Source organism: Muscardinus avellanarius, assembly GCF_963383645.1.
Source record: "Muscardinus avellanarius genome assembly, chromosome: 18".
In the NCBI taxonomy this organism is placed as follows: domain Eukaryota; kingdom Metazoa; phylum Chordata; class Mammalia; order Rodentia; family Gliridae; genus Muscardinus; species Muscardinus avellanarius.
This window is the reverse complement of record NC_137804.1, coordinates 31,061,340-31,205,518: the sequence shown is the minus strand read 5'-3', so window position 1 is coordinate 31,205,518 and position 144,179 is coordinate 31,061,340. Positions and strand designations below refer to the sequence as shown.

The 144,179-nt window shown below is 42.1% G+C and overlaps 2 protein-coding genes and 1 pseudogene across 8 annotated transcripts; all 3 read left to right on the top strand.

Annotated features, from left to right (window-relative positions):
• Positions 1–8,315: 8,315 nt before the first annotated feature.
• Positions 8,316–55,547, top strand: HACL1 (2-hydroxyacyl-CoA lyase 1; the record flags this gene model as incomplete). 4 transcript variants are annotated; one of them, XM_080714959.1, is made up of 17 exons in its annotated part: positions 8,316–8,405; positions 8,590–8,694; positions 14,709–14,749; positions 17,713–17,793; positions 20,757–20,829; positions 22,933–23,010; positions 25,456–25,550; positions 30,517–30,629; positions 32,984–33,119; positions 38,284–38,389; positions 39,885–39,968; positions 40,877–40,978; positions 43,712–43,866; positions 48,807–48,965; positions 50,597–50,704; positions 51,606–51,792; positions 55,490–55,547. In XM_080714959.1, 17 exons carry the CDS (start codon positions 8,316–8,318, stop codon positions 55,520–55,522), a joined length of 1,746 nt encoding a protein of 581 aa, XP_080571085.1. In that variant the 3' UTR covers positions 55,523–55,547. The 4 variants fall into 4 exon arrangements, with proteins under 4 accessions (XP_080571085.1, XP_080571086.1, XP_080571087.1 ...); XM_080714960.1 differs by lacking the exon at positions 17,713–17,793; XM_080714961.1 differs by lacking the exons at positions 22,933–23,010; positions 40,877–40,978.
• LOC308276880 (myeloid leukemia factor 1-like) lies at positions 35,511–36,278 on the top strand (annotated as a pseudogene). The gene has a single exon. The product of its transcript is annotated as a myeloid leukemia factor 1-like (transcript).
• Positions 55,548–82,788: 27,241 nt separating the features above from the next.
• COLQ (collagen like tail subunit of asymmetric acetylcholinesterase) lies at positions 82,789–143,920 on the top strand (the record flags this gene model as incomplete). 3 transcript variants are annotated; one of them, XM_080715810.1, is made up of 17 exons in its annotated part: positions 82,789–82,894; positions 105,832–105,944; positions 108,186–108,290; positions 111,216–111,260; positions 111,612–111,638; positions 113,107–113,178; positions 115,435–115,497; positions 115,976–116,002; positions 117,179–117,223; positions 117,400–117,435; positions 121,858–121,938; positions 131,822–131,927; positions 137,185–137,324; positions 139,065–139,184; positions 139,618–139,738; positions 141,342–141,444; positions 143,851–143,920. In XM_080715810.1, 17 exons carry the CDS (start codon positions 82,789–82,791, stop codon positions 143,918–143,920), a joined length of 1,380 nt encoding a protein of 459 aa, XP_080571936.1. The 3 variants fall into 3 exon arrangements, with proteins under 3 accessions (XP_080571936.1, XP_080571938.1, XP_080571937.1); XM_080715811.1 differs by lacking the exon at positions 82,789–82,894 and adding an exon at positions 100,042–100,117; XM_080715812.1 differs by lacking the exon at positions 108,186–108,290.
• Positions 143,921–144,179: the final 259 nt, after the last annotated feature.

The window sequence follows — 144,179 nt, the reverse complement described above, 5'->3', positions numbered from 1 at the left end:
TAGAAAAAAGCACCTGGGTTTCATCCCCAGTGCCACACACACACACAAATATATATATATATATATATATACCAGAAATTCTGTACTATACCAAGATATAGTTGAAGTATAAAAATAATAACAGATAAGTTGGAAAATTCAAGAACTCAGAAAATAATATTCTCATTGCTCACTCTCCCCTCCTTTTCCCTCTCCTTTTCCCTCTCCTTCTCCATTTCCCTCTCTTTCTCCTCTCTCTTGGTGGTACTGAGAATTGAGCCCAGGGGCCTTCTACCTCTGGGCTACACCCTCAGCTCTTTTTTATTTTTTGTTTCAAAAGAGAGTTTTGCTACATTGCTGAGGCTGTCCTCTAACTTATGATCCTCCCATATGAGGCTTCAAAGTACTGGGATTACAGGTATGGGTCACCATACCCCTCTCATTGGTCTTTCTTTTTGTTTTTTCTTTTTTGTGGTACTGGGGGGGGGCAGAGGCTTTTTTTTTTTTTTTTAACCTCCGGGATATACTCCTAGCCCTATTTTATATTTTATTTGGAAACTGGGTCTCAGTAAGTTGCTGAGAGGCTCACTAAGTAGCTAAGACCGGCTTCAAACCTTTGCAATCCTCCTGTCTCAGCCTCCCAAACAATGGGATTACAAGCATGTACCACCACGCCCAGCTCATTGGTCTTTCTTGAAAAGATACATCGAGGATATATCTTTGCCAAGCAAAAGGTGAATGGAAAAACCATGACAAGAACCTGGAGTATAATATAAGTGCAAACATTATATCTATAAAACACAATACAAATGTTATAAACTCTGGCAATGTAGAAACTTATGAAGCTAACAAGAGTTGGCAAGGAAATAAAATAAAAAAGAAAATGAAGTGAGAACACACACATAAAAAAGGATAGAACTAATAAGTAAATCCAAGAGATTGTACTTTGGGGAAAAAAGACAGGTAAATCATCAGCCAACAGTGGAAGTAAAGAGAAATAAGTATAACAAGAAAAGAATTAAGAGGAAAAACTTATAAATGCATAGAAAATTAAAATAATGGACAATCTGTTCATTCAGTTCTATGTATCTTGAAAGTCTGGATAAAAACGGATAATTTCTTAGAAAATATATTTTGCCCAAACTTTAAATAAACAAGAAAACTCAACCAAGCCAAGAATCACAGAAGAAATAGTTATCAACTACTCTCTCTCATCTTCCATCCTCAAAACAGTTCCTATAGGAACTCTAACTATAATGGAGCAAAGAATTCCAATGCTTCTTAATGTGTCCCAGAATATAATAAGATATTTTTTTCTTAGAAAATGATAAATTCTGTTAACAAAACCTGACAGAGGTGTAGCTCAGACTTCGGGTGAGACCCAGGACCCTTCTCGCTCTGCCTCACTGACCTCAGCATGCACTTTCCATCTTCAGCAGGATGACAGGTATAACTTCAGGCATCATGTTGTACAGAAGTAGGACAGCACCTGCCAGTTCATCAGCTTTCCCAAACGTACTGCTTGGTGACCTCCGTATAAACCGCTTTGGCCCATGTGAAGACATGGCTACTTCTAACTACGAGAAGGGCTGGGCAACGTAATCTTTCATCTTGAGTGAAATCAGGTTTCGCCAAATAAAATACAAGAGGCCTGGTTAAATTTCAACTTCAGATAAACAAGTATGTAAGAACATCCTTACATATGGTATGGTGGCAGATACCTGGAACACAAGGGTGGTTGCCTCCCAGGTAGCTGACATCCAGCGGCAGAGCAGCCTAGCTGACTACAACTGACCACAAACTCACCAGTATGCCCAGAATCAGGGAAATATATGTCAAATAAATTGTGGTTGGTATAAGCCACTAAATTTGAGGATGGTCAGTTACATGGCCAAACTAGTTGATACAAATATTTAGAGGGGAAAACACTAAATGAAACCCTGGCCTCTTACCTCCAAAAATTTAGATATAAAAAATTATAAGCTGGGTGTGGTGGCAGACACTTGTAATCCCAGTGCTTGGGAGGCTGAGACAGAAGGACTTCAGTTTTTGGACAGCCTCAGCTACTTAGGGAGGCCTCTGCAATTTAGTGACACCTTGTTTCAAAATAAAGAATAAAAAAAAATAGAGAGCTGGGTGTGTAGCCAGAGGTATAATGCCCCTGGGTTCCATCCCCAGTAAAACACACACATACACACACACACACACACACACACACACACACACACACGCATGTATGCACACACATGCACACATACAAACACACAAAATTACAGGTAGACTAGAGAATTAAATATGACAAATAAAACTTAAGCTATTTCGTTTCTGTACCATGGATTGAACCCAGGGGCATTCTACCTCCAAACTATACCCCCCAGCACTTTTTATTTTGAAACAGGGTCTTGCTAAGTTGCTGAGAGTCTCACTTAGCTGCTGAGACTCACCTTGAACCTGCAATCCTCCTGTCTCAGCCTCCTAAGTACTGGGATTACAGGCCCTCACCATAAGCCAAACATGCAAATATTGTGCCTCTTGGACTTTCTAGTTTCTAAAATTGCAGAGAAAAATACACTTCTTTCTAAATTACCCAGTCTCAATTATTCAACTACAGAAATATAAAATAGATGTGGGAACTATAAACATCAAATTCAAGATAGTGAACTATTGAATAGAGAAGGAGATAGAGTCAGGGAGGGACACACAAGAGGTTTACTGCATTTGTAATGTTGTATTTCTTAAGTGAGGCGCTAGGTATATGGGTGTGTATTAATATCTGTCTCATTCATGTATCTGAAAGATGTAATACATGTTAAATGTATGAAACAATAAATCAGAGTTAAGCTAAGGAACTCAAAGGTAATGATGAAGAGATAAGTTTAGGGGCTTAAGTTCACCATGAAGATGTCCTCTCTGGAGCTATACCCAGTTCAATGCCACACCCTGAGAATCACTCACAGTCTGTTCTAGAGATGATTCTTTGTTTTGGTGACACAGAGAATAAATGCAAATAGGCAAGCACTCTACCACTGAATTACATCCCCTACCCTTTTTATTTTGAGATAGGGTCTCACTAAACTGTTCAGGGTGGCCTCAAACTTGTGATCCTCCTATCTCAACCTCTTGCATAGCTGAGATTACAGGCTTGTGCCACTTGTGCAGCAATAAGGTACAATTTACAAAGCTGAATCAGGCATAGTGGCACATTCTTGTAGTCCTAGCTACTTGGGAGGCTGAAGCAGGAGGATTACAAGTTCAACGAAGTGTTGGCACTTTAGCAAGACCTTGTCTTAAAACAAAAATTAAGAAGAGCTGGGATGTAGCTCATTGGTAAAGCATTCCTGGGTTCAATTTCTAGTACAAAAATAAATAAAATAAAAATCTAAAACAAGGGGCTACAATGAATGCTAATGACTAAACAGAAGAAACAAAAAAATAAAATATTTCAATAACTGGTAATACTCGCACCATGTTTTATATGTAATATCTGCCCCCTCATTCTGAAGGCCACCCACAAGTGATGGCAACAAGAAATACTATGATTTCTATGTCATTTGAGATGAATCTCTTATGTCCTTTGAACATACAGTAGTCACCACTTTCTGGTGTACTTTACGCATAGTAAACAACCTTGTCAGTGATGCTTACTGTTGATGTCAAACTGTGGCAAACTTGCTTAAAAATAAACTAAAAATCCATAAAGGATAAAGCAAAACTAAAATGGAAACAAAGCTTCTTCCACCTTTGCTGGTATTAAGATGAAGAACAAGGGTTAAGGGCTTGTCAGTGCAGGCCACTGGGCAGGATCCAACCTTTCTCTAAATCAGTCATGTAGGTGAGAGGGTACTAAAGGTACTTTCTCAGAGCCTGTCAATCCAAAACAGGCACTGGGAGGTTTTATTATCAAGTTATTAATAAGCTATGTCTAATGCATCCATAATAAAGCTGCTCTCCACTGGTTTTGCTTCAATCACATTTTTGTACTTTATAGTCCATAAATTTATTCTCTTTCTCTCTCTCTTTCTTTCCTTCCTCTCTCTCTCTCTCTCTCTCTCTCTCTCTCTCTCTCTCTCTCTCTCTCTCTTTCTTTCTTTTCGGTACTGGGGATTGAACCCCAGGGCATTATGCCTTTGAGCTACACCCCCAGCCCTATTTTTTAATCTTGATTTGAAACAGGGTCTCACTAGCTGTGGCCAGCTGTGAACCTCAAATCCTCCTATCTCAGCCTCCCAAGTACTAGGATTACAAATGTGGGCCACCACGCCCGGCTTAAGTGTTGCTTTTAAGCATAGTGTTCCACATAGGTTTCTTTTTTTTTGTTGTTCTTGTTGCTGGTGTTTTGTTTTTAAAATATTCAGTTCTAATTTTCTCTTATTTCAGCCATAATATATCACAAATAACCCCCATTCATTTCTGCATTTGATAACAATATACTTTACTTTTTTTTTTCCTCTCTTGGTACTGGGGATTGAAACCAGGGGTATTCTAACTCCAACCTACACTCCAGCCCTATTTTTATTATTCTTTATTTTGAAACAGGGTCTCACTAAGTTGTGGAGGGCCTCACTCAGTAGCTGAGGCTGGCTGTGAACCTTCAATCCTCCTTCCTCAGCCTCCCAAGTACTGGGATTACAAGCGTGTGCCATTACCCCCGGCTACACTTTACATTTTGATAAAAATGTTGTGAGAATATTTTTTATAGGTTCAGCTAGTGTTATGCTTTACAATAATCACAAGGATTCTTAGTATCCTTAGTAGTTTACTGAAATTAAAATGCACGACCACAATTTTGTGGTATAAGACTGCTCATAAAAGTTGCAGTCTTCTGAGTGAGTCTATTTTCTCCAGGCACTATATTTGCAGCTCTGACTATATTATCTGCTTGCCTCTGAATATTTCTTCACCCATATGGAAAAGTTGCTCAACAGCTGCTTTTGTCAGAGCCTCAAATATAGAACCCCTGAATAATCAGTATGTGGGCTCTGAGGATTGGCTATGATCTTTGGAGAGCATGTTTTCGAAAAAGTTAGATTTAGCTGAGCATGGTGGCGAACGCTTGTAATCCCAGCATTTGGGAGGCTGAGACTGGAGGATGGCAGTTCACAGACAGTTTCAGCTACTTAGTGAGGCCCTTTGCAACTCAGTGAGATCCTGTTTCAAAATAAAGAATAAAAAATAGGGCTCGAGGTGCAGCTCAAAGGTAGAATGCCCCTGGGTTCCAGTCTCAATACTGCAAAAAAAAAAAAAAAAAGTTAGCCGGGCATGGTGGCGCATGCTTGTAATCTCCGTGCTTGGGAGGCTGAGACAGGAGGATCACGCAGGTTTGAAGCCAGCCTCTGCTGGCTTAAGAGACCCTGTTTCCAAATAAAAAAATATAAAATAGGTCTGGGAATGTAGCCCAGAGGTAGAAGGCCCCTGGGTTCCATCCCCAGTACCACCAAGAAGTTAGATTTTCTTTCAGAAAAGTTGTATTTATTCCTTCTTTGAAGACTAAGTAAATAAAAAAGGACAAATAAACAAAATACCCGACAATAAAATTTTACACCTAATACCATCAAAAGTGCTAAAGAATGTGGTCAATGCTTACAATGTCCACATACAATGCCTTGGATAAATTACAGATCCTGGGGTCTTTTAATTACAACTGGATTACAAAACAGTGGCTCTTTGGTCCTGTCAGTTATGGAGTCCAGAGTCCCATCACTTGTTGAATCATCAGAAACCAGTGGGAAATGGAGCACTGCGCCCTGAACCAAACGGGTGTAAAGGTTAAAACAGGAATAATCTCAGTGACTTTTCTCTTTGCTAAATGGCAGAATCTAGCCAGTTAAGGATTTATTCTTTTGCAAAACCACTTAATCAGAATTCCAGGGATTTGTTCCAGTTCAGAGTTTGACAGGAAAGTAGATACAAAGTCTCATCTATTCAGCTTGTGCTGCCAACTTCAAACAGGTCTGAACCTGTTAGTCCAAATTAATCAACAATATTATTTTGGTAAATTAGGCAATCAATCAAACATTTAATTATTAACTCATGCCTGAAGCATGAGTAGTGGTTCTCAGTTTGGGGTGGTAAATCAATGAGTCAGGTCAGCTTAAAAAATTTTATGTGTGTGTGTGTATGTGTATATATATACATATACATATATACATATGTATATATTCACATATACACACACACAGAAGAGAGGGAGAGAGGGAGAGAAGGAGCGAGAGAGAGCGCGTGCGCAACAGTGCGAGCTTGCCTAATTTAAGACACTGATTCAGAAGATCTGAGGTAGGGCCCAAGCAACTATATTTTGAAAAAGCTTTTCAAGTGATTCTGACACAATGAGAGTAGAGACTGTCCTGCAAGTATTAATGTAAACAATACCCAGTGATGGAGGGTATGGGATCCATATTTTTAAACAGGGGCAGGAGCCACTGTGCCAAGGACTATTCAAAGCACAGAATGTATTGCATCTTTCTGGAATGTCAATTTTACTTGAGAGGTAAGGAGTTTAAAATGTCATTTTGTGTGGTAGTTACATAGATGTGCAACTGTCAAAACATCTGACATGTAAGATTTAAACATTTAATTGTGCTTATTACACCTTAATAAGTAAAACATCATTCTATGTTAAAATACGGATATATTCTGGAAAAAAATACATTTTTTATTTAGGTGAATTGAGACTTCAAAGAAATATCCTTCTTAGATGGTCTACACATCCAGGGAGGAGGTAACGATTTCATTCTCCTCTGGTTGGGGTGGAGAAAGCCTTTTGGAAGGGCCTCGACTACAGTTTGAAATTCCCCAAGTTTAGAAATCCTTCTCCTCCAATGCGTCCCCTGCACTGTAGTACCTATCACCTTGTTTCCCCTCTTTTTGGTTCTTTGTACTTGACCTATAACTGGTCTTTTTGCTTATCAGCACTCCAAATCCTCAAAAAATAAGTTAGAATTCTACCCTTTGGTATGATGAGAGATTTTACATTTATTTTTTATTTGAAAAAAATTTAAATGGCCTCAACTTGTGTGTATGTGTGTGTGTGTGTGTGGTGGGGGGGGTTACTGGGCATTGAAGGGGCATTTTACCCCTGAGCAACATTCCCAGCTCTATTTTTTATTCTTTATTTTGAAACAAGGTTTCACTAAGTTGCAGAGGGCCTCACTATGTAGCTGAAGCTGGCTACTAACCTGCAATCTTCCTGTCTCGGCCTCCCCAAAACTGGGATTACAAGCATGTGCCACACCACTCCTGAACTTTCTGCTTTGTTCTGTTTTGGGTATAGGATTTAACCCAGGGGCATTCTACCTCCTAGGCTATAGCTCTAGCCCTATTTTACTTTTTTACTTTGAAACAGGTCTCACTAAATTGTAGAGGGCTTAAGTTGCTGAGGCTGGCCTGTGATCTTCCTGTTTCGGCCTCCCAAGTAGTAGGATTATAGGTGTGCACACCACACCCGGCTTGTAGCCTTAACTTTTGAAGCAGATTATCTATTTGTTTGAAAAACATGTTTTAATGTTTAGTGTTACTGAGGAGGTAGTCTGATGACTGCGGCAAGCATGTTTCCCACTGGAAAATCTTTTAAAGGTCTATTGGATATTGGGGCTGGTGGTGGTTAGGAGGGAGGGCCTGAATCAAAGAATTGTGAAAAGCCGAATTTCCCGACTTTGGAAAGTTAAGGAGAGAAATGTGGGTTAGCACCAAGGGTTGGATCTCTCGTAGCTAAAAGATCAGGGTAAGAGTGTCTGAAGCACAGCCTGGCCCCAAGGGCTCTGGGCAAGCCACTTTTCTCTCTTGCTTGGAAGTTCGGTGTCACCTATGAAAGGGAGGTGAAAAGAGCACCTCTACTTACGGATTTCAGTAACGTCATTACTACGACTGAGGGTGCGCAAAGCCACAAATTAGGAAACGCCCGGCCACGCGACCACGACGACCTTTGCTTGACACCGGGCTGCGGCGGCCGCCTGCTCCCGGCAGCCCTCGCGCGGCCAGCGCGTTCCCGCGCGCCGGGGGCGCCCGCCACGCCCCTTCCCCGGGCGCCGCGCCGCTCACCGGCCGCGGAGCCGAGGGTCGGGAGGGTGGAGGAGCCGGGTCGACGGCGGGGGCCTCGAGGCGCGCTCTTACCTGCTCCGCACCGGCCGCAGCTGCCCCGGTCCCGCTCCCCGACACCAAGACACCGAGCCCGCGGTGGCGGCGGGCCGGGCGGCTGCGCGCGCCTCCCGCGAGGCCCCGCCCCCCGCGCCGCGGCTTAAAGCGGTTGGCTGCCGCCCTGCCCGTCAGAGGCCGCCCGCGCGTGTCTCGCCGCCGGGTGACTGTCCGCTGCGAGAGTGCGCCGAGCTTTCAGGCGAAAGATGCCGGAAAGTAACTTCGCAGAGCGCAGCGGCAGAGGCGAGGGGCAGGTGTCTGGGGCCAGAGTCATCGCCCAGGCCCTGAAAACCCAAGTACGAGGGACCCCAAAGGGGAGGGATGCTCCTACGGTGGCCGGCAGGGACCCGGACGTTGTCCGGGAGACGAGGGGCGGCGGGGGCGAGGTGGGGTCTTGCCAGGTTTTCTTCCAGACCCCGGGAGAAAGGGAAGGGTGCGGTGAGGGGCCAGGCGTTTATCCCCCTGTTCTCCGGCCTCCAGGATGTGGAGTACATGTTTGGCGTTGTAGGGATCCCAGTGACCGAAATTGCTGTCGCGGCCCAGGAGCTGGGCATCAAGTACATCGGCATGAGGAATGAGCAAGCGGTGAGTGTGGCAGCCAGCCAAGTGTGTTACTGGGAATGATCGCTAATAGTGGCCGCTAGACTCTGTTGCAAATACTCAGCATCTACCACTATGCCTGTGCTTAGCACATATATTCAATCATTATTGATTGTTCTATGTGACGAATAAGACAAGTGAGACAGAGAAACTAAAACTTGCCCGAGGTAGTGGCAGAGCCAGGATTTGAATTCAGGTATTCTGGCTCCAAATCCTTGTTCATGGCAGTATGCTGTATTTTGGTCTGCCAAGTCCAAATTGAGGATTGAAAGAGAGAGTTTCTGAGTGAAGTCTGATTTCCCTAATAAGCTAATAAGCCTGTGAGCTCAAGGAAATCAGTGATGTTACTCGTTCACTAATCATTAATTTGTTTTGCCATGCCTGGTGTGGTTTCCACTCGTGATAGGTGCTCAGAGAGTTCCTGGGAAATTAATGAGTAAAGACCAAGTGTTACTGGGCGTGGTGGCGCACGCTTTTAATCCCCTCCTTGCGCAGGTTCGAAGCCAGCCGCACTGGCTTAAGAGACCCTGTTTTCAATTTTAAAAAAGTATAAAAATAGGTCTGGGAGTGTAGCCCGGAGGTAGAAGGGCTTCCAGGAACCCCAGTACCACCAAAAAAAAAAAAAAAAAAAAAAAAAGACCAAGTGTTATGTTACATAATAGGTGTGTGTGTACATGCGGGCACATCATAGGGGGGAGATAAGGTGAAGGATATCACAAACATTAAAGCCATGATTGAAACTCAGGTGTCCCAAATCCTACTCTAGTGCTCTTTCCACCTCAGAATGTTCCCACCTTTCTTAGAGGCATATTCAAAGGGGAAATACACACAATGGAATTCTAGTCAGCTATAAAAAAAAAAAAAAAAAGAACAAAATCATGGCATTCACAGGAAGATGGAAAGACCTGGAGAACATTGTGTTAAGTGAGATCAGCCAAGCACAGAAAGAGAAGGGACATATGCTTTCTCTAATATGCCCAAACTAGGGAGTATTGGGAATACCAGTGAGCCTCCAGATAATGGAGGGGAAACCTCAGCAAAGTGAAATGGAAGGGTAGGAGATGAAGAAGGCTGAGGTTGATTAACTGGAGGAGATACATTCAAATATATGTAAAAGTGTGAATGTAGCATGGATAACCTGGATACTCATTGTTGGGAGGGGGAAAGGCAAGTGGGGGGAGAGGGGACAACAAGCACAGTCTGAATGTATGCCATTTTCAATATGATCCACATAAAAATAAAACATAAATAAAAATCGGGCTGTGTAGCTCAAAAAAAAAAAAAAAACAGGAAGAGAAGCTAGGCATGGTGGCACATGCTAATAATCTCAGCATTTGGGAGGATGAGATAGAAAGAAGAAAGATCATGGTTTGTGGATAGCCTCAGCTACATAGTGAAGCCCTTAGCAACTCAGCAAGACCCTGTTTGAAAATAAAGAATAAAAAGTAGGGCTGTGGGTGTAGTTTGGAGGTAGAATGTCCCTAAGTTCCATCCCCAGTACTGAAAAAAAAAAAAAGGAAGATAAGATCCTTTGTTAACCCATTTTCAGTGCTACCTCTGCCAACCCATCCTCACTCTTCCCTCAGCAGTGCTGGCTTATGAGATCAAGAATCTGCTTAAAAGAAACTACTTTTGTGATGTTGCATAGAGCCAGTCCATCTCATGCTAAATATTGCTGCTTTCCACATTCACTATTGCCCTGTAGTTCAGGCTTTTGCCACCTCTTGCTCAGACAGCTGTCTTAACCTACTTAAGTGGCAGCCTTCTTTTGCCATCAGATGTGAGCTCCTAGAAAACAGAAATTGTAGTTCATTTGATATATCCCCCCATAGAAACCTAGTATGGTTGGGCTTTTGCATGATGTGTTTAGTACATTATTTTTTTGTATTTTGTTTTGGTACTGGGGATTGAACTCTGGGTCATTCTACCTCCAAGTCACACTCCCAGCCCTTTTTTTTTGTTTTGAAACAGAGTCTTGCTGTGTTGCAGAGAATGTCCTAGTTTGAGCACTACTCCTGTCTCAGCCTTCCAAGTATTGGGATTACAGATGTGTACCACCATGCCTGATATACATGATTTGTTAATTGAATGACATTTCTTGTCTACAAAGTTTGCAATACTTTTTAAATTGTAAAACCATCAGGTTTTGAATATGTGTTGCTTCTATCTCTGACTCTGTATGTGTGTGTGTGATGCCAGGGGTTGAACCCAGGATATGGCACATGCTAGGCAAGAGCAGTACTTCTGGGCTATACCTCCAGCCCTATCTTTTTTTTTTTTTTTTTTTTTTTGTGGTACTGGGGCAGAACCCAGGGGCTTTCTACTTCCAGGCTGCACTCCCAGACCTATTTTATATTTTATTTGGAAACAGGATCTCACTAGTTGCTGAGAGCCTCACTAAGTAGCTGAGGCTGACTTCGAACCTGTGCGATCCTCCTGTCTCAGCCTCTCAAGTGCAGAGATTACAAGCATGCGTCACCACGCCCAGCTCAGCCCTATCTTTTATTTTCTTAGTTGGCACAACTTTTATCCTTTTATCTGCATGAGAAGATGAAGATTTTGACCTATTAATGGGACCTATATTTACTCTTTTTCTGGAGGTAGTATGTCTGTTACTACTTTATTTATACAGCAAACATTTATTGAGTATGTACTATATGCTAGATACTGTGATATATAACTTGTAGGAGAGAGAAAATAAAGAAGAAATGAAATATAGTCTTGATCTTCAGGTTGACCACATTTTGGGAAGTTGAGGGTAAGACATGCAGAAAGAACTTCAGTAATGTAATCGCTGCCACAACAGATGTACACATGTAAGGAGCTAGAGTTCAGATAAGTGGCTGGCTCTCTTTGGTGGGATAGGAATGATTGTCTGTAGAGGTAATGTTTGAAAGCATAGTGGACTACGAGAATCAATAGGTAAGCTAAAGGAAGATTGTTGAGAATCTTCTCTTAACTGGAAAAGGAACCTTTTGGGGCTTTTTTTTTATAATAGGCAATGGGAAAAGTTATAAAGCTATAAATGTTTTTCTAAGTAGGTAAAAGACATCATTAGGATTTTCTCTTAGGAAAATTATTTTCATGGTAGTATAAAGTATGAACAGCAGGGGCCAAGGGTGTAGCTCAGAGGGTAGAGTACCTACCTAACATGCAAGAGATCCTGGGTTCAGTTGCCAACACTGCAATACACACACACACACATGCACATACACAAACACAATAGAAGCCAGAGGACAGATTCTAGGTTAAAGTTTATTTCAGTTCCTATAACCTTACTTGAGAGTTCTTTAGCTCACAAGTGCTATATTGGGCACTGGATACAGAGATGAAAATAGTTCCTATTCTTAAGGGACTTATAATGTAATGTACCTGTTGAGAAGGATGCAATTTTATTATAATAAGCACTATTATAATAGTTCCAGAATCTTGTGGAGCCCAGAGGATTATGAAGCTCAGCTTAACACTGCAAGGAGAGCATCCCATAGATGATACCTGAACTGTCTTGAATGATAAGGAAGCATTAACCAGCCAGGAAAGAGAGGACAAGCTCCACGGGAGATGGTTCCTAGGTGTTGGGCTTGCTTATCAGCATGGAACATAGTGCCACAGACTAAGACTGGGAATATAGAGGGAAGAGCCAGAGGAGAGGAGAGAGGTAAGGAGTTGTTTTTTTTTTTTTAATGTATGAGTTCCTTTAGGCTAAAGTCTCCATGGGAGTCACAGGAAGAGTTAGTATATGAACTAAGGCTAGTGACAGATGATTCAAAGGGAGAATGAGAACAAGCCCAGAAGGCATTAAGGAGCATGTTTGTGGTAAAGAAAAAAGTGTAGTTGGGTGTGACTTGTCTTTGATCAGATCCCTGGAGTAATGAAGACATGTAATGATGACTTGACCAGCAAGTAGCTGGTTAGCTGTTACGGAGCACTTCCTGCATGCAAGCACTATGCTGAGTGTTTTACATGTATTAACTGATTTCATCCTTCAAGCAATGTTCTGAATTGTGTTCATCATATAGATGAGGAAGCCAGAGTGCAGAGTAACTTACCAAAATCACATAATAGAATGTAGAGGAACCAGGTGTGGTGGCAAATACCTATAATCTCAGCTACTCAGGAGGCTGAGGCAGGAGGGTCGAAAGTTTGAGGCCAGGCTTGACAACTTGATGAGATTCTGTCTTAAAAATAAAAAAGGGGCTGGGACTATAGCACCCAGTAGTAGAGTAACCCTGGTTTCAGTACCCAGTAAGAAAGAGAAGAGGTGAGGGAGGGGGGAAGAGGGAGAAGGAAGCGAAAGGGAGGGAAGAAAGAGGTAAATCAGAACAGCTTGGCTCTTGAGTGTGCTTGTTAAGTACTACCTACAATAGTCTGCCTGTGAGTTAAGGTAAGTAGGTAGAAAAACAGATTTCTTTTCTTTTCTTTCTTATTTATTTTTTTGTGCTGGGGATCTAACCCAGGGACTTACATAATGCCAGGCAAGTGCTCTAACACTGGGGATACACCCCCAGCTCAAGATACTTTTTATGGTCATAAAACCAGTTACCTTTGAACTTTTGACATCTACCAGAGGCATATACTTTTGTTATGTCATTTTATACTTTGGGTTGTAAAGCAATATTTCTTGCCTTGCTGTAAGTGTGCAGTAATTCTTGGTACCTAAGTAAGTGGTCTTATTGAAGCAGATATTTTACTTTATGTACTTGAATTTATTAGTTGTCATTATTTCCCGGTGTGGATTGGCCTTATGTGGAAAAGGGGGAAAAGGTAGTACCAGCACAGAATAGCAATACAGAAAAAGAGCAGAGCCTTTGCACAGCTTTTTTGGAGCATAATGACAGTACTGTCAGTTAAGATTATGATTCACAAACAAAAAAAAGTTTGTTACATTTATGTCCTTAATATGGATTTATTTAAATTCAGTGTACTACTTTTAAAGCTGAATGAGGGTAGGAAATACCCAATTTATTGTTATATAACAATAAATTATATTATATAATATGTAAATTATATAATATATAAATATATATATATAAAGAAATAATACTGGAAAAAAGTAATGTTCTAGACTAAGAATAAGAATTTGAGAGGCATACTCAGCATTTTTTCAGGGTATCTTGTATTTAACTTAATTTAGTATTTGCTCTTTCCTCTTAATTATGAACTGAAGTACAGCTAAAAAATAAAAACTATCCAGGCATGGCAGCACACACATATAATTCCAGTATTTAGGAGGCTGAGACAGTAGAATTGGAGGTTTGAGACCAATCTCAGCAATTTAATGAGATCCTCAGCAACCTAGTGAGACCCTGTTTCAGAATGAAAAATAACACTGGGCATGGTGGCTCATGCTTGTAATGCCAGTACTTGGGAGGCTGAGTTAGGAGGATCATAGATTAGTGGCCAGGCTGAGCAACTTAGTGAGACCCTGTTTCAAAATAAAAATAAATAAAATAAGGCTACAGTTGTATCTCAGAGGTAGAATGCCCCTGGGTTCAATCCCTAGTACCAAATTAAATAAATAAATAAATAAATAAATAAATAAATAAATAAATACACACAGAGGAGGGGGAGGAGAAGAATATAGCCAAGGATATAGCTCAAAAGTGGAATGCATCTGGTTTCTATTTCTAATCACTGGAAAGTGTTCTATTTCTTCCTTTACCATTTAAATTCTAGTCTTTTAATAATAAATTATTCAGGCTGGGCATGGTGGTTCACGCTTGTAATCCCAGTACTTGGGAGGCTGAGACAGGAAGATTGCTCAGGTTCAAAGCCAGCCTCAGCTACTTAGTGAGGCTCTCAGCAACTTAGTGAGACCCTGTTTCCAAATAAAATAGAAAATAGGTTTGGGAGTGTAGCCTGAAGGTAGAAAAGCTCTGGGTACCATCCCCAGCACCACACACACACACACACACACACACACACACACACACACACACTTCTTGTACTAGGAGAATCCCTATATGTTTGATTAAAGTCTCAGTGTTCTTTCTTTGTAGGCTTGTTATGCTGCTTCTGCAATTGGATATTTGACTGGCAGGTAGGCTAAAGTCTTCTTTATTTCAATTACATTAATATTTTGGGGCAGAACTATTTTATCTTCAGCCAGAAGATGATTTGATTTGAAAAGATTATAGAAGATAATATTACTAAAGAAATAAATTTAGAACTGTAAGGGTCAGATCAAAAGGACAGTACCAGCAAAGTGCTTTGGTGTGTTCCTGGTGGGCAGTAGTGAGTTGGTGATTCATACCTCTCTTGGGTGTCATGACTGCACTTTCACTTGTTCAGGTTTTTAGTGTGTATCCACATGGCCTAACTACTTACACCTCTTTTATTATTAGAAAGTAACACTTTTTTAAAAATCCCATTTTAAAAAACTCGAAAAATCTAGAAAAGTATAAGGAAGAAAACTAAACTCAACTGTAATCCCATAGCTATTAAGAATTTGCCATATTTTCTTTCTTTTTTTCTATATACATGTGTATTTATTTATTTATTTATTTATTTATTTATGGTACTGGGGATTGAACACAGGGACATTCTACCTCTGAGCTACATCCCAAGCCCTACTTTTTATTTATTTTGAAACAGGGTCTCACTAAGTTGTGGAGGGTTTAAATAGCTGAGACTGGCCATGAACCTGCCATTCTCGTACCTCTGTCTCCCAAGTACTGGGATTTACAAGCATGTGCCACCAAGCCCAGCTTATACACATGTATTTTTAAAGCAGAATTTGGACTCCCACTATAATTTTTATCATTCTTGTTTTTCACTTATGTTAGCTTTAATAATTTTTTGTTCTAAAAAACAAAATCAGTAATTAAATTGCCAAGAGATATAAACAAATAGGTCTCTTTGTCTAGATTTCACCATCATCTTTCCTGTTTGATAAGAACTTTCTGAATTTCTTTTTTTTTTTTTTTTTTTTTTTTTTTTTGGTGGTACTGGGGTTCCTGGAAACACTTCTACCTGTGGGCTACACTCCCAGACGTATTTTTTATATTTTTATTTGGAAACAGGGTCTCTTAAGTCAGCGCGGCTGACTTCAAACCTGTGTGATCCTGCTGTCTCCGCATCCCAAGCACAGGGATTACAAGCGTGTGCCACCACGCTGGGCTAGAACTTTCTGAATTTGAGTGTGAGAAAATAGGCCAAAAAAACTTTTCCATTTTTTGTTACTTTACATATTAATAAATATTTAAATATTTTTGTTTAGCCTGGAAAACATTTATTTATTGATCTCTAATTGAAAAAATGTTGAAATGATCATTAAGGAATAGTCAAAAGTTTATACTTAAAAATTTTTATATGAGCCGGGCGTGGTGGCGCACGCTTGTAATCCCCGCGCTTGGGAGGCTGAGACAGGAGGATCGCGCAGGTTCGAAGCCAGCCGCGCGTGCTGGCTTAGGAGACCCTGTTTCCAAATAAAAATGTAAAAATAGGTCTGGAAGTGTAGCCCAGAAGTAGAAGGGCTTCCAGGAACCCCAGTACCACCAAAAAAAAAAAAAAAAAAAAAAAAGCCGGGCGTGGTGGCGCACGCTTGTAATCCCCGCGCTTGGGAGGCAGAAACAGGAGGATCGCGCAGGTTCGAAGCCAGCCCCGCGCGCTGGCTTAGGAGACCCTGTTTCCAAATAAAAATGTAAAAATAGGTCTGGGAGTGTAGCCCGGAGGTAGAAGGGCTTCCAGGAACCCCAGTACCACCAAAAAAAAAAAAAAAAAAAAATTTATATGAATGAACTTCTGGAATTGCACTGTTCAGAATAATAGCAACTAGACATGTGGCTTTTTACATTTAAATTAATTAAAATTAGTGTAGAAACTGTTCATTTATAATTCTTCATTGATAGTGGCCACATTTCAGGTGCTCAGTAACCATCTGTGGGGAGCAGCCTCCATACCAAACTGTACAGGGAGAGAACCTTTCTACTACTTCAGAAAGTTCTGTTGTATAGTACTATTCTAAAAGTTTCATTTTGGGATAATTAATATATTTAAAAATCTGTCTTAAAGATCTTTAAGAAATTATAAATGTTAAGTGCCAAACTGAATTATATAGAGATAACCTTTTTCATGAGTGCTTTAGACTTAGAAAGTCTTATCTAGATGAACATTCAAATTTAATGAAAAAGATTTTAGACAGAACATTGCATTTAGACTTATATTTCTCAGAGAGCAGTTGACATTCTATTTATTTGTTAAGAAATAAAATTATAGCCGGGCGTGGTGGCGCACACTTGTAATCCCCGCGCTTGGGAGGCAGAGACAGGAGGATTGCGCAGGTTCGAAGCCAGCCACGCTGGCTTGAGAGACCCTGTTTCCAAAAATAAAAAATAGGTCCGGGAGTGTAGCCCGGAGGTAGAAGGGCTTCCAGGAACCCCAGTACCACCAAAAAAAAAAAAAAAAAAAAAGAAAAGAAAATTATTTTTTATACAAAATATGCTCAACTGTCCAAAATTTGCTTCTGTATGCAGTCAACTTGTTTTAGCCCAAATATGACAGGAACAAAACATGAAGTTCGTGAAATATACTGTGAAGATGATAAGTATCTTACTTCGTATAAGAAGACTGACAAAATTTTCCTCTTACTTTTTATTAAAAATACTCTAATAATTGTTTTACCAATTATAGTAAAGACCTGTGTATGTCCTTCCTTTGAAATCTAAGACAGTTGCCATGCTTCACCCTAAAGTGATATGAATTGGTTGACACGAACCAAAAATGCTTAGTTTAAAAATGAGATTGCTGAACCAGGTATGGTGGCAAACGCCTGTAATCCAGCTGCCCAGGTGGGAAATTTAGCTAGACTCAGTCTCAAAATACAGTGTTAAAAAAGAGCTGGATATGTACTAAAGTGATAGAGTGCATGTTTAGTTTGCATATGTCCCTGGGTTCCATCCCTAGTACTTTAAAAAAATGAAAAAAGAAAGATTGCTGGGGCTAATTCTACTTATTCAGTTTTAATTTGGTCTGTTTTTAATACTATAAATTGTTTGCTTCTAGGCCCGGAGTATGCCTTGTTGTTTCCGGCCCAGGTCTCATCCATGCCTTGGGTGGTATGGCAAATACAAACATGAACTGTTGGTAATCAAAGAATCATTACTGAAAATATCCTTTCAAAACGTCTCTGTGTAATCTTACTGAGTAGAACTAATATGGGGTGGGAAGACTTGGGGGATAAAACTCTCCAATACATAGAAATAAAGCAGAAAGGTGATTAACAGGGAATTGGATAGAGGATGGGGAGGGAGACTGAGGGGATGGCAGTTAAAGGGGACATTTTATTACCTAGGATAAATAACCCTACAGGTGTAATGTGTAACATGAAGACAATAGTTAATAACATTGTATCATTTATTGGAAATTGCTAAGAGAGTAGATTTTAGGTAATTTTTCCACACACATAAAAAGTAGTGTAAGATGATGAGTATGTTAACATGCTTGGCTGTAACAGTCATTTTTCAAGGTAGATGAGTATCGGCACATTATGTTGACCAGGTATAGCAGCATGCTTATCTGTAATCCCAGTACTTGGGAGGCTGAGACAGGATGATTGCAGGTTCAAGACAATTTAATGAGACTCTCAGCAACCTAATGACCCTGTTTCAAAACAAAACAAAAGAAAAAAAAGCGCTGGGGTAGTTTAGAGGTAGAATGACTCTAGGTTCAATCTCTAATAGCACAAAAAATAAAATAAAAGTCTGGAAGTATAGTTGGAGGTAAAAATACCCCTGGTTTATATCTCTAGTACCAAAAAAAAAAGACAAAAAAATTATCATGTTTTAACACACACAGTAAAAAAGTGTTAGGAGAAAAATAAATATTTAATCCTTTACTTAAGCACTGTTATCATTTTAGAGTTTTCTCCTCTATGTGTATGTATATTTGTGTGTGTGTGTATGTGTGTGTGTGTTTAGGGGGGGGACAGGATATGTATATAGTTCTATTTTTTATTTATTTATTTTGGTACTGGGAATTGAACACAGGGACATTCTTCTGAACTACAGCCCCAGCTCTTTTTATTTTCTATTTTCAGTCAGTATCTCACTAAGTTGCCAAGGGTCTCACTAAGTTGTTGGGGGCTGTCCCCAAACCTGCAGTCCCCCTGTCTCAGCCGCCCAAGTCCTGGGATTACAGGCATGCAGCCGCCCAAGTCCTGGGATTACAGGCATGCATGCAACAACATATCCAGCTAGGTCTGCTTACTTAAGTGAAGAATTTGTTTTGTCTTTTTTTTTTTTTTTTGAACTCAGAGAGCCACAGCTGCAAAGCAGACGGTTTGCCACTGAGCTACATACTGGCCCCATGTGAAGAATTATTTTTTTAAAGACACCCCCCCCCAGCCCAGTATTTAAAAATGTGCCAAACAATTGAAATTCTTATATTTTTTACTTTGTTTGTAAGCTGCTGCTTATATTTTTTAGTTTGTTAGACTTATTGTCTGACCTTGCCCCTAAACCCATCTCTGATCTTTACCAACTTTACAAATAAAGTCAGATTGAAGGGGATTATGTTCTAATCAATTAATAATATACTTAATTTTTTGTGAAAAGGGCATTTTTTATTATTAATATTTTATTATTATATATATATTTTTTACTCCATGGTTCTTACCTTTTACAGTCTTTCTCACCTACTTGAGGATGTAGCACCTTGAGGTTTACGCTGTGGGTTATTTCTTTTCATCGTAAGGGAGGGACACTTTTTTTTTTTTTTTTTTTGGTGGTACTGGGGTTCCTGGAAGCCCTTCTACCTCCAGGCTACACTCCCAGACCTATTTTTACATTTTTATTTGGAAACAGGGTCTCCTAAGCCAGCGTGCGCAGCTGGCTTCGAACCTGTGCAATCCTCCTGTCTCTGCCTCCCAAGCGCGGGGATTACAAGTGTGCGCCACCACGTCCGGCAAAAAGTGTTTTATTGCTAAGGAATGCCAATCATTTTGTCATTTCCAAATAGATTTACTTAGGAAAGTGTAAAATTTATCTTTGCCCCATCCCAAGTATACTAATAAGGTATAAAAATTAATTTTATATCACTACACCTGGAAGTCTAGCACCAGTATCCAGAAAAGATGAGGCAGGGTAAGGAAAAACATTTACTATAAACATATTTTTCTGAAACTGAGGAAAGGTTCTGTCACATCAGATTGCACCCTAAGTATTTTTTATCTATTTTGTTTCATCATCCTAAATATGTAGAACACTTATAAAAACTTAAACATGGAATACCTTATGAATATCATTATATAATGAGTATAATGTATTCATATATAAGCCATAGATTATCATTTTAAGCCTATTTTAATGTACCTATGTCAATCTCACTGAAATATTTGCAGAACTGAAAACTTGGGACTTAAAGGGTTAATCTCTAGATGTGTTGTTGTTGTCTTTGTTGATTTGAGGGGTTTGTGTGTGTGGGTGTGTTACTAGGGATGGAATCCAGGGGCATTCTACCTCTGAGCTATACCCCCAGCCCTATTTTATTCTTTTATTTTGACAGGGGGTCTCACTAAGTTGCAAAGGCTGGTAGCAATCCTGTGATCCTCCTGTATCTGCTTCCCAAGTACTGGGATTACAAGCATGTGTCACCTCACCTGGCTAATCTATAGCTTTTAAGAGAGAATGTAATGTGTTCCCTCTTTCTGTCTCTCTTTTTTTAACATTAATTGGTTTGTTTGTTATGTATTAGATATTCTGCAGAGTGTATACAATCTCATTGTAATTATCTTTTAATTTTTTTTATTGGTGCATTGTAGGCATACAGTTTTGTAATTATCTTGTGTGTGTGTGTGTGTGTGTGTGTGTGTGTGTGTGTGTGTGTTACTAGGAATGGAACCCAGGGGTTTTCTACCTTTGGGCTACGCTCCCAGACATATATTATACTTGGAAACAAGGTCTCACTAAGTTTCTGAGAGCCTCACTAAGTAGCTGAGGTTGGCTTCAAACTTGTACGATCCTCCTGTCTCAGCCTCCCAAGTGCTGGGATTACAAGCATGTGCCACCATGCCCAGCTGTAATTATTTTTTTTTTAAATTTCTATTCTAGGCCCTTGATTGTGATTGGTGGTTCCCCTGAAAGAAGTCAAGAAACAATGGGAGCCTTCCAGGAGTTTCCTCAGGTATTCAGCACTAATATTTTAGTAACATAGATACATATCAGTAAGAGTGACAGACAAGGTATAAAAAGTCCTGTCTGCAAAACAGAGGGTTTAGATAAGAATGAATTAGAGGTGCCTGAGCTAATTAAAGGTAATTTTCTTGAATACTACAATCTCAGGTTACATATTTTAAAAAGGGCTTAGTTCCTGCTTAAAAGTAGGCATTAAAAAAAATACCATAACTGACAGGAGTTTAAACTCCGCAAATAAGTTCTTTATAGAGTCAAGAAGATGTGGGAATAAAAATGACTTTGAACTATACCTCCCAGACTTTAGGAAAATAAAAAGTTGACAGGAAAACTTCTACTCAGAATGATTATCAGAAGACTCTGGACAAGTTTATTTCTATTTCAGTAGGAGGAAGGGAAGTATTTTCATAAGTGAAAGAATTTGTTAATAAAATATTACAGTTTAAATAATAGCTGTAGAAAGCAAATAAGTGAGAGTGAGTGATTGATACAACATAAATATATTTGAACGTTTACAGGACATAGTAAAGTTCAAACTATTAAGCAAAGTAAATCATGAATTAATTTTAAGAATTTCAAAATATAAGTGTGTGTGTGTGTGTGTGTGTGTGTGTGTGTGTGTGTGTGTGTGTGGTGTGCTATGCTGGAGATCAAAGCCAGGTCCTCACACCTGCTATGCAAGTGGCGTACCATAAGCTAAAATAAAATATTAGACTGATATATGTTAATACAAAAGTTATATTTGTATATACTTGAAAGGGATTTGACGTTTTGCTTCTTAATGGTGGGCAATAAGTTATTTTAAAGTGCTGATATATCTGACAAATAGGAGGTAAGTTAGTTAAAAAGAAATTTAAAGTTACTCTATAAGCTGTATCAAAAGCTGGGTGTGGTGGTTCACGCTTATAATCTCAGTACTTCGGAGGCTAAGACAGGAAGATCACAGGTTTGAGGCCAGTCTCAGCAACTTAGTGAGGTCTGCTCTAACTTCATGAGACCCTGTTCCAAATGAATAAATAAAATAGGGCTGAGGATGTGACTCAGAGATAGAATGCCCCTGAGTTCCGTCCCCAGTACTCCCCACACACAAGCTATATCAATTACAAAAAAAAAAAAAAAAAAGAAAGGATAATGTCTAAGTTCTTTTTTCTGAGAAAGAAAATAAGAGCAGATTTTTAGGTTAAATTTAAAAGTTAAAAGGAAGGCTCACTGATTTAAAATTCAAGTATTGAAAAAAATAAAATTCAAATATTGGTTTCTTGCAAAAGCCTTTATTTTATTTTATATTTTCAGTACTGGGGATGGAAGCCAGGGACATTCTACCTCTGAGCTACACCCCCAGCCCTATTTTTTAGTCTTTGTTTTTAAACAGGGTCTCACTGAGTTGCAAAGGGCCTTATTAAGTAGCAGAGGCTGTCCACGAACCAAGATCCTCCAGTCTCAGCCTCCCAAATGCTGGGATTACAAGCGTGTGCCACCATGCCCGGATGTGTAAAAGTCTTTAAAACTAAAGGACATGAACATAAACAAATAGAAAGGGGATAATCTTAATTCTGTTATGCCTATGGGATTGAGGCCTCCATAGATTTGATACCATAAAATATCAAGAGAAATACTCTCTACATATGCTTCAAGGTACATTAATAGAAATTACCAATACTGAACTCATATGTTCCAAACAGCATAGCAAGAGACATTTAAAAGGAAACTGAGAGGAATGTAAGAATAGATCAGATATAACATAAAGTTGTATATTCCTTTGGGTTTGAGGGTCTGCTCATTGAAATTTCTGTAGACATTGGCTTTCCTTTCCATTTAGACTCTCACCAGCAGTTAATGAGAGTACCTGTTTTCTTGTGTTGTGGTAGATGGTGGGTATTATCAAACATTTTCATTTTTGCCAATTTGAAAAACAAATAGTGTCTTATTTTGATTTGTTTTCTGAATCATACTGAGGCAGGAATTTGATCATGACTTAAATAGGCTTTAAGAGACAGTCTTAAAATGCATTTTCTCCATCTTGCCTTCTGATTTTTCTTCATAGGAGTAATATAATTCTGAGTTGAATTGTTAATGATTTTCATTTTCTATATAGGTAGAAGCTTGTAGATTATATAGCAAGTTCTCTGCCCGGCCAAGCAGCATAGAAACTATTCCCTCTGTTATTGAAAAGGTACAGTATTTTATAACATACTCTCCTGGGGATTAAACTTAGTGATTCACACTTGCTAAGTACATGCTCTACTACTGAGTTACACCTCCAATGCTTTTATTTTATTCCCTATTTATTTATTGTACCAGAGATTGAATCCAGGGCTGTTCTACCTCTGAGCTATATCCCAGACCTTTTTTTTTTTTAATTTTTGAAACAAGATCTTACTAAATTGCTGAAGCTGGTCTCAAACCTGTGATTTTCCTGTCCCAGCCTCCCAAGTACTGGAATTATAATGGCAGCCACTGCACCTGGCTGCTATTCTTAATGGAATGAGTGATAAGAGTATACTGTAAGGATAACATTGTTAAAAAGCTGTTTACAGTTAACATTCAGTGTTAGTACAGTTCATTATAGAAACAGAGGTAAAATAAGTTATTTTTAGAGAAAGATTCTCCTGTGCTTTAGTTTTTTTAAATTATTTTTTGTTATACAAAATTAAAGATATAATAAGCTCCTGAGTACTCCTTCTTATGCTTTTGTAAAGATTGTTTTGAAAACTGTTATACATAATATTAGCATTACAAGTTTTACACACTTGGAAACTTTTTGACAAAAGCATGGCAATTATGAATAAGATTAATCTTTCTACCTGTTCTTTAAAGTTTGCAACATCTCTTCTCATCACCATTTCATGGTGAGCATAAATACAAACTTCTTGGTCTACTTACTATATGAAACAAAATATCTTATCACTCTTTGGAAAGATACAGAATTTTAGTGGAAAATGTGGATCAATGGAGGAAAATGAAAAGAATAAATTTGAGTTTTATTTTCAAAAAACAGAAAACTGGGACTAATGTCTAAAAGACATTAGCACATTATAAATTAATTTTTAGCTCTTCAGCATTTGTATGTGAAATTACACTTGAAATCTATTAAAAGTATGAGTTATAGAAATGATTTGACACATATTACATTATAGTTTCAAAAAACTGCCAGATCTGTAATCCCAGCATTCGGGAGGCTGAGACCAGAGGATCACAGTTCATCGACAGCCTCAGCTACTTAGTGAGGCTCTCTGCAACTCAGTGAGACCCGGTTTCAAAACAAAGAATAAAAAATAGGGAAGGGGCTGTAGCTTGGAGGTCGAATGGTCCTGGGTTCCATCCCCAGACCCGCAAAAAAAAAAAAACAACCCTGCCAGATCACTAATGTTAGGAAGCAAGTGAAAGTATACAATATAATGTAAGGTATTGGTAGGTGAATCTAGTGAATAATTTCCAGCATGAAAGTGTAATAGAACAATAATTTTAAATCCCTAAGTGAATACTTTCTCATCTCTCACCTTTTTTGGGGGGAGGTGGTGGTCTGGGGTTGAAACCCAGGGGCATTCGACTTCCGAGCTACACTGCTTGCCCTTTTTTTAAATTCTTTATTTTGAAACAGGGTCTCACTAAGTTATGGAGGGCCTAAGTAGCTGAGGCTGACTGTGAACTGTGTTCCTCCGGTCTCAGTCTCCTGAATGCTGGGATTGTAAGTATGTGCCACCATGCCTGGCCTATCTCTTCCCTTTAAAAAAAAAAATCCTTAAAATTATATAGACTTGCCGGGAATGGTGGTACATGCTTGTAATCCCCGCACTTGGGAGGCAGAGACAGGAGAATCGCACAGGTTCGAAGCCAGCCTTGCTGGCTTAAGAGACTCTGTTTCCAAATTAAATATATATATATACACACACACACACACACACATATACATACATATACATACATATATACATATATACACATACACACACACATATATATACATATATACATATATATACACATATACACATATACACATATACACATATACACATATACATATATATATATATATATATATATATATATATATATATATATACACATACATACACATACATACATACTAGGTCTGGGAGTGTAGCCCGGAGGTAAAAGGATTTCCAGGAACCCCAGTTCCACCAAAAACAAATATAGACATATATATGTGTACACAGACTTAGCCAGGTATGGTGGCATATACCTGAAATCCCAGTACTTTGGAAGCTGAGACAGGAGAATCACAGGTTTGAGGACAGCCTCAGGAATTTAGTGAGGCCCTCTGCAACTTAGTGAGACTTTGTTTTTAAATAAAAAATAAGATAGGGAGGCAAAGCCCAGAGGTTGAATGCCAGAGGTTGAATGCCCCTGGGTTTCATCCCCAGTACTACAAAAAATAAATTTTTATAAGTACACACACACACACACACACACATATATATGCATATATATAATAGATTTAATGGAATATATTTCAACTTTAATTATAGTTTTTTTTTACTCAACTAATGTCAAGAAAAATTAAAATAGTACTCATTTCATAGTTTTAAATTTTTCAAGTGGAATATAATAATGACAGGTTTTTAATGTCTTCTCTTCTTTTGTGTTAACATAGGCAGTAAGAAGCAGTACCTATGGTCGTCCGGGTGCTTGTTATGTTGACATACCTGCAGATTTTGTGACCCTCCAGGTGAATGTGGATTCTATAAAGTGAGTAATAGTTCTTTGAAATTCTTTCTTTTTGTATTTCATATTGTTTACCTTTTGAAAAAAAACTTTACCTAACCACTTGTAAATTAATCCCCATTTCTATTACCTTTTTTTGTGGTACTGGAGATAGAACCCAGGGGCATTCTACCTCCAAGCTACACCCCCAGCCCTATTTTTTTATTCTTTATTTTGAAACAGGGTCTCGCTGAGTTGCAGAGGGCCTCATTAAGTAGCGAGGCTGTCTGCGAAACGCGATCCTCCTGTCTCAGCCTCCCGAATGCTGGGATTACAAGCATGCATTACTATGCCTGGCTCTATTAACTCTTGATGATTTAGTTATTAAATTTCATCATAGCCAAAAAGCTTAATGCTCTTAAGATTATATTATCTAGTAACTATTTTGGAATTTAAGTACTAAATCATATACTTGGAACTTCTGGAAATCCTCATTTGAAATTATTTCCCTGGAAATCACAAATATTATTTCTACTAAAGCAGTATGGGCTGTTGACAATCTTCCTAGTGTAAGCCAAAAGATGAGGTGATTATTGAGAAATTATTAGTACTCAGCATAAGAAATATTTGTCCAGCTGTCTCTGTAATTTAAAAGTATTCTGATATAGATGTTTCTATGATCTCTCATGTCTTTTATTTCTTAAATAAACACTGAGTGAAAAGATGTACAGAAATCCCTTTTCTCTAGCGTTACAGTCATCTGGTAAAGGTGATACCTGGGTTAATGCAGTGTCCTGGGAACCATTTAGTGCACTTTCTGCTGTTGTGGACCATTGGCCCATTGGTGGTATTTCCTTGATCTAAAAGGATGAAATGCTTTTATTTATAAAAACATTGTAAAAGAAATCCAGTCAATAGTAGAAAGAAATTCTTTCACCTAAGGATTGACATTTTTAACACTAAGTACTTTTTATTTCTTTTTTATACATACTTTGCATATTGAATCCATACTACTTAGGTAGTTCCATATTCTACCTTATTTATTTAACAATATCATAACTTTTTATTGTTTTAAAATTAATTCTGGTGCTGGGGATGTAACTCCATTTTAGAGTACTTGCATAGTGTGCATGTGGTCCTAGATTTGATCCCCAGCACTGCCAAAGAACAAGTCCTATTCGTAATGTTTGTGGACTTTGCTATTGTAGAAATAGTTCTCTGGTGACTGCAGCTGGTGGATCCCCATTGTACACTCAGTATAATAGGGGTGATTACTATTTGGGAGTCAGACAAAAATATATCTATTCTGTGTAATACATGATGAACATGATGGCCAAAATAATAATGAGGGAGGTTGAGCCCTAGGTAAGTTTTAACTAATTCTCTTTTAAGCCCTCTTGATTTTATAATGGTTGAATGTCTTTTTAAAATTATATATTCAAATATGTACAAATTTTGTACAGTATGATTTTTATTTATTAGAATAAATGAAATATCACAATAAGGACTTGGCGTTCAGAAATACTTAACTGTGACAATTTTTTTAAGTTCTCTTACTAATATGCATTGAATATTGTAATACTGACTTCATGAGAAGAAATAGGGAATAGTGAGGTGGTTAAAACATATGCTTGAAGAGAGAATGAGTGGTTCAGCAGACTCTGCCATCTTGGGACAATAGACAAATTACATGCTTTGTCTAAATCTTTTTCTCTCAGTGGTAAAATTGAGATAATGGTAAGATTAACCTTGTTGTTTTGATAATTAAATGAGAATAAATGGCTAGTTTTCCATATTTTTTTTACTATTACAACTAGTACACATGCTACTACTGTTAATACTACAGTACAAAAGCATTGACCCAAATCTCTTGTCAATGAATTACCCATTTGAGAGGACTTCCAGGAAATTGGCGACCGAGAAAAGCGGAGCTTAAGAGCCCCGCTAACAACCAATCTCCATTACCACAAAATCAGTGCCTTTTATAGCCAGAAAACACCATCACCAGAGAAATAAAAAAATCACCAGGCTCCAGAGAGAAAGCGGACTGAGAACAGAGCTCAGAGCCACAGAGGAGATACAACGGCCTCACGCCTGAGGATGCGGCAGCAGCGCCATACTGCTGGGGGCAGCGGCGACTTCACCGGACGGCTACAGCAAGCCGAGGTGAGCCGCTGTGAAACAGCCAGGCAGGATTTTTAAGGGCAGGGAACATCTAAAGCTCCCAGTGGCTGAGCTCAGCACACGCTGCAGGGACTCAGAGTGGAACTCAAAACCAAGAAGAAATAAGCCAGCCATATTGCCACCGGCGGCAGCAGCAGCGAATTCACCGAGTCCAGTACAGCTACATCTGCGAACTCAAGAATAGTGAGTCAAATTGCGGGCCACAGAAGAGAAATCCCAGTACTGTACTCCCTGGGACTTGACCCAGTGGGGAAGTGGCAGTGGCAGAGATATCACACCATAGGAGAACGTGCAACCTGGCACCCCCCACAGTCTAAAGCAGCCTCTATTGACTCTCTGGGTCGGAGACTCTGTGATACAACCCAGTAAAGGAGTAGTGGGGTCTGAGATACTACTGACTCGAGATCCAGAACACCTTAAGTGAAGTCATAGTGACCCAAGGGAAGAACCCAGAGAAGGTACAAACTTCCGAAATCATGAGAAAGAGGAATAACACTGGAGCAATGAATGCCCACAACCCCACAACATCAGAACCCAATAAAACAGAAAATCAGAGATTTCTAGAAGATCAAATCAGGAAAATAACTGTAGAAATAATAGAGGTGCTTCGAAAAGAATTCAGAGAGAGCCAAAAAGAGATAAAGGATGCAATTAGTGAAGTAAAGGCCTCAATTCAAAGCACAAACAACCGATTAGACCACATGGAGAACAGAATCTCGCTCTTAGAAGATGATCATTCCAAAAATGAACACATAGTTTCTAATCTAGAAAAAATATCCGACAGCAGGAATCTGATATTGAAGAAATATGGGCCCATTTTAAGAGAGCTAACCTAAGAATAATTGGAATAGAGGAGGGAAAAGAAAGTGAAACCACAGGGATCAACAATCTCTTCAAGGAAGTAATAGCAGAAAATTTTCCAAACATAGAGCAAGAGGTTGATACACAGGTCCAGGAAACTTACAGAACTCCCTTTAGACAGGATTGGAGAAGAGGATCTCCATGCCACATAATTGTCAAAATGACCAATGTGGAAGCCAATCAGAGAATCTTAAAGGCAACAAAAACAAAGGGCCAAGTGACATTCAGAGGCAAACCAATTAGAATCACTCCAGACTTCCCAAACCAAGTCATGAGAGCCCAAAGGGCTTGGAGTAACATATTCCAAACTCTGAAAGAAAACAACTTCCAGCCAAAAATTTCCTACCCAGCAAAACTTTCTATCAAATTAGATGAAGAAATAAGAAGCTTCCATGACAAACAGAAACTGAAGGAATTTATGTCTTCAAAACCAGCGCTAGAGAAAATACTCAAAGAGATTAACTACAAAGAAGAAATAGGTAACACACACCAGAACCAGAGAAACAAGAGTTTCCATCCAACAGACAACTAAGACTGGTTATCTGTGGAGATTCATTATTTATGTTAGTCTTTTACCTATCTCTAAATTGTATTGTTTGCCTTTATTGTTGTTAATTTTTAGAATTTCTAGTTAGAATATTAATATACCTTCAGATATAGCATTTGGAAATATTTTATCCCATTCTATCAGTAACTTTTAACTCTGTTTACATTGTCTTTGGATATACAATATTTTTTTATTTTTTAGGGAGTTTGTATACTCTTCTGTTGCCTGTGCCATTGAAATCATATCCAAGAAATCACTGCCAATTTCAATGTTGTGAGGTTTTATGACCCAGATTTTCTTCTAAAAGTTTATAGTCTTAAGATTTATACTTAGGTCTTTTATCTATTTTGAGTTAATACTTGTATATGGGATTAGGTAAGGGTCCAATTTTATTCTTTTCCATGTAATTATTATTTTTCCACAATATTTAGTTAAAAGATTATTATTTCCACCACCAAATGTTCGTGGAAACCTTGTCAAAAATAACTTGACAATATAGGGAAGAATTTAGCTCTAGGCTTTTATTTAACTCCAATGGTTTATATATCTGCCTTTAGAACAGTACTACACTATTTCAATTATTATAGCTTTATATGGTTTGAAATCAGAAAATATATATCTTCTAGCTTTGTTCTTTTTCAAGATCGTTTTGGGTATCTAGAGTCCATATTCCATATTAAGATAGATTTTTTTCTGAAAAATAAATATATAAATATATGATAGTTTCACCTAAAAAAATAGAAAAAAAATATTCTCTGGTAAGAAAGAAAGCAAAAAGAAATATTGAAATGTTATCTTTAAGTCATCAAAAGCTTTGTATCAGACAAATGAAACTGTTATGTGAGATTATCATTTTTAATTTTGGATAAATTGCTATAATACTAGATGTCAACCACTAAGCCAAGCATGGGAAGGAGGGATGGGGAGATAATGGGGTGGGGATCAGGTGGGGGCTGACTGGGTGATGTGTGCATGTATGTCTACAAAAGTTTGTATCCCACTATGATGTATGAATACAGTGCACCAATAAAAAAAAATAAGTTAAAGAAATGCTAAAAAAATGAATTACCCATTTGACTAAATATTAAATGGTATCAGGGAAGAAATATTGATTTGGCAGCTATGATAAAGATATTATGGTTGTTTGAGAGAAGGTCTTTACAGAACTGCATCAGAAAGTTTTAATAAAAGGATGAAATGTGTTATTGCCTATAACACTTAAAATGATTCAGGGAAGGAGAAGAACAAGTATGCATGCACTGAAAGACAGAGAAACAAATATGGTAAAATTATATTAGTTGTTCAATCTGTATGGTGAGTATATGGAGTTTATTATACCACTTTTTCTACTCTTTGAAATGAACACAGTAAACATTTTAGAATTGGCCCCTTGTAATTAACAAAGCTCTTTATTTCCAGGTACAAGGAGTGTTGTATACCACCTCCTATTAGCATGGCAGAAACCTCTGCTGTATGTATGGCAGCATCTGTTATTAGGAATGCCAAACAGCCTCTTCTTATCATCGGGAAAGGTAGCATTAAATACAACTCTTAATTCTTGCTAGGCTTTTTAAAGAATGCTGAGTCTTTTTAGAAATTGTTTTCATTGTTTATTGTTATCTGCTCTGTTTGAAACTTGAATAAGAGTTTCTTTTATCCATTTTACATTGTTTTTAGGTTTCAAATCATAGAATTATCCTTGAATACTCAGAGTTCACTCTTACAAGGAAATATTTCCTATTTATTAAGACTTAAGAGTAAAATATATTTTTGTATTATAAAAATTTTTATAAGAATCTAGAAAAGTAGAAAGAAGAAATCTCTTCATCCATGGAAACCATTTTTAGGGGGGGCATTTACTACCTATGAGCTATACACAGCCTTTTTTAGTTTTTATTTTGAAACAGGGTTTTACCAAATTGCTGAGGCTGGTTTGAAACCTGTGATCCTCCTATCTCAACCTCCCAAGTACTGAGATTACAAGTGTGTGGTGTTACGTTGCAGTTCAAGGAAATAATTTCTAACATTTAGAACTTTTCTGTTCCTTTCTCCTGAATATTTTATGTATTGTGATAATACTGTATAGTTTTATATTCTACCTTAGTGATTTAACATTAAAATATCTTTTCATTATTTTTATCTCCCAAATACAGTTTTTAATTTCTATTCATATATATTAACACTTTATTGGCAAATGTTTCCTGTTTTTTTAAATAGTAGTGTGACACATATATTTGTGCTTAAGGTTTTTTTCCATACTTAGGATTTAAAATCGATTCCCAGAAGGAAATTAACTGGGTCTTAATATTTTAAGGTATTGGCACAAATTGTTAAATTGCTCTACTGTACCAATTAATTTCTATTCCTGTCAGCAATTTATTATTGTTTCCATTTTGTGTTCTAGACCTGAGACTATTGGGATCATCTATGACCATGCTAATCACATATCAACTACTTACAAACTAACTGCATGAAACTAAAAATAGTTTAAAGAAAATGATAAACAGTTGAAAAATATCGAGATTAGAGCTGAGTTGAATGAATTATATGATGTATTAACTCTGTGGCTTTGGCAAACAACTTCTTTGAGTCTCAATGTTTGATTTATAAAATAGGGATATTTACCACCTTGACAGGGTCTAATTGAATAGCAACAGAATGTGGAAAGCACCCAGTGGATGCTAGTTCTCATTCTTTTTTAACAAACATTTGATTACTCATAGCAAAGTAGAGAGTATAGAAAACATTCATGATGAATACAGGGAAATAATGGTTCCTTCCTATCAGGGAAATATACCTGGTAACAGATAATGGCAGTATACTCTTTATTAGTGTGTAAAAAGATGGTGGGGTGGATTCTCAAGGAAAGCAGGAACAGTTTGCTTGTGTGGGTGATGTAAAAAGGCAGTCCAGAAGGACTATACCTTGAGAAAAAGGGATGCTAGTTCACCAAGTGGAAAAGAGTGAAGGCAGACTAGGAAGAGAGACCTGAGTGTATGAAGACATTGAGGCAGGAAGAAAATTTTAAAAAAAAATCCTGAATAAAATGAAGAAACTATTTTCATCCTACATGTATGAGAAAGGATTCTAAGGTATATTTTTTTAGGAGGGAATATGATAAATGGATCTGAAAGTATATGGTACTGTTTACTAGGATTCAGTAGAGAAATTATAAGTTTCAAATCTGGTTAGTAATCTATTAGCTCTGAAAAAGGGTATAGAAGTAAGCCACTAAAAATAATGATGGCTTTGTTGACACTAGAAATGGAACCGTTCATCTGTTTAAACAGTAAGTTGGGTCATTAAGGGCATATGGCTACTCTGCAGACATATAGTTGTAAAAACAAATGAATGTGTCTCACCGAATTAGCCCTGTTAGAATCACAGAGTTGTAGAACCTATGGAACAATCTGTAGAGATTTAGAAATTTATGCCCCCTGTAGACTAATGGACTGTGGGCAAAACAGGTTTGCTAGTGGTGGAGAGCAATGTGTGAAGGTAGAAGGCCTTTGTTTTTCAAGATAAAGTTTCTACCCACCTGGCCCTCCCAGTAAAGATAGTGTGCTCAGGGAATGGTGGGAAATAGTTCAGCTGAACCACATCATAAAATGGACAAGTGACAAGAGCACGAGATGTAAGATGCAGCTTTTGTTTAGGGGCAGACTTTCTTCAGAATAATTGAGTGTTGTGGAAGGGAAGTTAGAACTGTTGCTTTCTTAAGCATTTTAAATACCAAAGATAAAAACCATAATCACAATTTGTTTTGTGTTTAAGCCCATGTGTAAGTGTTTGAATTTAAAATCTAAGAGCAGTTTCACATGAACTATTTTTATGGTCCCAATGGGAAGCTTAACTGAATCATCCAATACAATTTCATTTCTTATAGGTGCTGCTTATGCCCACGCAGAGGAGAGTATCAGGAGATTGGTGGAGCAATGTAAACTGCCATTTTTGCCCACCCCCATGGGGAAGGGTGTTGTCCCTGACAATCATCCAAACTGTGTAGCTGCAGCCAGATCCAGGTATGTGGCACTTCAGATTTAAAATACAATTAACTGGAAGATTTTAGGCTAACTTAAATTATTTTAAATCTAGAGAGAAATTCTGAAAGAACTGTGTAATTTCAAGCACACCTGGTTTTTTTGTACTTTTTAGCAATTGAAAATACTGACTCTTGTGGCCCTTATGATTTTGTTTTGCACTACTAGGAATTGAGCCCAGGGTGCTCAATCACTGAGATATGCCCTCATCCCTTTTTTTTTTCTTAATTTTGAGATAGGGTCTTTATAAATTGCTTAAGCTGGCCTTGAACTTGTGATCCTTCTGCCTCAGCTTCCTAAGGAGCTGGGATTATAGGCAAGTGCTACCATGCCTGGCTTTCCTCATAGTTTTTTTAATTTTTGTTCTCCTATATGTTATTTTTCTCTGTCTATTTTCAAGGTTTTTCTTTATCTTTGGTTTTAGCAGTTTAATTATGATGTGTCTAGACTTGATTATCTCTTGGTTTATTCTCTTTGGACTTCTCAGATATTTTTGAATCTGTAAATTTATGTCTTTGTCCAAATTTGGAAAGTATTTCACCATTAATTTTATACCAATCTTTTTTTCCTCCTACTAGAGAAATATAACACATTCACAAAAAATAAATACAAATGGATAATAAATGTATGAAAAAATTTCAACATCATTAGCAGAGAGATACAAATCAAAACTACCCTGAAATTTCACCTAACCCCAATTAGAATGGCAATCATTAAAAACACAAGCAACAACAAATGCTGATAAGGATGTGGAGAGTAGGAATTCTAATCCATTGTTGGTAGGGTTGAAAATTAGTGCAACTACTTTGGAAAATGGTGTGGAAAATCATCAGAATAGGAATAAACCTACCATATGATCCAGCAATGCCACTTCTGGATATAGACCCAAAAGAATGGAAACCAAACTACGAGACTAATATGTGCATATCTATGTTTATAGATGCACAATTCACAATTGCCAAATTATGGAAACAGCTGAGCTGTCCATCAATAGATGAATAGATTATAAAACTAGAATATGAACACATTGGAATTCTATTCAACTATAAATAAAAATAAAAACTATGTCATTTTCAGGGAAATGGATAGAACTGGAGAGCATTATGCTAAGTGAGATTAGTCACTCACAAAAAGTGAAAAGTTAAATGTTTCTCCCTAATATGCAGAAATTAGGGAGAAAATGGGACATAGGAAATACTCCAGACAAAGGAGAAATCTTAGTTGAGTGAAGAAGGCAACCTAATTGAGAGAGGTGGGAGTGGGGGAGAGGGAACATGATATATATTTCCTCAGTGGACATGATATATATTCCCAAACTTATTAAAATCAATCACTATGCTAAGCACAGGAAGGAAGGAAAGAAGAAGGAATAGAGTGGAAACTAGGGGAGGGCTAAATGAGTGCTGTGCACATGTGTGCCTCTACCACCCTGAACTTCATCAAGATGTATGATTACAGCTGGGCACGATGGCACACACTTGTAATCCCAACATTCAGGAGGCTGAGACTGGAGAATCGCGGTTCACGGACAGCCTCAGCTACTTAGTGACGCCCTTTCCAACTCAGTGAGACCCTGTTTCAAAATAAAGAATAAAAATAGGGTTGGGGGTTTAACTCGGAGGTAGAATGCCCCTGGGTTCCATCTCCCGTACCACAAAAAAGAAAAAAAAAAGTGTGATTACACTGCACCAGTTAAATAAATAAAATTTAATTAAATTTTAAAATAAGAAATGGAAAATTAATAAAATATCCAGCAACAGAGAAAAACCTTAAGTAAATTACATGTATTCAACAAAACATTTAACCTTTAAAATTTTTATTCAAGCAGAATTTAATGATAAAAACATTTATGATAAGCATAAGTACATGATACAGTATTATGTAAAGCTCAATTATGTAAAAATATACTTGCATAGTAAAAAGGACTAGATGAAAATGGCCAGTTTATTAATAATAGTTTATAAATTAATAGTATTATAAGGTTATTTTTCTTTATACTTTTTCTAGATTTTTCTAGATGATCTACAGTAGACTTACATTAATTTTTAATGATAAAAAAGTAATAAGCAGCCCGGCATGGTGCACACCTGTGATCCCAGTACTTGGGAGGCTGAGACAGGAGGATCGCCAGTTCAAAGCTATCGTTAGCAACTTAGGGAGGCCCTCGGCAACTTACTGAGACCCTGTTTCAAAATAAAAAGGGATAAGGGTGTAGCTGAGAGGAAAGGGTGTAGCTGAGAGGTAGAATGCCCCTGGGTTGAATCCTCATACACATACAAAAAAGTAATGAGCAGGAAAGTCAAACTGGGGCAGCACAGTCACAGAGCCAAGGACGCAGGTTCCAGTCTGTGCATCCGCCGCCCAGCACGCGGGATGTTGAGGATGCTGAGCAGCAGCTTTGAGGACAACCCCTCTGTAATTCTTTTCTTCACACCAAGAAAGTGTGTGGCAGATGATAAGAGGTTTTCCCTAAACCTTTTGAAGAGACCTGCTCAGTATCTCTGATGGAAGAAGAGCTCAGAATCATCTAGGACGTGATGCTGGACAGGACTCCTTGTCTCGTACAGATGTCAACTCTTCTCAGGCAATGGACCAAATGATGAAATGTGAAATAGTGCATAGGAATTACAAAGAAATTTTGGTCAGCTTTCAATAGATAGAAATGGACATTCGTTTTGTTCTTCCTCAGTTATCACTTACTCCAAAGTAGGAGATGAACCACCCAAGGTTTTCCAGGCCTCAACTCAAACCTGTAGGGCACCAGTTGAAATAAAGAAAACCTTGAGAGCAATGAGAGAATCTGACAGTGGACTAGAAAAAATGGCTGTTGGTCATCATATCCATGACCCAGCTCAAGTCATTAAAAAATCAAAGAACAAGACTGAAGATGTCAATCAGGAGTTCATCAATATGAATGAAAGTGATGCTCATGCTTTTGATGATGAGTGGCAGTATGAGGTTTTGAAGTACAAAGCAGGAGGACCAGGGCGCAATCTTGAAAACACCAGAATGCAAAGTGTTGGTCATGAGAATTCAGGATCTCGAGAAATTAGAAGAAGTCCAGAAAGTGGAAGAAGATCCAGTGTTTTTGTGGACTAACTCAACATCAAAGGCTCACCTGTGAAAATCAACAAAAAATAAATAGCTAAGCACTAGACTTGGTTAGTTTTAGTTGTTTCTGCAGAGAAAGTAATGGTGCTGGGTAATACACATTAAGACCAATTTCTTGTTAAATCAGTACTATACTTTGCAACTTTCTTCTGATATATAAATGTTCTTCAGAACTCTAGCTTTGTGTTCCTACTGTAGGAATAAAACTTTGATTTTCAAAACGAGGTTAAATTATTAAGTAACATTTTGTGTCTTTAAGACATACTAACTTTTAAAGCTCACATCTGATATTGCTTTCCCAATTACTTTTTTTATTGGCCAAGTATTCTTGTATAATATAAAGATTAACAATAGAGCTATTTCCACAATTTATAACTAGTTATAAGAAAGTAAAATGTTAAAAACAGACTATTTTCACTATCACTATACTTCAGTGATGATAGTAGAGGTATAAATAGATTGATCATCTCGAATTTTATAACATGTTATACAGCCAGCTGGTTTAAAGCTTTAAAAATAATGAAACTAGTAGTGTTTTATAAGAAATTAATTATTTTGACAAAGAACAAGAATAATCAAATAGTTTATTTTCAAATAAAAATATTGTAAATTATAGCAAAGTCTTGTTATAATTTCTTGATAATGGTATATTCCTTTTTGTTCTATATTACCCTCTTTTTCTTTTGTTTTTTGGCGGTACTGGGAATGGAACCCAGGGGCATTCTACCTCTGAGCTACACTCCCAGCCCTATTTTTTAGTCTGTTTATTTATTTATTTATTCATTCATTTAATTTATTTTGTGGTACTGGGGTTCCTGGAAACCCTTCTACCTCCGGGCTACACTCTCAGACCCATTTTTATATTTTTATTTCGAAACAGGGTCTCTTAAGCCAGTGAGGCTGGCTTCAAACCTGTGAGATCCTCCTGTCTCCGCCTCCCAAGAGTGGGGATTACAAGCATGCGCCACCATGCCAGGCATCTTTTTAATTTTTGAAACAGGGTCTCACTGAGTTGCAAAGGGCCTCGCTAAGTAGCTGAGGCTGTCCACAAACCGCGATCCTCTGGTCTCTGCCTCCCAAATGCTGGGATTACAAGCGTGCGTCACCACACCTGCTCTTAATGTGTGGCAGAATTTATATTAATCTTTAACTTCTTGAGGTGGTATATTTCTGTTTTTTCCTACAAACAGCTTAATCTCTCTCCACGGTTAACATTCTAAAGTGGAAAAGCCCTTTGGAGAAACTCTGCTTACCCTTTTTTGACAATTTAAAAAAATATATTTGGTAGTCTGAAAAATAAAATGATTGTTTCAAAGTTTATTAGACAGGTCATAATGTTTTTTGAGCAAAGTGTTTAATAATACAGTTGTCCCTCTATTAATTATTACCATTTATTATTATAGAATTTTATTCTACCTTTTCTCTACCTAGAATTCTCTACCTAGAATTTTATATACCTTTTTATTCCAGAATTCAAGTACTAATCTATTTTTTAAAAGCTAGGGATGAAGTTTTATAAGAGTATAAAATTTTAATTTTTTTATATCTGTCAAGAAAAAAAAAGAAAACCCACTGTCACTCTATAATGTTAAGTATATTTCTTTTTAAGTTTAGAAATAAAATCATGTTGACTATAAAGTAATAAGCAAATAAAATAAGAGTATAGATATGGCTAATTGTATTACTTATTCTACTTAATCTTTTAGATCATTATTTAAATAAAATGGTTTTATACTTTATTTGGAAACAGGGTCTCAAGCCAGCACGGCTGGCTTTGAACCTACGCGATCCTCCCGTCTCGGGTTTCCAGGAAGGGTTTCCAGGAACCCCAGTACCACCAAAAAAAAAAAAAAAAATGGTTTTATAAATTATTTTAGTTTGAAAAATCAACTTGACCTTGGAAGCTAAGTCAGGAGTCTAATATGAGTTTCAAATTTAGACTTTAAAAATACTTTAGAAATTAATTTTAGAATAATTCAAATAAGATACACAGATAATGCATTTTGTGTTATATCATATTTTTTTTATTAAATAGGGCTTTGCAATCTGCTGATGTGATTGTGTTATTTGGTGCCAGACTGAATTGGATTTTACATTTTGGACTGCCTCCACGATATCAACCAGATGTGAAGTTTATCCAGGTACTCAGAAAGAAGTGATTTCAAATCAGAGCCATCTTCCTCTCAGCTCTGCTTTCTTCTTGGCTTTTGGATCTTTTGTATTTTTACAAAAGTAGATTTTATAAATTCTCTAACCTAATTATAGGTACCAAAGTAAGCTGCCTTTTCAAGCCCATGAAACATAATGTTCCACTTTACCTTTGACCAGAAAACCTTTGAAAATCAGATTTAAGATAATTTGAAAAGCATAATTTGCCTGTTCTTCACACTTCAAGTATATTTAAAAATAAAGAAAAGAGATTTAAGTAGGATGGTAGATTAGAATGAAACGGTCAACTTTGTTATTGAGTGAATGTTTCTGTTAGGTGCCAAAACTACTTTCATTCTCTCTCTCTCTCTCTCTCTTTCTCTCCCTCCCTCCCTCCCTCGCTCTCTCCTTCTCCCCTCCCCCTCCCCCTCCCCCCTCTCAACCCAGGGTGTGTGTGTGTGTGTGTGTGTGTGTGTGTGTGTGTGTGTGTGTTTATGTGTGGTACTGGGGGTGGAACCCAGGGGCTTTCTACCTCCAGGCTATACTCCTAGACCTATTTTATATTTTATTTGGAAACAGGGTCTCACTAAGTTACTGAGAGCCTCATTAAGTAGCTGAGGCTGGCTTACCTATGCGATCCTCCTGTCTCAGCCTCCCAAGTGCGGGGATTATAAACATGCACCACCATACTTGGCTTTTCTTTATTTTAAAACAGGGTTTCACTAAGTTGCGGAAGGCCTCACTAAATAGCTGAGGCTGTCCGCAAACCGCGATCCTCCAGTCTCGGCCTCCCAAATGCTGGGATTACAAGCGTGCGACACCACATCCAGCTAACTTTCACTCTTTGATTGGAAATCTCTAAAGTACTTTTACCTAGGTCATTAGATAGTGTCTGAAAAGTATTCTGAGCTATTTTCTGACCCTCTTTGTAGCCAGTTTCCATATGATAGAAAGAACTACCTACATAGTGGCATGGAGCCCCATTTGGCCCCATTCCACTTAATGTATGATGACTTAGCTGCGATTGCTGTCTTCTCCCAGCCCACCACTTCTTAAGGAGTCAATTTCTAATAGTCCTGTCCCCACATGGAGCCATTGAGAACTAAAAACCACAAACAAACAAGATCATGCTGCTACTTCCTGATTGTTCCTTTTGATTACCAACTAAAGTACATTTCGTTGGAGTGGCTAAATTATTCCTTGCAAAAGCCATTTTTACTTGCTCATGGCCATTCATAAATGAGACTTCTGATTGAACCCAGGGGTATGTTACCTCTGAGTTACACCTTCAGCCCTTTTTATTTTTTATTCTGAAATAGGGCCTCACTAAGTTGCAGAAAGCCTCACTAAGAAGTTAAGTCTTGTGAACCTATGATCCTCCTGTCTCACCCGCCCAAATACTAGGATTACAGGCATGAGCCACTATCTTCAGCTTTAAAGATTTTTAAAAATAGACATGGCTTTTTCTTTAGCTATTCTCTTTTTTAGGTTGATATCTGTGCAGAAGAATTGGGGAATAATGTAAGGCCTGCTGTGACCTTGCTAGGAGATATAAATGCTGTTGCTAAACAGGTAAGATCTTTTGCTAGGGTTTTGGTTTAAGTATGTAGCTCAAAAAAAAGCAGTCAATTCTTAGCAATCTTACAGTTTTGATTAGCTCAGTAACAGACCTATTAATATCAATTTTAAACAAAGCTTATGATGAAAACTACTCTTAAATGTAGCTATGATGAAATCAACTCTTTGTACATAGCTCATATTTATGTAGATTAAGCATTTTGGAAGGCACTTATTTAAAGTCACTCAGTAGACAAACAGATTTACTAAGGAATATCCAGCTCTCGGAAAAATTATAATACAATTTCCAAAAATTAAACTTATATCTAAGAAATGGTGTATACACTGGAAAAATCTAACTTAGTATTTTAATGTATAAAAGAGATTTTTCCCTTCAAATTCTGGACTTGTCCAGGTTTTTATTATTTGTACATAAGATATATTTAATTGTAATAAGAGATAAATACGATTACATTTATCATTGATTTTGGATTATATTTGTTACCAGTACAGATCATTAAGCTTCATTTCCAGTCATATACAAAATCGCTCTGGAGCATTTTGTTTGTATTTGTCTGCCTTCCTATCCTAGGGCTCTATTGAGGGGATGGTTTTTCTTCAGTGTCAAAGATCAACAAGGGCTAAGATTCCCTTCCTATGAGGTGTGGAGGATGTCACACTTCACTCCGTTCTGTAGGAATGCCAGCCTCTGGCAGAAATCCACTCTGACCCAAACAAAAGCTTCAAGTTACCCATTTACCTTCAATCAGTTGTTTGCTGCCTAGAGGAAAAGCAAAGAATACGAGCAATGTGAAGGGCAGGATAGTATAGCAGTATGTCGTCTTTAAGAAGAAATGTTTATATTAATGTGATTTAAGTTTATTTTCAAATGGAAAAATGTTTGTGGGGTTTTTTTTTTTTAGCTTTTAGAACAATTTGATAAATCTCCATGGCAGTATCCTCCAGAGAGCAAGTGGTGGAAAACTCTGAGAGAAAAAATGAAGAGCAACGAAGCTGCATCACAGGTAACACAGGACCCACTGAAACTCAAGAACACTCAGGCCGGGTGTGGTGGTGCACGCTTGTAATCCCCGCGCTTGGGAGGCAGAGACAGGAGGATCGCGCAGGTTCGAAGCCAGCCGCGCGCGCTGGTTTATGAGACCCTGTTTCCAAATAAAAATCTATAAAAATAGGTCTGGGAGTGTAGCCCGGAGGTGGAAGGGCTTCCAGGAACCAGTACCACCAAAAAAAAAAAAAAAAAAGCCGGGCGTGGTGGCGCACGCTTGTAATCCCCGCGCTTGGGAGGCGGAGACAGGAGGATCGCGCAGGTTCAAAGCCAGCCGTGCTGGCGTAAGAGACCATGTTTCAAAAATATAAAATAGGTCTGGGAGTGTAGCCCGGAGGAAGGAGGGCTTCCAGGAACCCCAGTACCACCCAAAAAAAAAAAAAAAAAGAACACTCAGGCTCATGGTTCATTTAGTTCTGCCGTAGTGTGACCTGTGCATTCCTAGAAATCACCATGCTGTGCAGAATCAGCTAGTAAAAACCATAGTGCTCAAAAAAAGAGGCTGGGAATCAACTCTCAAATTGTATAAAACATATAGAAGATAGGGGGTCTAATAAAAATAGTAGCAAAGTTTTAACCATGTTAAACGATTAAGGAAATAAAATATAGCAATAAATATGATACTTTCCCTTGGAAAAAAATGAAAGTGTCTTTTTAAATTGGGCATTAGTAGACAGACCTGGTATGGTACATGCCTATGATTCCAGTACCCAGAGGCTGAGACAAGAGTATCACAGGTTCAAGGCCAGCCCCAACAACTTAGCAAGACCTTCAGCAATTTAGAGAGATCTAGTTTAAACCTCAGAAGGGCTGGGATGTAGCTCAGAAGTAGAATGCCACTGGGTTCAATCCTCAGTACCAAAAATATAAAAAATAACTTGGCATCAGAAGGGTTGAAGCTTCAGAGTTACCGTGAAGGGGTAGAAGAAGGGTGATCCAACATTAGATAGAAAGGTTAAGAGCAAAAGAAGGTGGCTGAGGCTCACTTATCTCAGTTTGATTTGGCATAGCACATCACAGTTTAGTGATCTTTTGGAACCTTAAATCCTGGGACAGGTTGAGGCATGCTTTTCTACCTTTAAGATACAGGTCCTTCTAAGCATGAGAGTATAATAATACTGCTTTCTCAGAACTAGAAATATCCAATGTATAGCCTTATTTTTAATTTAACTATGTATAATTGATGGAAATGCCTTTGTGGCTTTCTCTTCTGCACTCCTAGGTTGGCTAAGAGTGAAGGCTTTGGAAATTTTGGTGATTTTTAAATTTTTTAAAATTTTTATTGGTACATTGTGGTCATACATCTTCCATTAATCTTACTGCCTTGAGCCAATTCTGTGGGATTGGTTGATATCTATTTAAAGAGTTTGTATATGTAGAGCTTATTCTTTGTAGGATAGGTTGTTCCTGAGTTGTTCATTGTTTTATGTTTTCCTATGTATAATGGTTCAGCTGGGTGTGGTTTTCTGTGTTTTTTGTTGATGGAATGATGAATTAGCAAATATGAAATTCAACTTATGTTCATTTTATTCCCTAAGATATCAATGGTTTTTAATAAAATCACATTTTCAAATCAAACATTATAGGAGAATTGATTATACCTGATTCTGTCTTAACACTGAATTACTTTTTTCTTTTTTTTTTTTTTGGCGGGTCTGGGGATGGAACCCAGGGGCATTTGACCTCCGAGCTACACCCCCTGCCCTATTTTATATTCTTTTAGTTTTGAAACTGGGTCTCACTGAGTTGCAAAGGGCCTCACTAAGTAGCTGAGGCTCTCCGCAAACCGCGATCCTCCGGTCTCAGCCTCCCAGATGCTGGGATTACAAGCATGTGCCACCATGCCCAGCTTATACTGAATTTCAATCAGTGACTTTCTCCTGTCAAGTTCAAGGTCTTAATTCTGTTTTCTAAATTATATCATGACTAGTCCCTTCTTTTCCCTTGAAATCACCTTAGTTTAAGATAGAAGAAGTGTGCCTCTCTGCTCTGGTGGAGGAGTATAGAAGGGTCCTTCATCTGTCTTGGGTATAATCTCCAACACAGCAGAGTTGCACAAGAAAGGAGCCAGATGAGGCCTGCTGCTAAAGCCCCATGTGGCTTTCTATTAGCTCTAGAAGGTGTACAGCTATATAGACATTTACCTTACTAGTTTTCCTTCCATGCATGCACTCTAAGATAGTGGATGTAGTACAACTTCTTTACTCTTCAGTATATGGGGAAGAACCAGATTTTCAGACTGTCTTCTATGGCCTTAACATTTTAATTACAAATTTAGTGCCATATTTCAGATGAAATATGCTGTAATAAAATTTTCACTTTTTCTAAGAGTGCTCAAATAAGACTGCTTAGTTTTATTTAACCCAGTGTTTTTCAGCTATCTTTAGTGTAGAACTTCTCAGAATATTTAATATGCTAATGCACATTGTTGACCTTCAGGAAAAGGGATATCCCCTAGCTTATTTGATTATTTCATAAACTGGGACAATGTGACACATTTTTCTTAAGTTGCTCCTCAGGATTTTTCACAAGTGGGTTAGGTTCTTAGAATAGCCATTCAACAATTATTTGGAAGTTAGATAACCTATATTTGTTGCCTAACTATTTCCAAATAAGTTTGATAGTAGCTTATTGGTACTAGTTATTTTCATTGTATCCCAGTCTTAGAGTGTATTCTCCTCTACTGTTTTAGGAATTAGCTTCCAAAACATCCTTGCCTATGAATTATTATACAGTATTCTACCATGTTCAAGAACAACTGCCCAAAGACTGTTTTGTGATAAGTGAAGGAGCAAATACTATGGACATTGGACGTACTGTGCTTCAGAACTACCTTCCTCGTCACAGGTAAGACATCCAAGAAGTATATGCCAATTAATTATGATGTATTTAATTTGAAAACCTCCATAATGCAAGTTAAGTAAACATTTAAGGAAGGGCAAGGTAGTAGAATAGAGACACCCAGCACTTACCTACTTCTCCATGAGATATAGAACCAAAGCAGATGTATATCTGCATGTTCAGGTAGGTGGCCATGGGAGAGTGCTGGGATTCAATACTTGAGACACATAAGCCTGATGAAACTCAAAGATTTTGGATAGCAAGGAATGCCTTCATAAAAAAATAGATATTTTAAATAAATAATCTAATGATGCATCTCAAGGCATTAGAAAGCAAGAACAAACCCAACTCAAAATCAATAGAAGGAAAGAATAGATGAAACACATAAACCAATGTAACATCTATGCATCTACAGCCAAATGATTCTGGACAAAGGTGTCAAAAATATACATTGTAGAAAGAACAGTTCTTCAATGATGGTTCTGGAAAATTGAATATCTACATGCATTGAAACTTGTCTCCTCTTGCCCTGTACAAAATCTAACTCAGAATGGATCAAAGACCTTAATGTAAGACCTAAAACTCTAAAACTCCTAGAGGAAAACATGAGACAAACACTTAAAGGTACTGATCCTGCTAATGGTTTCATGAATAGGACTCTGAAAGCACAGGAAACAAAAGTAAGAATTGACAATGGGATTGCATCAAATTAAAACACTTCTACACACAACATTCAACAGGAACAATCAACAGAATAAAGAGACAGCTCACAGAATGGGAGGAAATCTTTGCCAGCGAGTCATCTGACAGGAGATTAATATCCATAATATATAAAGAACTAGAAGACTTAACATCAAAATAACAAGCAACCCAGTCAAAACGGGCAGATATTTCTCAAAGGAAGAAGTACAAATAGCCAATAGATATATGAAAAATTGAAAAAGTGCTCAGCTGGGCATGGTGGCCCATGCCAACAATCCCAGTATTTGGAAGGCTAACACAGGAGGATGCTGATGCACAGCCATCCTGAGCAATCTAATGAGACCCTCAGAAACTTAGACTGTTTCAAAATGTGGTAAAATAGAGTTGGTAGTGTAGCTCAGAGGTAGAATGTTCCTGGGTTTAATCCCCATTTTAAAAAAAAGCACAACATCTTTATCCATCAGAAAATACAAACAAAATCATCTTGAGATTCCACCTCACCCAAGTCAAAATAGCCACTATTAAAAATAAGCACTGGGCAAGGTGGTGCACACTTATAATCCCAGTACTTGAAAGGCTGACACAGAAGGATTGCAGGTTCACAGCCAGCCTCAGCTTCTTTTTGAGGTTCTCTGCAACTTAGTGAGAGCCTATTTCAAAATAAAGAATAAAAAATAGGGTTGGGTGTAGTTCAGAGGTACAATGCCCCTGGGTTCAATCACCAGTACGGCAAAAAATAATAATAGCAAGTGCTGGTGAGAATATAGAAAAAAAAAAAGATCCTTACACACTGTTGGTGGAAATGTAAACTAGTACAGCTACTATGGGAAACAATATGGAGATTCCACAAGAAAGTAAAAACTACTGTACAATCCAGCTGAGCCAATTCTGAGTATATGCCCAAAGGAAATTAAGTCAACATTCAAAGATGACATCTATGTACCTATCTTATTGCAGCACTGTCAACACTAGCCAGGTTAATGTGCCCATCAGCAAATGAATGGATAAAGAAAATATAGTATATATACATGGTGGAGATTATTCAGCCATAAAGAAGAATGAAATCAGCCAGGCATGGTGGAGCACACTTGTAATCCCAGTAGTAGGGAGACAGAGCCAGCCTCAGCAACTTAGTGAGACTCTGTTTTCAAATAAATAAAATTGGGCTGGGGGTATAACTTGGAGATAGAATGTCTCTGGGCTCAATCCTCAGTACCACACACACAAAAAAAAGTATAAAGCTGGGTGTGGTGGCGCACGCTTGTAATCCGAGCATTCAAGAAGCTGAGACCTGGAGGATGGTGGTTCGTGGACAGTCTCAGCTACTTAGTGAGGCCCTCTGCAATTCAGTGAGACCCGGTTTCAAAATAAAGAATAAAAAATAGGGCAGGGGGTGTAGCTCAGAGGTCAAATGCCTCTGGGTTCCATCCCCAGACCCGCAAAAAAAAGTATAAAAGACAAATGAAATCATCATATGTGCAGGAAGATTGATGGGACTGGAGAGTCTCATGTTATGTGAAGTAAGCCAGGCCAGACCTAGAAAGACAAGTTTCTCATGTTTTCTCTCATATATGAAACTTTTTTTATAAAGCATGAGAGAAAGATGATTTGAGAGTAGAAGAGGGACTCTTAGGGATGGGCAAGAAGACTAGGAGGAAGGAGGAGAAAGACAGGAGAAGGCAGAAGGGTGAGTGGACATGATCAATGCATGATGAATATATATGTATATATGAAAAGTTCACAGTGAATTCAATTGATAAGTGTTCATAATTTTGTTTGGTACTGGGAATTAAACCTAAGGGCATTCTACCTCCAAGCTATACCCCCAGCCCTTTTTTTGTTTTTGTTTTTTACTTTGAAACAGGGTCTCACTATGTTGTAGAGGGTCTTACTAAGTTGCTGAGGCTAGCCTCAAACCTATACTCCTGCCTCAGCCTCCCAAGTACTAAGATTACAGTCTACCATGTCTAGCTTCAACAATTCAGTTGAATAAACAAGAGTTACTTGAATCAACATAAACAAACCAATGTTAACCAAAACTAACAAGCTACAGTCAAATACTCTCTAATACTACAATATTTTAAAGCAAATCCAAGTTTTATTTATGAACTCAAATATGGATGAAAAGTATAAAAGCATGCATAGGAATAAGAAACGCTAAATTTATACTGGTGGGTACCCACATAGAGGTAGGGATGAAATGGCATTAGGGAGTAGTTTAGGGGAGGCTTCAGCTCTTAACAGTTTTGCTTCTTTACAAACATAATCAAGGAGTGAGATGGGGGTCCTCTGGAGGTAGAGTGTCCTCTGTGGTACAGGGAAAGCTGAACACGGTTGACTCAGAACCCCACCGGTCAGGCCCTTGTGTTTCCCCCTTCTCCAGGGCCAGCTTGCCCAGGCTGATGTGGAGCGCAGCACATCCATTCACCTGTCAGCCAGCTGCCATTATGGTTCCAAGGCTGTACCTCTTCACTGACTAATGAGAAGAGTTGTCAGTGTTTTGCTCCTAACCCTGCATCCAGCTTCTGATTTGAGACCTCGCTCTGTGATGGTCCATTTCCTGGCTGTAGCCCGCACTCTCCCTGGTCACTAAACTTTGGACAAATTATTCCTATGCCCATGGAGTTGTATGGCACAAAGCTGTCAAGGCAGGCCTTTTGACACTCTCAGCTTTAGCCTTTGCTGAGCTCTGTTAATTTCAGCTGTCATGATGCGGGGATTTACAAAGCTGTTGCCATACTTTGTAAACTCTGACCTTTCTGACTTAATACCTTAAGAACTGACTGGGCACCTCCTTGCCTCTGCTGTGTCATGCCATTCAGCTAACAGTGGGAGGAACAACACATAGATCTACTGTTTAGATAGACCTCCTCTAATCACATAGCTATTTTTTGTAATTTAATCTTTGAGGATAAATTTGAAACCAGTTATTGTATAAGAAATTGTGAGAGTTTATTTTATATTCTGGTTAATTAATGGGATTTTCTCCAGTTTCTCATAAGGCATATCACAACTAAACATTATATATACGGTTGTTTTTTTGGTTTTTTTTTTTTTGGTTTTTTTTTTGCAGTACTGAGAATTAAACTCAGGGGTAGTGCCGGGCGTGGTGGCGCACACTTGTAATCCCCACGCTTGGGAGGCAGACAGGAGGATAGTGCAGGTTCGAAGCCAGCCGCGCGCGCTGGCTTAGGAGACCCTATTTCCAAATTTAAAAATGTAAAAAATAGGTCTGGGAGTGTAGCCCGGAGGTAGAAGGGCTTCCAGGAACCCCAGTACCACCAAAAATTAATAATAATAATAATAATAATAATAATAATAATAATAATAAATAAACTCAGGGGTATTCTACCTCTGAGCTACACCTCAGCCCTATTTTTTATTCTTTATTTTGAAACAGAATCTCACTAAGTTGCAGAGGGCCTCACTAAGTAGCTGAGGCTAGCTATGAACCTGTGATCCTCCTGTGTCAGCCTCCCAAGTACTGGGATTACATAGCTTGAGCTTTGCCTTTAATTTACCAAACTCTTAAAGAGAAATCAGCTTTATCACTATAATACATGACTAGACATCTTTTATATTTGTCCTGCAGACATTTAGACAGTGTTTAGCTGGGTGTGGTGGCACATGCTTGTAATCCCAGTATTTGGGAGGCTAAGACAGAAAGATCGCAGGTTCAAGGCCAGACTAAGCAACTTAGCAAGACCCTTAACAACTTAGCATGAACACTGTTTCAAAATGAAAATAAAAAGGATGGGGGTGTAGCTTAGAGGTAGAGCACCCTGAGTTCAATCCTCAGTACTGAAAAAAACAGTACTTTTTGAATGTAAGAATTTCTAAATGAATTATATTCCAAGAAAAAAAATTAACTAAATAATGTATAATAAAAACATGGGAAATAAACATATTTAGTGTATAAGGACATATAAGTGAATTCTTAGGTGAGGTTTTGTAGAGCTCTTATGCTTATTATGTCCTTTGTACCAAGTGATAATTTGTATACTTGGAGTGCTAAGGATATGTTTACAGTGCTCCAAGCAGTGATGAGTAGATTTTTCCTTTCTTGCTGTTTATCCATGACAAATAAATTTCTTATGGTCTAAAACTTGTATATTAAAGAAATAGAATGTATTAACATTTTTTATTCTTCTATGAGCCTTGTAATTATGACCAAAAGGTTTGTGCCAACCCCAATGTCAGTGACATTCATCAGAGAGTTTTATTTTATCTTTGTTCCCCAACAGACTTGATGCTGGCACTTTTGGAACAATGGGAGTTGGTTTGGGATTTGCTATTGCAGCTGCTCTGGTAGCTAAAGATAGAAACCCCAGGCAGCGTGTTATCTGTGTGGAGGGCGACAGTGCATTTGGGTTTTCTGGCATGGAGGTGGAAACCATTTGCAGGTAAGACAGTTCTGAATCAGAGCATTTCATTTTCTTAAATGTGAAAAATTACACACAAGACCCACTTGCCTGACAAACAGTTGCAAAGCTTTTCCCATGTGCCAGGCGCTCTGTGTACAGGACTGCACTATGTGCAGAGGACCCCAGTAGTAATAACCCTGGGTCTTTTGCTTCCAAAAAGTGTGTTCATGGTCTTCTCACTAGATAACAAAAAGCTTGCAAGATGGTAGGGAGTAGCCTTGAGGTCACTAAAAAATGTGCTTGAGAGAAGCTTATTTTCTACAGAGAATAGTAGTTAAGAGCACAGCTTCTGGGACAGGTGGCCAGGATTGCAATGCTGGTTTCATCTGTAAGGCTACATGGTTTTTATTTATGTTATTTTACAAAGCCCCAGTCTCCTCTCTAAAATAGGAATAGGATAGCAGTAGTTCCTACTTTGGAGGGAGGTTGTGAAGAACAAATGAGATAAGTGAATGTGAGCCATGTCGATTATGTTTGTAGTTATGAGGATTTATGGAGAAACTCAGTAGTGATGGCTCCTACTGTAGAAGTATGAGGACTTTATTCCCGCTAGCTATACTTAAACTAATACCATTTTATTCTTAGGGCTATGATTAGGGATTTTATAAATCATGTTTGGGGGTTTTCATATATTTGGCATATTAAACTTTCAAGATCAGGGGAAAATACTGTCTCTTAGAATCTGTATTGACAACCAAGATATGTTGATCTGTGAGGAAGTCAGCCTTCTAGAGAATAATGATTCCTTATAGCACAGAGAGCAAATAATTACCATAATCCTGCTGTTGAACAGTGTGCAGTTTTGTTTTGTCTTTACCACCTTCCCTCAGAACTTCCATCTGTAGGAAATAAAATGCCCATTCTTTTTTAAAATTTAATCAGCTGTTTTTGCTTTTTTGTCTTTGCTCTACTGTTTAGGACATTATTACTCTGTTTATCTACTGATTGTACCATGGGAAAGCATAGGCACAGTGACTTGAGTGTAGATTAAAAATGCTAATCATATGTATCTCTCACAGCATCTAGCAGGGGTTGGTTGTCTGTGAGGAGCTCAATAAATAGAAGGGTATGTTTCAGTGTTCTTACCACCTATTACAGGTAGTACTTCAGAGGGTAGTAAGTAGGGAAAATATTTTTCTTGTTACCATCTAGATTTATGAAAACCAAGATTCAGAAAAGTTTCAGTGATTTGACTGAGAACCACAGCTAACTAGTGGTAGAACCAGGCCTACCAACCCCTCATCTTGTATTTTTTCTACCACTCCATATTTTTGCTGATGATTTTATATTCTTTTTTTTTTTTTCTGGTACTAGGGTTCCTGGAAGCCCTTCTACCTCCAGGCTACACTGCCAGACCTATTTTATACTTTTTTTTTTTTTGGAAACAGGGTCTCTTAAGCCAGAGCTGTTGGCCTCGAACCTGCCTGATCCTCCTGTCTCTGCCTCCCAAGCGTGGGGATTACAAGTGTGTGCCACCACACCCGGAGGCTTTCATCTAATATTACAAAAAGTTTATAGAAAATTCTTTTTAAGTTAAAATTTCCTCCTAAAGAAAAGAAATTGATTTCAAATAAAGAATGGTTCTCTTTGTTTTGGGCTCTCACTTTTAGGTATAACTTGCCAATCATACTCTTGGTGGTTAACAATAATGGAATTTATCAAGGTTTTGATACAGATTCTTGGAAAGAAATGTTAAAATTTCAAGACCCTACTACAGTGTGAGTAACCCAGAACAATGTGTATTTATTTTCTCTCATCTGTTTCAATCTCTCTTTTAAAAGCTTGCTGTATTGGAATGTGCCTACATAGTGCGAGTATTGTTTGTTTCTAGTGGGAGCCCCTTTAAAGGGCAGGAACCCTGTCTTCAGGGTTCCTCTTTGCACAGCTATCCATGATTAGGTGCTTTAAAAATAGTTTATGAAAAGGAAGCTACAAAGACTCAAATGAGTATCATGTCTAAGCCTTATTAATAATAGGGCTTACTGCAAACGGCCTCCAAATCCTAAAATGTCTTCTACATTGGGGAGGAATATTGATGTTTACATGTTACTTATGATCCAAAAGTCTTCCTTCCTTTTACCACTTAGCTAAACTTGGTCATCTGATAGAGCCAAACTAAGACCATGGGGTACAAGACAAGACTAGTGAGCCAACCTGGGGGTGGAACAGCGTACTGGTATGTTAACACCTCCTAGATATGATGTGTTGTTTGATGTTGTCTTGCAGTTACATTCCTTTTTCTTTTGGATTCATAACAGTAGTGTAGTCTGTGCTATCTAGTATAGTAGCTACTAGCCACATAATGCTACTTAAAGTTAGTTAAAATTAATTGAAGTTAAAAATCCACTTCTTCAGTTTACTCACATTTCTAGTGCTTATGGCAACAAGTGACTGCCAATCTAGATGTAAAACATTTCCATCACCACAGAAAGTTCTCTTGGATATGGCTATGTTGATGCTAAAAAATATAGGCAAAAATTCGTGTCTTGGCATTTCAGCTTAAGTATTAGAGACAAAAGTATGTTATCTCAGCTTAAGTATTTTCACAAGTCTTTTAAGAAAATGAGTTTTATAGAACTTTAAGATTTAAATTTCATTGACTCATGAATTTCTTTTCAGGGCCCCTCCAATGTGTCTCTTGCCAAATGCACATTATGAGAAAATTATGACTGCATTTGGAGGCAAAGGGTATTTTGTACAAACACCAGAAGAACTCCAAAAATCTCTGAGGCAGACCCTGGCAGACACAACTACACCCTCTCTTATCAACATCATGATTGAGCCACAAGGCACACGGAAGGCTCAGGTAAATGTTGCTAAATAGAAAGCAAGAAATGCATCTACTCCCGTCCCTTCTCCCTCCAGAAATGAATCCCCTCTGTTATCCAGAGTTCTTTCTAAACATTTCTGAGTTTGGCTGTTTCATTTGCTTGTTAAATTAATATTTGTTGAGATATGTTTAGGTATGCTGTGTTAGGAATAACATGGTAAGCAAAACCAGGCTCAGCCCTTAACTCCAAAGAGCTTATAATTTTTATATGGGAAAAGGATAGCCCAGTAACCCCTTAACTGGATGCTGCATGACAGAGCAAGGCAACTGCTTCAAAGAAAAGGGCACCAGGTCTAAGCAAACATAGAACAGAGGAATCCAATTCATGTTGGGGTTACAGGGAAAGCTTCACAGAGGAAGCAGTGCTTACACTGGGGTCTGAAAGATGTGTATGAACAACTCAGCAAAAGAGGAGAGGCAAAAGTTGTGCAAAGCTCTGGCAGAGAGAGCAGGCCGCATCTGAGGAACTGAAAGAAGGCCAGAGTGGCTGGAAGGCAGAGTGGAGGGAGCACAGAGCGAGACTGTAATGAACAATCTGTGCACTTAAACCCCCCATTACTTACTTTAACCTCTAAAGCAAAGCTGCCCTATAGACTAGCAGTCAGATAAATGGCAGTGTGCTATGCGCTTCTCTTCCACCCCACTAAGCTGCTTTCCATATTCGATTTCCCACTCTGGTCGTACCAGTTGCCTCCTCACATGTCCTTCCTGCTTCCCCCTCATGTGCCAGCCACTCTTCAGAGCAGGTTCTTCTTTCAAGTGCTTTCTCTATTAGTTCACAGACACATATCCACTATGGAAGCTCTTTCTTTTTTTGAACAAGGCAGAGCAGAAACAGATGCCTGAACAATAATTAAATAATAGAGTAACTAATTCAGAAACTAAAATACAGCCGGGCGTGGTGGCACAAGCTTGTAATCCCAATACTTGGGAAGCTGAGACTGGAGAATTATAGGTTTTGTGGTCAACCTCAGCTACTTAGTAAGACCCTCCATAACTTAGTGAGACTCTCTTTTAAAGTAAAGAATAAAAAATAGGACTGGGGGTGTGTGGCTCAAAGGTAGAATGCCTCTGGGTTCAATCCCCAGTACTATGAAGAAGGAGGAGAAGGAGAAGGAAGAAGGAGACTATAAAATATAGAATTCTATCTGAAATTCTATTAAGTTTATTTTGCACCACATGAATCCAGAAATTAGTGCTGTGGAGACCTGAAATAGGCTTTGGAATAAAGATTTTCGATGATTTGATGAGTACCAGGTCACCTGGACAAAACAGAATTTACCCTTTTCCTCTGGCACTGTTTGAAGTTTACTTAAGACCTGTTGATATGTTGCCAATTGGGTAACATAGTCTGTTAATATTTGAGACTCTGTATCTAAGACTATATCTTGAGTTAGGAAAGGTCTTCCATATAGCTTTTCTAAGACAAATTTCACATCCCTGCACAATGCGACTCATAGTCTCCTGTAACTTTTCTCTGGTAAACAATCTTGAAGCCAGTTTTTAAGTAATTATCCCTTCCCAAATGGTGCATCCGATGGAGAGTTTTAAGTATCTTTCATTGTATGCTCTGGGGAACCCAGAGTTTATTGTCAGACTTAATCCACCATCCCCTACTATCCATCTTACATCCTTGCTGCTGGGCTTTAGCGCTTTTCTCTTGGGAATACACTGGTCTCACATCAGGCAGCAGGGACCCTTCCCACAGGACAGGGCAGAATGTCTGACATGGACAGCTGGCAGCCTCTTGTGCTGGTCTATCAGCTAAGTTATTATCCTGAGAAACAAGGTCTGTTCCCCTCTGATGACCCAGACAATGTAAGATAGTCACTTGCTTGGGTTTTGGGACCACCCTTAATAAGTCTAGAATTTCGGACTTATGTTTAATGGGGGATCCCGATGATGTAAGCAGTCCCCTTTCCTTCCAGATGGCTGCATGAGCGTGGATAACTAGGAAGCCATATTTTGAATTGGTATGAATATTTGCCCTCTTTTTCTCTGCCATAATAAGGGCCCTTGTCAAGGCTTTGAGCTCCGCTGAGCACTGGTGGAGGGGGGCAAAGGTTCTGCCTCCTTCACCTCAAAGGGTGTGGTGATGGCATAGCCTGCATACTGTACTCCTTCCCTCACAAAAGCACTGCCATCAGTAAATAATTCCTCATCAGGGTTTAGAAGAACCCTGTCTGAAAGATCTGAAATTCTATTTGTGTAAAATAGACATCAAGAGACTCTGAAATTTACCATGTAGCCAAGAGAAGGGGTGCCCAAGGTGAAACCTGGCCATGAGCACAGAAAGGGCATAGGAGGATGGCACTAGCAAGAATTTCTGTGGCGCAGGCAGACTGTTTGAAGGTAGGGTAGCACCTTTCAGAAGTTACTCTGTACCCTGTGGGTTATTGATTGACTTTTGTTTTATTTTTTGATGCTAAAGTTCAGGGCTTTGTGCATGCTAAGCACACACAGTGCCACTGAGCTACCTCCTAGCCTTATTTTCCTTAAAAGCTCTATTTGTTGAAATGATTTTTGTCAGTCAGACACCCAATGGATGGGTTTTTTAACTTATGCCATTTTATTAATTTACATTGTAGTGACTGGAATGTGAGTTTTACAACCTAGGTTGTCCTCTTGGTATTAAGTACTAGGAAACCACTTTAAGAGCCCTGAAAATACTGTAATTCTGGGCGTGGTGGCGCACGCTTGTAATCCCCGCACTTGGGAGGCAGAGACAGGAGGATCGCGCAGGTTCGAAGCCAGCCGTGCACGCTGGCTTAGGAGACCCTGTTTCCAAATAAAAAATGTAAAAACAGGTCTGGGAGTGTAGCCCAGAGGTAGAAGGGCTTCCAGGAACCCCAGTACCACCAAAAAAAAAAAAAATACTGTAATAACAATAGTCTTGAAAGCTGTGTTAGTCACAGAAGAACCCAGTGAATTACCCATCTCTGTTCATGAATTTACCCTTCTAAAGATCCATTTCCATTGATCTATCATTTTTCTATGAATTTTGTTTGGGTATTTCTGGAAAAATGCAAGTTCTTCTCCTTTAGAATTCTGTGAGGATTTTTCTTATATCTCTTGAATGAAACCATGAAAGCATTATTTTCTTTCCAGTGGAATTCTACAGGTATTATAGCTTCCAAGTTATTACTTTTCACTGAGTGTTTGTTCAGCAGCCATTTGCTATTGACTCAGTGTAATGATGCTTTCTGCTCTAATATAGAAAACACCTAAATCTCTGCAGTGCCCTGTGTCCAGGTCACTTATATAGGATGCTGTTAGTCCTAGAAAAGGATTCTGTGGCACAGGTCTTCCTATCCACGTTCTCCTTAGACCTATGATCTCAGCCTTCTGTGAGCTTCCCTCATCTCTTCTTCCTTTTAGAATGCATTTCTGGTTTTCATACTCTAGGTTTGTGTGTGTGTGTGTGTATGGCCTGATTACTGTCAGTAGAAGAAGACCCAGAAAGCCATTGCAGGTTGTTTTATAGGACCAGCCAACAGGGTTCACTATAGGATTATTAGCTCCTTTTGGGGGAAAATACTAGACCTAAAACAAACTTCATTTTACTATTATAATTGTCTGAGACTTTAAGATTTTAGAACAAGCAAGAAAAAAATCAGGCTATAATTTTAGATGATTGTTTCTTTTGATTGAATGTTGTCTTTTCTTTTTTTAGGATTTTCACTGGCTCACCCGCTCTAATATGTAAAGGAAGATGCCAGTGGATGATCTGGAGGAATTTCTCTTTCCTGCAAGGTAGAATTTATAATCCTAAAATTGTACAAAGAAAATAAAAAAGTCTTAAAATTACATTTTGTAGTAATTGATTAAAAACAGCTAAGTTACCAATATTTGTTGTGATTTAGCTCTTAAATGTCCGCCAAAGACCTATATGCACAAGGTTTGGTTGTCAACCTGTGGCACTGTTGGAAAGTGGTGGAATCTTTAGGTGGTAGAACCTAGTGTAAGGAAGTTGGATCATTGGGGTGCGCCCTTAAAGGGGATATTAGGACCTCAGCCCCTTCTTCCTCACTCTTGCTTCCTGGGTACCATGACTTGAGCAGACCCCTTCCACCATATGCTCCTCACTAGGATGCACTGCTCTGCCATGGGATTAAAGGCAACAGAGCCAAGGAACCATGCACAGAAACCTCTGAAACCATGAGCCAACATAAATCTTTCTTCCTTAAAGTTGGTTTCTCAGGTATTTTGTTACAGTGAGGGAAAGCTAAGAGTATTCTCTCACAAAGATAACGATTTACAGATGAAAAGGAAGGATTTTATTAAATAATAGCATTATAACATTCTATTATTTATTTATTTATTTTGGTGGTATTGGGGTTCCTGGAAGCCCTTCTACCTCCGGGCTACACTCCCAGACCTATTTTTACATTTTTATTTGGAAACAGGGTCTCCTAAACTAGCGCGCGCGGCTGGCTTCGAACCTGCATGATCCTCCTGTCTCCGCCTCCCAAGCGCGGGGATTACAAGCGTGCGCCACCATGCCTGGCCAGCATTATAACATTCTAACTACTGAGATACACATCATTTTTGTTTGTGTACATCCATCCTTAAAATTAAAACTTTATCTTTTAAAAACATCTTTTGAAAAAAGAGCTCTTAAGATTTATCTGATATAGAACATCTTTATTAAGTTAAGGTATATAGGCACTGTTTTATATTTTATCTTTTGATGACTTTGTAGTTTAGTATTTAGTGAGGCTTGTCCTATACTTTATGAGTTGTTGTTTTTCCTGAAAGGAGAAGTCACACCATACACAAACTAATAACTCCAGACTACATTTGGACTAGCAACCTTATGTACCATATAACATTTTGATCAATAATGGACCACACTTATTTCAGTGGTTCCACAAGATTATAACAAAGCTGAAAATTCCTATCACCTGGCAATGTGATGGCCACAGTAGCTTAATACCACAATGCATTACTCATGTATTTATCATGATTTTAGAATAAACACTACACAGCTCATCATATAAAAATATACATGGAAAGTTATGTATAATATATAATACTTAATGATAATAAATGATTGCTGTTGATTTATATACTTACTCTGTACTTTTTATTTTAGATTACACATAAAAAAGTTTAATATGGTTTATAGTATGCTATGTTATGTTAGCAGTAGCCTTATACATAATCATATTTACTGAGTCGCTTGACTGCATCATTTTCTCTTGTGCTTCATTTAATCATCTGCTATTTTGTTCATCATGGCCCTAGGAGGTATGTATGTATGTATGTATGTATGTATACACACACACATACAAACACACACTCCTTATATCCTGTGTGTGAAGTCGGCTATACCATGTAGGTTTATGTAAATATACTCTGTAATTGCACAATGATGAAATCACCTAGGGGTGCATTTCTTAGAATATTCCCATTGTTAAGTGGCGCATGACTATATAAAGAATTCTTATAAGTAGGAAAGTTTTTAGAGATCATTAATGTATAATTCATAAAAAAATACAAATGCTAATAAAAGTTTGAGTATGAAGCCAGGCATGGTGTTGCACACTTGTAATTCCAGTCTTGGGAGGTCGAAACAGGAGGATTGTAGGTTCAAAGCCAGCCTCAGCAATTCAGTGAAGCTTTAGCAAGTTAGCAAGACGCTGTTTCCAAATAAAAAATAAAATAGGCATTGGGGTATATCTCAGAAGTAGAATGTCCCTAAATTCAATCCCCAGCAAAACACACACACACACACACACACACACACACACACACACACACGAGTATGAATAAATACGAATATGTAAGTGATTCTGAAAATCAGGATCTTGGCCTATTTGGCAAAGCACTTTTTAAATCATTCTAAGTTCAGATAAGGATGGAGTGAAATGGAGACTCCTGCAATACTGGTGGGAGTTGAAATTGGTACCTTTGTACATTCTAGCAGTACTTATATTCAAAATATTAAAAATATATATACCCCATAACTTTTGACCCAGTGATTCTACTTACAGAATATGTTCTAAAGAAATAATAAAATTGTTTGGTCACATATTTATATGAAAAGCGATTCAACAAGATTTTACTTAGGAATAACTAATATTTAATAGTAGTACACTGATTATGTAAAGTATGGCCTGTCATTGTAAAATTAAAATTGCATTAAATATTTAATGGAGAAGTAAAATGGAGGCTGCAGGTGTAGTTCAGTGATAGAATGTTTTTGCCTAGCAGGCTTTTCAGTCCCCACAACTGCAAAAATATAGAGGAATGAGCCAAGTGAGGAAGTACACTATACTTGTGGACACATACAGAGAAGAAAGACAATAAACCCAGATTTTAGTACAACTTGGTGATAGGTAAAATTTTTATCAAAACATATTTAAATATTAGAAATGAAAAGTATAACCTACTGTGGTGATGCATGCTTGTAATCCCAGCATTCGGGAGGCTGAGACCGGAGGATCACGGTTCGCAGACAGCCTCAGCTACTTAGTGAGGCCCTTTGCAACTTAGTGAGACCCTGTTTCAAAATAAAGAATAATAAATAGGTCAGGGGGTGTAGCTCAGAGTTCGAATGCCCCTGGGTTCTATCCCAGACCTGCAAAAAGAAAGAAAGAAAAGAAAGAAGGAAGGAAGGAAGGAAGGAAGGGAGGGAGGGAGGGAGGGAGGGAGGGAGGGAGGGAGGGAAGAAAAGAAAAGGAAAGAAAGAAAGAAAGAAAGAAAGAAAGAAAGAAAGAAAGAAAGAAAGAAAGAAAGAAAAAGAAAGAGAGAGAGAGAAAAGTATCGCTTATTTTCAGGGTCAGTCATTATTTGTGATTCGTATGATTGAAGCACAGGACTTCATAATAACTTTCAGTTTGTGTGCCTCGTCCCTGTCAGACTTGCCAGCATCGGCTAAGTTGGGGCACAGTGACTACCACAGAGGGGTAGACTACAGCCTTGGATACTTGCAGGGGTCTGTAGTTGGGCCTCTGACAGGCCCCTTGCTCAGGCCCACTCCCACAAGTACTGTTCTGAACATTTATTTATTTGTTACTGGAGATTGAATCCAGGAACATTCTACCTCTGAGCTATATCCTCAGCCCTTTTTATTTTTATTTTTGAAGCAAGGTCTGGCTAAGGTACTGGGGCTGGCCTTAAACTTGCGCTCCTCCTGACTTAAGCCTGCAAAGTGCTGGGATTACAGGAGTGCACCACGATGTCAGTTTGTTCTGTACTTTTCAGTGTACAGTGGAGAGCTAGAGCTGCATGGGAGCACTCACTATGTAGTTCATTAACCTCACCAGTGTCCTCCTGTGCCCACGACGCTTGCCTCTGGCAGCCAAACACAGTACAAAAGTTTTCCATAAGTTAGTATGGAGAACTTGATATAAATATTTTGGAATTGAACCATATAACTCTTTCCTCAAAGACTAGATATAATTCAGAAAAAATACCCCTTCCCTAATTACATTATCACGTGTGGAAACAAAATGTCAGGTTTTGAGCTGTCCAGCAGAGGTCAGTCTGAATGTACAAACACCAGCTTAGCTGACAGCCCATTGACTGTTTTCTTTCTAAAATGATCTTGCATTTAGTCTCATATTATTTGTTTCTTACAAGGATAAGATATTGAATAAACTCCTCTAAAAGGAATCTATTTGTTGATACTTTAATAAAATAGGTTGCCTCTCCTAGTTTAATAATGTATACTTTTATGTGATCCTGGTACAAGTAATAATCAAGTACCTAAAGAAGACTGAATTTGAAACATTATGCTATTTTTCTTTAGTTAGGAAAATTCAGAATCCAGGTTTTAGAGAAAGGGGAAATTATTTCTCAGGTTAGTTCCTCTACTAATTTTCTTTCATACTTCAGGGGATTATTTGAAGATTCAAAAAGCCATCCAGAAATCTATTCTTGACACACAGAAAGCATTCAATAAGTACTGCTGCCTTTTAGGAAGACAAGCCCTTCAAGAAGAGAACACTGGCTGGAATAGCTGCCTAGTTAGTGAATGGGAAACACCCTACTTTTCCCTTTTAACTAAGCAGTTCTTACTTCCACAAGCTAGACATTTTCTGGAAAACAGGGCACAGTGCTCTGCAGGCATTTACTGAATAATAGTTGAATGCGAACTCATGATAGCTAATTAAAACAGCTCAGCAGCTGGGTATGGTTGTACACACCTTTAATCCCAGCGACCTGGGAGGCTGGGCAGGAGCATCTCCAGTTTTAGACTAGCCTGGGAAATTTAGGGAGGATCTTTCAAATAAAGAGAAAGGTCTGGGGATATAGCTTAGTAGTAGTGTACTCTTGGGTTCAATCCCCAGTACCACACACACATAAGGAAAATAAAGTTCAGTAGAGGATATTTCATACATGTATTTCATACCTTTGAAATCACTTAATTTGTTATATGAAGAAAATATATACTGTCTTTAAGAGAAAAGTCTCAAATCTACTACTAGGATTTTGAACATTGAAAGAAAAAGAGTATGGAAATAAAAATAATATTGAATAAAAATATATTCCTTTATTGTTTTTCAGACACTTAGCTAGGCAGTGGGGAAACAGTGCGTGTCAGTGAAGTGGCCTATGACTCTGACTACAGTAAATAATGATGTGGATATATGGGGAAAGTTGGAAACTAGTTAAATTCCAGATGAGAATCATGACCGGGAAACCCTGATAAAATAAACTGCTGACTGCTGTGGGTGTGTACAGAGAGTTTGAAGTATCTGGTGTCTTCTGATTGCATTTGATGCTGCTAATCTGAATAAATTGAGTAATGTGGAAAGAAATTGCTGATCCTACAAATTCTATCCTGAGAAGAAGTGGAGATAAAAGCATGCTTTGGATTCCCATCTGGAGTAGGACTGCCCGCACCACTGGTTTTCACTGGGTAATCTGCATCTTCCCTCCTCTTTCAGCAAACCCACAGCAAATCCAAATTATATTGGTCACATCTCCAATTATGGAGCAAAGAACAGCATACCTAGAAACTCCCAGATCTCCAGTTTCAAAGTTGAAGGGACTGCTTTAAATTTTGACTCAGAACCTATAAATACCCACAGCAAGGAAAGATCCATTCTTTCTTTTTTTTTTTTTTTTTTTTTTTTTTTCTGGCGGGTCTGAGGATGGAACCCAGGGGCATTCAACCTCTGAGCTACAACCCCTGCCCTATTTTTTTATTCTTTAATTTGAAACAGGGTCTCACCAAGTTGCAGAGGGCCTCAATACGTAGCTGAGGCTGTCCATGAACCTCAATCCTCCAGTCTCAGCCTCCCAAATGCTGGGATTACAAGCGTGCGCCACCACTCCCGGCTAAGATCCGTTATTTCTATCTTTCTGGATGAGCTTGTCATTGGAACCAGCTCTGTGAAGTGTTATGGCCATGTGGTTTGCTTCTGAGGCTCATTCCCCTGGCTCCTGAACATTCCCAGGATTACCTCCCCAGTGTATGCTCAAGGTGGGCTCAGGAAGTCAGCTCCAGTCTCACCGTAGCCCCAGTTTTGCTCCTGCTATTCCTGCTGCAGTGCTCTGTGTGCCCCTACCTGTTTTCCTTTGTTGAATCTTCTGTTCCTTCATGGCTCAGCTCCATTGTCCCATCCTCTGTGAAGTCTTTCTCACCCTGGTGTTCTTGCCACACCCTGTGTGCACCTCTGTCACATATGATATGTGATGTTTATAGGGAGTTTTAACTCCATCTCTCCCACATGTCTGTGAGTACCTGCATAACCCAGATACAACCTCCCCTTCCACACCTCGTCTCCCATGCCCATGTCCTCTTACTGTATTTGCCTAGCACCTTGGTGAATTCTTCCCTGAAGAGCCTGCTTACACCTGGCAGATAGCAGTACAACATCACAGAGATTGGCCTGGGAGATGACCCAGGAGGGCTTGTATCACTAATGCCACAACAGGCAACTTCAAACAAGGATGCAGAGTACTCAGATGTGCTCCCAAGGATCAGAAGCCCACCCCAGTGCCTGGGTAGAAAGCCAACAGTTCTTAGAGCAGTGCTGGGGGTAGGGGTTGGGGTATGTGAGGTGCTAAAATTATGGAAATTTAGTTTCTACTCTGGCTAAATGGAGGTCAAATTACAATTAGATTCAATTACTGAAAATAAACATTTTTTTCATACTTGAATGCTATGTATGGTCTGAAACTTATTACATTATTAAAAACATTTAATAGCTCATTTTGTTTCGTCCTTGTTTCTCTACCTTCCATCAGACTCCAACCATCCCTTTGCCCTACTACCCTATGCTACTCTTTTTCAGAATTTTTATGCTTATCTTTACTCAATTTTCCCATATTAACATTTGTAGCAGGAATAAATCTGGAATTTTAATTGGAGTGGAATTTTTTTTGGGGGGGGCGACTATAATCACATGCAGAGCCTTGAGCATGCTAAATAGGCATTCTACCACTGAATTATATCCCCAACCTTCTTGGAGTATGTTGAGAGAGAGACAGACAGATAGGAGAGAGAGAGAGAGAGAGAGAGAGAGAGAGAGAGAGAGAGAGTGTGTGTGTGTGTGTATTTTATGATGGGGATTGAATTTAGGAATATTCTATGTCAGCTACATCTTCCAGCCCTTTTTTTGATTTTTTATTTTGAAACAGGATCTTGCTACATTGCTGAGGATCTTATGAAGTTGCTGAGGGTCTTGCTAAATAGCTGAGGCTGCCTTGAACCTGTGATCCTTCTTTCTTAGCCTCCCAAGTACTGAGATTACAGGTGTGCACCACCACACTAAAATAGAGTGTATTAATAGAAGAATTTAAAGTTCAGTAAGGCCAGCATATCCATGAACAAGTGCTATTGAAAATATAGTTGTTTTAGTTCAAGAGTGGAAGGCATGCCATGCTGCCTTATACAGCCACGTGATCATTTATTGCAGGAAGAAAGAGGTAAAGCAGGTAAACGGCTCTGTGAGGGGCAGTGAGGGGTTATTCCTCGGCAACTTAGAACCTGTTTAGTTTTTGGGTTTTGCTTTGTTTTGTACTGGGAATTGCACCCAGAGTCATTCTACCTCTAAGTTATCTCCAGCCCTTTTTATTTTGAAACAGGGTCTCACTAGGTTACTAAGCATCTTCCTAGGTTCCTGAGGCTGGCTTCAAGCCTGTGATGCCCCTATCTTGACCTCCCAAGTACTACGATTACAGGTGTGCACCACCACAGCTGGCACAAGACAAAAGCAAATGAACAACAACAAAAAATAGGGCTGGGATGTAGCTTGAAGGCAGAATGCTTCTGGGTTCAACCTCCAATACAAAAAAAAAGAAGAGATTGATTGATTGATTGATTGATTTTTGCAGTACCAGGGATGGAACCCAGGGGCACTGTACCTCTGAGCTACACCCCCAGCCCTATTTTTTAGTCTTTTTTATTTTTGAAATAGGGTCTCAATGAGTTGCAAAGGACCTCACTAAGTAGCTAACCGCGATCCACTGGTCTCTGCCTCCCAAATTCTGGGATTACAAACATGCGCCACCACATCCAGCTCATCTCCCCATTTATTGAAATCATTTTTCTGTCCTTTGGTGTTTTTTTTTTTAATGGTACTAAGGATGGTTAGAAAGTACTAACCTGTGGTTAAAAGGTCTCTGGGTACCTATACTCCCAGACCTATTTTATATTTTATTTGGAAACAGGGTCTCACTAAGTTGCTAAGAGCCTCACTAAATAGCTGAAGCTGGCTTCGAACCTGCACAATTCTCCTGTCTCAGTCTCCCAAGTACTGGGATTACAAGCATGTGCCATGACGCCCTGCTTCTGTGAGCTTTTGAAGTTTTCATCATTTTGACCCTACACAACTTCTATTAAATTTGTTTTTGAATTCATTTGTTTCATTGTAGATAAATTCTCAACTTCCACTATTTATCTGTTATTTACTTTATGTATTGAATTTTTATCTAATTCTCTTTCAACCTGTTTTGCATTCTCTTACCTAGTGGCATTGGCTAGAACTTTGAAAACAGTGCTGTATGGTGCTGGTGGACACAAACCACTTTCCTTCTAAGTATTTTAGAATCTGTGTGTCCTTTATCTACCTTTCTTCTTCAGGAGGAGCAAAAGATGACAAGAAAACTTTGTAATGAGGATTTCCTGAGGCTGCAGGATTTGAATGTTGTAGCATGGTTCTTACAGGTTTCCCAGAGGCCCATGTGCTGAGGAAAGACTTGGTTGCCAGCATGTGGTTCTATTGAGGTGGTTAAAAGTTGGGGCTGAGCTGAGTGTGGTAGTACACACTATAATCCTAGTAAGTAGGAGGCTGAGACAGGTTGAGAAGGTTCAAGGACAGCCTCAGCTACTAGCAAGACCCTGTTTCAAAACAAACAAAAAAGGGCTGGGAGTATAGCTCAGAGGTCGACTGCCCCTGGGTTCAGTTCCCAAGTACCAAAAAAGATGGGGGCTGATTGGGGGAAGTGAGGTCACGGGGCATGCCCTGTGCTGAGCACCTTTCTCTACCACCACTCCCCACCCTGATGCTCAGCCGCTCCACAGGCCCCAAAATAACGGAGCCTGCCACCTATGAACTGAAGCCTCTGAAACCAGGAGCCAGGTCACAGCAGCAACAGGACACTAACAAATGTCTTCCTCAGAGACCCATGATAAAAATCAGAAAAAAAATACCTACCATTTCCAAGTTGGGCATCTGCAGCAGGAGGCGCTTGCCAATCACGTGTCTCTAACTGTCTTCCTTCAAGGCATGGAGACGAGTGACAAGGGCAGAATTTTCTCCCTTTGGTCCTCCCCTGTGTGACCTCAGTCAGCTTCCCTTCGGTGTGCCAGCAGGTGGCCTTCCTCCTCTGCCCTCCACTGGTGGGCACCAGCAGGGAGCATCACCTCAGTCTAGTCCTCTAAGAGGCTGATGAGTTAAAAAACATGAGACAGCTCTGCATAAGAGGAAGCAGAGAAGGGGCAGAAGAGGCAGTGAGGCCTCAGACTAGACTCAGACCAGGCCGAGTGGAGGAGGGAGGGCTGGCAGGCATATCCAGCCTGCCTGTCTAGGAAGGTGTGGCCAGACTTTTATCATAGGAGCCCCTGTCTCCCAGGAACTGGCCCACTGTCCTGCCCTGTAGGACTCACATTGGCATGGAGTGGCACAGTGCCGGGGAGTGACAGCCACAGCACAAATGCTTATGACATTTCAGAAAACAACAGCTGGTCAATTATGTTCCCATCTTTGGAAACAGTTTCTCACAGGGACCTTCTGGGGGTCTCTTTACTGCTGTCTTTGGACTACTGGAACTGAAGAGGCAAAGCTTATTCAGCAGGACTTAGGCCTACTGAAAATCCAAGGCCCTGACCCAAGTCTACCTGTACCTGTCCCTCTTGGACAGACAGTGTCTCAAAAGGAGCTTTGAATACAGTAAGCCTGGGTGTCCATCGTGGCTCCACTTGGTGGGTATCCAACCTCTCTGGGTCTCAGTTTTTCTCTTCTATACTGAAGGTGATAGCCCCACTCATAGAGTTGTATGGAGCATGTACTGTTTCCAGAAATGCTTAGCCCCAAACTTGGTACGATAGTTTTCAGTAAACTAGCCCCTCTCTCTCTTCATCCACTCTTCATAACCCCGGCCTCAGAACCTCGCAGAGTAAGGGGTCAGGAGGAAGTTAGCTTTACTCCATCATGGACTCTTTAGGAAGGGAATCCCATTGCCACAGTGACTGGCTGGGCCTTCGACAGCCTATCTGTTGCCCACTGGGAACTGGCCACAGACTACATTTAATTTGGTTCTCTTCCTTCCACATCTCAGACCAGGGCTGGGTTGTCATGTTAGCTGGGGAAAGACGCATTATTTGGGCCAAACTAAATTATCCAGGTCAGTCCACAGCCAGGAAATCATGTGCTGCATTCCAAACCAAAGAGAAATTAGTTTTCGATCCTCCGCTGTTTAGTGTTATCCATGCCACAACTCCCTCCTGTTAAGGTCCATCAGAGGAAATTGGCCTCAGCTAATTAATGTGTTTTTAGCAAGCCAGTTATATTCTCTGTATTCTCATTTGTGAGGACTGGTTGGAATCAGCCAGGGGTCCTCAATCCTGGCAGTATGTTGAAATCATCTGGGGAGCCTTAAAAAACTCTTGCGTATTCATTTCCATCAGAAGGGTGGGACCCAGTGCCAGTGTTGTTAAAGCTCCTCCGGCAATTCGTGTGTGTGTGTGTGTGTGTGTGTGTGTGTGTGTGTGCACGCGCGTGCGCGCAGCCACTTTGAGAACTAGTGAAATGTGGTTTCAAAGCTTCCTTCCATCTCTAATTCCAGGAACATTGACCTGGCTGGGATGGTGGCACGTTTGAAATCCTAGCTTCTCAGGAGGCTGAGAAAGGAGGATCCCAAGTTTGAGGCCAGCTTGGGCAACTTAGCAAGCCTGTCTCAAAAAGGACAGAAGATAAAGTTCAGTGGTAGACTGCTTGCCTAGCATGAATGAACCCTTGGGGCCAGTCCCCAGTACTACAAACAAAATTAGGAAATATAAAAATGAATATTCCAGCAATTTTATAACTATGTATTTTAAATTCCTTTCTGTCATCATTTCCTTTTGGGTACTTTGGTTACTCAGTATTTAGGCTCAATTTTCACTTTTTTTCTATATAAATATTTGTTTACTTTGTGCATAAGTCATAATTCCTTGTTTTCACTTATATTTTTATGGCATGTGTACCTTTTACAGAATTAGTTAACTTTTCCTTAATGCTTTAATATAAACTAGCTCCCGACCCCCATTTGCACTTGGTATGTGTTTGGCTCAACAATTTTTTCTCCCAGTGCCAGGGATTGAACCCTGAGCCTTCCACATGCCAGGCAAGTTCTTTATCACTGAGCTACGTCCCAAGCCCATTTGCTTTATTTATTTATTTATTTTATGGGTCTGGGGATGGAACCCGGAGGCATTTGACCTCTGAGCTCCTCCCCCTGCCCAAATTTTTTTATTCTTTATTTTGAAGCAGGGTCTCACTGAGTTGCAGAGACCTCACTAAGTAGCTTGAGGCTGTCCGCAAACCGCGATCCTCCTGTCTCAGCCTCCCGAATGCTGGGATTACAAGCGTGCGCCACCACGCCTGGCAAACCCATTTACTTTATTATGAGGCAGCGTCTCACTCAATTTCCCAGGCTGGCCTCAAACTTGTGACCCTCCTTCCCCAGCCTCCAGAGTAGCTGGGATTACAGGCCTGTACTACAACGCCCAGCTAGGTCAATGTATTTCTGCCCATGTATGTGTCCATGTAATCATTACCCAGATATGTAACTTTTCCAGCAGCCCAGCATCTCCCTGTGCCCTCTCCAGTCTATGCCTCCATCCCCCAGAGGTAATCAATCCTCTAACTCTGACATCAGAGTTAACTCGGTCTTGATAGGAAGTGCTTAATCTAGCTTCGCTCATTCCTCCCCCCTGGCTCCTCCTCTCCTGGGGATGATCTCATTTCGAAGGGGCTCATCCTGCCATCAGGGGAGATGGCATCTCCAGCCATGATTAGTTCGATAATCTATTTTTGTGTAACAAACCATTGTAAAACTTAGTGGCTAATGCAAGACATCACTGTCTCTCAAATTTGTGTGTACTGATGGGGCTCAGAAGATCTGCTCCCTTTCACTTGAGGTCTCTTGTGCAGCTGCAGTCAGGGGCAGCTGAAGTTGAGTTCCCAAGAGGACAATGTTGAGCTGCTTTCTTCTCTAATTTCAGCTATTGCACCCACTCTTTGCAAACAGGGCTCTTCCAGTTTGCCATCTAATCAGTGCCTCCCACACACCTCTAGGGTCAAGCTAAAAGAGATAGCTTTAAGGAGACCCAGCAGATGTGTAGGGGTGTGTGTGTGTGTGTGTGTGTGTGTGTGTGACAGAGACATCCACTAAGTAATCTGAGCTCAGCACAAACATGTAAAAAATCTGCCCAACCATTCATCAAGCTAGAATGAGGCATGAACAGAGCCAAATGTAGTTAACAAAACATTTTTTTCATGCAAGGACATGCTATAGTTGGAAGTAGCTAATGGCTACCTCTCTTATTCTCTGGAAAACTTTTCTAAAACTATAGATCAAGTCTCAGAAGCTTAGGGAGTCTCTCAGCAATCTAATAAAACTCTGTTTCAAAACAAAAAAAAATAAAGGACTGGGGTGTACCTCAAAGGTAGGATGCCTTTGGGTTCAATCTCCAATACAAGGGAGGGAGGGATTTTATACTCTAAAATGGCAACTTATTTTGGTATGTGAATTTATGGTCTAAAGAATATGTCATCTCAGGTTTTAAAAAATGATAGATCCAGAAAGATGTGGAAGGTCAGATATGGCTTTTAATTAGTTGGTGCTTTCTAGACCTGCCAACATGATATTCTCTTATTTCTGTCACCTGGCTCCTAGTGGGTCTCTATTGCTCTGGTTTGGATCTGGGCTAGAATTCTAAGGTTTCTTCCATCCTCTGCCATTTCCCATCCTCCATCAGCACCACTCTCATCCTCTTTTATTTTTATTTTTTCCTGATGTGAGTCTCATGATGTTGTGCAGGATGGTCTCAAATTCCTGGGCTCAAGCACTCCTGCTTCAACTTCCCAAGTATCTGAGACTACAAGATGCACGCCACCCTCATCCTCCTTGAACCTCCTTCTTATCTACACAATGTGTGTGTATTCTTCAGATACTTTGCATAAAAATTGGTTGTCTCATTTGTCTTGTTTTTTTAAATTGATGGTTAAATTGGATGCGAATTTGTTCTTCATGTTACTTCAGAGTTTCCTTGATGACCTCAATTGTAAAACGGGGTTTCAATAAAATGCAAAAACTCTGCTGTATTTCTGTCCTACCTAAGTTTCACCTTTCCCCAAATCCTGTAATAACTATCCTTCCTCATGAGCACCTGTGGTTCCCCTGGGGTGCAGCTCTTTTGCCATGGCTCAGACTCCAGGTTTGAGAGGGCACAGGCTTTCTCCTGACAGCCTTACGCGAAGTGTGCTAAGAGCTCTGCACCTCAGGGCTCCTGCTTGTGGTTTCTCCTCATACATACTGTTTCCCATCCAGGCCTCTCCACTCAGTGTCTCTTGATAGCCGGGTAACTGTTGGTGCACACAGCCACTGACTCCTGTGAGAGTCAAAGTAAAAGCTGTCAGACTTTCTTAAGGCTCAAGCCTGGAACTGGTACAGTGTCACTTCTGTATTCTGTTTGTTACAGAGAATGACAAGACCAACCCCGAGCTGTAATGGGAGGGGACTGCACAGGGCAGTGAGCTTTGGGATGTGTGGCTCATTGGGGGCCATCTTTGAAGACTATCTACCATAAAAGCCCTTTCTCCTCGTGTCCGTTCAATCCTGAGGCTCCATGTGTCTTTGTGTAAGTGAGCCTCAGGTTCAGCTATTGCACCCACTCTTTGCAAACAGGGCTCTTCCAGTTTGCCATCTGTTCAGTGCCTCCCACACCCCTCTAGGGTCAAGCTAAAGGGGATAGCTTTAAGGAGACCCAGCAGGTGTGTGTGTGTGTGTGTGTGTGTGTGTGTGTGTGTGTGTGTGTGAGAGAGAGAGAGAGAGAGAGAGAGGGGGGGGGGGAGGGGAGGGGAGGGGAGGGGAGGGGAGGAGAGGAGAGGAGAGGAGAGGAGAAGAGAGGAGAGGAGAGATATCAAAGACTGGCTTTGGGATCTTTAAAAATTACTTCTCAACAGATCTCTTAATATATCTTGATTCTGCCATTAAAATCATTACACAGTAAACACTTTGCATTATTTTTTAAAGGACTTTTTTTTCAGAGCAGTTTTAGATTAGGTAAAATTAAGAGGAAGATACAAAGATATCCCATATACCCCCTGCCTTACAAAGACAACCTGCCCCATTTTCAATAGCATTTGTTATTTTTTAAAAGCCAGATTCTTTTATTTTGCGGAACTGGGGATGGAACCCAGGGGCATTCTACCTCCAAGCTACACCCCCAGCTGCCGCAATTACTTCCTTTTCCTTGGCATCTGCGTGAAAGATTTCCCATGCAGGAAATTGGCTTAAGCTTAAAGTAAGCGGAGCCCTGAGGGTAAGTGTTGTCTTTGGCCAAAGTACTCCCCCACTCTTAGATATTCCTTCATAACTATTATTCTTTTGGTAATGATTCTTTTAACTTTCCACACAAATTGCTCCGGTGATGTAAGATCAGGACTGTGAGAGAAACTGAGTCCGTGGAAAATAAATTTTCTAGTAATTTGTCTAAGCCTCTAAACGCCCTTGGCTTTGCTCAAATGGTAATAAAATCTAGTTAGAATTCAGATGCAGTGGAAGCATTCCAGTCACAGTAATTACAAATGCAGATTTCCCCTCTATCTCTGACCTTCATTCTAATCATTAACTTACAGTAAAAGCCTTAAGAGTCAGCTGAAACCATTAGCCCTAAAAACTTGTAAGGGAGGCAACCGGTGCCTCTGTTTACCCCCTCTCCTTGTGATCCTGCCTAGATACAGAGAAGATAAATTTTGTGTGTGACATCAAAGCAGCCTAGTTGATGAGCAGCTAATACTGCCCAATACAATAGAGCTGAAGGCTAGGAAGATTCTTGACCTTTACACCCAGTATGTGCACTTCCTGAAACAGGGAGGTGCCACGTGGCTAAGAAATGAATATGTCAGAACAAAGGACAGATATAATAAATGTGTAAGTGTGAAAGAAAGGAAATATGGTGAGAATAAGAAAGCATTTTGTATGAAGAAGAGCTTATCCTAAGATTGTCCCAAATGGGAAAGAGAGAATCAGGGTAATCAGAAAAGGAAGTTGCAAAGGGTTTGTGATAGGAAAATGGATTATTAAAAGAGGAATAGGCTTCTAATAAGCCTATCGTTTGAGGAAAAGTGCTCAGCAGCTAGAGAAGTACATCTGACAACTAAATCTAAAAACTTCATGTTACTTTTTGGTGTTTATCTGCTAAACTGTGTTATGAGCTTGTTTAAGCTTTCAGACTTTAGATGGCAATGCAGACGAAATCTGGGAGACCTTCATCGCATCCCCCTGGATCGCCATATCTCCCCATGCCTGCCATATGGACTAAGCCCTAGGAATGGAAAGTTCCGAAGAAACGAGTTAAAGGAGATTCCATGAGAGGCCGTCTTCTCCAAGCCCTGGGCATGCCTGTGTCTTCTGGAATTTGCCCTTTGGAGCCGCCTGTCTGCAAGGGCAGGGGGCTCAAGGGCAGGGGGCTGGATTTGGTCACAGGATCCGAAGCTAATCGGAGCTAATCTTGAATGCCCGGACTAGTTTTTTTTTTTTTTTTTTTTTTTTTTACTATTAATCTCACTGGTGAAGGATATAAATTTTCTGGGTTCTTGTAATAAAGTGTCAATTGCACTAGAGGCATTGGTCCATGTCAGATTCTTTCCCGGAGAGAAATCTCCACTTTTAGCGCCATGAATAGGAACTTAAAGGAGTTTATTTCATAAAAGGGAAAGAATCACTGCAGATAAGTGGCTGCAGAACTGCACCCGAAGCCTTTGCACACCTTTCTGAGAAAATCGGTCTCGAGCGGACTCAGTGGCCATATTCAGTGCTGGATTTATTATTCCCGACTGAGCCAGTCTGCCGCACCCAGCCCTATTTTTTATTCTTTTTTTGAAACAGTATCTCACTAAGTTTCAGAGGGTCTCACTAAGTAGCTGAGGCTGGCCACAAACCTGCGATCCTCCTGTCTCAACCTCCCAAGTACTGGAATTACAAGTGTGTGCCACCATGCCCAGTTCTAGATTCTATTTTAAATAAAAATATGTTACCAGCTAGAGAGAGAAAGAGACCTACCACCAACAACAGTGTTATATATTGTTATAGTTTTCTGTCTTTTCTCCTTTTTTGAAGGAAAATTTTATTTTCTTTTTCTAAATGTTCATTTCTCCCATTATTTCCAATTTATTTATTTTTATGTCTGTATTTTTCTGTAATTTTATTACAGGGCAACTTATGTTCAAAGAATAAAATATAAAAGGCATTAAGGAGTATATATTTTCCTTCTTAATCCTGTTCCCCAACTACCCAGTATCATCAATACTATTTCTAGTCTGCTTTGCATTCTATAAAGATATTTTAGTACTATATACATCTGTTATAGAATGCTATAATTTTATTTTTATTTTGGCTTATGGATGTTTGATTTTGTGTGTGTGAGTGTGTGTGTGTGTGTGTGTGTGTGTGTGTGTACGCATGTGTATGCACTACTGAGGATTGAACTCAGGGGCATTCTACCTCTGAGCTGCACTTTCAGCCCTAATTTTTTAAAATTTGGAAATAGGGTCTTACTAAATCATGGATGGACTAAGTTGTTGAAGCTGGCCACCTATGATCCTCTGGTTTCAGCCTTCTAAGTACCTTCTACCTCTGGGCTACACTCCCAACCCTATTTTATATTTTTATTTGGAAACAGGGTCTCTTAAAAGCCAGCAAAGGGCTTCAAACCAACACAATCCTCCTGTCTCCGCCTCCCAAGCCCGGGGATTACAAGCGTGCGCCACCACGCCTGGCTCCCAGCTGCTTTTTTAAAATTGATTCATGATATTAGTACATTTTTATGGAGTATATTATGATAATTCAATACATATGTACAATGTATAATAATCAAATCAAGATAATGAGCATTCCCATATCTGAACCATTATTTATATGTGTTGGGAATTTTGTACTCTTCTAGTCATTTTAGAAAATGTCATAGATGACCACCAACAGCGTGTAAGAGTTTCCTTTTCTCCACATCCCCAAGAGCATTTGTTATTTTCTACCTTTTTGATGATGGCCATTCTAATGAAGGTGAGATGGTATCTCTTAATGGTTTTTATTTGCATTTCTCTGATGATTAGTGAGACTGGGCATTTTTTCATATATTTGTTGATCATTTGTATATCTTCTCTTGAGAAGTGTTTGTTCATTTATTTAGCCTATTTTTAAACTGGATTTGTTTTCTAGTGTTTTGCTTCTTGAGTTCCTTATATATGCTGAATATCAATCCTTTGTCAGATGAGCAGTGTGCCAATGCTTTCCCCCATCCTATAGGTTGTCTTAATTCTGCGGATTATTTCCTTTGCTAAAACTTCTTGGTTTGATGTAATCCCATTTGTCTGTAGTTACTTTTGTTACCTGTGCTTTTAGAGTCCTACTTAAAAAAATCATTGCCTATACCAGTGTCTTGAAGTATCTCCCCTATATTTTCTTGTAGTAATTTTATCATTTCAAGATTAACATTTAGGTCTTTGATCCATTTCAAGTTAATTTTTGTTTATGGCAAGAGGAAGAAATCTAGTTTTATACTTATGCATATCCAGATTTTCCAGCACCAATTATTGAAGAGACTGTCTTTTCTCCACTGTATATACTCGGCACCTTTGTCAAAAATCAGTTGGTTGGGGGACTTCCGGGAAGATGGCGACCGAGAAAAGCGGGGCTTAAGAGCCCCGCTAACAAAAAATCTCCAGTACCACAAAATCAGAGCTTTTCATAGCCAGAAAACACCATCACCAGAGAAATAAAAAAAATCACCAGGCTCCAGAGAGAAAGCGGACTGAGAACAGAGCTCAGAGCCACACAGGAGATACACCGGCCTCACGCCCGAGGACACGGCAGCAGCGCCATACTACCGGCGGCAGCGGCAAATTCACCGGACGGCTACAGCAAGCCGAGGTGAGCCGCTGTGGAACAGCCAGGCGGGATTTCTCACCGCAGGTAAAATCTAAAGCTCCCAGTGGCTGAGCTCAGCACACGCCGCAGGGATTCAGAGTGGAAATCAAAACCAAGAAGAGTGGAAATCAAAACCAAGAAGAAATACGCCAGCCTCACGGCCAAGGGTGTAGCAGCGGCGCCATATTGCCACCGGTGGCAGCAGCAGAGAATTCACCGAGTCCAGTACAGCTACATCTGCGTACTCAAGAACAGTGAGTCAAATTGCGGGCCACAGAGGAGAAATCCCAGTACTGTACTCCCTGGAACTTGACCCAGTGGGGGAGGGGTGGTGGCAGAGATATCACACCATAGGAGAACGTGCAACCTGGCACCCCCCACAGTCTAAAGCAGCCTCTATCGACTCTCTGGGTCGGAGACTCTGTGATACAACCCAGTAAAGGAGTAGTGGGGTCTGAGATACTACTGACTCAAGATCCAGAACACCTTAAGTGAAGTCATAGTGACCCAGGGAAGAACCCAGAGAAGGCACAAACTTCCGAAATCATGGGAAAGAGGAATAATACTGGAGCAATGAATGCCCACAACCCCACAACATCAGAACATGATAAAACAGAAAATCAGAGATTTCTAGAAGATCAAATCAGATCAAATCAGGAAAATAACTGTAGAAATAATAGAAGTGCTTCGAAAAGAACTCAGAGAGAGCCAAAAAGAGATAAAGCATGCAATTAATGAAGTAAAGGCCTCAATTCAAAGCACAAACAACCGATTAGACCACATGGAGAACAGAATCTCGCTCTTAGAAGATGATCATTCCAAAAATGAACGCATAGTTTCTTTTCTTTTCTTTTTTTTTTTTGGTGGTACTGGGGTTCCTGGAAGCCCTTCTTCCTCCAGGCTACACTCCCAGACCTATTTTATATTTTTGAAACAGGGACTCTTACGCCAGCACGGCTGGCTTCGAACCTGCGCGATCCTCCTGTCTCCGCCTCCCAAGCGCGGGGATTACAAGCGTGCGCCACCACGCCCGGCGAACGCATAGTTTCTAATTTAGAAAAAAATATCCGACAGCAGGAATCTGATATTGAAGAAATATGGGCCCATTTTAAGAGAGCTAACCTAAAAATAATTGGAATAGAGGAGGGAAAAGAAGGTGAAACCAAAGGGATCAACAATCTCTTCAAGGAAGTAATAGCAGAAAATTTTCCAAACATAGAGCAATAGGTCGATACACAGATCCAGGAAACTTATAGAACTCCCTTTAGACAGGATCAGAAAAGAGGATCCTCACGCCACATAATTGTCAAAATGACCAATGTGGAAGCCAAGCAGAGAATTTTAAAGGCAACAAAAACAAAGGGCCAAGTGACATTCAGAGGCAAACCAATTAGAATCACTCCAGACTTCCCAAACCAAGTCATGAGAGCCCGAAGGGCTTGGAGTAACATATTCCAAACTCTGAAAGAAAACAACTTCCAGCCAAAAATTTCCTACCCAGCAAAACTTTCTATCAAATTAGATGGAGAAATAAGAAGCTTCCATGACAAACAGAAACTGAAGGAATTTATGTCTTCAAAACCAGCACTAGAGAAAATACTCAAAGAGATTAACTACAAAGAAGAAATAGGTAACACACACCAGAACCAGAGAAGAGTTTCCATCCAACAGTCAACTAAGATTGGTTATCTGTGGAGATTCATTATATATGTTAGTCTTTTACCTATCTCTAAATGGTATTGTTTGCCTTTATTGTTGTTAATTTTTAGGATTTCTAGTTGGAATATTAATATACCTTCAGATATAGCATTTGGGAATATTTTATCCCATTCTATTAGTAACTGTTAACTCTGTTTACATTGGCTTTGGATATACAATATTTTTTTTCTATTTTTTAGGGAGTTTGTATACTCCTCTGTTGCCTGTGCCATTGAAATCATATCCAAGAAATCACTGCCAATTTCAATGTTGTGAGGTTTTATGACCCAGATATTCTCTTAAAAGTTTATAGTCTTAAGATTTATATTTAGGTCTTTTATCTATTTTGAGTTAATATTTGTATATGGGATTAGGTAAGGGTCCAACTTTCTTCTTTTCCATGTAATTATTATGTTTCAACAATATTTAGTTAAAAGATTATTATTTCCACCACCAAATGTTCGTGGAAACCTTGTCAAAAATAACTTGACAATATAGGGAAGAATTTAGCTCTAGGCTTTTATTTAACTCCAATGGTTTATATATCTGCCTTTAGAATAGTACTACACTGTTTCAATTATTGTAGCTTTATATGGTTTGAAATCAGAAAATATATATCTTCTAGCTTTGTTCTTTTTCAAGATCGTTTTGGGTATCTAGAGTCCATATTCCATAGTACGATAGATTTTTTTTCTGAAAAATATATAAATATATGATAGTTTCACCTAAAAAAATAGAAAAAAATATTCTCTGGTAAGAAAGAAAGTAAAAAGAAATATTGAAATGTTATCTTTAAGTCATCAAAAGCTTTGTATCAGACAAATGAAACTGTTATGTGAGATTATCATTTTTAATTTTGGATAAATTGCTATAATACTAGATGTCAACCACTAAGCCAAGCATGGGAGGGAGGGATGGGGAGAGAATGGGGTGGGGATCGGGTGGGGGCTGACTGGGCGATGTGTGCATGTATGTCTACAAAAGTTTGTATCCCACTATGATGTATGAATACAGTGCACCAATAAAAAATTTAAAAAATTTAAAAAAAGTTAAAATTAAAAATCAGTTGGTTGGCTGGGCGTGGTGGCACACACTTGTAATCCCAGCATTCGGGAGGCTAAGACCGGAGGATTGCAATTCGCCAACAGCCTTAGATACTTAGTAAGGCCCTCTGCAACTTAGTGCGACTCTGTTTCAAAATAAATAATAATAATAATAAAAACAGGGCAGGAGGTATAGCTTGGAGGTCAAATGCCCCTGTGTTCCATCCCCAGACCCACAAAAAAGAAAAAAAATCGGTTGTATGAATGTGGATTGATTTCTTGGTTCTCTATTCTGTTCTTTTGATCTATGTCTGTTTATATATCTATTGGCCATTTGTATCTCTTCTTTTGAGAAGAGGTAGTGAATAGTTTTTGGTCCTATTTCTATTAACTTTAGTTATACATCAGGATTGACAAGTTAGAGTTATTTAAATAAATATAAATTATTTCATCTTTCATTGGCAGTGTGATTCAGCTTGGGCACACGGTTGAGAATGATCCAGAGAAAAGTAGAAAAAAATATTTATTTATAGAGTCAACTACTAATATCAATTGAAATGCTTTTAGCACATGTTCTTTCCAGGAATCTCTGACTGAAATAGAGCAGAATAAAAATGGAAAATTACTTTAGGAGGAGATTTATGTATTAGATATGCTTGCTAATTTAAGTACTCTTCAGATTTAAACTAAGTACAGGAAATATGGGACATATACAAAAGAAAAAATAATGAGATATATCTTTAAATTGGCCTCAATTCAAAATGTGGTTTTGAATTTGCAAACTACAGGGCTCATCCAGTGTGCCTCAATTCTGAGAATCTGTGCAACAATATAGTGAAAATAATTATAATCAAAAGTCTAAAAATAGGATCATAGAGCCTAGGGAGGAGATAAGAGACCAGGATAAAATAACCACACAAAGTAGAATTTTCCAGGGAAGTTGTAAAGTTATTAAATTTTTCCTATTGAAATGGTCGCCTTGGGTAAGTGTTCTATAATAATTACACCACTGTGGCCACATTTATTTTTCTCACTTAATTCTCTATACTAGTGGTGGTTCTCAAAATGGCGCCATAGACCACCACCAGCAGTGTCACCTGGGAGCACGCTAGAAATGGAGAGTGCCACCCAACTCCCGAGACTTTCTGAGTCAGAAACAAATGTTTCAACAGCCCTCCCATGAATCTGATGCAGGATCAGATCATATCTATCTTCTTACCTAAAGGTTCTTATGTTTTTAGTTTTAGATGTTTAAGAAAGAAATCTTGGCCCATTTTTTTTTCTGTCTAGATGTTCATGGATATTTGGCCTCATTCTGAATGAAACACAGGATGTCAGAAAGAGAACTGGGTTTGAGGTATGAGTTTCTTCAGGGCCACAGTGGCATTTAGTTTGGAGAAGACTGTACTGAGCTCCAGGGAAGAGGCTGGCTGTGGGTCCCCTGCAGGGTCATTCGGAAGGACTGGCAGAGGATGCGGGAGTCTACGTGCACAAGAACCGCGGAACGCATGAGAAGGAAGTCGCCCTAAGGAAAGAGAATGCTGCACAAGTTTGACTGGAGAAGAGCAGTGAAGGTGGCGTTTTGAAATGTGTTCAAACATTCCTTGATAATCTTGCTTCAAGTGGTGAAGCTTAATTCTCCCCATTTGGGGTGTGACCTGTGCTTAATGACTTGCCTCTAGCAACCGCGTGTCATTTCCAGGAGTCATAAAAGGAAGTGTGGCATTTTCCTTGTTCTTTGATCACTTGCTCCTAAGGAACTCAGATGACATGTCATGAAGACTTGGAACCTTTTGAAGAAATCTGTGAATCAAGGAATGAAGATATTCCAGGTCTTCAGATAACTAGAGAGATGGACCCAACTCAACCTCCTGCAACCTAATTCATATTGCCTTGTTTTCTCCCTCTACCAGCTGCTTCCCACCCATTCTTGCAATAGGATGCCCAATTTAAGTCTGTATTACATTCTAATGTGCATTTGTTTATTTGCTTGTTTGTTTGTTTCTGGGGATTGAACCCAGGGGCATTCTACCTCTGAGCTACACCCACAAGACTATTTTATTTTTAATTTTGAAATAGGATCTTGCTAAGTTATTTAAGCTGGCCTTGAACCTACAATTCTTCTGTCTCAGCTTTCCAAGCACTGGGATGACAGGTGCATACCACCATGTCTAGCTTTAATGTGTTTTTGTTTTTCTTGGTACTAAGGATTGAATCCAGGGGCATTCTAACCCTACTTTAAATTTTGAAACAGTATCTTAAGTTGCTGAGAATCTTGCTAAATTGCTAAGACTGGCCTCAAACCTGTGATCCTCCTGCCTCAGCCTCCCAAGTACTTAGATTATAGGTGAATGCCACCATGTCTGCTAATGTGCTTTTTTAAAAATTGCTTTGTAAGCTGGTAATGGTGGTATATGCTTGTAATCCCAGTAGTTAGAGGCTGAGGCAGAAGGATTGCAGGTTTGTGGCCAGCCTAAGCTACTTAGTGAGGCCCTGTTTCACATATAAAGAATAAAAAATAGGGATGGGGTAAAGTTTGGAGGTAGAATGCCCTGGGGTTCAAACCCTAGTAACAAAAATGTGCTTTGTAAATAGTTTTCTGTGGAATTAATGGTAAAATCAAGTGAGATATAAGATTTTATTCAAATGGGGAAACTCAGGAGAGTGCTTTTGATTGGCCCTTGTGTTACAGGAAAAGCTAAAAGGTCTACATTTTTGTTAGTTTGAGTGGGTACTGGCAATATAAGTCATGAAAGATACAAATAAGTACTGATAACAAGTTTATGGACAGGTTTTTTCTGTTTTGTTTGACTCTCAAATAAGTTTTATATCCCCTTCTCAAATTTGAGACTATAGTTCAATCAGGAAATGTAGCTTTCATTGTCCATTTTAGATATTAACCAGCTCTCTCATTTTCACTTTTCAGGCTTTAAAAAGTCCAGCTCAGTCTCTATCAAACCTTCAATCTTTCATCAAATAACAAAGGATATTAGGTCCCCACACTGGTCTAAAGAGAAATCTATTTCTCTATGCTCAATACTAGTAGCCTGAACTTGTTGTGTTTCCTCTATCTGGTGTAGTGATACCCCCACCCCACTCTCCCACACACCAATATGATGGTCAGAATAATGCTCCATAGCGTCCTTCCTTCAACATTCCTCCCCTTCCCGCCTCCACCTCAGGTGTTTATCAGCAAGTTGCCTCTGTAACCACACGTTCCCATATATAGGCTAGGAGGAAAACCATTTTTCTTCAATTCCATTATATCAGTTGATGACCATCTGGGTTGGTTCTAGTTTTAGCTATTACAAATGAAATGGTTATGAATATGTACACATTTTTGCTCATCTTTAGGGATATATATGTATATATATTCCCAGTATATATATATATATGCATATATAATTATATATGCATATATTATATATATGTATATATGTATATGTATGTGTGTATGTGTGTGTATGTATGTATATATATATATGTATATGTATATATATATATATATGTATATGTATATATTTGGACTCAGGAGCAATCTGCCTCTGAGTTATCCCCCAGACATTTTTATTTACTTTTTATTTTGAGACAGAGTTCTTTATTTTCAGACAGAGCTAAGTTGCTGAAGGTCTCACTAAGTTGCTTAAACTGTCCTCAAATGTAATCCTCCGGTCTCAGCCTCCCACATACTGGGATTATAGACATGCGCCACCATGCCTGGCTCTTTGGAGATGTTAACACAGGCTAAATAGCAACACAACGTGGTTTAGAAGTCATTCCGAAACAATAGCTGCAAACATTGCAGGTAGAACATGTTTATATAATCTGTGCCAATGGTGAACACTGCTGAGAGAAGGAAGAAATCCTGCTGGCTTCAGAGTTCGAGTCCTAGCTGGATGGTGAAATTTCAGGGTCAGACAGCAAGTAACTCAAGAGTTACCTTCCTTCCAAGTAGACTGCACCTTCTCCCAGTCACCAAAAGACCACTGCTGGGGCTGCTGGCTACAAGAGTTAATAGGAGAAGTCCTAGGAATGTCCTGAGGTTGGGTTTAGGCAACAATCACAGCTCCTTCTGTTAAACATTTTGAGAGCAGCTAAAAAGGACCCCCTCTTTAAGCTATCCTGTACATTTTTACGATAACCCAAGTATATCCTTTATACTTATTTCTTTTTTAGTCAATTCTGTATTAGTCAACTACTGTTGCAAACCAACTCATCCTAAAACTTAGTAGTTTCAAACAGTAGTCATTTTATTTGCTTATGACTGTAATCCAGGCTGTTATCTGGGCAGTTCTTCATCTGGTTTCTTTTGGGATCATTCCTGTGGCTGCCATCATCTGGAAACGTTAACAGGGCTTGACGACTCCCAAATGTCCTCACTCGTGTCTCATGGTTCATGTGAGATGGTCAGAACAGCTAAGTGCTGGCTGATTCCCCTCCACATAGCCTCTCCAATGGCCTACCCTGTTTTAAATGGAAGCTGGAGAAAAAGGCAAAGCAGAAAGAAAAGGCAAACAGGAGCTTCCAGGTTTTTTAAGACCAAGGCCTATAACTGACACAGCATCCCTTTGGCCACAAAATATTGGTCAAAACAAGTTGCATTAGTCAGCTTTGCATTGCTGTGACCAAAATACCTGACAAGAACAACTTAGAGGAGGGAAGGTTATCTTGGTTCATGGTTTCAGAAGTCAGTCCACAGTCAACTGTCTCCAAGGCAGCGACATCATGGCAGAAGGGTGTGATGGTAGAAAACTGTTCCACTTATGTGAACCAGGAAGCAGAGAGACAGACAAAGGGACCAAGGTCAGATCTAGTCCCCAAGGCCACACCCCAAGTGACCTACCTCTAGCCATGCCCCACCTGCCTGCAGTTTGCTGCAGTAAACCTGTCAAATGGATACATCCACTATGAGGTTAACGCTCTCATGGTTGTGAACACTGCTGCATTGTCACTGCATGAGGTTTTTGGAGGAACATTCTAGATCCAAACCATAAACCAAGTTACCAGGCCAGCCCAGATTTGAAGGAGGGACAGTAGAATCTACTTTTGATAGAAGAGTGACATGCACATATAGGGATATGAGGAATTTGGGATGGCCATCTTTGCATCCCATCAGCCATAGCTCCTTGAGTTCCATTGGTGCTGTCTCTAGACACAATTCATATGAATTAAAATCATACAATTCCTGTATGATTCATGCTCCATTAACTCATGTACGTTTCCAACAAACCTAAATAAGGAATATTGACCCCATTTTTAGAGGAGTAAACTGAGGCTTAGAGAGGTCAAATAATTTGTTCACTCAGAGCTGAGTCAAGCCCAAGTCTGGTGCTAAAGCCATAGAGTGCATGTTTTAACTCATCTCCACCTTCCCCAGAATGAAGACTAGTGTTCTTTCTTAAGGGCATCCACCCAGTCTAGCAGCTACCAAACTGTGTCTGAATTAACTCTTCTGTGGCACTGGGAGTATTTTGTGAAAGTTAATGCAAAATCAAAACTCTGTGGAATATTATTTTAACTATTTTAGTAATTTAAGGCTCTATATAGCAGAGTCTGTGTTGTGTGTGTGTGTGTGTGTGTGTGTGTGTGTGTGTGTGTGTGTGTGTACTGGGCACTGAACTCAGGGGCATTCTATCACTTAGCTACACCCCAGCCTCCCCTGTTTTATTTTGAAACAAGTTCTCACTAAGTTGCTGAGGGCCTTGCTAAGTTGCTAAGTCTAGCCTTGAACCTATGATCCTCCTGTCTCAGCCCCTCCATGGTGTGTATACCTAGCTTATAGAAGACCTTATAAACTCTTAAAACATATTCACTTAAGGATGCAACAATTTTTATTTGAAGAATTCTGTCTAACCACACAGATCAAGTTAATAATACTGTTTCTCCAAGTACAGTTTGATAAATAACCATTCACTTTTCTATCCAGTTGTCATGTACTTTGCATGGGATTAAGCATTTGTAGCTTCTGGAAAAAGACTTTCTCACAGAGAAAGATGTTTAGAAATATAAGCTTCCCTCCCTTTATTGAATGATGAAAGAAAAAGACCAAGGTTAATTTTATATTTGTTACCCAGAGGGTAAAACTGTCACAGGCTGACAGCAGAGAGGATTGCCTCCATAAAATTCAGGAGAGTTGATTGTGTGCTGCTGTAGAACACCTGTTCCAGCCAGGGAGGTGAAGGTGGATAGCCACGAAATCTATCCACCTTGAGGATGGCTTGGAGTGAACACTTGATACCTGGATGCCTTCTCATTGCCTCTTCAGCCACCACTTGCCTTCATATCCAAAAGAGAAAATTTAGACATCTTAACTTTAATGTGGGCATTTGATCCAGTGCTTGAGTTAAATATAACCCTGTGTAGTATGGAGAAGGTTTAATGGGAAATGGTTGGCATTCTTTCTTGGTAAAGGCATGGGGAAAGGAGAGGGAGGGGAGAGAGGAAGGGAAGGAGGAAGGGAGGGAGGGAGGGAGAGGGAGAGGGAGAGGGGAGAGAGAGAGAGAGAGAGAGAGAGAGAGAGAGAGAGAGAGAGAGAGAGCGCGCGCTCCAGCGCAAGTGAGCAGTGAAGACGCAGTGGGGATAAGCAAAACTCCATAGCAGCTGTGCTTTGCCAACTTGACACTAGCCAGACCCGGCCAGCATGGTTGTCCTGAATCCAATGACTCTGGGAATTTATCTTCAGCTTTTCTTCCGCTCTGTCTTGTCTCAGCCGACTTTCATCAGCAGCGTCCTTCCAATCTCAGCAGGTAAAAGATGACCACAGGGGGCAAAGGGAGAAAGATTGTTTTGCAGCGCCTTGATATTTTTGCCATCCTACTCTTGGTGGAGGGAGATGGCTACCCCAGCTGCTTCCTGTTTCCTGAGCTTGTCGGAAGCTACTTCTGTCCTTGTTCCAGCAACCCCTATTCAGCTGCTCAAAACCAGAGACTTTAAAAAATTGTTTTTTCCTCCCTCATCTCTTCTCCCTATTTGCTGCATAATTTTATTGTGGGCAGGAATTTGGAGAAACTTAAAAGAGCTGGGAAATGCATGTGAGAGAGAAATGAGTCCTGATGCTTCTATTAATAACTCCTCAATGGGTGCTTACTCAGAGAAGGTGTTGTAAACACACCTCCGTCCAAGTGCTGGCAGTGCCCACCGCCAAGACAGCCCCACTGAAGGGAAAGGAATCCAGCCAGTTCTCTGGAGGCTGGGAGAGGGGCCTTGCAGCCCCAGGACTGGGTTTTCTGTGTCTCTAGTCCTGTTTACTTTCCCACTGTGCTTTCTTCCTGGCGAGACTTTCTGTCAGCCCCAGACAAGGCACCTGGAGGTCCTGGAAGAAGGGGGCTCTCCAGGGAGAAGTAGGGGAAACTCCAGGAGGACAGCATGGCCTGGGGCTGGGAGACTTGGGGAAGGGGCTTTCTCTGGCTGGCACCAGGCTATTGCCCATGTCCTGCCCAACTCAGGGCAGTATGGCCTCTTTAACTCTTTCTGAGGAAACTCAAATGTCTCTGGAGGGCATGAGGAAGCAGGCGGACCCCAGGCCTTGTCACCTATCACATCCTACCCCCCTCAATTCCCCTCTACCCTCTAGACCCCCATCCAAGGCATTGTAAGTCAAGCCTTCCAATGAGAGTCTCAGAAGAGCTTCAGATGTGGCATACATTTCACTGTCCTTGTTGAGGGCCAGAAATGCCAAGCCCTTGGTGAGGGCATGTCTCTGCACCCAGTCCTTAGCTGCTACCCATTCATAAAAACAGCTCACTGGCAAATGGTGCTGCCAACCTCTGTGGGCCCCAAGGGAGCAACTCTTCTGGGTATGAGGCTAATTATAAAAGTGTGAGACACAGAAGAAGGGGAGGATCTGTGGAGAATGCTGGGGTGAGGTCAGGCAGAAAGAGTGGGCACTTGTGTCACTTGGTATGTGTCAACATGCCCCTCACAGACTGTTTGAATGCCAAGCTCCTTCAATATTTTCTCTTATTTAGAGAGAAAACTGGATGGTTCATTTGGTCTGATTCAGGTGTGTGTGTGTGTGTGTGTGTGTGTGTGTGTGTGTGTGTGTGTCTTACGCCCCAGCCCTATTTTATGTGTTATTTTTAAACAGATTCTAAGTTGCTGAGGGTCTCACTAAGCTTCTGAGGCAGGCTTCGCACCTGCAATCCTCCTGTCTCAGCCTCCCAAGTACTGGGATTACAAGTGTGTGCCACTATGCCTAGCTTCTGGTGCACAGGAGTAGAGAGTGCCACACTTCCACAGCCGCTGCTATGGGGCTGCCTCCACCTCCTCCTCCTCCTCCTCCTCCTCCTCCTCTTCCTCCTCCTCCTCCCCCTCTTCCTCTTCCTTCTTCATCTTGTTTGAATCATAGTTTCCTTTGAACTTCTGCTAGGAATTTGAGGCTTAAGAATTAAAGAAACTCACACTTCCACAGCCGCTGCTGTGGGGGCTGTCTCCTCCTCCTCCTCCTCCTCCTCCTCCTCCTCCTCCTCTTCCTCCTCCTCTTCCTCCCCCTCTTCCTCTTCCTTCTTCATCTTGTTTGAATCATAGTTTCCTTTGAACCTCTGTTAGGAATTTGAGGCTTAAGAATTAAGGAAACTCAGTTTTCTGGTTCCAGCCCTGCCTCTGATGGGCTCTCTGACTCTGTGAGACAGTTGATGCTGGACTGTAAGAACCACATGGGCAGAGATGGTGCCTATCTGTGTACTGTCACTGTGCCAGGGTCAGAACAGTGCCTGGCACATAGGTGCTCAATGAATATTTATTGAACACATAAAGCCTTTTCCCATCTATAGGTTGGGGCTTGCCATAATTTTACATTATGCAATTTAGATAAAGCCAATGTACCTAAAGAATTCTGAAATCTAAAAAGAAAAGACCTGTGATTTTCTTTGAACTTCTTGCCCTGGAGAGAGCCCGACACAGGTAGCACAGACATCGCTCAGGCGAGGGATTTTGCATATTGTGCCAGGCAGGACATAGTAATGAAAAGTCACAGCTCAGATGCCTCAGATGAAAGACTTGAGCAAAGGGTGGCTTCCTACGGGAAGAGGGGTAAAGAGACCAGCGACCAGTGCTGAGGCCCTGAGATTAGCAACCCCAGGAGGCTCTGCCATCCTGTTCTTGGAAATGCAGGAGGAAGGAAAAGAGAAATGGATCCCAGGGAGATTTAGAACCTTGGAGCTGGGACCACCAAGCAGGAGTGTTGTCATGGAGGGACCCAAAGCAGGAAGAAAGTGGGGAAGACCCTGATCACCTTCTCCTCTCATTGAACCACTTATTGGCAGTGTCTGCCATTGAACCAAACCAGCCTGAAGCCAGAGGGTAAAGGAGCTCCTTGATGCAGACCATGGGAGGCAGCTTCTGGTGCACAGGAGTAGAGAGTGCCACACTTCCACGGCCGCTGCTGTGGGGGCTGCCTCCTCCTCCTCCTCCTCCTCCTCCTCCTCCTCCTCCTCCTCCTCCTCCTCCCTCTTCCTCTTCCTTCTTCCTGGATGGAACCCAGGGGCATTCTACCTCTGAGCTACACCCCCAGCTCTATTTTTATTTTATTTTATTTTGAAACAGGCCTTTCTAAGTTGACAAGGGTCTTGCTAAGCTGCTGAGATGGTCCTCAAACCTGTATCTCAGCCTCCCAAATACTGGGATCACAGGTATGAATCACCAAGCCCAGCTAACAGGCACTTCTTGATGAATTGTTAAGTGTGAATCTTCTGGTTGGGCAGTTGTCATGGCTTCATGGAAAGTACTGTTCAGAAATAAACCTAAGCCGCCGGGCGTGGTGGCGCACACTTGTAATCCCCACGCTTGGGAGGCAGAGACAGGAGGATCGCGTAGGTTTGAAGCCAGCCGCGCACACTGGCTTAGGAGACCCTGTTTCCAAATAAAAATGTAAAAATAGGTCTGGAAGTGTAGCCCAGAGGTAGAAGGGCTTCCAGGAACCCCAGTACCACCAAAAAAAGAAAAAAAAAGAAAGAAACCTAAGCCTTGAAATGGAACTGTTATATGACATAGAACACCTCAAATCCTTTCAAAATATTTTCCAACAACTCAATTTGAAAGTTTTATGTTGAAAAATTTAGACTCTTATTATGAAGAAGACAAGCTGTGAATACACTGAAATAAGTCCAATCAGGAGCATCTCCTCATTCTTCCCACTGTCCTTGTGTGTGCCTATATCTGTATGCCTTGCACTGTGTTAAGTGCTTCTGGGGACACAGATCCAAGTAGGAACTGGCCTCTGTTCTGGGGAATCCATGGTAACCCTGTTGAAGGCCATGTCTGAGTAGGGGCTACAGTGGAGGAAGGGCTCCAACAAGCCTGAAGGTGCTGCTCCCCTTCGTGGAGGAGGAGAATGGAAGAGCCACCCTCCATTCTCTTTGGGAAAGACTGAATTCCAGCAGTGCCAGACTCAGCACCAGCTCTCTGAATCAGAGTTTGTTACCTGGCAGCCTCTACTAGCTGGGTCCCAAAGGAGAAGCAAGAAGGGAGCAGAAATTGTCAGAGGCCAGAACTAGTGAAAGAAACCCCAGCATTAAAGCACATGCCTTCTATACACAGATCATGCTCTCAGGCCCTTGCTCTCTGCCTATTAACTCTTACTTTGGGCACCATTTTAACTGGCTTAGACAGAAGGCACCTTGAGGTATGGAGAATTAGTTGTAGCACAATAGATGGGTAGGGAGTCATGCTGCTTAGGATGGATATCTTGACAACAAAATGTAGCTGATGAGATTGCAAGAAAAATTATAAGGAACTAGGGAAGGATTCTGAGCCTCACCTGAATTTTGGCTGGTTCTGGCTGGGCTCATTTTATAGGTTCACAGGTTGACTGACTCCACTCTCCATTCACAGGTGTAGCTCAGCAGTTACAGCTTCCAGAATGTGATGGTACAGACACAAAATTATAATATTTGTACCAGGGTAGGTCTTCTACATAGTTCAATGACCCCTGGAATGAGTGTGGCATAACTCACTTTTTTATGCAGCTCAGAGGAGTCAAGAAATTTCCCCCAATGTCACATAACTTGTCTGTGGGAGAGCTGGGGACTGGAATCCTGCCTCCTGACCCTAAGTCCAGGGATTTTTACCAATGTAGACCAAATCTGCTTATGGTCTTGGATAAATGGTGATAGTGGCTTTTAAAGTTCTGCAGGCTGCCTTCCTATCCTCTGGAAGCTTCCTTGAATTCTTTATTCTCCATTCCCTACTGCCTTCTCCACAGAATATTGATGTCCAAAGCTCTAGTAAAAGATTGGATGTTGCTTTATACTAAAGTATGCATGACTTGCTAGGGCTCTGATTTATTTCTCCTTTGATGATGTTTGATTTAAATAGGGACTAAGGATTAAAGCCAGAGGATGCTCACTGAGATGCATTTAAATCAGGTTATTTTAGGGCATGGGGCCTCCCTGGAGCCAGAACAATCTCAATTCAGGCATTGTGAGCCGAACTACATTAGGCCCACATAGACATATGAAGCTTCCCTCTTCAGTACCAGATTTCCCAGGCAGGAAGGAATTCTCCAGGTGGTGTTTGGATTCAGGTGTCAGAGGCCAGATGATGGGAAGACCCAAATCCAGCCCTGTGCAGTGAGATCATGTGGAAGAATACAATTTCTGCCTGGATGCTATCATCTCCGTTGCCACTGGAATGTGACCAGGTCTTGAGGCTTACATGACCCAATGTTCAGATCCCCATTCTCTGCCTGGAAGCCAGCCAGGCCACCACTTGGGAACCATGTACGTTCTTAGCACTAGATTATGAGCCATTTGTTTGTATTTGACACTGATCAGCTATTGTTTAATGTCCCGTAATGCACTTGCCAGCCATCTCCTCTGATTTAGCTCACCATATTTCCTCTGGATAATAAGATCAGAGAGGGCTCTTAAGTCAGAGGGCTCTAGGGGTCCCAAGCCTTCCACCTCACTTCATCCTAAGACTCTGCATAAAGCAGTGGCCTCCCCTCCAGCTCAGTCAGAGTGGCGGTGTGAGAGATGGAGGCTTTCCCTCCACCATCCTGCAGGGAGCCTCCAAGAAGCTGTTTGCCACATCCAAGCCTTCTTTCTTCAGACCCACAGCCAAACAAAAACACAGCTCCAAAACAACAGAGAGTTCCCCTGGCTTCAGTGAGATACCCAGTAAGATAGAGTCCTGTCTTCTTTAAATACAAGTCAGTCATAAGGACTACTGTGTTGCTCTATGACTCATACCAATGAAACCCCAAATCCCTTTTACAAAGCACTCTCACAGCTACAGTTGTATCTGCTCTTCACAACAGCCCCTACTATGATGAGCCCCAGTCCTGACTCTCTTGGTTATGAACTATGCGATGGTCGGGAGTTTGCTTCATTAAGGTGATCCCCAAATTCCTTATCTGTAAAATGGTGTGATGGTCTCTGTTTCACAAGAGTGCTGTGAGGATTCGTTGACGCAGCTAACATGTAGCGAGTGCCAACTGTGTGCCTCAGAGTGGGTTGCAGCCTTGAGCTCACAGACAAAAATATTCCTCTCCTGCGGGGCTTCCGTCATCACTGTGAGAAGTGTCCAGACTGGCCTGTGGTGACACCTGAATGTTTAGCCCTATAGCACAGGAGAGGGAGATGTGCACTTAAAAATGTCAAATCTTTTACTTTTTAAATGTTATCAATTAAGGCAATATAACACTTAAATGATTTAATATTTTTATTAATTTTGTGGTCCTGGGTATGAAACCCAGGGGTCTTCTACCTCTGGGCTGCACCCCTGACCTATTTTATATTTTATTTGGAAACAGAGTCTCACTAAGTTGCTGAGACCCTCACTAAGTAGCTGAGGCTGGCTTCGAACCTGTGCAATCCGCCTGTCTCAGCCTCCTAAGTACTGGTATTACAAGTATGAGCCAGCATGCCTGGCTTATGATTTAATATTTTTAAATGAACTTCCAACATCTCCTTTAGAAACAAATGAAGGGTGGCTCACACCTGTAATTCCAGCTACGTAGGAGGCCAAGGCTGGAGGATTATAAATTTGAAGCCAGTCTGGGAAACTTAGCAAGACTGTGCCTAAAAATAAAATAAAATAAAAAGGATTAGGAATAGAGCTCAGTGGCTGAGCACTTGCCTAGCAGCATGAGGCCTGTTTCAATTCCCAGAAGTGTCTTGTGTATCTTCTGGTACTCAGAAGTGAAATAGGGCTAACCCAAATTTTATTACTAGTGCCAATAAAAACAAATAAATAAACAAATCCTTTGAAAATCCAGACAACCTGACAGTGCTGGGCCCACCTTGTGGTATGGTAACAGTTTGGAATACAGGATGACTTGGCTTTGGCTCATCAAGTGCCCACCAGACCCTTTTGTCTTATACCTGGTCCACTTCTCTGAACCCTCTGGACATTGGACCTTGAGCCAGGAGCCCTGCTGACTTGGCCTCTACCCTCCCCTTAGAAGGAGCTCAATCTATAGCACAGGTTCTTGGACCTGGTTGGAGATCACCTGAGACGCTTTACAAAAGCCTAGCATCCAAGGTGAACAGACTGATGTGATCAGAGCTTTGGGGGCTTGGGGTTAGTCATCAATAGTATTTAAAGTTCTACAGGAGACTGAAAGATCTAAGCCAGCCTTAACTATTGAACTAGACCCAGAATCAGAGTCCCCTGGGGGATTGTTTAAATGCAGATTACTGGGCCTCAACCCCAGGAGATTCTGAGTCAGCAGGTGTGGGGTGTGGTCCAAGAGTCTGCACTCTGGTCCAGCTCCAGGTATTGATGATGCTACTGACCCATGGACCACAGGGTGGGTTCGTGAGCAGGCTGCTGCTGTGAGCTCAACTCTGCTGGGAAACTCAGAGAGACAGAGAGCTGGGATATTTAATCCACCAACTACTGGGAACATTAACTGTTCTTCCCACTTGCCCCAAACAACTTCCCATGGCTGTAGAAGGGTGGCTGTGGCAGGAAGCTGGGGAGTATGGTCAGTACTGATGGGTGCTGGGGGACAGTGGTGGGAAGTGACAGGATCTGCTGTAGACACTTTAGGAGACCAGCTGTGGGCCTAGTGGCCCCTATGGCAGCAGCAGTTAGTTACAGCTCAGGGTCCCTTCCCTGCAGTGACACAGAAGTTGTCACATGGCACCATCACTAGCAATAATAAGGCTATGTTAAGTTATTTTATTGGTGCACTATAATTATATGTAATAGTGGGACTTGTTACCTATTTCTATATGCACGTAACACATCTGGTCAATTTTGTTCCCCCAAACCTCTCCTTCTCCCCTTGGTCCTCTTTCTCTACTCTACTGGTCTCACTTACAGTTTTAAGATTTCTTTTCCCTTTTTCTCTCTAGCTTCCACATATGAGAGAAAACATATGCCCCTTGACTTTCTGAATCTGAATTATTTTGCTTAACAAAATGCTCTCAAGTTCTACCCTCCCTCTTTTTTTTTTTTTTTTTTGGTGGTACTGGGGTTCCTGGAAGCCCTTCTACCTCCGGACTACACTCCCAGACCTATTTTTTATAGTTTTTTATTTGGAAACAGGGTCTCTTAAGCCAGCGAGGCTGGCTCCGAACCAGTGCAATCCTCCTGTCTCCGCCTCCCAAGCACGGGGATTCCAAGCGTGCGCCACCACGCCCGGCTCTCTTTTCATTTTCTTTTTATTTTTGTTTCCTTTTTGTGTGTGTGTGTGTGTGTGTGTGTGTGTACTGGGGATTGAACCTGAACCTGGGGTTTTCCCAGCCCTTTTTATTATTTGCTTTTAAAAACAGAGTCTCATTAAGCTGATAAGGGCCTTGTTAAGGTGCTAAGGCTGGCCGCAGACCTGCAATCCTCCTGTCTCAGCTCCCAACTAGTGGAATTACAGGTCTGTGACACCACGCTGGGCATGCTCTACTCTTTATTCATATTATTTCTAATCTTCGCAGCAAGGTCTTGAAGTAGACTTTAGAACCCCCATTTTACCAAAGAAGAAACTAACATTCAGAGAGGTATAGCCATTGCTGCCTGAGGTCATATAGTCCCAGGGTTAAAATTCCAAATCAAGGCTTGTAGACCCCAAAAGCATTGCAGAGGCATAATCAAGTAGTGGTTAGAAGTAGGACTTCTGGTACTACCCTGTCTGAGCTCACACCATGTGTTTCCCTTGGCTTTGTGACCTCCCTATGCCCCAGTTTCTTCACCTATGAAATGGGGCTAAAAGTAGGATTGAACTTTCAGAAACATTGTGGTAACTAAACAGATTAGTTATAAACACAAAGTACTTTCAATCATGTCTAATGTACAACGTAGAGCATATATACACACTCTCTGGTATTATTTCCAGAATATTACCATGTTTCTTACACAGGCCAAGAGGTCATGATTTCCCTTATAACTCATTACATTAAAAGGGAAAAATCTCCAATTTAACCCAAACAACTTTTTGCTTAAAATACCTAGTGAATTAAAGCAAAAGGAAGGGACTTTTCTTTTTTTTTCACTTTGTATCTGAAAACAAGTCCCTAAGAAAGGAGCACACTGAGCAGGAAAGGAGGCTCTTGTAGTGGTGACAGGCTTTCCCATATGACTTTAAAAGTATACCTGGCCCCAGTCCATCCCCCAACCAGGAGCACTCAGCTCCATTCAAGCCTGCATTCACCTCTCCATAGCAACCAACAGAAACACTGGGTGCATGTGTTTGGGAGCTGGGGACAGCTGGAGAAGTCTGTGGCTCTGCAATCTGCACAGCCAGACAGCTGGGGATGCCTGAGAGAGGGAGGAGGAGAGGGGTCATTAATGTGAGCTGTGCAGGTCCCTCTCCCACCCTCCACTCACCCCTGCTGACCACTTGGTCTTTGTGTCTTTCTGGGAAGTTTGGAAAAAGCCCCAGGAGCTTTCCTACTGCCCTCAAAATTTCTCCCTGGCATGAAACTTCTTGGGGACCAGAGAATGAGGAGGATGGGGTGATGATGGCCAGCAGAGACCTGGCTGGGGCTCTTCTTACTGTGACCCAGGCTTCACCCAAGCATCCACCTTTGTCCCCTTTATGAGTGGTCTGCAGGTGAATCACTGTCAGGGGATGTCAAAGCTGGGCTGCCCTTTTGTGTCCCAAGAGGACCAACTCAATTCAATCTCAGTACCAAAACACACACACACACACACACACACACACACACACACACACACACACACACTGAGCTACCATTTTTCCCCTGCCAGATGGGCAAAATTTAAAAGGTCTGGCATCAAACTGTCTGTGAAAGTGTGTTGAAACAGATACTTTCACCCTGTGCTCATGAGTGGGAGAGTGGATTGATGGAAGCTTTGTAGAGATGAAGTAGACAGCCAGCCTGTAAAAACTACAAGTGCACACACTCCTTGAGGAGCATTTCCATTTCTATAAATCCATCCAATGTACACAACGTATACACAGATACATGCAATAGGCTGTCTTATGCTTCATTTATGGCACCATTTGCATCAGCAAATATCTACAAATGATATGATTTTACATCAAAGGGTGCAGAGTGAATAAATATTTGGTTCTTCCAAAGGAAGGAATATTATACAGAAATGAATGTGGATGTATTCTATGTAGTTACACCGAATAATCTCTTTAAAATACTGTGAAGAAACCAAGAAGGAGTAGCATATCTATAATAAAAATAACCCTTTGAGGAAGAAAGGAAAATATTATACCTACCTATTTGTATACGCAAGAAATATTCCTAGAAGTTTACAAAGGAAAACAATTAATTGATAAATCCTTACAGTTGGGTGGCTGGGGGAGTGGGTTAGGAGAGGAAGTTTTCATATATACTTGTTTGTACTCTTTTTTGTGTGTGTGAGGTACTAAGATGGAATCCAGAGGCTTCCTACCTCCAGGATACACTCTCAAATCTAGTTTATATTTTATTTGGAAACAGGGTCTCACTAAGTTGCTGAGAGCCTCACTAAGTAACTGAGGCTGGCTTCGAACCTGTGTGATCTTCCTGTCTCAGCCTCCCAAGTGCTGAGATTACAAGTGTGTGTCACCACGCCTGGCTTTGTACTTTTTGAATTTTGGATCACATGCAAGTATTATCTATTTTAAACAGATACATGAACTGTCTTTTACCTGGAGCACAAGATGGGATTTTTCTGTCTTTAAAAGTCTATTAGAGCTAGGAATAATACCACATGCCTATAAATCCCAGCATTTGGGAGGCTGAGACAGGAGGAGCACAGGTTTGAGGCTAGCCTCTGCAATTTCGGAAGGCCCTCAGCAACCTAGTGAGAACCTGTTTCAAAATAAAAAATAAAATAAAATAGGGCCAGAGGTGTAGCTCAAAAGTAGACCACCTCTGGGTTCAATATCCACTACCGCTGCTTCCCCCACCCATATACGCATACATAGACCGTTAGATCCGAAGCAGACAGGGGAGTTGAGATCTCAGAGAATTTCCAGAATGGTAAAATTACACAATTAGAGTGCCACAAAAAAGCCTAAGGTTTATCTTGCCAACTTGCTCCATCGAGAATCTCTATTGTTCATTTGAGTCCACAGGGGCCAGTCCTAGGTTCCTCATTTCTGGGCTTTGAGTGACCAGTGAGACCTGCCCGTGCAGATGCCTGTCCGTGCCAGCGGCAGCCAGGAGACCCACAGGACGCCAGCCTCGCTCCTCCCGCCTGTTGCAGACGCTTCTCCAACATCTGCGGGAGGCTCGGGGAGGGCTGGGGACCCTGGAGGACGGGTTAGGTGAGCCGCATAGTTTTGAATTACAACTGCCCAGAGAGCTAAGATTTCACCATGGAAGCAAAGGCAGGACGGACACACAGGGTCTCTCCATGCAGCTGCAGCTGTCAGCAGGTGATGGAAATAATCACCCCCTGGGCCCAGTGCAGCTGGATGGTTTTGTCCCTGACCTGTGGCCAGATCTCCTGAATAATTCTACAAACTTGGCCCCTCCATCGAGCCCTAGCAGAAGATTTAATAGCGCCTGCTGATTTATGCTGGCCGCAGTAATCGAATTCAGAGCCAGGCGCAGCCAGCTGTGGGAGGTTCTTTCTGCTCCCTCGGCTCCTAATAGCATTGTCTCCTTCTTCCTCTCTATTTACCACATGCCATTTGGTCAAATTAGAACTTGAACTTAAAGAAGCAGATGCCTGCTTTTAGATAAGGTTCAGAATAATTCCCTTGTAGGAGGAAAGGGGGATAGGTTTGTTTCCTTGATTTTTGTATGCCAAGAAGTCACTTTTTATATGTGACTTATATAAAATGATGACAAACAGGAGATGGTTCTGTTTGCAAAACAGATTCTCCTAAGATTCTCTTTCTCAAGGTGTCTCCGTGGTGAAGCGCTTGGGTAGGAAGCAGACTCCCTTCTCATGTCATTCTAGGGACTCCGTGGCCTCGGGGCTCAGGATGGCGAGCAGCTGCAGGCTCCTGTGAGCTCCACTGGTGCCATGCAGCCCCGGGGACCCAGATCTTTGCCAATGAAGGCACTGGGATGACCTACTCCCAGCCCTAACCTTTATGGATATGTCTTATGATTCTAAATTGTCTATTTAAAATTTTAAATTAAGCTGAGCAGGGTGGTGCACACCTGCAAGCCTAGCAACTTAGGAGGCTAAGACAAGAGAATCACAAGTTCAAGGCCAGCCTGGGCAATTTAGTGAAACCCTGTCTCAAAATAAAATAAAATAAAAAGGGCTTGAATATAGCTCCATGGTAGGGTGCTTCCCCGACATGTAAAAGGCCCAGGTTATATTCTAAGTACCCTGGCCCTAAATTCATATGTTGAGGCTCTAACAGTCCCCAGTACCTCAGAATGTAACTGTATTTGAAGACAGGAATTTTTTAAAGGTGACTGAGTTAAAGTGAGTCTCTCTGGGTGGGCCCTGATCCAAGCTGACGGGCGTCCCTATAAGGACAGATTCAGGCTGGGGTGCAGCTCCGTAGCAAAGCACTTGCCTTGCATGCACAATGCCAGGGTTCTATCCCCAGTACCAAAAAAAGAAGGAGGAGGATCAGAGATTCAGACACAAAGAGACACCAGGGAAGGTGAGCACGGAGGAGGAGCTAGCGAGGGCCCTGGAGAGGCAGCCATCCAGGATCCAAGGAGAGAGGCCTCCCGAGAAGCCACAACTACCGGCACCCGGATTCTGGGGTTAGAGTTTCACAGCTCTGAGGAGCAAATGTGTTCCCAAGCCCCCGTCAGTGAACCTCCAACATGGCAGCACCTGACACATCGCCTCTGCAGTGCTTAGCGTTTTGTTCTATTCACGCTATCATAGATCTGTTTATTCGTCCACTTTTGGGGATGGATTTCCAGGTGACTTGCAGACTGTGAAGCATAGATCAGGGACGGTAAATGTGTGCTTGACTGATGGCCGAGGGTCGAAGGAGGTAAAGAAGGGTGCAGTGGGGAACGTCGTGGGATGTCCCCACTGCAGTGCTTCCCCAGTGGGCCAGGGTGATGCGTTCCGCTACAGTAAACAAGCACTTCGGTGGCTGAGCTAACCAAAACTTATTTTCAGCCAAGCATGGTGGCACATGCCTGTAATCCCAGTTCTTAGGAAGCTGATACAGAAGATCTTGCAGGTTCAAGGCCAGCCTCAGCAATTTAGTGAGACTCTCAGCATTCTAGTGAGACCCTGTTCCAAAGCAAAAAAATAAATAAAAAATGGCTGGGGGCGTAGCTCAGAGGTATAATGCCTCTGGATTCCACCTCCAGTACTGCAGACAGCGACAAATAAAAACCCTATCATGTGCTCACCTGCCAGTCTAGTGGCAATGGAGAGTGCAAGCCCTCTCCATGCATGGTCCACCACTGCCAGGGGGCCATGCATGTCTTCTGTGCTCGAGCAGAGCCATTGGCAAGAGTAGCCCCAGGCCACTGATTCTTCTTACCATGGGGAGCTGGGAAACACAGACACTTCTCAAGATCCCTCCAGTCTATGGAAGAGGAAGCTCATCCCTTGTGGGGTGCTAGCCGCCTCTGTGCATTCCCAACTCTGAGAAGGCCCTCGGATGTAAAGGCAGCAGCTGGGAGTTAGGAGTAGATGTAGGGAGCTGGCCAGGGAAGGGCCAGACCAGAGGTAAAGTACCTGGCTCCACGTGACCAGTGAGAACAGCAGAAAGGGTGCAAGTAGCCGGGGAAGTGAGCTGTCCCCAGGAGCTGGGTCAGATGGCCAGGAAGGGCATCTCCTCAGCAGGCAGAGTGCAAGATGCCCTTTGAACCCTGACTCCAAATCTATATAGCTGTGTGACCCAGACCAAGTGACTTGTCCTTTCCAAGAGTAATATTCTCCTCCATGAAAGATGATTGGCTGTGAGGACTAAAGGTAATAAGGCATGGAAAATGCTAAGTCCAGTGCCATCATTGTTTCATTGTGAGGATTTTGCCAAACAAGGGTCAAGAGGGAGCACACAGCACAGATATCACACCTTTTTCTTATCTCAGAGAAGACAATACTAATAAGTCATAGCCCTCTTTCCTCAGAATCCTTCTTAACACAATGTTCCAGGAAACCTGTACCAATCAGCGCAAATTAGCAGAGATGATTTGCCTTCCAACGGTTGAACCATGAGTCTAATTATCTGTACATGCTGGTGGCATAGCAAGGACTTGGCACACAGCAAGCATACAATAAATGTTTGTAGGATCAAGTAGACTCTGATATAGAGCTTTATGGAGGAAACAAAAACATTGAGTCTGGAGGTGATGTTAAAGAAAAAAATATTCTGGCATTTGTTAAAATGGTAAGAAGAGCTATTCAAGGCTCTTGCCAAAGGTTTTGGGACTAGCACAATAGGAGGCAAAGGTCAAGGTCAGCCGTGAGGACAACTGGGACTCAGGCAAGAAGCAGTTTGGGTGAGTGGGTAGAAAATTACTAACAGGGGACATCTAACATAGAGGGACTCTGGCTTTCCGTTGAAGGCAGGTCAGGGTTATCAGATATTTTTTTTATCAAGGGTAGGGAGGAAGAAATTTGATCAAATGTGGGAGGAATTTTCTCCTGTCTAGATTCTTTCTATTACTGGATGCTGCCAGAATGCATACAGAAGCCCACGTTTAAGGGTTGCTCAAGAGGAGGTCAGCGCGCCTGACCAAAGTTTGGTTGAGAGTCTTTGTCAGCTGGCAGGGAGAAGCCAGGGTTCTCCAAGCCTCTGCCCACCAAGAATTTGGAGTAAGACAACAGATTTGAAGTGCCAAGGACTGATGGGACCCAAGGTTCTGCCCCCAAACTGCAGAATCTTTGTCTCTGGATCTCTGCGGAAGGTGTGTGAGTTATCCAGGACACACACACACACACACACACACACACACACACACACACACACACAATCTCTGTATGGTAGCAGTGGTGGGCCACATGGCAGGATGAAAATATGAAGCAGAATGTACTTTGGCCCCAACCTGCAGCAGCCAGATCCGTGCACACGGCAGCAGCAGGGCAGAGCCTCTAGACGGCGCCCAGGCAGGCAGTGTTCTGGAGTGGGCTTCTGCCCTGCTTGAGAAATCCTGGAACTACAATTAAGTCAAAATGCTATATGACACCTGCCGACAGCTGCAGGAAGGCCCCAGAAACTCTACTTTGAATTAGATCTCTCAGGCAGCTCTGCTATTGTGAGTAGGTGCCTGGCCCAAGGCACCTGAGGGGACTTTAGGGCAAAGATCACTCCTCAGGGCAAAGAGGGGAGATGCCCCATCGCCATCGGCTCTAGGGAAGGGCCATTAGGTCTCAGGAAGCCAGAGCTAGAAAGGGCTCAGAGCTCATCTGGTCCCATGCTCCACTTTTACATTTGGACAGTTTGAGGCCCAGAAGGGAAGTAAGTCAGGCAAATTCATTCTGCAAGTTACTGGCAGGGCTAGAGAACGGGGTTCCTAAGCCCCAGGCTGGCACACTCAGCCGAAGGGCAGCTGAAAGGTGTAGTACATAGCTGGGCACGATGGTGTGCGCCTGTATGCCTGTAATTGCAGTACTTTGGAGGCTGACACAGGAGGGTCACAAGTTGGAGGACAGCCTTAGCAACTTAGCAGGACCCTTAGCAACTTATCAAGAATTTGTTTCGAGCCAGGCGTGGTGGCTCACGCTTGTAATCCCAGCATTTAGGAGACTGAGACCTGGAGGATGGCGGTTTGCAGACAGCCTCAGCTACTTAGTGAGGCCCTCTGCAACTCAGTGAGACCTGGTGTCAAAACAAAGAATAAAAAATAAGACAGGGGGTGTAGCTCAGAGGTCAAATGCCCCTGGGTTCCATCCCCAGACCCGCAAAAAAAAAAAAAAAAAAAAAAAAAAAAAGAACCTGTTTGGAATTTTAAAAAGAGAACAGGCTGGGGGCTGGGGTGTAGCTTGGAGATAGAACGCCCCTGATTTCAGTCTCCAGTGCTTAAAAAAAAAACTGTTCCCCCTTTCTTTAAGGACAGTACACCATTTTACAGGTAAGAAATCAGACACAGGGAGAATGGGTAACTTTTCCAAAAGGCAGGACTTGAGCCCAAGCGTGCCAGGCTTGGAAGCAGCACACTTTGCAGACACGGCAGCGCACTCGGAGCTGCCAGTGAGCCTGGTGCTCACCTGCGCTCCTGGACGCAGAGCAAATGGATGAGTACAACAAATGTCCTTTCCCTGACGGTTGCACCAAAGGGTCCAGCAAACCGCAGCCCGGGGGCCAGACTCAGCCTGCCTCCTATCTTCACAAAGTGTTTTTGGACACAGCCACATCCATTCTTTTGTACTGTCCATGCCTGCTTTCAGGTATAATGGCAAACTCGAGACTCAACAGAAACCATGAGACTCACAAAGCCGCAAGTGTTTTGTATGTGGCCCTTTATACAAGTTTACTGACTCTTGCTGTGGTTTATGGTCTTTACTCAGCTGGTTAAGACAACAGTGCTTTTTGCTAAGTACTGATGATCTTGTCTTTAATGATCAAGAGATTATGTGCGTGCATGCTCATGCATTGGGTATGCCTATAAAGTATCAGACAGATTTGCCACTTTGGTATTTTAAAGGCAGGCTTTTTCCAAAAAGGTTTAGGGTTAGGGCTAGTTCAGTGGGAAAGCACACATTTTTCACACACAGAAGGCCCTGCCTGTGTTCAATCCTCAACACCAAAATAAAGTAAAATAATAAATGGCCCTGGTGACACACACTCATAATCCAGTACTTGAGGCCCTGAGATACAAGGATCGCAGGTTTGAGGACAGTCTCAGCAACTTAGTGAGGCCATCCACAACTTAGTGAGATTCTGTTTCAAAATAAAAGAATAAAATAGGGCTGGGGTTGTAGCTTAGAGACAGAATGCCCCAGGTTTCATCCCCAGAACCATAAAAATAAAATAAAATAGATAAAATGGGTTGCCTTTGTGCCTTTTTGGTAAGAGAGAGAGAGAGAGAGAGAGAGAGAGAGAGAGAGAGAGAGAGAGAGAGAGAGAGCGCTTGTGTTTTGTTGTTGCTGTTGCTTTAATTGAGTTTGGCTTTACTGGCAGCACTTTGGCACAGACATAGTGCAAGCTGAGCAGGGACCCTTGGACCAGGGTCTTCCCTGGAGCGGAGGAGGGCAGAGCCTTCTTGGGCACTCCGAGGGCTGACTGAACCTTGCCAGAGCAGTATTGAAGAGGCGGTTTTTGATCCAAATGAAAAGCCACCCTTTTGGCGGGACGCGCTGATTTCCCCTGGACTTGCGGAAGTCAGCCACGTCCAGGGCTCCCAAGCTCACGCCCTTCCCTGGGCAGAGGGCGCTCGGTCCCCACACCAGCCCACAGGAGCGCTTGTGGGTGGACAGTACACCTACTGGTTCCTGCTCTGGGAGTTCAGGACTGGCCCTGGATCCTGGCCGGCATCTGGGGCAGAAGCAACACCAAAGTGAGGATTGGCTGACTCCGCCCTGAGGGCACAGGGGACAGCAGGGCGTGAGGAGCCAGCCCGCATCCCTCTGGTGCTCCCAGGCCAGTGTGCCTGGGCCTCGCCCTGCGATGACAGGTCCCTGGCTGGGCCTGGCTAGGCTGCTCACCCTCTCTGGGCTGCTCTGCTTCTCGGCTTGCTGCTCCGGTGAGTTGTGTGGGCTTGAACTGTTTGGGGAAAGAATTTGGAAAGCAGGTTTTTCTGGGAGCTTTTAACAGACTTTGCCTCTTTAGCTTCTTAGCCAATGTGTAGTCCTAGTGGAGGGGTCTGGCAATGGGGCAGTGGGACCTTGCGTGTGTGCCCCGCATTTCAGGGCAGTGGGAACTTGTGTGCACCCTGCACTTTCTGTGCCCTCTTTGTGACTGTGATCAGGGTGGCAGGCCAGTAGCTCCTTTCTGTTCTGTAGCCCGTGGCTCTCCAGGCCAACTGGTCCTGGGGATGTGGCTCAGAGGCAGCAGCCAACGCATCACTAGGTCATTTTCTTTACAGGCTGTGCCCTCCCCTGCCCCCATGCCCACTTGGGTTGCAGAACACAGCCAAACACCTGTTACCATGGTCTCTCCGAGATGTTCAGACAATTTCAACTTTTAGGAAGAGAAAGGTTCTAGGGTGTAGTCTTCTCTGGAATAGGTCAATCATGGAAAACTTTGGGCAAATTGCAACTAGTTAGTGTGAGAACGTCACTATTGCTGAGCCATCCAGCTCCCTGCCAGGGCACTTGGCCATGGCATGCAGAGTGTGCCCTCCCCCAGGTCTCCTTCTAGTAACAGTTCCAGTGGGCAGGGGGAGGCCTCAAAGCAGGGGGAGGAAGTAAGAAGTTGCGTCGTCCACCGACTAGACAAGCAGATGCAGACTCATCAGCGTGAGGCTATGTTTGTTACCTTCCAACCTGCTAAGGAAGGTGCCCTCTCTTGTCACTTCTGTTCTTTGGTGGCTTCTAATGTCATGCTGGCCTGGCTTGAGGGGCGCTGCTTGATGTAGGAGATAGAGATGGAGAAAGCCCCTATAAGGGCCTATTTGTGGGCTGGCCTTGAGAGTGGGGAGATGAGGACGGACACCATGGGGATCTGGGTGTCATATTTACTTTTAAAAAAGGACTTTAGAGATGATTTAGGTCAAAGCCCTAGTGGTACTGATTAGGAAACTGAGTCTCAGGTCAAGGAAGTGAATTGTACCATATCACAGGGTGACTTGCACCCAGACTCACACTCTAATGCAAGTACCCATATTGCCAAAAGGAAGGTAGTATGAATCATCCACCACGGGTGTGCCTCGGTTTCTCAAAATGAAACAGGAAAAAAGTTTCTGTTTGAGAGGCCAAAAGACAAAACTAGCATAAACAACGGGGGGGGCGGGGGGGATGGGGGAAAAACTCAATTACCAAAAGCCTCATTAGACAAGTGCCCATGAGTTGGCAATGCGGTGGAGGTCATGTATAGTACAACTTTGGTAGATTTAGAGGGGGCAAACAGTCCTGAAATTCCATGAGGGTTGGCATTTGCAAGGCAGCTGCCCAGGCCTCAGCCACACAGTGCACCCGGCTTCTGCAGGCTCCCAGTACATACACACAATTGTTTCCATTACAGTAGAGCCAACGGGGGCTTTTCCAGGCTGGACCCTGAGCTCAGCACAATTCCAACAGAGACTGCATAGTGCTGAGTGGGACCCACAGGCCACTGGATGACACCAAAATAGACATGTAAAGTCCTGGCTTAGCTGCCACAGGGGCGGGGGTGCTCCTAAACACAGCCACCTGATGGAAATATTCTGAGCTGGAATGAGCTGTAAATAAACTAGACTGTGCTAAAAAAAAAAATAATAAATAGCTCCGGAGAGTTGGGGGAGGGGCGGTATTGATGCCTTCACTTGCTGAGAGTGAAGAGTGAGGAGGAAGGGGAAGGGGCAATGTCAGCGCCTCCTCGCCTCCTCGGGAAAAGCAACTGATAATTTACGTTACTGAAGAAGTCTCCCATTTCCAGGAAGAAATGAGAGAAGCAATTGCCTTACATGATACAAGATGCTTTATCAGTGGACCCCACGTGAGGTACTGGGTGAAGGAAAGCATTGGAAGCCATATATGGTTTGGAAACATAAAGGATGATGAGTGCAAATTCCTCATGGGGACCGGAGTGTAAATCAGCATGTGGACTTGCCAGTCTCACAGATGTTCCTGGCTGGAGCCATTTTTCTTTTTCTTTGGGGAGGGAGGGAAAAGAGGAGCATGTGTCTCTTTTTTTGTTGTTTTTTGTTTTGTTTTGTTTTGTTTGCTACTAGGGATTGAATCCCAAGGCAAACCCTCTAAGCCAAACCCCAACCCTATTTTATTTTATTTTTTTAATTTTTATTGGTGCATTATATTCATACATCATATTGGGGTAAAAATCTTGTGTGTACATACATGCACACATCACTGATTTAACCCCTACCCAATTCCCACCCCATTCTCTCCGCGTACCTCCCTCCCTTGCTCGGCTTAGTGGTTGACTTCGATATGTTTAAGTACATTGTGTCTTTTAGAGATTTTCCTCTTCCCCCCTCCTTTCTCCTCCTTTAGGTTGTCTTGTTTGCTCCTCCATAGGATTTCCTGTTTTATCTAGAGTTCTCCCTAACTCTCACATATTAGGGAAAACATCTGATTTCTTATTTTTTGTGACTGACTAATCTCACTTAGCATAATGTCCTCCAGTTCCATCCTATTTTATTTTTTATCTTGAAACAGAGCCTCTCTGAAGTGCTGAGGTCTCATTAAGTTGTTGAGGATGGCCTCAAAACTGGGATTCTCCCATCTCAGTCCCAAGTAGGGTGGAGCAACTGAAGCTGCCCACTCCTAGGTGCTCTACACTCTAGAAAATATCTGACATTAATATCAAGTTTTATAACACTCTAACTCTATCATTTACCACTAGGAAATAGCAGGACATCGACTGCAGATGGCAAGGATCAAGCCAAAATCAGGAACATCCTAAAATCATAACCAAACACAGACAAAAGACTCGTCCAAACACAACAATGACCATGCCCCTATCCTTGGGAACATGAGTCTTTGCTGTTGTGACCAGTCACAATTTTAGTCTTGCTTCCCACCCTTCCCTTATTCTAGAGAAGAATGATGTTACCAAATCATAGGGTAGCCCTTGCTTCCTGATAGCATCCAATCCAGAGAATAGCCAGACTTTGCTTTTTCATAATCTACTCGAATCACATAGCAAAAGCCCCAATCCTAGAATAAATCCTAACATTCTCTTGCAGAGATGCTTTCAGTTCCTTCTGGTGCACATTCAGAACCTCATTGCAATGAGTTAACCAACCCAGCTTAGTTGGGCTACAGTGTGTTTGGGGGCCTTTGGTTGAAAACAATATGATAGTCTCAAGTAGTTACTATGAAAGCCGCTTGCCTCCTTTTCAGGTCCTGCCCTTCATTTTTACCCAAAATAGTCATAGTGTATAATTTAATTTTTTAAAATTTTTATTGGTGCACTGTAGTCACACATCTTAATGGGGTACAAGATGGTAGAGGCAATACTTGCACACATCACTCATTTAGCCCTTCCCCAGTTCCTACCCCATTCCTTCCCCCTCCCTCCTTCTCATGTTTGGCTTAGTGACTGACTTTGACGTGTCTGTGAATGTACATTATGCACAAAAAGGAAGGACTCTAGAAGGAGGCCGCCTGGGTTCCAGTGTGAGCTCTGTCACCTACCAGCAGTATGACTTTGGTCAAATTGCTTAATTCATTGGTTTAGTTAAATTCATTGCCTCAGTTAATTGACCTATAAAACTGATGATGATGATGATGATGAGGAGGAGGAGGAGGAGGAGGAGGAGAAGGAGGAGGAGATGATGAGGATGATAGTGCTCAGCTCTCAGGGTTACTGTAAGGATTAGGCAAATTTTATTTTTTGAAAATTAATCACCTAAATGGTGCCTTGCATATAGTGTTTGTCATTAATATTATTAATTTGACAACCATTTATGGAGTTCCTACTGTTTTCCAGGAATGCTGTTAGATTCTGGAGGTGAAAACTGGCTCCTGTCTTCCCTGGAAGCACAGTTTAGTTAGGGAGATATAAGAAATCAGTTTACCTCTGTAGAAAAAAAGCTAATATAGGTATAAATCCAGAAAAAAAAACACATAGCAGGGCCACCCAATCTTGACCTGAGAAGTCAAGCAAAGCTTTCCAGCTTTGTGAGGCACGTGGTGGGCAACCCACACATGTTTTGTGGTGCCAAAGACTCTGTTATGAGGTAGAGGTAAGGGTACCATCATGAGACCCAATCTGGGAACTAAAAATATATGGGTTTGGGCAATTATAGGTATCACAGCTATGAACATTCTAATACTTGCATTTTGGTGAAAATACATCAAATTTCCATTACTAAATACCTGGGAGTGAAATTGTTGGACTATACATTCAGCTTTAATAGAAGCTATCAAGCAGTTTTCCAAAGAGGTTATGCCAACTTGCACTCTCACCAGTCAGAGTTTGAGAGCTCTGGTCACTTCACATCCTTTCCACATTTGTTGTTTTCTACCTTTTTCATTTGAGCTATTCTGGTGAGCATGTAGCAGTGTCATCATTGCTCAGTGGAATGGATAAGTGGACTGTGGTTTAGCCACACAATGGATCTCCTTTCAACAGTAACTACAAACACCAGCCCAAATGACTCCATAAGTGCTATGCTCAGCAAAAGAAGCCAAACATAAGAATTTGTACTGTATGCATCTATCTATATAAAATTCAAAAATAGGCAAGAAAAGTTCTGGTGTTAGAATTCAACATGGTAGCAGATGGGGATCCCAGAGAATGGAGCTTAAGGAGCTTTTGGTCCTGGAGAATTCTGTTTCTTGACCTGGGTCCTGATAGAGTTTTTGCTTTAAATCATGGGTGTGTTAGTCATCTTTTCATTGTTATGACCAAAATACCTAGTAAGAACAATTTAGAAGGAGAAAAGTTTATTTTGGCTCATGATTTTAGAGGTCTCAGCACATAGCCAGCTGGTCGATTCCATTCTTTGAACCTGAGATGCCACAGAACTTCATGGTGGAAGGTGTGGTGGAAGGAAGCTGCCCAGCTCCTAGCAGCGGGAAGGAGAGAGGGGGAGGAGAAGGGCCTGGGAAAGATAAAGCCTTCCAGAGCACACCTTCAGCGACTGCTTCTCCAGCTAGGACCCACCTCCCAGAAGACCATTCAGCTATGAATGGATTAATCCATCAATTGGATTCATCAGAGCTCTGTTATGAGGTAGAGGTAAGGGTACCTCTACCCTTCTTCTCCAGCTAGGACCCACCTCCCAGAAGACCATTCAGCTATGAATGGATTAATCCATCAATTGGATTCATCAGAGCCCTCACAATTCAATCATTGGCTAAAAGCCCCATCTCTGACCCTTGCCTGCACTGGGGACCATGTTTTCAACACAGGGGCTTTTGGGGGACACTCCAGATCCAACCATGACAATGGGTCTGAGCACTTGGAATCAGTTAACACTTCCTCCAACCGTGGCTGCCTCCCTGTCCATACAATTTCCACCTAAGTAATGACCAAAGCTATTGACAAATACTTCCTTTCCTTCAACTGCTAGGGGCACATGGCGTCTATCAGAACTTTGCATTACTTACTGTATCAAAAGAGTGACAAGTTAGTCTCTGAAGAAGTAGAAGTGGTCTTTTAATGGTCACAGCATCCATACTATCTTCATTCAACAAAAGAAAGGGGAGACAGTGTCAAGTAGCAAACAAGAGGTCTATTCACACCTGTAATCGGTTAGAAATTAGATTTGGGAGCCTAAGGGGCCAACTAGAGTCTCCCTTGACCCTAACCATGACCCCACGCTAACGAGCAGCAGTTTTCTCTGAACAGCCCTTCCTGGCCTGGATCAGAAGAAGCGTGGCAGTCACAAAGCCTGCTGCATGCTGACACCTCCTCCACCCCCGCTGTTCCCACCACCGTTCTTCAGAGGGGGCCGAAACCTGGTGAGTCCTTAGACTTGGAAGAACACAGGACTCCAGGTATCTCAATGCCCACACCATGCCCTACCTCACACCCCATCTACCCACGGGCTGTTTTCAGAATCTCATCTTTTCTCTCACTCTGAGGTTGAGCCCTAGAATGGACAGTTTGCAGTTTCTGAGACATTTCTGTCCTGCTCTCTTAAACCAGTGATGGGGGGAGTGTCTTAGCTGAGAACTGAATTTGTCAAAGTGTCTCTTCTTTTTTTAAACAGTGAGGTGACCCAGCATGTGGCACACACTTGTAATCCCAGAATTGGGGAGGTTGAGACAAGAGCTGAGGCCAACCTCAGCTACTTAGTGAAGCCCTCTGCAACTTAGTGAGACACTGTTTCAAAAAAAAAAAAATTAAGAGAGCTGGGCATGGTGGCGCATGCTTGTAATCCCAGCGCTTGGGAGGCTGAGACAGGAGGATCGCACAGGTTCAAAGCCAGCCTCAGCTACTTAGTGAGGCTCTCAGCAACTTAGTGAGACCCTGTTTCCAAATAAAGTATTAAATAAGTCTGGGAGTGTAGCCCAGAGGTAGAAACCCCCTGGGTTCCACCCCCAGGACCACAAAAAAAATTAAAAGAATAAAAAATAGGGCTGGGGATGTAACTCAGAGGTAGAATGTCCTGGGTTCAATCTCCAGTACTGCAAAAAAGAAACAAAGAAAAGAAAGAAAGAAAAGAATGAAGTGAAATTAAACTTTCTAGATTCCTACCCACTATTTAGATTTGAAATTTCCCCTTTTTCTTCCCCCATGTATTTGTGAAATTCTGGGGAGGGGGATGAAGATGAGGGAGAGGGATAAAATGGAGAAGAGCAGCTAGAAATAGAGAAGGGGGCCAGAGAGAGGTTAGATAATAGGAACCAAAATACACTTCAATAGAAGAGTTACTTCTAGTGTTCTATAGCAAAATAAGGTAACTATAATCTACAACTTATGCTATATTTCAAAATAACTATAAAAGAAGAGCCAAATGGTTCCCAACACATAGAAATGAGAACAGCTTAGGAAGATGTAAGTGCTAATTACCTAGAGTTGGTCATGATATATTATACATTTATATTAAATTATCATACTTATACCCCATAAGCATGTACAAATACTATGTGTCAATTAAAGAAAGAAAAATATCCCTTCTACAGACCATGCCTTACACAGACCATGTTCATGAAGTGACACAGGAAATAACTCTCCTATAGCCACGCTGAAGTATGAGAGGGGACAGATTTGGGAAAGAGAAAAAAGTGAGGGAAGGAGCAGGAATCAAGACCTAGAAGAAAACAGGCCAGGGCATTCCAGGGACTTGGGACTCTCAGATCTTTCACAAATCTACTAGACCTTTACTATCCAATGCCTTTGCCACTAGCCTTGGGCACTTCCATTGTGGCTGGTTCAAGTTGTGATGAGCGGTATGTAAGTGTAAAATATACACTGGGCTTGAAGATCTAGCTTATATTTTTAAAAAAGAATGTAAAACACATTACTAGTAGTGAAGCATGGTGGTATGCTTGAGTGGTGCACTCCCAGTACTTGGGATTGCAGGTTTGAGCACAGCCTGAGCAACCCAGTGGGACTCTAAGCAATCTAAGCAAGGCTCCATTTTAAAACAAAAAAGACAAAAGGCGAAGGTGTAGCTCAGAGGTAGAATGCTCCTGGGTTCACTCCTCAGTAACACACACACACACACACACACACTCTCACACAAATAACTAGTAATTTTAAATAATAAATATATGTTGAGTAAGCCAGGCGTGGTGGCACACACTTGTAATCCCAGCATTTGGGGCTGAGACAGGAGGATCATGGTTCACGAACAGCCTCAGCTACTTAGTGAGGCCTTTTGCAACTCAATGAGACCCTGTTTCAAAATAAAGAATAAAAAATAGAACTGGGGGTATAGTTTGGAAGTAGAATATCCCTGGTTCCATCCCCATATCATTATATATGATAATATTTAAATAGGTAGGGTTAAATAAAATATAGTATAAAATTAATTTCACTTGTTTCTTTTTACCTTTTTAGAAGGTAAATATATGGCTACCAGAAGATTTAAAACTACAATGTAGCTCTCATCAGTGGCTTCTCAGGACACATATTGGGGTGTCAGGGAATTCCCAATCTTGGGCCTCACTCTGGAACAGGGTGGTGTCCAAGGAGGTGGCCCTTCCTGTGTCCCCCAAGTCTGACCTATAACCTCGTGTTGCTTTGCACTGAAGCTTCTCTCCCCAGACATAAAGAATCTCCTCCTGGAGCTGGAAACCTCACAGGTCCCATGCACGCGAGGAGGCTCACCGGGCTCCCCTGGACCTCCAGGACCCCAGGTTTGTGTGTGCTACCAGACCCCTTCCTGCTGTCTTCCGTTTGAGCAGGGGATCCCACCGGGCTCTTGTCTGCCCTTTATAATGTGATACAGGGCTAGGTCTACTTTCCTAGCTGGCCTGCAGCTCCAGAGCCACCTGGAGAGAGAGTGGGTTCTCCTCTGAGTGAATGCTGGCCTGCCCATTGTGATGTCCACATCTATACAAGGGAGATAATGATTGCTCCTGCCATACTGTATTTTTGGGGGGACCAGATGAAATACTGCCCATATAGATACAGCTATTACTTAGTTAAGATCAAACACTTGATGCTGCTGGGCTAATGTAATTCTTGGCCCCACCTATAGAGCCAGAGGTTCAGCATTTGGTGCAGGAAAGTGAAGCCAGAGGAGCTCCTTACCCTGTGCCTCACTGAGCCCCCGATATTGCCACCAAGCCCCCCACCCCTCCCACCAAAGGTAAAAGAAAGAGTGCAAATTTGGCAAAATTCTAGAGAAAGAACTTTCTAGATAAGAGAGTATGCTCCAGGGACTCCATCTCAGTCTCCCTGCTCCTCTGGCCTGCCTCATTGAGGAACCCCTGGCTTGGTCTCCTCCAAGGGGAAAGAGAGTGCAGGCGCATCCAGCTCACCAAGCACCTATCCATGAAGAACCTAAGCAGAGCCTCCTAAGCATCACAGGAAGACTAAGTGCCACAGTCCTTACCGTGTTGCAAAGCCTCGCAAGAGGGGACTCCAGTGATTCCCATCAGCTCATACCTACTCCATCACTCGTGAGCCACAGTGGTTGTCCCGTGAGTCCTCACACATGCCAAACTTGCTTCCCTCGGATTTTTAGCAGAGCCGCCCCAGCCCAAAGTCGAATCCCTCCACCATCACCATCACTCAAATTTGGGTTTTCTCATCCGGCTTTAGTTTCCTGATTTTGTTTTTGTTTTTGTTCCTGGTATCCTGTCTGTAAAATACAGGCTCTGTGGCATGCTATGCCTCATAGATCAAATCCAGAAACACCCTGTTTTTCTAACTAAAGTTTTATTGTCTATGGCTGCTTCTGGACTACAGGAGTAGAATTAAGTAGTTCTGACAGAGACCGAATGCGACCTGCAGATCCTGAGGTGTTTATTCGCTCTCTGACTTTGTACAGAAGAAGCTTACTGCCCCCCTGGTCTGTGGGGACAGGGGCATTGTCCATCCTGCTCACTGTTGTATTTCCAGTCTGCACCTGTGCATGGGTTATTGCCTGTTCTTCATAAACATTTATTGACTGCAATAAATAAAACAGGCCTTTGAAACGAGAGTTGGCTAGAGGCTGCCATAGAAGGACTGGAAGTCTACAAAAGGGCATGATAAAAATCCCCTAAAATGGGTTTCCACCATCCCGCCTTCAACGGCCTACTCTGATGGGTCTAAGGGCATGGGAGAAGGCATAGAGCATCAGGAAGGAAGGAGGTGGTCTGCAAACCTCAAAACAACAGTGCTTCAGCCACACTTGCACATTGCTAGCTTCATGCAGCCTGCTTGACCCACGTGGGAGCTGCACCACAGTGAGGGGTCTGTGCAGCAGTCTCGGTTCCCTTAGGACAGTGTGATTGCCACCCCTGCTCAAAGTGAGGTCGGTACACCTGCAACACTGGCATCGTATCGTAGCTCACTAGAAACACTGAATCTCCCCCCTTTCAATCAGAATCTTCATTTTAACATTTAACAAGACACTCCCCATTTCCATCCCAGTGAAGAGTGAATGGTCTGTACATCACAATCTGGGAAATGCTGAGCCGGAGCATAATGCTCTTGTAAAATAGTTATAATCATTTCAAGAAATGGCCGAAACTAAGGCTTAGAGGAATGAAGAGAATGGAATGAATATTCTTCCCTCCTCCCTTCCCAAAGCAAAAGGCAAATAAATCAAAGATGGTAGTTCTCAATGGCACACTACCACTCTCCGGGAGCTTCAAAAATCCCCAATGCTTATTCCCCTGGGATTGTTATTTAATTCCACTGGGGTATGGACTGGGCTTTGAAATTTCCCACAGAAATCCAGGGGATTGTAATGTGCTGATGGCTTTGAGGGCCACTGGCTGAAGGGCTTTTGGGTGTTCAGATAAGTTTCAGAGAAGTCATACTTCAAACGGCTTTTGCGTGGTGCACGTCTACCCGCAGATCATAGGGATGCAGTGGGGGATTTTGACGGATTTCTCTCTGCAGTCCTGGGGACCTTGGAAAACAGTTACAAATGGAGTATTTCACAGATGTGTGAGCAGAAAAGAGCTGCATTCTGACTGCAGTTGTGCAAAGCATTGGCACATGGGTTCTGGAGTCCCTGAGCTGGACTTGCCCCATTCCCGTGGCCTGGCAATAGGATAGAAATGTACTGGTTTTTTGCTCACACTCTTTGTATCTTGAAAAAGAAGACCTTTGCTTCTGAAGGGGAGAAGGGGAGAATTATTTGACACCTGGTACCCACAGATCAGCCCAAAGTCCTCTGCTGCTGTGTGCAAAACCTATCTTCCCTCTTCCCTGTGAGGTCAGGGTCATAATGGAGCTTGGCAAGAGTAGCTGAAAAAATATGAAAGGCGGTGAAGAATTCTGTTTTCAGCAACCAGGATTTCTAAAGATTCTTTAGTTGTTCTTATCAAGCACTCTGGAATTTCAAACAACCCAAGAGTCCCAGGGACAAAACCAAAGTCACAGAGAGTGGATGTGTGAACATTGCAATCATGGTGCCACTGGAGACACAGTGCCAAGAGGGTGAGGAGGAGGGATCGAGAGGCAGAGTGTAGCCACACAGAGAACAGGGCCCTGGAGCCCCACAGCCACACAAAGAACAGGCTGCTTCTGTCAGAGCCCCGTGCACCGAGCACCCTATCCTCACCCCAGCCTCCCTGCCGTGGTTTTGTATATTCTTCTTCACTTCTTATTTGATTGTGTAGGGTCCACCGGGACTTCCTGGCAAGATGGGACCGAAGGGAGAGAAGGTACGAGCCACTACATTCTTCAACCTGCCTCTCCTGGGTAATCGCAGCTTGTTTTGTGGAAATGCCACTGAGAATTTTCTGGTTGAGATTTCAAAATGCATGCTAATTTTGCCTATAGTGTGTGAGACTGGACCCCTGATCAGTGGGCTGCTGTCTCGAGTGTAGGATGCACTCACAGTTGTAGCCCACTAGTTTGGCTCACTGGCATGGCAGGGGTGCTGTGACCAGCCAAGTAACTGGACAACCAGCTGAGCCACACAGTCATGCCCAGTCATCAGTCCTTCTAAGCCCTCTGCTTCCAGAACTTCTCTTTTGAAGCTATCTCTGTTGACCTTTCTTCTCCTTTCACAGGGGGAGCTTGGCCAACCGGGAAGGAAGGTAAGACCCCTGCTGATCTGTCAGCATCACCCAGGCAACTGCAATCCACGTGTGTGAGGGTCCAGCAGTCGGCCAGTGGCTACCTCTACCCAGGCGATGGTGCCTCATCACTGCGGTAGTAGTTTACTTTCTTCCAGTCTTCAGGAGCTGCACCTGCTACTGCCCAGCATTCAAACTTTCCCCAGACTCAGGCCATCTGCCCTGCCATCATCTGAGACACTCTCCAAAGCCCCAACCAGAAATACAAAATGACTCTCACTATTTGATTAAACTGAAATGAAGTGCCAGAGCAGACAGAAACAAATGACCTTTGCTTTTTGCTCTAGTGAAATAAATGGGAGTTGCTTATGGGCCCAGTGATTCTGAATGAACCAAACACACGTTATCAGGACTCTCATTAGTGTTGCAAGGGAGTAGAGCAGCAGCCTATTTTACTCGCTGCGGTCAGTGGAGATTGGCACTGAAATTCCTGGACTCATGATTGAAAGAAGTGCGAAACTTTGGCCAAAAAAGATTCCTAGAGCTCTAAATAGAAAACACTATATTTCTGGTTGAATGTTTTATTCAAGTGGTTTCATTGTCAACAAGAGCCTTAAACAGACTTTTGCAAGGTATGGGAACAACCCCAGCCACAGCATAGCAACAGTTGAAGTGGTAGGCTGAACAGGATTACGGGTGGTCCCCATGCTCAGACATACGGGGCCCATGTTGGTCAGTGATGTCTGCCAGGACACATGCTAATATTTGGAATCTCTGAGCCATTGGCTCTTTAGCTATCTGTAAAATCAGCTAGTGGGTGCAAAGGACAAGATAGAGTCCAGGTCCATGCTCTTGTTCTCTCTTATAGGGCTTGTTCTTCCATAGCCCTTAGTTTAGACTGAGTTTTCTAGAAGCAAAGACATCAAAAAGTGAATAATTTTTAAGAGATATCCCTCAGGTATTAAGGGATACCTCCAGACTGTGGAGAGTGGGAGAAGCCAAGCAAGGGTATAGTATTAGGGGAATATAAGGATATGGTACAAGGTCATTAGGGAAATTCCAAAATGTGCATTGCCTGGCATCTTGCCCTGCCTTGAGGGATCTGGACTATTGGCATCAGAAAGAGTATAAATTACTGGACCACCTCTATTGCTGAAGTTGCAGGTTGAAAGGAGGAGTCCTTAGTAGCAAGGAGGCTAGCCACTGGGGATGAGTGCTCTGAACAGGGAAAAGAATGCCAACAGCATCTCCTACTGCACTCCCACATGTAATGCTGGCTCAGTCAACAGCACATCCTCTATATATCCTACACATAGTTTAGGGATACAATAGGACATCAAGGATTTAACTTAAACCTAAGTATCCCAACTCTAGGTGTCTGGTCTTTGGAAGGTGGGATGAGACTCACAGGGGCCATATCTGGGCCCCAGATATTCTGGGAAGGGGGAATATACCCAGTTATCCTGACTTTTGCTCTTGATTTTTGAAGGGTAGACCTGGCCCTCCAGGTGTTCCTGGCATGCCTGGGCCTATTGGCTGGCCTGGCCCTGAAGGACCCAAGGTAAGCATGTTATGCTCCTGGGGCTCATGTGGCATCAGAGCAAGGTGGGGGGAGGCTGGTGGCAGCTCCCCAGCACATAGTCAGCTCCCCAAGATGAGGAAGAAGAAAAGAGTCCGGGGACTGTCCACAGATTGCTTGGCCTACAGATATTGTGAATGTGATGGCTGTGCTCCGTGGGAGGAGACATGAGAGGCTCTACCCCTCTTCCACAGGCCCTGCTTCTCCTCTGTCTTAAAAATGAGCATACTATTCTTTGGTTTCCCTTAGATGACCCAAAAGGGACTGATGTCTGACAGCTTTGCCTGGCATGCTGATGGGGCAGGGGTTAGAGGATGGAGGGTGGAGAGTTGAGGGCTGGATGACTGGAAGGATGGAAATCCTATATCAAGAGAGTAATTGCCAAATACTGTTCAAATCCTCTTCCTTGGAGAGGGTCTGGAAGGCCAACACAGCTACAGCCATTCCTCTGTGATGTTCTTCTCACTGCTGGTCATAAGCTAGAGGCTGCAGAGGCTGTGACTTGGCAATTTTACCTACAGAAGCCAGGGGTAGGCAGGTGAGTGTCACCAACAGCTTTGATCCCTGTGCTAGTTGTACTACAAGAGGAGAAAACTGTTTCCAGCCCTCTTAAGATAAGTCCTAGGATTTTTTTTTATCCACTGTTTAGAACTGAGCGGTTCAATATGGCAGCCACTAGCCATGTATATCTATTGAGCCCTTGAAATGTGGCCAGTGCAACTGAGGAACTGAGTTTTGGTTTTTCGTTTGTTTTTGTTTTGGTGTGTGTGTGTGTGTGTGTGTGTGTGTGTGTGTGTGTGTGTGTGTTTACACTCAGGATTGAACCCAGGGGCATTCTACCTCCAAGCTACACCCCCAGCCCTATATTTTATTCTTCATTTTGAAATAGGGCCTCACTAAGTTTTGGAGGACCTTACTAAGTAGTTGAGGCTGGCCGGAAACCCGCGATCCTCCTGTCTCAGCCTCCCAGGTACTGGGATTACAAGTGTGTGCCACCATGCCCAGCTAGTTTTTAAATTTTAATTAGTTAAAATTTAAATTTTAAAGCCTTTATTCAATTCAGTTATTTAAATTTTTTCAAGGATGTTTGGAGCAACTTGAATGTGTGACTCTGCTTTTTCAACTAGATTTCATGAAATATAAATACAGATTAAGTATTTTTGAATGAAAATTTAGCTACCAAGTTGAGATGTTTCTGAAATGGAAGACATACAAAAAATTTCAAATATTTATCATGAAAAACAAAACATAAAATAGTTCATTAATATCTTAATATTGAAGCTAGGTGTGGTGGTGCATGCTTGTAATCCCAGAATTTGGGAGGCTGAGACAGGAGGATTGTGATTCATAGATAGCTTCAGCTACTTAATGAGGCTCTTTGCAACTCAGTGAGACCCTGTTTCAATATAAAGAATAAAAAAAAATAGGGCGGGAGTGTAGCTCAGAGGTAGAATGCCCCTGAGTTCCATCCCTAGTACTGAAAAAAAACCCTTAATATTGATACCTGTTAAAATAAGAATTAGATTAGATTAAATTAAATATAAATTAAAATGAAAATAAATATTAAATACAATTTTATATTAAATAAACGATTTTTATCTGCTTGTTTGTGCTTTTCACTTGACTTCTAAAAACACTTAAAATCCGGTCAGTGCTAGTAGTGGATTTTTAGTATAGAGGATGCTGAAAGTTCCAACTGCAAATGGTTCCAAGGGGCAACAGAGTTCACTCATAAGTCTTAGCCCCCTCCTCCATACTTCACACCCAGAAGCTGATGTTTACTCTTCCTGGCCAAAAACCTAGGGTAAGAATATATGAAGATATCTGAAAGGCAACCCCTACACAAAGAGAAAAACAGGCCAAGATGTGTGTGTGGACAGTTTGTCTCCTGGGGCCCCAGTGCCACGTGCTTTCTCCCCTCCCCTCTCCCCTCCCTCTCACAGCTCTTTATGGGAACAAATCAAGTGTCACCATCTACAATATCCTAGTGAGTATTTAGTTTGGAGGCCTGCTCCATCTTGGGTATTTTCATTTTATATTTAATCTCAAATGCCAGAATGAAAGGAGGAGTATGACGCTTTGGTTCCCTGGGAGGGGGCAAGAGAACGCTTGGGGACTTTGGACTCATAATCCACCCCCAGTGTCTCTCACAATCCATCCCAATTTTGTCCATAACTCCTGGTTAATTTTCTGTAAAAAATGTCACTGTGAGTCTTCTTTTCCTTCTAATTCACACAGGGTGAAAAGGGTGACCTGGGCTTGATGGGTTTGCCAGGGTCAAGAGGACCAATGGGCTCTAAGGTCAGTGTGTGGTCCAGACAGACAGTCCCAGGTCTTCTCACTAAGGCTGTGGAGGTGCTACCGCCTACAAAGATGGGGAGGGCAAGACTGCCACCCTGGGCTGGGCAATGTTCAGATCCTGGAGAGCCCAGGGCCAGGCTGCCTGTCTTTACCAGCCCTCTGGGAGACAGCATGCCCTGGAATGCAGGAGCAGAAGGATATCATCCCTGCTGGTCTCCTGAACTGTAAGTGTCTAGCCTCTGGACAACAAAACAGACCTTCATTCAGGTCTTTGGGAACGAGGAAAGCAATGTTTTTTATAGGCCTGACATAAACACAACCTCTGGGACATCGTTTTGTTTATGGCTGCAACCTCACTAAATTTTGTAGTGCGATGTGGCTACACCTCAGCACCACATTCAGGGATTCCTTCCATTCTTGCACTGTACCCAAAGACCCTACAGAGCTATCTTTAAAAATACCTTCTGCTTTCTTTTAGGGCCACCCTGGATCCAGAGGGGAAAAGGTCAGTGCTTGTGTCTGGTGGCAGTCCAGAGCCTGGTCTGGACTCTAGGCTCGGGAGTTGGTGATGGATAGAAGATGGGCCCAGGTCTCTAATCAGTAACTGCAGTGACCATTCCAACTATTCCTCCATCCTTTGTCAGCAGTCTAAGGGGGAGTGAGGGACCTTCTGATGCAGGCAGGCAGGTTAGGGGGAGCTCCCAATGGAGGCAGGCGCCCTGCACGCTGAGCACATAGCAAGCCTTGACAGGTAGAGAACAGATGCAATATCCACATGGTGCTGGAGGAGGGAGGCAGGCATGTGTCCTTAGACTATATGCTCACCACACAGCATCTCATTTGTCAACACAAAACAAAAGACAAGCAGGAACCTGGGGACAAATTTCTTGTGGGGTAAGAGAGGAAGACTTGGGACCTAGGATTTCTATGAGTTGTCCTTTTTTTTTTTTCTTTTTGTTTTTACTGGAAATTGAACCCAGGAATGTTCAGTGTTCTACCTCCAAGCTACACTGATATTTATTTATTTATTTATTTATTTGTTTATTTATTTATTTATTTATGGGTCTGGGGATAGAACCCAGGGGTATTCGAGCTCTGAGCAACATCCCCTGCCCTATTTTCTTATTATTATTAATTTTTTTTTGGTGGTACTGGGGTTCCTGGAAGCCCTTCTACCTCTGGGCTACACTCCCAGACCTATTTTTACATTTTTATTTGGAAACAGGGTCTCCTAAGCCAGCGTGCGCAGCTGGCTTTGAACCTGCATGACCCTCCTATCTCTGCCTCCCAAGTGCGGGGATTAAAAGTGTGTGCCACCACGCCCGGCTTATTCTTTATTTTGAAACAGTGTCTCACTAAGTTGCTGAGGGTCTCACTGAAGTGCTGAGGCTGTCCTTGAAACTGCAATTCTCTGGTCTCAGCCTCCCAAGTACTGGAATTACAGGTGTGCGCCACAGCATCTGGCTGAGTTGATCTTTATTAATGCAGAGGCCTTTGGGGTCCAAGTAGAAGGTGGATCACGAAGAATACCTTTGCTTGGCAAGCCCCCTAACAGCTGTGAGCTTGTTTCTGTGTCTGTGAAATTAGGGTGTTGGCTGGGAGTTTTTCAGTTTGAAATAGTCCAATTCCTACCCACCTCCATGATGTTAACTCATCAACTCTCTTCTGTGTTTTCTAATAGGGATCCAGAGGTGAAAGGGGTGACTTGGGTCCCAAAGGAGAAAAGGTAATGGCCAGTCCACAAAAATGATACAACAGAAGTCACAGTCCCCCATTCACCCCATCTGTGGCCTGAATGCAGAGGGAAAGACCAGTGTCTTTGAAAGCGGCCGACCAAGCTCCTCCACAGCCTTCTACGTGTGATTTCAGAGGTGCTCACAATGTTTGTCACTTTATTTATAGGGCTTCCCTGGACTTCCTGGAATGTTGGGGCAGAAAGTAAGTACCTAGAACTCGTTAAAATAAGTCTCACCAAAAAAGGAAAAATCAGGCCCCGCAAGCACAGCTCTATGTGTCCATCAGGCAGGGAAAGCAGGTTTAGCTGTGGACATTTCTAGGTGGCAGGATGGTCTGAGATCTACCTCTAGTTCAACAGGACGGAAGGGCCATCCCACCTAGGTGGAGAAGGGCCTTTCCCACCCATTAAAGGGCTGCAGGCCATGTTCAGAAACAGGAAAGTTGGTGACAAGGGACTCATCAGATCTGAGCCACAGTGGCTGAGCCCCTCTCAGGACGAGGCCTCTGGACAAGTACAAGCATCTCTGGTTTAACGTCACTGCTGCCTGAACTCGAGGGTGCTGCCCATACAGCCAGGGGGGAGAATTATTTGAACTGGATGACAGCAAGAACACTTTAACAGTTAAATGTTATTCTGCACTTCATCGTCATGTATAATTACAGTACACCAATTTAAAGAACATCTTTAAGCTGGGCATGGTAGTACATGCCTGTAATCTCAGTACTTGGAAGGTTGAGACAGAAGGATCACAGGTTTGAGGCCAGCCTCAGCAATGTAGCAGGACCCTGTTTCAAAATAAAAAATAACAAGATCTGGGGTCCTGTTTCAAAATAAACAATAAAAACCTAGGGGGTGGGAATTTAAACTGGGTGTGGTGGTGCATGCCTGTAATCGTAGTACTTGGGAGGCTAAGACAGGAAGATCATAGGTTCAAGGCCAGCCTCAGCAACTTAGCAAAACTCTCAGCAACCTAGTGAGACCCCGTTTCAAAACAATAAAAAAAGATTTTAAAAAGAGTGTAACTCAGAGGTAAAACAATGCCCCTGGGTTCAATTCCTAGTACCACCAAAGAAAAAAATTTAAATAGTGAAATATTTAGTAGTCCTCCTGCTTGAGATAAGGCCTAACCTGAAAAGGAGTCAGTTTCAGGTAACTTAAAGGAAAATTTTTAGTAGATAACAATAGAGTGGTGTGCAGAAATAACAAAAATTGTGAAGATGGCAATTGACAGATTTTTTTATACGGGGGTTAACTGGAATTGAACCCACCGTTGCCTACCTACGCTCCCAGCCATTTTTTATTTTATTTTATTTTTGCTTTGTTTTGTTTTGAGACAGGATCTTGCTAAGTTTTTCAGGCTGGTCCTGGACTTGCAATCCTCCTGCCTCCCCATCCTGAGTCACTGGGATTTCAGGCCTACGTCATCTTGCTCAGTGTGGAAGCTTTTACTTAGGGGCTCAGGGTCTGGGGAAGAATGAGAGTGGGGCAAGAGGTGTCCGTGAGAGTAAAGAGAGATGCATAGATGCTTTAGAACAACTCCTAAACTAACATCATAATGCTGGATCCTCAGGTTATAAGGCATTGACATTGCTGTTTTAACTTAGGTCTCAGGCTGTGATATTTTTCACACACACTTTCTTAGTCTTTTTAACTTTTAAAAATTTTATCTTTAAGGTATTATTTTCCAAATGTAAATAAACAATTTTATCTGACTATATCCTGTCAGTACAGCATGTTTATATATTTCCAGTGACTATGCATTAATTTACTATGATTTATCACCACATGAAACTGTCAGAAACTCTGCTGCTGCTACCCTAGCTGGGGTGTTGCAAGTTAAAAACAGATTAATTATATAAGCAAATCAAAAGAACATTGAAAGAGAAAATTTTAATTTTCTTTTAAAATATTTAGGTTAGGCTTTCATTCCATGCAAAAGTGAATATTGAATCATAAATTACTGTAAATGAAATATGACAGCTTCTCTGGCCTCTGTATCATTTACTAGACTTGGCATCAAAAAACTGTCTCCCTCTCTTGTGGCAAGCTGTTCTAAGACAGAGCTGATATGATAACCATGGTTAGGTCTCAGAAGAAAAATTAGATCAGGAAATTATTGGCTGCTTCCAGTTGATAAAGAGAAGGGCCACACTTCCTTCTGACAATCTCTTTAAAAAATTTATATTGTTAAGCCGGGCGTGGTGGCACACGCTTGTAATCCCCGCACTTGGGAGGCAGAGACAGGAGGATCGAAGCCAGCCACGCACGCTGGCTTAGGAGACCCTGTTTCCAAATAAAAATGTAAAAATAGGTCTGGGAGTGTAGTCCGGAGGTAGAAGGGCTTCCAGGAACTCCAGTACCACCAAAAAAAAAAAAAATTATATTGTTTATGCTGCTGTTTTCTGCTAAACAAGACACACACACCCAAAGAGCCAAGGAAAAATTGTACAAATATCTCAATGGCCACATAGAATATGTTCTATCTCCTCATACTGTTTCACCGCCAGGAATGCAGATGGAGCCACGTGTTGGAAAGAAATCAGAAACTTAAGGATAATTCTTGATGATGTAAAGACACTGGTGACTTGCATAGGAACAAATTCATTGTGTTGGCTGAACATGGATCAGAGCTTTATGCTTGTGTGTGTGTGTGTGTGTGTGTGTGTGTGTGTGTGTGTGTGTGTGTGTTGGTACTGGGTATTGGATCCAGAAGTGTTCTATCTCTGAGCTAGAACTTCAGCCCTCTTTATTTTGAAACAAGTTCTTACTAAGTTTCTGAGGCAAGCTTCAAACTTGCGATCCTTGATCCTTGTCTCAGCCTCCCAAGTGCTAGATTACAGATGTGCAGCACCACACCCGGTTGATTCTTCCTGTATTCTAGAATTTTCTGGAGTTTTTCCATTGTGTTATGCCTCCTCTGACCGCCATGTGAAAAGGAGCCTGTGTGTCTATTGGTGTTGCTGCGTGGCTCGAGCTCTTCCTGGGTACAGGTTGCTGACAGAAACTCTCATGGTTGTGATTGCTAAACTTACATTAGTGGTGCATTGGGGGCTGCAGAGGAGTTAGTGGGGACAGGAATGATGTGTCCTGTGGGGCTATGACCCCCACAAAACAATAAGTAGAACTGGAATCTTAGAAGAACACAGAAAAGAAGAGAAAGTAAGATGGAGAAATGGGTTTTGCAAAAGGTTGACCTTGAACTATGAAATTCTGTGATTTGGTTCTGATTGTTTAAACCAGTTATTTTCAATTAGAAATATTGCTGATATTATATCCCATGCCTTTTAAATAATTACATTGGCTATTTGATCATATGTTTTAAACATCTCCTCCCTCAAAGAGTTTTCATCTAAATCAAAGGGAGCTGAAACCCGGCCGGGCGTGGTGGCGCACGCTTGTAATCCCCACGCTTGGGAGGCGGAGACAGGAGGATCGCGCAGGTTCGAAGCCAGCCACGCGCGCTGGCTTAGGAGACCCTGTTTCCAAATAAAAATGTAAAAATAGGTCTGGGAGTGTAGCCTGGAGGTAGAAGGGCTTCCAGGAACCCCAGTACCACAAAAAAATAAAAATAAAAAATAAAAAAAGAGGGAGCTGAAACTCAAAGCGACGCTTACTGAAGAGTGGGGGATATCTATGATCCTAAGCAAAGGTCATTAAACGAGTAGAAACTTCCCAAAGATGACAGTTGCACACGCAGTAAAAGGCCATAGATTTGACTCAAAACAAAACATAGCAAAGGGCAACATAACGTTTTAACTAAAAGAGAAAGCTGTTTTTCTGTTTGTAGTGTCACAGGCACACGTGATAGAAATGCAGAAGCCTCCTACTTCAGTGCTAAGGGTTTTGTTGTCTGTCTGTCTGTCTGTCTGTCTGTTTGATTGATTGTTTTTGTGGTATTGGTGATTGAACCCAGGGCATTCTATCTCCAAGTCACATCCCAAGACATATTTTTTATTTTTTTTATTTTTTTATTTTTTGTGGTACTGGGTATCAAGCCCCGGGACATTCTACCTCTGAGCTATACCTCCAGTTCTATTTTATTTTTATTTTGAAATAGGCCTCACTAGCTTGAGAGTCTCACTACTTGACGAGGCTGTCCTCAAGCCTGTGATCCTCCTGTCTCAGCCTCCCAAGCACTGGGATTACAGGTATGTGCCACTATGCCTGGCTCTATTTTTTATTTTGAAACAGGGTCTCACTAAATTGCTGAGGGTCTTGCTGAATTGCTGAGGCTGCCCTCGAACTTGCTAGCCTCCTTTCTCAGTCTCCCTCATACTGGGATTACAGGTATATACCACCACTTCTGGCTCCTTTTGGCTACTCTTGATGGTGGTTTGTCTTTCTCATTTGACCATCAAAATGTCTACTGACCCACAGGTGTCTCTCTAAGGAAATAAGTAACTCACTCAGGGTAAGCTCCTGCCTTTTTCTTCTTTGAAAGACAGACCTACCCTTTTATACAACCTTCTCACTCTCCAAAACTTCCAGGCAGCCCACCTGGAAAAAAAATTGGAATGATCAAAAGATTAGCCTGGTGGCCAGTGAGTGGCTAGATAGACCTGCACAGATGTGCCCACTCTACATGACCTATTTCCTCCTTTTCTTCTCTTTCTTCTTTCAAGGGCGAAATGGGTCCAAAAGGTGAGCCTGGGATAGCAGGACACCGAGGACCCACAGGAAGACCAGGAAAACGAGGCAAGCAGGTAAGGATCCCAAGGACTCCCGGTCCAGGGCAAGCAGTGGTGTCGGTCTGAGCTAGTCTACAGCTCCAGACCCTGGCATCTTCTGGGCTGGTGGGCAGAAGCAGGACCATTTCCAGGTTCTCCAGGTCAGACAGAGTTCCAGGTGAATGGGATAGGATGATCCATCTAAGCCATACCCAAGGACAGAAGCTAGAGTAAGGCTTTGGGTCCTAGGAACATCTACCTTAACCAAAGCAACTAGGAGTGGAGGAAAGATATGGTCATTTACCCAGAAAACCTGCCTTTTGCCGCAGTGCCCAGACACAAAGGGAGCCTTAGAGAACAGCCCAGATAATTCCTTGCTGTCAAAAGGTCTTCTGGGTCTGTGATAAGGTGGTCCCTCACTTGCACACACATGGACCCCAGTTTGGAAGTGATCCTTTTTATTGGGTTTGTTAAGGTTTAGGAAATCTTTCATTCTGAGCTCCCCTGGTCAGCAGGCTCCTGTATGACAGGGGAAGGAAAGAGGATGCTGCACTTTCCCTGGCTGATCTAGACCTCTACTGAATGCCTCTGAATAACTTCTGGTGTTTTTGTTTTTTTTTTTGTCTTTTGGGTTGTTTTGTTTTGTTTGGGTACTGGGGATTGAACCCAGGAGCATCTTACCTCTGAGCTATCTCCCCAGCCATTTTTATTCTTATTTTTTATTTTGAAACAGAGTCTTACTAAGTTGTTAAGGCTGGTCTCGAACTTGCAATTCTCCTGTCTCATTCTCCCAAGTACTAGGATTACAGGTGTGCACTATCATGCCCAGGTACTTCTGTTCTTTTCTCTAGTGGACAGACACTCTTGAAACATGTGCCCTCTTACTTTTTTGATTGTCAGTTTGTTAGCTTTCTTATTTTATAAACACTACTTCAATTCAGTTTTGATTAATTTTAATTTTAAAAATTGGCATATATATGAATATGTGTATTTGCATTGTTCACTGTGTGTGTGTGTGTGTGTGTGTGTGTGTGTGTGTGTGTGTGTGTTACTGGGTATTGAACCCAAGGGCATTCTACCTCTGAGCTACATTCCCATCCCTATTATTTTTTATTATGAAACAGCATTTCACTAAGTTACAGAGGGCCTCACTAGGTTGCTGAGGCTGGCCTTGAACCTGTGACCCTTCTGTCTCAGCCTCCCAAGTACTGGGATAACAAGCATGTGCCACCCGGCCTGGCCTACTATTTTCTTTTTAATGTTAATGGTTTTGAACATGTTAGAAGAAAATATCATTTTGAACATATGTTAAAATCATTTTCATTTCTTTTTTCTTTTTTTTCTTTTCTTTTCTTTTTTTTTTTTTTTGCAGTACTGGGGATGGAACCCAGGGACATTTTACCTCCAAGCTACACTCCCAGCCCTATTTTTTAGTCCTTTTATTTTTGAAACAGGGTCTCACTGAGTTGTGAAGGGCCTCGCTAAGTAGCTGAGGCTGTCTGTGAACCACAATCCTCCAGTCTCCACCTCTGAATGCTGGGATTACAAGCATAAGCCACCATGCCTGGCCATTTCATTTTATTTTTGATTAACAAGTAATTATATATACATATATAATTAAATCATTATAGATAAAGCTTAAGTGCTCCCTTCCCCAGCCATCTGAGGTCACCACTCTGATAGGTTTCCAGTGTGACTTTGTAGAGTGTGTGTGTGTGTGTGTGTGTGTGTGTGTGTGTGTGTGTGTGTGTTGCTGAGGATTGACCCCAGGGGTGCTCTACCTTTTATTTATTTATATATATTTTTTGGTAGTACTGGGGATGGGATCCTGGGGCATTCAACCTCCCATCTACACCCCCAGCCCTATTTTTTTAATTCTTTTTTTTTTTTTTTTTTTGGTGATACTGGGGTTCCTGGAAGCCCTTCTACCTCCGGGATACACTCCCACAGGCTACACTCCCAGACCTATTTTTTAACTTTTTTATGTGGAAACAGGGTCTCAAGCCAGCAAGGCTTTCTCCACCTCCCATGCCGGGGATTACAAGCATGTGCCACCACGCCCGGCTTAATTCTTTTTTTTGAAACAGGGTCTCACTGAGTAGCTGAGGCTGCCTGCGAACCGCAATACTCCAGTTTCTACCTCCCGAATGCTGGGATTACAAGTGTGTGCCACCAGGCCCGGCCATTTCATTTAATTTTTTATTAACAAGTAATTACTTATACATATATACATATGTATATATTTATGGGACACATCGTGATGTTTCATTATCTATATATATTGTAAAATCATCAAATCAGGTTAACTGAGCTATCACCTCAAACATTATTTCTTTGTGGTGAGAACACATAAAATTTATTCAGTTTGCTGGCTTTTTATCTCCTTTCTTCTTATAAATATACAAGCATCACAGTAAACTTAGAAAATTCAGAAAAATAAAGGACACATGCTAGTAAATGAGTAAATAGTAGTTTGCTTGAACAAGACAGGCCTAACCCAACTGCTGAAAGGTGAACGCCTTTGGTGCAAAGCTCCCATCCTTCTAATTCAATTGGTCCTCAAAGTTTAACTTTCATCAGTCTCACCTGGGAGGCTGATGGGATGCAGAAAATCCCCACATGAGGTGCGATGGCTCTAGTTCAGGTTTGTTGCTCGTTACCCCCAATGCTCCCGCCTGATTTCCCAAAGACTGATACAACTGGCCTAGAATGGGCCGCGGCATGATTTTTGTTTTAGCTGCCCATGTGATTCTAATGTGCAGCCAGGATTCAGTATCTTGGTCCCACTATGAAGTTAATTATGGCCTTTTCCAAGTAAATCTTCAATGACAGAGGCTCCAGTCTGGATAATTCAGATCTCACGATGACTTCTGAACTCACAATTCTAGTCTAGTTCCAATGGCTTACAGCCGGTAGTTATGGGTGTGACTTCACAGTGATGCCACAGATGGCAATTTCCTTAAAAAATGGGCTCAGAAATGAAACGAAAAAACAGGGAAGAAGAAATCTTTTGTCACTGTTTCCCCTGCTGATGCTCACCACAGAGAATAGTTTGTGCTTGGGGTTCAAGAGGTCTCTTGGCTACTTGCTCTGATTCCTTTCTTGGATGGTGTTTATTTTTTCCAAGAGAGCCTCAGCCAGCAAGGCTATTTTTTGACCCTGCTAACATTAACTGCAAGGAGTAATAGTAAAGACTACACCAAAACCACATCTGGGAGCTCAGAGAAGTTAGGATAATGAGCTCATCCTTTCGTCTCGTGTGTGTGTGTGTGTGTGTGTGTGTGTGTGTGTGTGTGTGTGTGTGTGTGTACCTTCGAGCTATACCCTGTTTCTTATTTTTTTGTTTTGAAAATGGGTCTCTACTAGACTGCTGTAGAAAAGCTCCTGGGTTCCACCCCCAGTACCACAAAAAAAAAAAAAAAGCTTTTTCTGGCTGGGCTTGGTGGTGCACACCTGTATCCTAGTACTTGGGATACTGAAACAGGAGAATCACAGGTTCAAGACCAGCCTCAGCAACTTAGTGAGATCCTCAACAACTTAGGAAGACTCTGTTTCAAAAAAAGTTTTTTAACTTTTTGGGAGAGATATAGCTGGGGATATAGCTCAGAGGTAAAATGCCTCTAGATTTAATCCTTAGTACACACACACACACACACACACACACACACACACACACATACTCACACACCAAAAAAAAAAATGTTTTTCCTGGAAAGTGCTGCTCAGTGAGTCCTAGCGATGGAGACATGGCTCGCTCTGTGCAGGTGGCCGGAGAGTGGAAGATTCCATTACTGCTGGTATCATAACCAAGGAGCATTTCCAGCTCCTTCAAGCTGTGTGCTTCCTGTGCTTGGAGCCAGCTAACTTGGCTGTTAGAAAAACAAGCCTTAACTGGGGCTATATTAAGCCAGTGTGACTTCCTCTGCCATTCTGGGGCCCATCTTGGTTACTCGTGTAATGCTTTGGCTGAAGCTGAGGCTTAAGAACACCTTCAACAAGAATCAAATTGGAAACAAACTCATCCCATGGGTTCTATAGTAAGAGTTTAAGAACTCCTGGGCACGGCAGGGCCCCCAAGGCCATGTTGACGGGGCGTCAGGCTACGTCACTGTTGTGATTGGAAAGAAGTTCCTTGGTTTGTGTGCTTCTCAGACTTGGGAAAGATTGTGTTTCACTGGGTGGGTGAGCTCGCCAAGGCACAATGGAGTCAGGAGAGCCAGGCCAAAGAAGTGGCTTATCAATCACTGTCCTTGTTAGGCCTAGGGCAAGGGTAGGTAGGAATTGCTGGGGAGAAGAACCTAACACCAGCATTGATTTTCTGGGGTTACTCCTAAGGGTCCTTTGTGGGAGCTGAGAGCCTCGCTGTGGGTCTTGAAGCTGCCAGAGTACACAACAAAGAGCATGCTCCCTCCCAGTGGGATGCTTGTAGCTGTAGGTTGTGCCTTTGGTTAAGAAATCAGAAGCTGGTATGGGGGCAACATGCCTGCAACTAAGGGTCCAATTTCATTCTTTTTCATGTAATTATTGTTTTTCAACAATATTTAGTTAAAAGATAATTATTTCCTCCACCAAATGTTCTTGGAAACATTGTCAAAAATAACTTGACAATATATGGAAGAATTTAGCTCTAGGCTTTTATTTAACTCCAATGGTTTATATATCTGCCTTTATAACAGTACTACACTGTTTCAATTATTGTAGCTTGATAAGGTTTGAAATCAGAAAATATACATCTTTTAGCTTTGTTCTTTTTCGAGATCGTTTTGGGTATCTAGAGTCCATATTTAATGTTAGGATAGGTATTTTTCTGAAAACTAAATAAATAAATGTATGATAGTCTCACCTAAAAAAAAAGAAAAAATATTCTCTGGTAAGAAAGAAAGCAAAAAGAAATATTGAAATGTTATCTTTAAGTCATCAAAAGCTTGGTATCAGACAAATGAAACTGTTATGTGAGATTATCATTTTTAATTTTGGATAAATTGCTATAATACTAGATGTCAACCACTAAGCCAAGCATGGGAAGGAGGAATGGGGAGGGAACGGGGTGGGGATCGGGTAGGAGCTAACTGGGTGATGTGTGCATGTATGTCTACAAAGGTTTTTTTTTATCCCAATATGATGTATGAATACAGTGCACTAATAAAAAAATTAAAAAAAAAAAGAAACTGGGTCTCATTGAGTTGCGGAGGGCTTCTTACTAAGTAGCTGAGGCTGTTCGCAAACTGCGATCCTCCGGTCTCAGCCTCCTGAATGCTGGGATTACAAGTGTGCGCCACCATGCCCCGCTGGTTTCACCTTTTTCAATCAGTAAGAGAAGTCCTGATTTTTTTTTTCTGTTTTGATGCAGGAGATTGAATCCTGGGGCATTCTACCTCTGAGTTACACCCCAGCCCTTTTAATTTTAAAAGGGCTAAGTTGCACAGGGTCTTGCTAATTGCTGAGGCTGGCCTTGAAACTGAAATTCTCCTTTTTCAGCCTCCCAAGTACTGGGTTGCAGGCATGTTGCCCCCATACCAGCTTCTGATTTCTTAACCAAAGGCACAACCTATAGCTACAAGCATCCCACTGGGAGGGAGCATGCTCTTTGTTGTGTACTCTGGCAGCTTCAAGACCCACAGCGAGGCTCTCAGCTCCCACAAAGGACCCTTAGGAGTAACCCCAGAAAATCAATGCTGGTGTTAGGTTCTTCTCCCCAGCAATTCCTACCTACCCTTGCCCTAGGCCTAACAAGGACAGTGATTGATAAGCCACTTCTTTGGCCTGGCTCTCCTGACTCCATTGTGCCTTGGTGAGCTCACCCACCCAGTGAAACACAATCTTTCCCATATACAAATATTAACTCAAAATATATAAAAGACCTAAATGTAAATCTTAAGACTATAAACTTTTAGAAGAAAATCTGGATCATCAAACCTCACAACATTGAAATTGGCAGTGATTTCTTGGATATGATTTCAATGGCACAGGCAACAGAAGGGTAAACAAACTCCCTAAAAAATAAAAAAATATATTGTATATCCAAAGACAACATAAACAGAGTTAAAAGTTACTGATAGAATGGGATAAAATATTTCCAAATGCTATATCTGAAGGTATATTAATATTTCAAGTAGAAATCCTAAAAATTAGCAACAATAAAAGCAAACAATACAATTTAGAGATAGGTAAAAGACTAACATAAATAATGAATCTCCACAGATAACCAATCTTAGTTGTCTGTTGGATGGAAAATCTTGTTTCTCTGGTTCTGGTGTGTGTTACCTATTTCTTCTTTGTAGTTAATCTCTTTGAGTATTTTCTCTAGTGCTGGTTTTGAAGACATAAATTCCTTCAGTTTCTGTTTGTCATGGAAGCTTCTTATTTCTCCATCTAATTTGATAGAAAGTTTTGCTGGGTAGGAAAATTTGGCTGGAAGTTGTTTTCTCTCAGAGTTTGGAATATGTTACTCCAAGCCCTTCTGGCTCTCGTGATTTGGTTTGGGAAGTCTGGAGTGATTCTAATTGGCTTGCCTCTGAATGTCACTTGGCCCTTTGTTTTTGTTGCCTTTAAGATTCTCTGCTTGGCTTCCACATTGGTCATTTTGACAATTATGTGGCGTGGGGATCCTCTTCTCCGATCCTGTCTAAAGGGAGTTCTATAAGTTTCCTGGACCTGTGTATCAACCTCTTGCTCTATGTTTGGAAAATTTTCTGCTATTACTTCCTTGAAGAGATTGTTGATCCCTTTGGTTTCACCTTCTTTTCCTTCCTCTATTCCAATTATTCTTAGGTTAGCTCTCTTAAAATGGGCCCATATTTCTTCAAGGTCAGATTCCTACTGTCAGATTTTTTTTTTCTAAATTAGAAACTATGTGTTCATTTTTGGAGTGATCATCTTCTAGGAACGAGATTCTATTTTCCATGTGGTCTAATCGGTCGTTTATACTTTAAATTGAGGCCTTTACTTCATTGATTGCATGCTTTATCTCTTTTTGGCTCTCTGAATTCTTTTCGAAACACCTCTATTATTTCTACAGTTATTTTCCTGATTTGATCTTCTAGAAATCTCTGAATTTCTGTTTTATCACTTTCTGATGTTGTGGGGTTGTGGACATTCATTGCTCCATTGTTATTCCTCTTTCCCATGATTTCAGAAGTTTGTGCCTTCTCTGGGTTCTTCCCTGGGTCGCTACGACTTCACTTAAGGTGCTCTGGATCTTGAGTCTATGGTATCTCAGTCACCACTACTCCTTTACTGGGTTGTATCGCAAAGTCTCAGATCCAGGGAGTCAATCGAGGCTGCTTTAGACCATGGGGGGGGGTGTCAGGTTGGGCGTTCTCCTGATGGGAGTTGTGACTATGGTGTGATATCTCTGCCACCACCACTCCCCCACTGGGTCAAGTCCCTGGGAGTACAGTACTGAGATTTCTTCTCTAGGGGCCACAATTTGACTCACTGTTGTTGAGTGCGCTGATGGAGCTGTAGTGGACTCGGTGAATTCGCTCCTGCTGCCGCCGGTGCAATATGGCACCACTGTCACACCCTCGGCCGTGAGGCTGACATATTTCTTCTCTGTTTTTGAGCTCCACTCTGAGTCCCTGCAGGGTGTGCTGAGCCCAGCCTCTGGGAGCTTTAGACGCTCCCTGTGCCGAGAAATCTGCCAAATTCCGCCCCGCTGATCCACAGCTGCTCACCTCGGCTTGCTGTCTGCCACTCCTCTCTGGAGCCTAATAGGCTGTTGAGTGCGTTGGTGTGGTGCCGTCCGGTGATCTCGCTGCCACCATCAGCAGTATGGCACTGCTGCTGCGTCCTCAGCCATGAGGCTGGAGTATCTCCTCTCTGGCTCTAAGCTCTGTTCTGAGTTCCCCTCCTTTCTGGGGCCTGGTGCTGCAAGGGAAGATGGCACCTGCACCGCTCTGCACCATGGCTCCGGCCGTAGCACTGCGATCCGCTTTCTTTCTGGTGTCTCGTTTTTCCAGCCCTCTTTTCTCTGTCCCTTGTATTTACATTCTTTGTTTCTCTGTTGATGGTGTTTTCTGGCTATGAAAGGCGCTGATTTTGTTGTAATAGAGATTGGTTGTTAGCGGGGCTCGTAAGCCCTGCTTTTCTCCGTCACCATCTTCCCGGAAGTCCCCGAGACCCAGTTTTGAAATAAAGAATAAAAAATAGGGCAGGGGGTGTAGCTCGGAGGTTGAATGCCCCTGGGTTCCATCCCCAGACCCACAAAAAGAAAAAAAGAAAAAAGAAAACTGCTGTGCTAATCTGCTTACTCCACACACCTCACTCTGTAGAAACCACGTTTTCACCTCTAAGATCTTTGTTAGCCTTGAAACAGACCTATGTGAGTGGATGTTTACCAGCCCCATTTTACAATGACAAAACAAAGGTACCAAACAATGACAGGAGCTACCTAGGGTCTTGTGGTCCAGAGGAAATCTCTCGATCAGTGAAGCCTCTCCCTTTGTGTTGTCAGCGCTTTCTTCTCCCTCTTTGACCTGGGGAGGGGAGTTGACAATGGTAGATTTCAGCCCACTGGGAACTCACGTCACATGAGGAGATACTGGTGGAATTACCACCCAGGTAATCCACAGGCTATAATCTGAGATGAATGCTGTGAAGGAAAGGAGCCAAGTGAGGAGAGCCAGACAGGGAGGACTGACCCAGGAGAGGGAGATCAGGGAAGGCCTTGCTGCTGCAGCATTGCAGCTGAGAGATGGAGGCAGAGGGAAGGGAAGAGAGAGTGGGCAGAGAGAAGGGTTTGAGAAAGAGGGTAAGATTCATAATGCTCTTAAAGGTCAAAAAGCTCAGACAACCTGTAATCCCAGTATTTGGGAGACTGAGATAGAAGGATCCCAGGTTTGAGGCCAGCCTCAGCAACTTAGCGAAACCCTGTTTCAGAATAAAAAATAAAATAAAATAAACTGGGGGTGTGGGGTGTGGCTTAGAGGTAGAAAGCCCCTGGATTCAGTCCTCAGTACAAAGGAGCAAACAAGACAACCTAAAGGAGGAGAAAGGAGGAAAATCTCTAAAACACACAATATACTTAAACATATCAAAGTCAACCACTAAGCCAAGCAAGGGAAGGAGGGATGGGGAGGGAATGGGGTGGGAATTGGGTAGGGGATAAATCAGTGATGTGTACAGGTATGTACACACAAGTTTTTTACCCCAATATGATGTATGAATATAATGCACCAATAAAAAAAAATTTTTTAAAGCTGGATCAAGACTGGAAAGGCTGGCCTTGCACAGCTTTATAGGCTGAAATAAGGAGCCAGCTCTTTATCCAGAGAGCAGCAGGAAGCCATTGAGTGGGAATGCTCCTGTGTACTGTGATAAAGACAGGCTGGGCATGGTGGTGCACGCTTGTAATCCCAGTTCTTGGGAGGCTGAGACAAAAGGATCTCAGGTTTGGGGTCAGCCTCAGCTACTTAGTAAGGCCTTCTACAACTTGGGCCCTGTTTCAAAATAAAGAATAAAAAATAGGGGTAGGGATGTACCTCAGAAGTAGAATATCCCTGGATTCAATCTCCAGCTCTACAAAAATAAAAATAAAATAAAGACAGGCCTGCCAAGCAAGCAGAAAATCTCAATTCTAGGCCCAACTCTGCCACCTCCATCTTAGAGGACTGGCATAAGCTCTCCTTTGAGCCTCTATTTCCTACTCCGTGCCAGGGGAGTGGGGCTGGATTGGTTCTGCTCAGCTCTCATGTTTCTAGGACAGAGAAGGAACCAAAGCCTGCAAACTTGCAGGCATCACTCTCCCACGTGCCGCTTTGAGCCTTGTAGAGGTCGGTGGTCAAGATCTCTGTGGCTGGGTTCTATCCTGAGCTTTTCTTGCTCCTGGGTACTAGGCAGTCCCTGATTTAGATACCAATGGGGAAGGAAGTTTGCCACGCCATGGTATCATAACAGGCTGTGCCTTTCTCTCTATCAGGGACAGAAGGGAGATAGTGGAGTTATGGGCCCACCTGGCAAGCCTGGGCCTTCGGGTCAACCTGGCCATCCCGGGCTCCCCGGGCCTCCAGGCCCACCATATGCAGGTAAGAGTTGACTGTTTTCCTTGATCTACAGAAAGGCGATCCCTGCCAGCCTCCCCAGAGAGGGCACACAGGAGAGGCCATCAGAGCCATGCCTGTGTCTCCAGTTAGAAACTGCCAGAGACACTAACAACTTCACAGTTTCTCTACATTTGGGCACATTTGACTTTTACACAAGAAACATAAATGCCATTGTGCTTTGTTTTAGCATTTTGAGAGATGAACAGAGAAAAAATCGAGGAGAAAAATTACATTAGTGATGTCATTTATACTTTCAGTGAGTATATTTCATCAACTAATACTCTCTTCTAGAAAAACATATTTTGTAGCTCCAAAAATTTTCTTAAATCAAAAAATAGAGATGGCATTGCAAATTTTTCTCTCAAACCCACTGTTATGAAAGAGTCCTTATCCATTTGCATTAGAGATGAGACACGATTACTAAAAAGAAATCCAGAGTCTATTACCAAGCATTGGTACATTCCACCTTATTTTACCTTGTTTAATTCGATTAGCTAAGCCCTTTATTTTGTTTACTTGTCACCTCAAAGTAAGGCCTTTCACAGCCCATGATCTACGTTAAGATAGCATCTCTTGGTCCAAGAGAACTGATTGTGAAAGATATTTTGTCTTCAGTTACACAACAGGAATCAAAACAATTTTTATTCCAACATTTTTTAAGAAAAAATGGAGACATTTTAAAATTCCGCAGTGCACTTCCTCATTCTTCATCCCATATATTTGGGAATATACTTGCAGCCGGTTTTGGATGGACAAGAAATGTCCTATTTTGTTAGATGCTTTAAACCAAATTAAAATGAACTCTGAGACTCCAATCTTCAGGACACCAGGAAAATTCTATCCCGGGCATTGTTGAGGTTCTCTACACTTTTCCAATTGACTCAACGGGGTTGGGCAGAGATCCTGCTGAATTATGGGAAAAAATACCAGGGATAATCCTTCAATCTTTTGAGGTACCTTCTACCTCTGAAATGCCCATTGTCCAGTTATGTAGCCTATGGCTACTGTCCTTGTGCCATTTCCAACACTGGGAATCCTGGACCCTATTGTTCAACTCTCCAAGGAACACCCACAACCATTTTTTTCTCTTCCCCAAGACATAGGGGGGGGGTCCCTATCTTTCCCATATTTATGGAAGTCTCTCCTCTTACACCCTCCATCCATTTCCATGTTGCTAAGAAAATTATATTTGAGATGCAGCCCAGGCCATGAACTGTGTTCATTGTTCTATAATCTGTTTCAGTTGGTTGGCACTAAGATTTGAACCCAGGGGCATTCTACTTCTGAGCTACACCCCCCAGCCATATTTTATTTATTTATTTTACTTTGAAAGGTATCACTAAGTTGCTGAGGCTGGCCTCAAATCTGGGGTCCTCCTGTCTCAGCCTTCCAAGCACTGGAATTGCAGGTGTATGCTACTGTGCCCAGCTAACAGAGGTCCTTTCAACTAGTCCCTATCCTCTTTGGTTATGGCATGCGCAACATTCCCCCTGTAGCTGCCAAACACAGAGATTGAGAGTATGGCCCCAAAACTGGTTTTGCCTATGGAATAAACTCTCTTGGACCTAGAAAACTTAGGGGCTCATCAAGTTTTGGATTTCATCTGGGTATATTGGCACACATCCGTATTTGGGAGGCTAAGACAAGAGGATCATATGTTCAAGTAGAATGTGGTAACTCAATCCAAGACCCTGTTTCAAAATAAAAGTAAAATAGGACTGGGGGCATATCTCAGAGCTAGAATGCTCCTAATTTCAATCCCCAGTACCACAAACAAAACAAAAAACAGAATTCTAGGGACGGGGTAAGGCGGATGCAGAGGAGGCCCCTGGAAAGCCTGCAGTCATCTCTTGGAGCGGATGTCCTTCTCTGTGCCTTTCTTTGAGTTACTCTCTTCCTCGGGTATCTCCCAGAGTGAGGCTAAGGAGGAGAAAGAGGCAAAAGAGGCAATAATCCTGCTTTTGTAAAAGTTAGTGGGTGGCTGGTGGGGATAGAAGAGGAGGAGGAGTTGAAAAGAGAGAACCCTGTGCCTGAGACCAGTTGGATATTCAATCCAAATTTGGAACATGCCTTTAGAGTGATTTCTACAGAAACTTCTGAGTCTGATAAAAGCCTCAAACCTACTTTTAAGAAGAAAATGTGTATACCTACACCAAAGATTCTGAACTCCTGCCCAAATTCATCTTAGGGCAGCCTTGGGCTCTGTAGACTGCATGCTCTGTCCAACAGCCCAGTCCTCCCTTTATAAGAACCTTGCACCTTTGACAGAAGTGGCTTCCACAGGTTCTGTGACTCTGTGATGCCCACACAGCCTCTGGGGACTGTGTGCTGGTTCCTCCAACTTTTTCAGACTCTCTGCTCCACGACCCACCCCACCACAACCACCGATGGAGACAGGAGGCTCTGGAGGCAAAGATGGAGCCCAAGGTCCTTTGGCTGTAGAGCACAGTGGGGAGGCCAAGGGGAGGTTCAGGTTGCTGTGCCCTTCAATCCACCTTGGCAGGAAACAGGCAGGGGTAACAGGTGCCTTCCGACAGCTGGGAGGAAGCGGGAAACTGCAGGGGTGGCAGCCGGCTCCCTGCCACGTCCTGTCAAGAAGCTACCCCAGTTCTGGTGCCCAGCACCATGGGGAGTAGGGTGGCAAGGGGGAGTTGGGGAAGGTGGGAGCCTTTTAATTACCCAAGTTATAAGGCACGGGGGGTGGGGAGTGGAGAGGAAATAAAAGCAAAATGCCATTAGGATGTAATTTGCAATAATCAAATTACAGATTTGGCTGAGTCCTTCCTGTGCCCAGCGTGTAAGTGGATCGGCGTGGCACCTGGGATTGCCAGCTTCCTGTGAGCATCAGTATTCTGGAGTTTGTCTTTTGAACGGCACAGTGTTAGGTCAAGCATGAGTTCATTTCTCAGCCTCACCACTAGTCAGCTGGGCAATTGCACAAACTCTGGACTCTCTCTGGGGCTGTGGTACTGGAAGAGTTATTGGGGTCACAGAGACTTCTGGAAGGCTGCTCCAGGGCCACTCTCACACCCCAGTCACAGAGCATCCCCACCGAGTCACAAGGCTTCCCGGAGTGCTTAACTACCCAGAATAATCCTGGGTGGGTGGAGTCTCTGTCTCTATGGTTCTTCTGAAAATATAAGAACCCAAGACTAGAGCTCTTACCAAAGAATTGTGTTGCCTGCCTGTGTTTAATTTTGTGTGTGTGTGTGTGTGTGTGTGTGTGTGTGTGTGTTACTAGGGATTGAACCAAGGGACATTCTATCTCCAGAGTATACCTCCAGCCCTTTTTCATTTTTAGTTTTTGAAAGAGGGTCTTGCTAGGATGCTGAGAGTCTCACTAAGTTGCTGGTCTCCTGTCTCAGTTTCCCAAGTACTCAGAGTACAAGTGTGTACCACCACACCCAGCTTGCATTCATATTTCTTAGTAGAACAAATAGCCATAAGTCAGCACAACTGGCCTCTTGCTATCATCAGTCTGACCTTGGACATGTCTGTCAACCAGCGCAGGAAGGTTCAGGGAACTTCTTTCCACTGGGGGCTCCTTCTCTAGCTACAGGTGCTTCCTTGCAGTCATGACCAACTCTGTCCCCTGGGGCCATTTTCTTTCCTGCCCTCTGGAATCTACAGACTTGAGTCCCCAGTTCCCCACTGCGCCAGACACTGTATTGCCCAAAGCCAATGACAGGCTGCTTTCCAAATTCTCCCTTACTTTCCCAGGTATATATTCATTTCTCTTTTCAGTCTCACCTTTTCTTCTCTTTCCTCTCCTCCCCTTGGATGGCTCCTGCTCTAGCACTTTTCTGCCAGCTGGAGCATGACTTTCAGTCTTTCCAAAGAGTTTGTTTCTCCAGTTAGTCTACATTCATTCATTCAGTCAGCAAGCCTGTACTGTGCTCCTGCTTTATGCCAACCCCTGCTGGACGAAAAGCTACCAGCTTTTGGAGCTGGAGGATAAACCTTGATCTAATAATCTCACAATATATGGACTCACAAACAAATAAACCAGGCACAGTGGTGCATACCTGTAGTCCCAGCAGCTTGAGAGGCTGAGATGAGAGGCTTAAGCCCAGAAGTTTGAGACCAACCTGAGCAACATAGCAAGAACCCATATTAAAAAATAAAAAAGTCAGCCAGGGCGTGGTGGCACACGCTTGTAATCCCAGCATTCTGGAGGCTGAGACCTGAGGGTCCTGGTTCGCAGACAGCTCAGCTACTCAGTGAAGCCCTCTGCAACTCAGTGAGACCCTGTCTCAAAATAAAGAATAAAAACTAGGGCAGGGGGTGTAGCTCAAAGATCGAATGCCCCTGGGTTCCATCCCCAGACCCGCAAAAAGAATTTTAATTAAAAAATAAAAATAAAAAAGTCAAGGTGAGATCTACTACTCTAGCAACTCGCACACATTGATAGGGAATGGATTTCCTCATCATTTCTTCAAGGTTACTTCCTACCTTCTCAGTCAGGAGATCATTGACAGGGCTGAACATTTACAAATGTTCCATCTTCTTCCAGGAGAAAAAAAAAGCTTACATCTAGAAAATTCTCTGTAAATATTTTATATATAAGAAGAAAATTAGCTGGGCAAGGTGGCACACTTTTGTAATCTCAGCTACTCAAGAGGCTGAGGCAGGAGGATCACAGGTTTGAGGCTCAGCAACTTAGGCAGATCCTGCCTCAAAATAAAATTTCCAAGAGCGGGTTTGCAGCTCAGTAGCAGCATGCTGCTTAGCATGCTTGAGGCCCTAAGTTCAATCCCCAGTACCATAAAAATTATAAGAAGCAAATTTAAAAGCAATAAACATTATCCATGAGCAATGTGTTCACCTCCAAGAAGCCCCCTGTTATAAGAGTCAAAACAAACAGGTCACTGTTCTTCTCCATCGAGGAGATGGACAGCAGCTGGCTTTGCTCACCGTCAAGGCCTAGGCCCTTGCACCCCTTGACCTTTCTACACATTGGCTTCTCATGCTTATTACTTCATCGTTGCAATAGGGCTGTTGCATCAGATAAGTTGTCTGTTTTAAGACAGGAATGAGGGGACGCTCCATCTCTCAGCAGCTCTCTCTCCCCTTATCTTCTGCACATCTTAGAACAAAGTCATTTGAGCTTCTTGCTCAAGACTACACTGACGCGCTGTGGACTTTAACCTTCTTTCTGTTGCACAGGTGGCTCCTCTCCCTGGGCTGTTTGGTTTTCTCTTCCTTGGCTCTAGTAACGTGGCAGTCTGTTGCCTCCTAGGACAACTTATAATGGGACCCAAAGGGGAAAGAGGATTTCCCGGGCCTCCAGGAAGATGTCTTTGTGGACCCCCTATGAATGTGAATAACCCTTCCTACGGGGAATCCGTGTATGGGGCCAGTTCCCCGCGAGTTCCTGTGGTAAGGCTCTGCTGGGCGAAGGCTGGGTGGTTATCCCTGAGGATTTCTTACCTGAGCCTGTCAGGACTTTGTAAAGTTCTTTTAGTAAAATCTACTCCCCCACCCCATTATGCTGGGCACACACTCATTATTAGAAATTTCAAAATGGGGAGAAATTAAAAGAAAAAAGCCAAATTGTCCATTTGGTTGTAGGTCCTATGGGGGGTATTTTCTTTGCTTTTTATTATTTTTATTTTATTTGTTTATTATTTATTTATTTATTTATTTATTTATTTATTTATTTATTTGGTGCTGGAGATGGAACCCAGGAGCATTCTACCTCAAACCAAATACTCCTAGCTCTTTTGTGTGTGTGTGGGGGGGGGGGTGTCTGAGGATGGAATCCAGAGGCATTCTACCTCCGAGCTACACCCCCTGCCTTATTTTTTATTCTTTATTTGAAAAAGGGTCTCACTAAATTGCAGAGGGCCTCACTAAGTAGTTGAGGCAGTCTGCGTGCAAACCACGATCCTACTGTCTCAGCCTCCCGAATGCTGGGATTACAAGTGTGGGCCACCATGCCCAGCTCCCCTTTGGATTTTTTATTTTGAAACAAGGTCTTGTTAAATTGTTGAGGCGGGCCTCAAAACTGCAATCCCCTTATCTCAGCCTTCCAAGTGCTGGGATTACAGGCATGTACAACCATGCCCAGCTTTGCTTATTTGAAGAATAACTTTGATATGGCTGATATTGTATTGTATAAAAATGTTCTCTAGCTATATCAGCTGAAATTCCACCATGTTTCCACACTATAAATATCACTGTAAACTTTTTACTATAGAAATTTTCACATAAATATATTAAAACACAAGCAATACCATCATGAATCCCAGGTGCCCCTCACTCGGCTTTAACAAGGGCTGGCTCAAAGCTCATTCATTTCTTTGTTTTCTCTTTATGCCTTCTCTCTAGTCCCTATTCTCCCTTGGATCATTTTGAAGTTGAACCTGGACATGAATTTATCAGAAACATAATTTGAAAGGTTGCCCACTCCTCCATCCATCCTGGCTTTGCATGCTCGGTTTAGCCAGGGCTCCACTGTTGGATGTCTTCTATTTATAGGGTGCTCCCAAGCTTTTCACTAAGGTGAATAATACTATGATGAGCATCTTTGAGGATGATCTTTTCTTAAGACTCTTTTCTTAAGAATTGTTTCCAGATGTTGAATTTCCTAACTCTATGACATCACCTTTTAATTTGAGTTTCAAGAACATTTAAAATATTTAAACAAGCTGGGAGTTGTGGCACACACTTGTAATTTCAGTACTTGGGAGGCTGAGACAAGAGGATCACGGGTTCATGGCCAGCCTCAGCTACTTAGCAAGGCCCTCTGCAACATAATGAGACCCTGTTTCAAAATTTAAAAATATAAATAAAGATGGGAGTGTATCTCAGAGGTATAATGCTCCTCGATTCAATCCCCAGTAACACACACACACACACACACACACACACACACACACGTTTAAACATGTTAAATTACTGTAAATATTTTAATTTCAAACTCAGACATTAGGAACTGAATTGAAAAGGTGTGGGAATCAGGACGTTTCTCCCCAAGCAGAAGTGTCACCGTGGCCTCTGTGGCCCTCTTCCCACTGATAACCAGCCCGAACATAGACACTGTTTGTTCCTCCAGCTTTTGCCTGCTGTCCCTGGAGAAGTGTTTTCTGGAATCCTCATCAGTGTGTTCTCTGGCAGATTTTTGTGGTCAACAACCAGGAGGAGCTTGAAAAGCTGAGCATCCAAAATGCCATTGCCTTCCGTAGAGACCAGAGATCTCTGTACTTCAAGGACAGCCTTGGCTGGCTCCCTATCCAGGTACCTTGAGACAGACCCTGAGGATACCCCACCTGGGACAGAGACTCTTTCAGTAGATAAAGGGAAGACCCTTCCAGCTCTGCAGCTGGCCCTGCACAGGGCCTCTGCAGTCTGTCTCCAGGGAAGTGTTAAGTATCCTCCCTCAAACTCTTCCACGTTCCAACCCCACATTCTCAGAAGCTCTTCTCTGAGCCAAAGTTCCAGCCATCTCCATGTTCCCATACAGCCAGAACACTGTCCTCATCAGACCTGATATTCCGCCAGCTGCAGAGCTCCGGGCAGGCATCAGGAAAGGAGTCCCTCTCTCCCCACCAGGAGGAAGCTAGGGAATACCCCTTTAGCTGTGCCCCTTGGGCCCAGAGCATCTGTCCCTAGTGCCAGTGATCTCCCTCCCTATGGCTGCCCAGTTAATGTTGTGTGTTTCTTTGGCCAGCTGACCCCTTTCTACCCTGTGGGTTACACCATAGACCAGCGTGGCACCTGTGGGGACGGGGTCCTGCAGCCCGGGGAGGAGTGTGACGACGGTAACCACGATGCGGGTGACGACTGCATCAGTGAGTGGGGGCCCAGCCAGGGACCCGAGATCTGAGCAGCCAGGGGGGCGGGGCTTGGGACTATTCTAGAGCCAGAGAGGGTGCTGCCGGGCTGCTGTGGGGACCTGCCTCCCAATTTCAAGCCAAATATTTATTCTTCCATCAGTGGGGTGGCTGTTAAGAATCTGGCCTCCAGAGAGGCCTCCCTTCCCCAGGCCCTCTCTTTCTCCATTCCTACTTCTTGGCCAAACCCATGTTCCAGGATCAAAAGATAAAAGTGATGGTCTCTCACTTTGTGTGCTGGAGAGAAAGGTGAAAGAGAGTGGCCACAAATTTGGATCTGGACTCCCTTTACCACATAGAGCTGTAGTAGGGAGCCCCACTAAGAGAAAGTCAGGCCAGACTGAGCTGTCTCCAGGCTTGTAGGATGGTGCAGAGAGAGGCAAACCTCATGGGGCTGGAAGGGTTGATTTCATTTAATTTAAATTTTAAATTTTAAATTTAAATTTAATTTTTAAACCCAGTGACAAAAGCAGGGAGAAAGATAGCAATCATAATTTTCAGAATCAGAGCAGAGTCTGAATGTAGGTTTCAATGGCCACCAGGCTCAGAGAGGAGGCCACACTTGATGGAAGGTCATTGACAGCTCCATCTTAAGTCCCCCTCTCCTGTACTGTTATATGAGTATGGTGGTGCTGGTAGCTCAGGTCCTAAGAGATTCTGTGAGTTGACCTGGGCATGGGTCACCTGACTGTAGTATAAGTTCCATAGGCATTCACTGAATCCTTTCATGGCTTGGTTTGCTCAGGTCAGGAGTGTGTGTGTGTGTGTGTGTGTGTGTGTGTGTGTGTGTGTGAAGTCATGGTTCTTGCCTTCAAGAAGCTCAGGGGAAGAGTGCTGCGCACAGTGATGAGGTACACCTGGGAGAGAAGCTTCCAAGTTCTCAACGTAGCTACAATGTCCCCCTGCACCTCCTGGATGGTGACCCCAGGGTGCTGGATTTGCCTGGAGTCCCTTCTGCCTCTGGAACCCTGTGTGTACACTGTCAAAAAGGAGCACTCACAGTAGAAAGGAGTTAGTGGGGTCTCCAAGTGCTGTACCAGTGCGGGTGGGATTCTACTCCTGTGTAGGAGTGGTGAGCAGGGACTGTGGTGTGTCATCACCTTTCGTGACATCATGTGGCTCCCCAAGACAGTCTGGGCCCACCAGTGTTACCACCGTGGGAGCACTCTGCTGAACGACAAAAGTCACCATGCACCCTCTTGGTGCCCAGGGCTCCAGTCTTCTAGCCCTCACCTCCCAGAACTCCTGGAATGGCCCTGTGCAGAGCAGGCAGTGTCAACATCCCAGTTTTGCAGATAACATGGAGGCTCCCCAACCCTCGGCTAATGACTGGCAAGGCTGGCGGGAGCCCAGGTCTCCTCCTCCTTGCTCCACAGTGTGTGGGTGTGGGCCTTGGGGTCTGTAGGGAAGTCTTGGGGTGCATCTGAAGCCAACTGGAGGTTGGTTCTCAAGGGAGTGCAGTGCTCCACAGGATCCTTTGTGCTATATAGCCCTTACAGGCTGAGGCAAGTCCGTCCCCTGCTGCCCCTTCTCAGGGCTCCACTTCCTTGTGTCCCCTCAGGCTGTCACCGGGCCTACTGTGGAGATGGTCACCGGCACGAGGGCGTGGAGGACTGTGATGGCTCTGACTTTGGCTACCTGACATGCGAGACCTATCTCCCGGGGTAGGGAAGGCCGCGCGTTCTTAGGACACCCTCTCTCCTCCTCTTTTTGTCTCTCCCCTCCCCCTCCTTTCCTTCACACGTATCTCATGTTCCTGGTACTTTCAGGTACTACATCCTGAGGTAGGTGATGAACAACACAGCACACAGTCCCTACTCACCTGTGTGCTGTTCTCTCAGTGGGCACACAGACAGTAATCACAGAACCCAGCGGCCTCTCCAGGAGAGCGGCCTGCATGTCCCTGAAGCTGAACTGGGGAGCAGCAATTTCTGAGTCAGCTGGTAACCCCCAGTGGTTACTACAGCCACATCACCTCCTGGGATGTGGTCTGGGAGGGAATCCCACTGAAGGTAGCAATGTGAAGAGATTTGAAAGAATGTATGTGTCTGCACAACCTGAACTCCTGAGAATACCTGTCAATCCCTTGGACAGGCCTCAGGGCATAGTGAATCTCACCAACATGAATACCTAACTTGGCTGGCTCGTGGGCTCTCCAAGAAAATATTCTCTTCAAGGACCCCTCTAGTTTTCCTGAGAATTTTCAGTGGGTTTTCAGATTGCTCTGGACAGGTGTGTCATTGTCCTGGCCTCCACACTGAGATCTCTCAAGCCATCTGAGTCACTGGACCTATGAGGTACTGATTTCACATCCAAAATGTAGCCTTCTGGTACAAAATGGCACTACATTTCCCCACAGAATCAGGATTGTAGAAAGTCCAAGGGAAAAGAGGGATATCATTTCCTCCCCCAGTCTATGTCCGCCTTTTCCCTGGGCTCCAAGTTGGACCTGCTGCCCCCTAAGATATCTTAGATCCCTCATGAGTCCAACCTCCTCAGCTTTTGCTCCCAGCCCTTCCTTGTGGGCTCAGACCCAGGGCTGGGAGACAGATGTCATAGCTTTCCAACACCTCATTCTGCTCTCTTCCCAATGGGTCTCAACACCATGCTCCGAATACATCAGTGTACTCAACCAGACTGCGGGAATTACACACCTGTAGTTACCTCCAGACTCCAAGCCCACTACAGATATGTGCTCGTGTGCATGGGCCTGAAGCAAGGCAGGCTCCAGACACCTGCCAGGGAGTTAGCAGGGCTGAGTTCCCTGATGGCTCCATGGGGACAACTGAGCGTGGACGCTCAGGCATAGAGTACAAACAGGCTGGAATGGAGACTGGGCTGCCAAGGCTATCTCCTCAGTCCTTAGAAGCCTGAGCAGGATGATTGGAAATATGTGTCTCCTAAATAAAACACTGCCTCAGGATTGCCATTTGGGTTTATAGACGTATAGACTGTGCTGTCCAATATGATGTCCCAGTTAGATGTAACCATTCAAATTTTAAATAATTAGAATTAAATTTTAAATTCAAACCAGGTATGGTGGCACATGCCTGTAAGCACAGTACCTGGAAGGCTAAGAAGAAGATCTAGGGTTCGTAGCCAGACTCAGCAAGTAGTGAGACTTATCAACCTAGCATGACCTTGTTTCAAAATAAAAATAAAATAGGGCTAGGGGTGTAACTCAGAGGTAGAATAGCCCTGGATTCCATACCTAGTACAAAAATTTTTTTATTTCAGTTTGATCAGAGTAGCCCTATTGTGCTATCATTTTGGACTGTGCAGGTTTAGAACGTGCATTTTCATGGGGGAAACTGGAAACCCTTCAAGTCTCGAGAAGGGGTGATTGTCTTGTAGATGATGTTAAGAGCAGGGCTAGCTGGGCATGTGGCCCATGCCTGTAATCCCAGTACTTGGGAGGCTGAGACAGAAGGATCACAGGTTTAAAGCCAGCCTCAGCAACTTAGTGAGGCTTTCAGCAACTTAGCAAGACCCTGTTTCAAAATAAAAAAATAGAATAGGGCTGGCAGTGTAGCTCATAGGTAGAATGCCTCCGGCTTCAATCCCCAGCACAATACACCCACAAAATAGGACAGGGTAACAGCCTGGCATGATGGCACATGTCTATAAGCCTTGTACTTGGGAAGCTGAAACAAGAGGATCACAGGCTCAAGGACAGCCTCAGCAACTTAGCAAGACTCTCAACAACTTAGTGAGACCTTGTTTCAAAATTAAAAATAAAAAGGGTTTGTGATGTAGCTTGGAGGTTGAATGCCCCTGAGTTAAATTCCCAGTACAAAAAAAAAAAAAAAAAAAGAGTAGAGCTAATAGCTTCTTCCACCCTGGTCCCTCTTGAGCTGGGGCTCAAGGCAGAGTACCCCAGAGACCTGACTCAAATCCCTCAAGTCCCACACCCCAGACAAGAATGAGAGAAACTTCCATAGAACCCTTGCCCTTTAGTAAGGTGACAGCAGCTGCTGCTCTCTGACATACTTTGATCAAGAGGTGGCCTCTTGGCATGTGGCTATGCCCATCCCTGTGTCTGCCCTGACCTGTGTCCTTGCTTCCCTCAGGTCATATGGAGACCTGCGGTGCACCCAGTACTGCTCCATCGACTCCACGCCCTGCCGCTACTTCACGTGAGGGCGAGAGGCGCAGGCGGGCTGCAGCCCACACATCCCGGGCCCATGCCCACCAGCCTTTGTGTGACAAAACAAAGACAAGGCCTTTGTCGCTAAGATGTGCTTTTGACTCCGCCTGACTGGAAGAATTTAGGACCACTACAACCTGTCTTAATCCAAGGTACCAGAGAACCTTCCACGTGCCCACGCATCGCTGCCATCCAGCCAAACAGCTGGCTGCAACGCCTGCTCTCATCTGGAATATCACGGCCCAGGCCACG